The sequence below is a fragment of the Tamandua tetradactyla genome, chromosome 3, assembly GCF_023851605.1.
Source record: "Tamandua tetradactyla isolate mTamTet1 chromosome 3, mTamTet1.pri, whole genome shotgun sequence".
NCBI lineage: Eukaryota > Metazoa > Chordata > Mammalia > Pilosa > Myrmecophagidae > Tamandua > Tamandua tetradactyla.
The window spans coordinates 59,548,108-59,692,286 of record NC_135329.1 but is presented as its reverse complement, the minus strand read 5'-3'; the positions used below and the strand labels follow the sequence as shown (position 1 = coordinate 59,692,286).

General features: G+C 38.1%; 3 protein-coding genes across 6 annotated transcripts; 1 reads left to right on the top strand and 2 right to left on the bottom strand.

Annotated features, from left to right (window-relative positions):
- Positions 1–32,588: 32,588 nt before the first annotated feature.
- Positions 32,589–124,672, top strand: LOC143677349 (uncharacterized). Its single transcript, XM_077153215.1, has 6 exons — positions 32,589–32,808; positions 81,243–81,337; positions 118,661–118,787; positions 120,308–120,403; positions 120,918–121,000; positions 121,472–124,672. The coding sequence occupies exons 2-6, from the start codon at positions 81,314–81,316 to the stop codon at positions 122,426–122,428; spliced, it is 1,287 nt and encodes a 428-aa protein (XP_077009330.1). The 5' UTR covers positions 32,589–32,808; positions 81,243–81,313; the 3' UTR covers positions 122,429–124,672.
- Positions 46,482–52,105, bottom strand: LOC143677350 (uncharacterized). 4 transcript variants are annotated; one of them, XR_013172521.1, is made up of 2 exons: positions 48,887–49,569; positions 46,482–48,179 (listed from the first exon to the last, which is right to left on the bottom strand). XR_013172521.1 is itself a non-coding variant. In XM_077153217.1 (2 exons), the coding sequence occupies exons 1-2, from the start codon at positions 51,811–51,813 to the stop codon at positions 47,584–47,586; spliced, it is 363 nt and encodes a 120-aa protein (XP_077009332.1). In that variant the 5' UTR covers positions 51,814–52,105; the 3' UTR covers positions 46,525–47,583. The 4 variants fall into 4 exon arrangements, 2 of the variants coding, with proteins under 2 accessions (XP_077009332.1, XP_077009331.1); XM_077153217.1 differs by lacking the exon at positions 48,887–49,569 and adding an exon at positions 51,592–52,105 and having other exon boundaries at positions 46,525–47,724; XM_077153216.1 differs by having other exon boundaries at positions 46,540–47,724.
- Positions 124,673–129,199: 4,527 nt separating the features above from the next.
- On the bottom strand, positions 129,200–129,717 carry MRPS6 (mitochondrial ribosomal protein S6). Its single transcript, XM_077151723.1, has one exon. The coding sequence runs from the start codon at positions 129,695–129,697 to the stop codon at positions 129,200–129,202; it is 498 nt and encodes a 165-aa protein (XP_077007838.1). The 5' UTR covers positions 129,698–129,717.
- Between the last annotated feature and the right edge of the window lie 14,462 nt (positions 129,718–144,179).

The window sequence follows — 144,179 nt, the reverse complement described above, 5'->3', positions numbered from 1 at the left end:
TCATTCAAAATATCTCAGTGCAGACAGATATAGCCCAGCCTTATAATCAAATTAAAACATCAGGGAAGACACAGACATTGGAAAAACTAATCAAAATGTTTATATAACTCCACTAAATAAAATAAATGTGATGACTAATGACATAAAGGAGATCAAGAAGACAACAGAAGAACATAAAGAGGAATTTGAAAGAAGAGGTTTTTGGATTTGGGCTTTGGATTCTGTATTTTAATCTAGCACAGTTAATAGTGACCCTGGTCAAAAAGTCTTACCAAACAAGATAGATGAAGGATTTAAAGCTCAATTTTAAAATGAAAATAATTATACTAATTATCATGTTCCAAATTCGGGATGCAACAAGCCCTATCAAATTGAAGGTGAATGTAACCAAAAGTTTAGAATTCCAAAATATACAGTTTGATGCTTGCAAGATAATAGACTATGGAGACTTACTGAGTCAACAGCAATTGAGCAGGGAAAATGAGTACCTGTGTCCAGAACCAGTAGGAGGGTGTTACATTTGAGCTTCTCCTTGCCCCTCCTGGGATATGTATGATGAACTACCCTGTTTTGAGGGTGAACCACGAATATGGGATTAATTTCACAAAGCTAGATGCATTAAAGTATAAAATAATATTTTCGTAAAGAAAACTCTCCACCAAATCACAAAAATCTTCAGTGTAACCCAATGGAAATAATCATTAAGAAAACAGACAAACATCCAAACATTTGGATGCCCATCCAGCAGGGGGCAGCAGCAAAGATGCAATAGTAATTGATAAAATATATGGATGGGGCAAACCTCCCTGGAAAAGACTGTCTCAGAAGATTCAGGATACAAATCCTCTCTCAGACACCAACAATGCCATCTCCAGTTAATTCTTCAATAGCACCAAAAAAGACACAGCTGGAGGTCAATTTTCCAATACAAAATAATCCCGAAGTTGTCAGGGTGGTCAAGGCAAAAAAAAATTAAGGTGTATTAAAGGAACTAGAGGGAAGTGTCTGAAACTGCAGAACTGTGTTCAGTAGCCATGTTTCTTGAAGATGAAAGTATAATGATATAGCTTTCACAATGTGCCTATGTGATTGTGAAAACATTGTCTGATGCTCCTTTTATCTAAAAAATTTGGATTAAAAATAAATAAACAAAAAGAAAACATTAAAATAAATTGAGTAGATTGAAAAAAGTAAATAATAAAACTTACAGACAAAATATAGAATATCTTATGACATCTGGGTAGGAAAAGATTTCTTAATGAAGACAGAAGATCTACAAACTATAAAGGGAAAAATGTTAAATTTTACCACTAATATTTACAATATCTTTGAGAAAAGACAGTCAAAACAAAGTGAATACAACAATCCTCTAACTGGCAAAAGATACACATATATGTATTATATATAGGTGGCAGAAAGTATAATTTATATATTATACAAATATATATTAAAGGATTAGTGTTGGCCAAAATAATAAACTAATTTAAAAAAAGAATAAAAGCTGAGGGCACATGGTGATGAATACACATCTATGTGATGATATTGTGAGCCACTGATCATATACTGTGGATGGACTGTATGTGTGTGAAGATTTCTCAATAAAAGTATTTTTTAAAAAAGCTGTGGGCAAGTCACAGAAGTGAAACTCAAGTGGCCAAAACCCATATGAAATGCTCAACTCAGTAGCCTTTGGGAAAAAAGCAAATATAAACAGCAAGATACAATTTCATACTCATCTAACTCACAAAATTTCTTAACTGATAAGGATCAAATGCTAAAGGGTGACACAAGACACAGGAATCTTTAAACACTGTTGGTGGGATCTTAAATTCCTTCAACTCATTTGCAGACCAGTTTGGCAACTCAGTCATCCTGAAGTTGCACATACATTGGAATCCAGTAATTCTACTTCTCAGGATCTACATTAGAAAAGTTCTCACACACAGGAGACATTCCAACTAGAATGTAAATGACGTGAGGGTAGGACATTTCTATTTTGTTCTCTGCTCTATTCCCAGTGCCTATCATTAGTTGGTTCTCAATATTTGTTAAGTTGATTAATTCATTAAAGACATGGTCATACCAAAAAAGATGCCTCTGGCTCCAGTGAGAGGTAGAGACTAGTGGCAGGAAGAGAAGGGGTGCAGAGATGAAGTAATTCGGGTGAAAAAAAAATTGAAACAAACCATAGAAATAGAGACAGGTATGGAGATACAAATAGATAAAACATACAGTCCAAAGTCTAAACCAAAGCAACTGTTATGCTTGCACAACAGGCTAGTCCACTGCCCTTATTGTGCCTTTTCTGATAGGGATGGAGAAACATGAAATGGAGTTCAAATGCATGGTACTCCTTTTCCAAAATATTAGTCCTGGTGAAAATTGTAGTACATTGTCCTCTCTTTTCCCTCCAGTCAGGGGTGGAAAAGTCAAGGCCATCCCAGCTTCCCATCTTGGTTCAGGAAACCTCTCTGCCTGTCTCTCTAGATGGGGAAAGGGTTCCAGGAACTTGAAGCCATGGCTTCATGTACCCAAATGTGTGATGTGACTAAGGATAATTTTGGCAATTTCTCCGGTTTAATCATACACCAAGCAGACCTTTGGTGGTATTGTGGAAAAACATCCTCCGACCAATGTTACCTAAGAAATGGAAGGGGACCTGTGCTGTAGTCTAATTGGCCATTCCATTTACCCTGGCATTTAAAAAGGAGGAGGAAGTTCTAACCCAAGGAAGAAAAAAAAAGCTTACTTGGTTCCTTCAACAATCAAATATATTTAGACAATATAAAGGTACCACAGGGAATCCCAGATGAGTTTAAAGCTAAGAATCAAGTAGCTCATATAAATTATAATTAGAAAAGCTTTATCAATCTTTGATAAACTACATCGATCAAGGATGCAGTTAAGAGAATAACAAAACAGTTGGATGTTACTAGCCAAATGACATTAAAAAAAAACAAGATAGCTCTAAATATGAAGCTAGCTGAAAAAGGAGGCATTTGTATTATTTGGAGATAGTTGTACATTCATTTCCAATAATACAGCCCCAAACAGAACTATCACCAAAGCTTTGTAAGACTTAATGGCCTTACCTAAAGAATTGGCAAAAAATTCAGGCATTAATAACCCCCTCACAAAACGGTTAGTAAGTTGGTTGGAAAAATGGAAAGGGATGGCACTGTCCATTTTGACTTATTTAATCATTTTAGCTGGAATGACAACAGTGATCAGATATTGCATCATCAAATGTGCCTGGTAGCTGACTTAAAAATGTATTAAAACTATGCTAACCAAGGAAATACCTGTTCGATACAGACAAAACAATTTGTACCTCCTTAAAAAAAAAACTTATATGAAACCAGATTTTAAAAAGAACTAAAATGTGAAGGCTAAAAAAGCTCAAAAGAAAGAGAGAGCAATTTTTAAAAGTAAAATTAATCTTAGCTTTCACACAAAATGATGCAGAGTGGGGAAAATGAAGCTAACTAAACAAAGGACTACAAAATCAGCTCCGGCCAGTCACGCAGACAGAGAAAGGAGAGGGCCTCTGATGTAAGCCCAAACTTGGTGTCAAATCCTTATATAAATAAAAACAAATCTATGTAAATAACAACCAAGGTCACTGGGATATAAGACATAATCAAAAGTGGGAACTGTCATTTAGACTGTTTGAATAGACTGAAACATCTAGAGTATCCAACCAGCAGGGAAACAGGGGAGGGACCTGCATGTTAGGCTTAGGGAATAAATGTTAATGCTTTCTGTTGCTTGGCATGCCAGCCACCACATTTTGGTTGCACACTATTCTTTTACAAGGTCATCCATAAATTCTTTTCTTCTCCACAATTGGGTGAGCATTTATTCTCCTTCAAGTGTGGCTTTCTTTCCAACAATTAGTTAAAAAAAAAAAAAAAAAAAAAAAAGGAGCTATCAGGGTTTGGGGAATCCAAGAGGAAGAAACATTTCAACAAGCAAAAATAAAAGTTTTTTTTTTCAGTTTGCTAAAGCCATCAGAGTGCAATATATCAGAAAAGGTTTGGCTTTTACAGTGGGGATTCATTCGTATGAAAATTTACAATTCTAAGACCATTAAAATGACCAAATTAAGGCATCAAGAGAAAGAAACTTTCTCTGAAGAAAGACTGCTGGTACCTGTGATTTCTCTATCACATGGGACGTCGCATCGCTGGCACTGGCTTGTTCTCACTCCCAGAGCTCATTGCTTTCAGCTCTTGGTTTCAGTGACTTTCTCCCTAACCTCTTCCAGGGGCTTTTTCTCTCTGTTTTCATCTCTCTGCTTGTCTGTGTGTTTCTCTTTCTTGGAGCTCTCTGGGTTTTTCTGTCTTTTACCCTCATAAAAACTCCAGTAAATTATGAAGACCCACATTGAATTGGGTGGATCACATCTCAATTGAAACAACCTTATCAAAAGACCCACCCACAAAAGATCTGCACCCAAAAGACTGGATTAAAAGAGCATGGCCTTTTCTGTTGTACGTAACAGCTTCAAACAGCAAAGCAGTAAAACAAATGCAACCATTAGGATTCTTAGCACAGGGCAACAATGTGAATTGGACATAGCATACTATGCAAAAGGATATGAATGAGGCCTCTGGCAAAGGCAAGGAAATAAAATAATCCTATTAAGCTTTTGGTCCCACTTATGAAAAGAGGCTGATATTAAGTACAGCACACTAGAACAACAATTTTGCGCCACATAAAACAGCCTTCTGCAGACTGAAACAATTATGAAAACCCTTCTTACTACATTTAAAGTCTTTATTCCCATAGTGGGGTAGATCAAAAGCACCTTTAATAAACCCACTTCAGGAAGGGCACAAAATCAAACCTTAAAAAGATGGCAAGCATACTCACAATAAGGGACTATGACAAATGGTCCTTTAAATGCTGAGCTGCATGCTATCCTAGGGCCTGAAGAATACACTACCCTTGACCCACAGTTGACAGACAACTCAGTTACTAAGCTTTTAAATCTACCTGAAAATATAAAGGAAGGAATAAGACCCATCCCAGAAGAGGACAGGTATACCGATGGATCAGTCAAAGGCAGCCCATGTACATGGTCCATTGTTGCAATGCAATGCAGCACGGTTACCACCTAGATAGAAAACAGCAGGGGGAAAAGCAGCCAATGGTTGAATCCAAGGCAGCATGGCTAGTACTAATGCATGAAAATAAACCAATAACCCTTGGTACAACCAGCTGGGCCATCTATAAAGGGCTAATTATTGGCTTCCACAAAAGGAGCAGCAAAACTGGACAGTCCACAAGAAATGTGGAAATAGCTTGCAGCCTGTTTAAAAGGTATGGGTATAGCAGTTTTTCGTGTAGCAGCACACATCTGGGTGACTCCAACAGAAAATCAACAAGCAGACTAGTTGGCCTATTTATGGGTTTTAGAAGTATCTGGAGATAAAATTGCAAAGTGGTTACATTGTAAACAGGACCCAAAGGACAGAATGCTCAGTGTGAAGTGAACTACACAACAAGCCACTATCCAAGGTTTGCAGAAATTAAGCACTATATACTGACTTCCAGTCACAATTGATAATGACCAAGGAATTCATTTTACCAGTTACAAATTAAAAGAATAGGCAGAAGAACATGATATCCAAGTGGAATTTCCAGTTGTCACATAATCCAGTGACAGCTGGACTGGTAGAAGGAATAAATGGAGTTCTAAAACAGCAATTAAAACTTTCAACACCAAATAACACACTAAAAGTTGGACAAAGAACCTACAATGAGGGATTCAGAATATTACTGTCCACCCAAGGGCAGCACATCCATTTGCCTACCAATTATTTACTGATGGGACAATTATAACCTCAGCCATAATGGCCCAACTAACTATTATCATTTGTGTCTCTGCATACTAAAGGACAAACACATAATATACTCCTTCCTTTTCCAGAAGACCTGCTCGCAAGGTCATCTTTTATCCATCAGTTCTGGTGGTGGAAAATTCCACCTTGGTATTTGAGGATTTGGAGCACCTGGGGGAAAGGGTTAGAGCAGGTCCCTGCCCAGCCCCTGGGTATTCCACAGTCCACCAGCATGAAGATACATGACCAGTTAGGGCTCCCAATAAGTAAAGGGACCATCATTCTATCTATGTGGGGAGTCATATCTATTAATCCAACCTTAAGTGCTCTATTTATGCACTAGGTGGACAGCTAGTTTGGTATTATAAGCCTAGTGGTAGGACACAAGATGCATGTATTATTGCATGTCAAGATCTACATATTATAAATCCACTAAAATATCTTGCTTGTCATTCTTATCTCCTTAGCGTCACCCTATGCCAACATTTTCCAGGATGAATTTACACTTTTGCTGATATATATAATAGTTCAAGTTACTGGATTTAGTGAACTACAAACCTCAGATGCAGGTGATATGCCATGAACTCTGTACCCTGCTATTCTCATGGACAGGGCTACATTAGCCTCATGGAAATCAGGAAGCACTATCAATGACTGTTATATAAATGGGGAATATCAGTGATCCCTTCTCACTTCACTTTTCCATCCTGGAATCAAACGTGTACAGACATTCTGACTAAAATAAGAGAAAAAATCATGTCCCGCACCACTCCAACCTGCTTAGCTTGCCAAGGAAAATTAAGTGTACCAGCATCCCTAAATGTAGAATGATTCAATACTAATGTAAACAGCCCAATCACACCTAATATGGAATTGTTACCTTAAAAAGCCTGTAACACTGCCTGCATGTTAACAGCCCAAGATTTGAGGGATATCACAAAAAACTTACTTTGAAGGGGGCATATCAATTGTCCACCAGAGATGGTTATGGTTGTGTTAACACCTACGGCCTTACTTACATTATAATTGGAATAGCCATTGTACAACTGGGCAGAAGGGTCTTACCTGCTGGGACCATCTGCACAAAACTACAAGATGTTCCTCATAATCTGCTTATGCTCAAACATCAATCATGAATATCTAGATTTATGCTCTGGTGGTTTTATTCCCTCAACATTTTAGTCTCCTATGAGGAATAGTGTAGAAAATCAAGTACAAGCCTGGCAAATCACACAGCAAGAGCTTTGAATGATAGTAGGCATGCCATTCAATTTCTTTCAGAAAAATTCCAACGAATCAATAAAGTTGTGATACAAAATTATATGGCATTAGATATATTAACTGCTGCAAAAGAGGGGACATATGCCCTAATTAAAGGTGAATGTTGCATATGTATTCCAGATAAAGCTAAAAACATTATTGTGTTAGCTTTTAAATCTGCCAGGATGCAGTATGCCAGAAATGGAATGGCTTCTAAAAAGTTAATAAGTTACCAGTTTACAGTTATAAGCCTATAAAAATGTCCAAACTAAGGCATCCTTGACCAGACAATTGGGCATAATCATTTGGCCAACGTGACACCCGAACCTAACCATCATAGTCCACCCCTTGTTAACTTGGTAGCTATACACATCACTTTTAAACATGCCTAATTTCCAAATAGAATGCAATAACAGACAGAAGTTTCCCTAACAATACTCAACTGTTCTGTGTACAACCAGAAATATACTACATCTCTCCAGAATATGGTACAAGAAATTATGAGCTGGGGAAAAAGATATAAACCTTTTACTGTTGGAGTTTTTAAATAATCCTCAGAACTACCAAACTTGCACTGGTAGAAGGTGACCCTTGAAGGCTCTACATCTTGCAAGAAAAGAAAATACCCTATCACATAGTTCAAATGAATCCTGGAGGATAGTGCATAAATAAGGACCTCCAAAAGGGTGGAGCCAGCAGCCCTGAGAACATTGAACAAAAATTCCTTTCAGGGAGAATAAACGTCTAATCAGGGAACTAATCTCTTTTTAAAGTAAGCTTTTACAATACATGTACACCAGAGGTCTTAAATATCATGTGTCACAAACTGCTAAGCATTTCTTCTTCCTTTTACTTTTTTTTTTTTTTTTTTTTTACATGAGCAGGCATCAGGAATCAAACCCAGGTCTCCAGTATGGCAGGTGAGAACTCTGCCAGTGAGCCACCATGGCCCACTCTGCCTTTTACTTTTAAGAAATTTTTATTGGGTTGATAAATCCATGTCGCTCCATTGATATTGGGCTGGCATAGGAGGTCAAACAGACACCTTGTCTTTTCAGTTCATAGGTCACCCAATAACAAAAGGCCTTAGAAGAATGCACATAATCTGTAGGGCAAGACTTGGAGCAGGTGGCTTTGATTGAGTAGAATTATGGGTTGGCTCCATTGGGCAGGGGATGAATGCTTGAAAGTTGAGGAATGAAACATATTTGGAGACCAGAAAGTCAGATTGAGCTGAGACTAATGAGATGCTAGGCATACCCATTTTCTCTTTTGCCTGGGATACAACAAGACTACATTGTCTAGTGTTGCTTGCAGTGTTGCTATATGACTATGTTTTATCCAATAAAAAATGTGAGGGAGTTGTGTTTGGAAGTTTTCCATGAAAAATTCCCATGAGCATTTCTCTATGCTGTGGTCATTTTGCTCACTGACAAGCCCAGAAATCTTGGAAGCCACACAGTGAAAATGGTGAAGCCATGAAATACGGTCCTGAATCTCTGAATCACTAATCAGAGAAGAGTAAGTCACCAACCAGATAACCTTCCCCCCTGTGCTGTTTGAAAGGATGTATGACCCCTAGAAAAGCCATATTTTAATCAAAATCCCATTTCATAAAGGTAGAAAAATCCCTACTCAATACTTTAAGTTTGAAACTATAATCAAATCTTCTCCCTGAAGACGTGATTTAATCAAGAGTGGTCGTTAAGCTGGATTAGGTGATGACATGTCTCCACCCATTTGGGTGGGTCTTGATTAGTTTCTGAAGTCTTGTAAGAGAGGAAACATTTTGGAGAATAAGAGATTCAGAGAGAGCAGAGAATGCTGCAGCACCATGAAGCAGAGAGCCCATGAGCCAGAGACCTTCAGAGATGAAGAAGGAAAATGCCTCCTGGGGAGCTTCATGAAACCAGAAGCCAGGAGAGAAGCTAGCAGATGACACCGTGTTTGCCATGTGTCCTTCCAGATGAGAGAGAAACTCTGACTGTGTTCACCATGTGCCTTTCCAGATGCAGAGAAATTGACTGTGCTCACCATGTGCCCTTCCAGTTGAGAGAGAAGCCCTGACTGTGTTCACCATGTGCCTTCTCACTTGACAGAGAAACCCTTAACTTCACCAGCCTTCTTGAACCAAGGTATCTTTCCCTAGATGCCTTAGATTGGAATTTTCTATAGACTTGTTTAATTGGGACATTTTCTAAGCCTTAGAACTGTAAACTAGCAACTTATTAAATTCTCCTTTTAAAAGCCATTCCATTTCTGGTATACCGCTTTCTGGCAGCTGGCAAACTAGAACATCCCTTGGAGCTCTATACTAAAAAGAAATAAATTTGTATAATATTTAGGCTAGTTTCCACTTGAAGGTTCTTAATACAGCAACTAGCATTAACCTTACCTAAAAAATATTCTAAAAGATGGAGCTAAGTTATAAACCAGGGACCTTGGCTTCAGAATCTGCAGTATACCACTTCTCTATGAAAAAATATAGGGCATTATTATTAACTCCTGTTTTCGTTTGATATCTCTTAAATGTGGTGATGATGAAGTGGTAAAAGACTCATTTGTTCTTTTCCCTCTTGACAACCGCTGCTGGCTCCGGTGAAAGTCAGTTCTGGCCTTGTGCACTCCCAGAAACTTGTAAAACCTTACTTAAAGAGTATAAATTATATGACATTTATTAGTGACAAAACGAATTAATAGTATCAGTGTCCATTTATCCACTATAATCTTAGTGATGTAGATGGAATTATAACCCCAATTTAGATATGTTCTTGATCTTAATCTACATTCCTGGGGTGTGAGCTCATTATAAAGAGGACCCCTGGTAGAGATGATCTTTAATTAAGGTGTAGCCCAACAGAATAAGACTGGCTCTTAATATGGGCTGTTGGAGGCCTTATAAAGAGGAATAAATGGGAAACCAGAGTCAGAGAAAGCCAAAAGAGGAGGCAGAAGCTGGAAGCCAGCAAGAACCCAGAAAAGAAAGAAGACATTGCAATGTGATAGGAAAGCCAAAGTATCCAAAGGCTACCAAAGCAGCACCAGAATGTTTCTGAAACAAGAAGAAAGCAAATTTTCTAGCCTCTGAAGCAAGACAATAAATTATCATTGATTAAGCCAACGCATTGTGTGATATTTGACAGAGCAATGACACAGCACACAGGTAAAACTGTAGTATTCTTGAGCTGGCTACTCAAGTTCACCTTTTCCAAGACTTTCATTTTACTACAAGTGAGCAGGGCTCAAAGAAGTCATTTGCCCAAAATTTATGTGCTTATTGAAAGCACCATGATCAGGATCAGTCCCCATATCCTAACTCATCATTCTCCCCATACGCTATTTAAAAAGGTCAACAGCAGTGTAGAGTAGCAAGCATTAGGTATTCACAGTCACAACAGCCAGGCTGTTAAATGTCTGCATTCTTTTTGTTATGTTAACTACTTACCTTCAGCTCCCCATTATGAAACTGTATTTTCCCCACAATATTATGATGAGTATATTAACTCACATCAGTTAATAAATAATTTTAGTAGAACCAAAACTGTGAGCTAGATCACAGAGACACACAAGTGAACAAGAACTCTATGATTTGAACCTTCATGGAGCTCATGTTTAGTAGGAGCAGAGGTACAGATGGAATTCCCATTGTGGTGTGCATTAAGAGAAGTGCTAGGTGCAGCTGAGATGCATTGAAACTAAATACCTGGAATATAAGGAAAGCATTAGTTCATTTTTACTTCTGAAACATTCATTGAGAGCATCTTATTGTGTTCCAGAAACATCTTGATAGCAGAAGAACTCTTATTACTATTACTACTACACATGGAATTGGAAGCGCCAGAATGACATGGTCTAGGAGGTCATGCCAACCTCATTTCCCTTTCCTTTTCAAGAATAGTATACTAATATTCCAGGGAATGTTGCACTAGCTAATCTCTTGATTTCCAATTATCACAGTAAGAGAAATACCATTATTCCAGAAATTTATGTAAAATGCATAATTTGATAAAAGTCTTATTACTTTTTTCCCATAATGTTAAGACAATATCATATAGGTGGCTAATATTATATAATACTATAATATAAAATGATAACATAATTCAGCATATAAAATACTATATCTTTATATTATCAGATGATGCTACTAAAATAATCATTTTCCATCTGAAGTTTAAGGGTGAAATAACAATTTCTTAGCATTTCTTAGCATTTATAATTCTGTTCCCACAGATTACCAGTAGAAATGATAATGTTTTATGCCATTATTTATAAGGGACACACTCATAATACATATCTCTTTTGACAGTTGATACAGTCTTTTATTGATAGTTGGAAAATTGCACACATACAATAGAAAAATAGTTTTTCTAATGACTAAACAAAAACTATCCATGTCCTTATACAAATTTGAGTATGTCCTAGGTTTTATGCATATCTTAGAAGACAGGACATTAGATTTTTTGGGTCATCAGGGCATCTTGATGGATAACAAGAAAAAATAATTTGTAAAATATTCACTGAATACCTATTCCAAACACTAATCTCCCTGAAATTAAAGTAGAAAATATAGTTATACCTAGTTTGGGCTATAATTCACAGCACACATCAATCTTGCTCAAAATTTTGATTTTGATGTTGCTTTCTAAAAGGTGTTCAATAAAGGTTCAAATCTGTTTAAGGATCCTGGATTTGAATGTGCATTAACGTTGCAATTTCTCACCATAAAAATTTAATTATGAAAAAACAGTAAAGCAAGAGATGCTGTTTCAAAAGCAGTATTTGTTTCACTTCCTTGTTTCTTTCCAGTATGGATGATTATAAGACTTTTTAAAAAGGGCAGGAATAAAGGAGGTACTATGAATTTGGTCATAAAAATCCCTCTTGGATGAGCAAGACTTTACTCTTTGAAAGAAACTGAAATGTTATTTCCTTCTGTTTCTTTTTTTTTTTTTCAGGAAAACATGGCTAAACAAAATATTTAAGTCTTATTTCCTGCTGGCTGATTAAAATATTCAGTTTGTATTAGTAATTAAAAATCTCGCCGAAAGGGAAGAAAAGCAAAAATCCTAGTGAAGGACTGTGCTTCCCCCGTTCTTTCCTCATTCTCTCAACATAAATCACAGCAAAAAATAAAACCCTATGAAAATTTCAACAATGATTCTTTTGAACTCCTAAAGCTTAGTAGGTCTTCAAGTTTGCTAGCTGCTGGAACTAGAACCAGAAATGGAACTGCTTTTAAAAAGGGGAATTTATTAAGTAGCTACTTTACAGTTCTAAGACTGTGAAAACGCCCAAATTAATGCAAGGCTATAAAAATGTCCAAATTAAGGCACCAGCAAGAAATTACCTTCACTCAAGAAAGGCCAATGAAGTTCAGGGTTTCTCTCCCAACTGGAAAGGCACATCGCACACATGGCAATGTCTGCTAGCTTTCTCTCCAGGCTTCTTGTTTCATGAAGCTACTCCAGGGATGTATTCCTTCTTCATCTCCAAGAGGTCTCTGTGGCTCTGGCTCTTTCGTTTCTCTCTCTCTCCGAAATGCCTCCTCTTTTAAAAGATTCCAGTAAACTAATCAAGACCCACCTGGAATGGGTGGAGTCACATCTCCATCTGATCAAAAGTTAATACCCACAATTGGGTGTGCCACATCTCCATGGAGGTAATTTAATCAAAAGATTCCAACATGTATTATTGAATAGTGATGAAAAGAAATGGTTGCTCCTGCAAGCCTGGATCAGGATTAAAACATGGCTTTTCTGGGATACATAATCCTTTCAAACCAGCACCATGGGTTTCAAAATTTGTTTATAAATCACTAGTCTCTACATATCTTTGTTAGTTCAATACAAATCATGATCTTACAGACTACTTATATTCAAATACCCATCTTCAGAAACATTGTAGCTTTCTAGATCATCTGTTTAGACAGATGTTCTAGTTTGCTAGCTGCTGAAATGCAATATACCATAAACAAAATGACTTTTAAAAAGGGGAATTTAATAAGTTGATAGTTTACAGTACTAAGGTTGAGAAAATGTCCCAATTAACACAAGTCTATAGAAATGTCCAATTTAAGGCATCTAGGGGAAAGATACCTTGGTTCAAGAAAGCCAATGACGTCCAACATTTCTCTCTCAGCTGGAAGGGCACATGGTGAATATGGTGGTATCTGCTGTCTTTCTCGTGGCTCCCAGTTTCATGAAGCTCCCCGGGAGGCGTTTTCCTTCTTCATCTCCAAAGGTAGCTGGCTCTGGACTCTCTGCTTCGTGGTGCTGCAGCATTCTCTGCTCTCTCTGAGTCTCTCATTCTCCAAAATGTTTCCTCTTTTATAGGACTTCAGAAACTAATCAAGACCCACTCAAATGGGAGGAGACATGTCATCCCCTAATCCAGTTTAACAACCATCCTTAACTAAATCACATCAACCAGGGAGATGATCTCATTGGTTTCAAACATACAGTATTGAATAGAGATTATTCTACCTTTATGAAATGGGATTTATATTAAAACATGGCTTTTCTTAGGGGGCATACTGCCTTTCAAACCAGCACACACTGGAAGCCTTTTAAGGTGGATTCAAAAGAGACAGGCTCTCTTACTGCTTCGGCCAGTTCGCCCCTCCTGTGGAGTTCATCCAGACCTTCCATCAGAGTCATCAGCTTCACAACCTGCCCTACCGACTTTGGACCCTAGGTTCCCATGGTTATGTGAGACACTTTGATAAATTTTATATTTATGGACATTTCCTGTTGATTCTGTTTCTCTAGAGAACCCTAACTAATACACAATCTATGTCTTACAGTGTCCTCTATTAGTTTTACATTCATTAGAACTCTCTATTTTAGAAAGTAATCATTGATCCAAAGAGATAAAAAACTGATTTACACAAACTCATCCAGTAAGAAATCTAAACGTCCCCTTATCACTTGTGCCTCATACCCATTTATTTACCCCTGCTATTGCTGCAGTGCTGGAATTTCCTTCTTGAATGATTCATTACGTGTTTATAGAAACATAACTGATTTCTGATTCTGCTGCCATCTCCCAGACACACTCACAGTGCCAAGAATTCAAGAAAACTGGTAGCACAGCCAACAATAGCCCATTAGGGCCTCTTGATTGTCCCATAGAAACTTACTGGGAGGGGCTTTGTGCTGGTTTGAATCTGTTGTGTACCCCAGAAAAGCCATGTCCTTTAATCCTCATTCAATATTGAGGGTGGGAGCTTTTTAATTATCCATGGAGATGTGGCCCACCCAATTATAGGTGGTAATTTTTATTAGAAGATTTCCATGGAGATGTGTCTCCACTCATTCAAGGTGGGGTTTGCTTACTGGAACCCTTTAAGAAGGTACTTTTTTGGAAAAAGCTTTAGAGCCCATGCAACCAGAGACCTTTGGAGATGTAGAAGGAAAATGCCCCTGGGGAGCTTCATAAAACAAGAACCTGGATGAGAAAGCTAGTAGACTTTGCCATGTGCCTTTCTAGTTGAGAGAGAAACCCTGAATGTCATTAGCTTCTTGAACTAAGGTATCTTTCCCTGGATGCCTTAGACTGGATATTTCCATAGCCTTGCTTTAATCTGGACATTTTCACAACCTTAGAACATGTAAACTTGCAACTTATCTAAATCCCCTTTTAAAAAGTCATTCCATTTCTGGTATATTACATTCCAGCAGTTTGCAAACTAGAATGGCTGTGATCCAGCAAATCCTGCAGCATGGTCCCACAGCCTCCCCTCCATAAATAACAACAGCAGGAGGGATGGACCCCAAGGAGAACTCTTATTCCCACGGATGAGTTAAAAGAGAGCTCAGTTCATGATGGACAGTTCCCACAGGTAGGTGACCAGGATAATTTTCCTTTTCTCTAGCAATCGACAGGGTCAGGAGCAGGCCTATGGGAGCTACTTGAAGGTTATATGCAGATATGTGCATGTCAAATTTTTCCGATAGAACCTCATTGTACCTCAAAGGAAATACCTAGGGAAGGCATTCCTCACAAAACCATGCTACACTCCCTAGGCTTTCCATGGAGAATGAAGATCATGAGCTCTTGGAAGTCTCACTCTCCAGAGGCCTGTTTTGGAATGGGGACTGTTCTAGTTTGCTAGCTGCCAGAATGCAATGCACCAGAAAATGAATGACTTTTTAAAAGGTGAATTTGATAAGTTGCTAGTTTACCATTCTAACAGCTGTGAAATTGTCTGAATTAAAACAAGTCTATAGAAATGTCTAATCTAAGGCATCCAGGTAAAGATACCTTGGTTCAAGAGGGCTAATGATGATCAGCATTTCTCTCTCAGCTGGAAGGGCACATGGTGAAAATGGCAGTATTTGCTAGCTTTCTCTCCACACCTCTTGCTTCATGAAGCTCCTGGGAAGCATTTTTCTTCTTCATCTCCAAAGGCCACTGGCTGGTGGACTCCAGTTCTCTCATCATTTTGTTGTGGTTCTGTGCCTCTCTCCTTGTCCTCAAAAAGGAACGCTCTACAAAATGTCTTCCCTTTATAGGATTCTAGTAAACTAATCAAGACCCATATAGAATGGATGGAGACATGCCTCCATCTAATCAAATTTAATACCCACAATTGATTGAGTCACATCTCCGCAGAGTTAACCTAATCAAGTTTCTAACCTATGGTCCCAAATAGGGATTAGAAGAAATCATTGCTCCCATAAGATTGATTACGATTAAAACATGGATTTTCTAGGGTACATAAATCCTTTCAAACCAGCACAGGGTCCTTCTCAGTAACTTTCCCAGAGGCACAGCCCTGAGGCCTGATTAAGCTGCACCAAGGTGATTGCGGTTCCTGGTGCAAGTTGAGTAGGACTAGGGAGTTTGTGGCTGAAACCAAAATCTTGGAGTTCCTGACTGTGGTGTACTTTGGCTTTCTCTACCCTTCTCAATGAAGGCCTACTCATGGCTGATCCTTTCCAAAAGAGGGTTATTGACCAGTGCTCGTGGAGATGTGCATGGTGTGATCAGGGATAGGTCTTCTCCTGTCCTGGCCTGCCAATGTTCTTGCAGAGCTATTGGTTATACTCCAGGTCTTCTTTCATAAGTTCTGGCCCTTCCCAGAGCACTTGAACTCCCTGTATTTCTGAATGCTTTAGATAAGTAATGAGTGCAGAATTTTGGGTTCATTAAATCTCCAGTGCAAAGTCTTGCCACACACACTGTGCTATTTCACATGGTGTGGGAATGGAGTACCACTATGTTTCTGATAAGGTGAAGGCCAGGGCTTCAGTTATGCTCCTGTCTGTTGTAGTCCAGCAGCAACTAGATCGACATGACTTTATTATGCTTGTCTTCACTCAAACTGATTCCTTGGTCTATTGTCTGTTGTGCCCCATGGATAGCATCAATGCTGTCCACTGGGAGCACTTGTACTTTGGGAGGGGTTTCACATAGGACTTTAGTTCTTAATGTTTATAGCCCATATTTACCCAAGGATTGCTCATATGCTGTGTCTATGATCTCCTACCAGGGCCTATGATAAGATTTTTTTTTAAACGTATTTATACTGCCCATGGACCAGTATAATGGAACATTAACTTTCCTACTCAGTACTGGCTCTAGTAGGTCCTGGAAGCTGTGCAAATCAAATGGAAGATCCGCACTCATGATAATGTCAAGAATGAGTCCCAGTCTCTAGATGTCAGTCCAGGTCCATCATAGATTTGTCCCTGGAAGATTTCTGGGGTGGTATAATGGAGACAGCCACACAGGGTTTCCAGCCTATTGCCGCTGGCATATTTGTTGCTTAAGCCAAAATCTGAAAGCTTTATATTCCCATCAGCATCCAACAGTAGATTGTCTATCTTTAAGACCTGACAGCTCCAAAACCTAAATTTTCTGTGGCACATAATTTAACTCAATCTGTCTGGATAGCTCAATAACACAACCCTAACACATGGAGCCCAGAATGGGAATGAGGGCTTGTAATTCTGTTTGTCTTAATGTAATACCCAAATACATCTCAGAATATGTTGAACAGATAATTAGAAAGCATTGGCAAAGTCCCTTGAGGGACAGGAGAAGAAATATGAACTATTAAGTTTTACCACCAGAGAAAACCTAATACTATCTCAGACATTAAGGACTCCAGAGTCAATAAGCCACACCCATGTTCTTTTTTTAATATATAGTTTTATTGCCAATACAACATACAATATTATTATGTTATAGAATAAAAAGTTATAAAAGCAACAACAACATACAAACACAAACATTCTTAACATTAAAACATTTCAAACATGCTATATAATCAATGGCTCACAATATTATCACCTACTTGTGTATTCATGATAATTTTTTGGAACATTTGCATCACTTCAGAAAAAAAAGAAAAAGGAAAAGCTCGTACATTTCATACCCCTTACCCCTCCCTATCATTGACCACTAGTATTTCCATCCACCCAAATTATTTTAACCTTTGTTCCCTTATTATTTATTTATCTTTTATTCATATTATTAAAATATTTTTATTGTGAACAATGAACAGACATACCAACATTCTTGACATACAAACATTGTTGACATGGTTATAATCAATGGCTCACAACATCATCACATAGCTGTGTATTCATCACCATGATCATTTTTTAAACATTTGCATCTCTCCAGTAAAAGAAAGGAAAAGAAAAAACTCATACATGTCATACCCCTTACCACTCCCTTTCACTGACCACTAGTATTTAAATCTACTCAATTTATTTTAACCTTTGTTCCCCCTATTGTTTATTTTTATCCTTAATTTTTACTCATCTGTCCTCACCATAGATAAAAGGAGCATCAGACACAAGATTTTCACAATGACACAGTTACACTGTGAAAGCTATATCATTATACAATCATCTTCAAGAAACATGGCTCCTGGAACACAGCTCTACATTTTTAGGCACTTTCCTCTAGCCACCCTAATATTCCATAAACTAAAAAAGGGGTATCTATATAGTGTGTAAGAATAACCTCCAGGATACCCTCTCGACTCTGTTTGAAATCTCTCGGCCACTGACATTTCATTTTGTCTCATTTCTCTCTTCCCCTTTTCAGTCAAGAAGGTTTTCTAAATCCCTTGATGCTGAGTCCCAGCTCATTCTAAGATTTCTGTCCCACATTGCCAAGGAGGGTTACACCCCAGGGAGTCATGTCCCACATGGACAGGGGGAGGGCAGTGAGTTCACTTGCCATGTCGGCTGAGAGGGAGAGAGAGATGCCATATCTGAGCCACAGAAGAGGTTCTCTGGGGGTGACTCTTATGCCTAATCTTAAATAGGCTTAGCTGATCCTTTGTGGCGATAAGTTTCATGGGAATAAACACCAAGATTGAGGGTTTGGTCTATTGATTTGGTTGTCCCCACTGCTTACAAGAATATCAGAAATTCTCCAAATGGGGAAGTTGAATTTTCATCCTTTCTCCCCATTCCTCTAAGGGGACTTTGCAAATACTTTTTATTCACTGTTCAGATCACTCTGGGATTTATTGGGGCATCACACTAACCTGGACAAGCCTACAAAATCTCATGACCTATTCAAGGTTCCATGCACTTATGGTGTTCAATTAAACTGTCCATATACATTAAATTAGGAAACGCACTAGTCAAAACATAAATTTTGTACCAAATAAACATTTCTTGCTTTAGTCTCACACAGAAGTTGAAGTTTTAAAATATGAATGACCATTTGTTTTAAACAAGCTGCAATATTGACATTCCTTTGTTCTTCTTCATGCAAAAACATTCTTTAATTTGTATATTTAATCACTAACATTTTCCACTCTACACATTTCTAACATCTCATTCTTTATCTTCTATCTTTTGCTCTCATATCATAGTGACCCCAGCCCTTCTCCCTCAACTATACTCACATTTTGGAATTTTAATTGGTATGGCATTGAATCTATAAATCAATTTAGGCAGAATTGATATCTTAACTATATTTAGTCTTCCAATCCACAAACATGGTATGCCCTTCTGTGCCAGTTTGAAAGGATGTATGTACCCTAGAAAAGCCATGTTTTAATCCAAATCCCATTTTGTAAAGGCAGCCATTTCTTCTAATCCCTATTCAGTACTGTAATTAGATCATCTCCCTGGAGATGTGATTCAATCAAGAGTGGTTGTTAAACTGGATTAGGTGGAGACATGTCTCCACCTATTCAGGTGGGTCTTGATTACTGTACTAGAATCCTATAAAAGTGAGATTCAGAGAGAGCAGAGAAGAACGACATAGCCACAAGAAGCAGAGAGTCCACCAGCCAGCGACCTTTGGAGATGAAGAAGGAAAACGCCTCCTGGGGAGCTTCATGAAATATGAAGCCAGGAGAGAAAGCTAGCAGATGATGCTGTGCTCGCCATGTACCCTTCCAGCTGAGAGAGAAACCGTGACTGTGTTCATCATGTGCCTTCTCACTTGAGAGAGAAACCCTGAACTCCATCGGCCTTCTTGAACCAAGGTATTTTTCCCTATATGCTTTTGATTGGACATTCCTATAGGCTTGTTTTAATTGGGATATTATCTCAGCCTGAGAACCATAAATTAGCAACTTATTAAATTCCCCTTCAAAAAGTCATCCCATTCCTGGTATATTGCATTCTGGCAGCTAGCAAACTAGAACACTTTCCATTTACTTAGGTCTTCTGTGATCTCTTTTAACAATTTCTTGTAGCTATCTTTGTTTCGGTTTTTTTTTTTTTTTTTTTTAACATGGGCAGGCACTGGGAATCGAACCCAGGTCCTCTGGCATGGCAGGCAAGCATTCTTGCCTGCTGAGCCACCGTGGCCCGCCCTGTTTTGGTTTTTTCAAACCTGAGTTAAATTTATTCCTAAGTATTTTATTCTTTTGGTTGCAATTGTAAATGGAATTTTTTTCTTTTTTTTTTATGAGTTTTTTTTTATTAATTAAAAAAGAATTAACAAAACAATAGAAATCATTCCAATCTACATGTACAATCAGTAATTCTTAATAACATCACATAGTTGCATATTCATCATTTCTTAGTACATTTGCATCGATTTAGAAAAAGAAATAAAAAGACAACAGAATAAGAATTAAAACAATAATAGAAAGAAAAAAAAAAAACAAAGCAAAACAAAACAAAAAAACCAAAAACAAAAAACCTATACCTCACATGCAGCTTCATTCAGTGTTTTAACATAATTGCATTACAATCGGGTAGTATTGTGCTGTCCATTTCTGAGTTTTTATATCCAGTCCCGTTGTACAGTCTGTATCCCTTCAGCTCCAATTATCCCTTCTCTTTTTTTTTTTTTTAATTAACGGAAAAAAGAAATTAACCCAACATTTAAAGATCATACCATTCTACATATGCAATCATTAATTCTTAACATCATCACATAGATGCATGATCATCATTTCTTAGTACATATGCATTGGTTTAGAAGAACTAGCAACATAACCGAAAAAGATATAGAATGTTAATATAGAGAAAAAAATAAAAGTAATAATAGTAAAATCAAAACAAAACAAAACAAAACAAAACAAAAACCTATAGCTCAGATGCAGCTTCATTCAGTGTTTTAACATGATAAGTTTACAATTAGGTATTATTGTGCTGTCCATTTTTGAGTTTTTGTATCTAGTCCTGTTACACCGTCTGTATCCCTTCAACTCCAATTGGCCATTATCTTACCCTGTTTCTACCTCCTGCTGGACTCTGTTATCTAGGACATATTCCAAATTTATTCTCAAATGTCTGTTCACATCAGTGGGACCATACAGCATTTGTCCTTTAGTTTTTGGCTAGACTCACTCAGCATAATGTTCTCTAGGTCCATCCATGTTATTACATGCTTCATAAGTTTATCCTGTCTTAAAGCTGCATAGTATTCCATTGTATGTATATACCACAGTTTGTTTAGCCACTCTTCTGTTGATGGAGATTTCGGCTGTTTCCATCTCTTTGCAATTGTAAATAACGCTGCTATAAACATTGGTGTGCAAATGTCCGTTTGTGTCTTTGCCCTTAAGTCCTTTGAGTATATTCCCAGCAATGGTATTGCTGGGTCGTATGGCAATTCTATATTCAGCTTTTTGAGGAACCACCAAACTGCCTTCCACAGTGGTTGCACCATTTGACATTCCCACCAACAGTGGATAAGTGTGCCTCTTTCTCTGCATCCTCACCAGCACTTGTCATTTTCTGTTTTGTTGATAATGGCCATTCTGGTGGGTGTGAGATGATATCTCATTGTGGTTTTGATTTGCATTTCTCTAATGGCCAGGGACATTGAGCATCTCTTCATGTGCCTTTTGGCCATTTGTATTTCCTCTTCTGATAGGTGTCTGTTCAAGTCTTTTTCCCATTTTGTAATTGGGTTGGCTGTCTTTTTGTTGTTGAGATGAACAATCTCTTTATAAATTCTGGATACTAGACCTTTATCTGATATGTTGTTTCCAAATATTGTCTCCCATTGTGTAGGCTGTCTTTCTACTTTCTTGATGAAGTTCTTTGATGCACAAAAGTGTTTAATTTTGAGGAGTTCCCATTTATTTATTTCCTTCTTCAGTGCTCTTGCTTTAGGTTTAAGGTCCATAAAACCGCCTCCAGTTGTAAGATCCATAAGATATCTCCCAACATTTTCCTCTAACTGTTTTATGGTCTTAGACCTAATGTTTAGATCTTTGATCCATTTTGAGTTAACTTTTGTATAGGGTGTGAGAGATGGGTCTTCTTTCATTCTTTTGCATATGGACATCCAGTTCTCTAGGCACCATTTATTGAAGAGACTGCTCTGTCCCAGGTGAGTTGGCTTGACTGCCTTATCAAAGATCAAATGTCCATAGATGAGAGGGTCTATATCTGAGCACTCTATTCGATTCCATTGGTCGATATATCTATCTTTATGCCAATACCATGCTGTTTTGACCACTGTGGCTTCATAATATGCCTTAAAGTCAGGCAGCGCGAGACCTCCAGCTTCGTTTTTTTTCCTCAAGATGTTTTTAGCAATTCGGGGCACCCTGCCCTTCCAGATAAATTTGCTTATTGGCTTTTCTATTTCTGAAAAATAAGTTGTTGGGATTTTGATTGGTATTGCATTGAATCTGTAAATCAATTTAGGTAGGATTGACATCTTAACTATATTTAGTCTTCCAATCCATGAACACGGTATGCCCTTCCATCTATTTAGGTCTTCTGTGATTTCTTTTAGCAGTTTTTTGTAGTTTTCTTTATATAGGTTTTTTGTCTCTTTAGTTAAATTTATTCCTAGGTATTTTATTCTTTTAGTTGCAATTGTAAATGGGATTCGTTTCTTGATTTCCCCCTCAGCTTGTTCATTACTAGTGTATAGAAATGCTACAGATTTTTGAATGTTGATCTTGTAACCTGCTACTTTGCTGTACTCATTTATTAGCTCTAGTAGTTTTGTTGTGGATTTTTCCGGGTTTTCGACGTATAGTATCATATCGTCTGCAAACAGTGATAGTTTTACTTCTTCCTTTCCAATTTTGATGCCTTGTATTTCTTTTTCTTGTCTAATTGCTCTGGCTAGAACCTCCAACACAATGTTGAATAATAGTGGTGATAGTGGACATCCTTGTCTTGTTCCTGATCTTAGGGGGAAAGTTTTCAATTTTTCCCCATTGAGGATGATATTAGCTGTGGGTTTTTCATATATTCCCTCTATCATTTTAAGGAAGTTCCCTTGTATTCCTATCTTTTGAAGTGTTTTCAACAGGAAAGGATGTTGAATCTTGTCGAATGCCTTCTCTGCATCAATTGAGATGATCATGTGATTTTTCTGCTTTGATTTGTTGATATGGTGTATTACATTAATTGATTTTCTTATGTTGAACCATCCTTGCACACCTGGGATGAATCCTACTTGGTCATGATGTATAATTCTTTTAATGTGTTGTTGGATACGATTTGCTAGAATTTTATTGAGGATTTTTGCATCTGTATTCATTAGAGAGATTGGTCTGTAGTTTTCTTTTTTTGTAATATCTTTGCCTGGTTTTGGTATGAGGGTGATGTTGGCTTCATAGAATGAAATAGGCAGTTTTCCCTCCACTTCGATTTTTTTGAAGAGTTTGAGGAGAATTGGTACTAATTCTTTCTGGAACGTTTGGTAGAATTCACATGTGAAGCCATCTGGTCCTGGACTTTTCTTTTTAGGAAGCTTTTGAATGACTAATTCAATTTCTTTACTTGTGATTGGTTTGTTGAGGTCATCTATGTCTTCTTGAGTCAAAGTTGGTTGTTCATGTCTTTCCAGGAACCCGTCCATTTCATCTAAATTGTTGTATTTATTAGCGTAAAGTTGTTCATAGTATCCTGTTATTACCTCCTTTATTTCTGTGAGGTCAGCAGTTATGTCTCCTCTTCCATTTCTGATCTTATTTATTTGCATTCTCTCTCTTCTTCTTTTTGTCAGTCTTGATAGGGGCCCATCAATCTTATTGATTTTCTCATAGAACCAGCTTCTGGTCTTATTGATTTTCTCTACTGTTTTCATATTTTCAATTTCATTTATTTCTGCTCTGATCTTTGTTATTTCTTTCCTTTTGCTTGCTTTGGGATTAGTTTGCTGTTCTTTCTCCAGTTCTTCCAATTGAACAGTTAATTCCTGCATTTTTGCCTGTTCTTCTTTTCTGATATAGGCATTTAGGGCAATAAATTTCCCTCTTAGCACTGCCTTTGCTGCATCCCATAAGTTTTGATATGTTGTGTTTTCATTTTCATTTGCCTCGAGGTATTTACTATTTCTCTTGCAATTTCTTCTTTGACCCACTCGTTGTTTAAGAGTGTGTTGTTGAGCCTCCAGGTATTTGTGAATTTTCTGGCATTCCGCCTATTATTGATTTCCAACTTCATTCCTTTATGATCCGAGAAAGTGTTGTGTATGATTTCAATCTTTTTAAATTTGTTAAGACTTGCTTTGTGACCCAGCATATGGTCTATCTTTGAGAATGATCCATGAGCACTTGAGAAAAAGGTGTATCCTGCTGTTGTGGGATGTAATGTCCTATAAATGTCTGTTAAGTCTAGCTCATTTATGGTAATATTCAGATTCTCTATTTCTTTATTGATCCTCTGTCTAGATGTTCTGTCCATTGATGAGAGTGGGGAATTGAAGTCTCCAACTATTATGGTATTTGTGTCTATTTCCCTTTTCAGTGCTTGCAGTGTATTCCTCACATATTTTGGGGCATTCTGGTTCGGTGCATAAATATTTATGATTGTTATTTCTTCTTGTTTAATTGTTCCTTTTATTAGTATATAGTGTCCTTCTTTGTCTCTTTTAACTGTTTTACATTTGAAGTCTAACTTGTTGGATATTAGTATAGCCACTCCTGCTCTTTTCTGGTTGTTATTTGCATGAAATATCTTTTCCCAACCTTTCACTTTCAACCTATGTTTATCTTTGGGTCTAAGATGTGTTTCCTGTAGACAGCATATAGAAGGATCCTGTTTTTTAATCCATTCTGCCAATCTATGTCTTTTGATTGGGGAATTCAGTCCATTAACATTTAGTGTTATTACTGTTTGGATAATATTTTCCTCTGCCATTTTGCCTTTTGTATTATATATATCATATCTGACTTTCCTTCTTTCTACACTCTTCTCCACACCTCTCTCTTCTGTCTTTTCATATCTGACTCTAGTGCTCCCTTTAGTATTTCTTGCAGAGCTGGTCTCTTGCTCACAAATTCTCTCAGTGACTTTTTGTCTGAGAATGTTTTAATTTCTCCCTCATTTTTGAAGGACAATTTTGCTGGATATAGGAGTCTTGGTTGGCAGTTTTTTCTTTTAGTAATTTAAATATATCATCCCACTGTCTTCTTGCCTCCATGGTTTCTGCTGAGAAATCTACACATAGTCTTATTGGGTTTCCCTTGTATGTGACAGATTGTTTTTCTCTTGCTGCTTTCAAGATCCTCTCTCTCTTTGACCTCTGACATTCTAACTAGTAAGTGTCTTGGAGAACGCCTATTTGGGTCTAATCTCTTTGGGGTGCGCTGCACTTCTTGGATCTGTAATTTTAGGTCTTTCATAAGAGTTGGGAAATTTTCAGTGAAAATTTCTTCCATTAGTTTTTCTCCTCCTTTTCCCTTCTCTTCTCCTTCTGGGACACCCACAACACGTATATTTGTGCGGTTCATATTGTCCTTGAGTTCCCTGATACCCTGTTCAAATTTTTCCATTCTTTTCCCGATAGTTTCTGTTTGTTTTTGGATTTCAGATGTTCCATCCTCCAAATCACTAATTCTATCTTCTGTCTCTTTGAATCTATCATTGTAGGTATCCATTGTTTTTTCTATCTTTTCTACTTTGTCCTTCACTTCCATAAGTTCTGTGATTTGTTTTTCAGTTTTTCTATTTCTTCTTTATGTTCAGCCCATGTCCTCTTCATGTCCTCCCTCAATTTATCGATTTCGTGTTTGAAGAGGTTTTCCATTTCTGTTCGTATGTTTAGCATTAGTTGTCTCAGCTCCTGTATCTCATTTGAACTATTGGTTTGTTCCTTTGTCTGGGCCATATTTTCAATTATTTGAGCGTGATCCGTTATCTTCTGTTGGCGTCTGCGCATTTAGACAGATTTCCCTGGGTGTTGGATCCAAAAGTTTGGAAGATTTTCCTGTGAAATCTCTGGGTTCTGTTTTTCTTATCCTGCCCAGTAGGTGGCGCTCGTGGCACACGTTTGTCTGCGGGTCCCACCAGTAAAAGGTGCTGTGGGACCTTTAACTTTGGAAAACTCTCGCTGTCCGGGGGGTTCGCTAGCTGAAGCGGCTTGAGCCGGCCCTGCGTCCGAACGCAGGGAGGGTTGCTGGTCGCCGCAGCCCGGGAAAGAGCCCATCCGAATTTCCTAGTCGGCCCTGGGCGACAAGCGTGGCGGGAGGGCGCCAGCGGCAGCGGCCTGCCCCAGAGAGTGCACGTTCCCTGGGAGTCACGGGTTTGGAAGGGGCCTCCCCCACCCGTCACCGTTCTCCGTGGCCTGGGGATTTCCGATCCAATTCTCTCAGTTGGTCTGGGGGGCTGCGCGTGGTGTGGGCGCCAGCCGCCTTGGTTTCAGGGGACCACCTCTCCAATTCTCCCAGCCGGCCCGGGAAGGGGGAAGGGAGTTACTCCGGCCAGGGAAGGGGGAAGGGAGCGCCACCCGCGCGCCTCGGCGATCTCACCCGAGCTGCTTCTCTCAGCCAGCCAGCCGTTCCAGGATGGGGTACGCTGTCTTTTTTATCTCTGTTGTGGTTTTGGGCGCTTTCTGTATCGTTTCTACTCCCCTAGTAGCTGTCCTGGAGAAGAAACTAAGATCTGCGCGTCTTACTAAGCCGCCATCTTCCAGGAAGTCCCTGGAATTTTTTTCTTGATTTCCCCTTCAGACAGCTCATTACTAGAGTATAGAAACACTACAGATTTTGAGTATTGATCTTGTAACCTGCCACTTTGCTGTACTCAGCTCTAGTAGTTTTGGTGTGGATTTTTCAGGGGTTTCAACACACAATATCATATCATCTGCAAACAGTGAGAGTTTTACTTCTTCCTTTCCAATTTTGATGCCTTGTATTTCTTTTCCTTGTCTAATTGCTCTGCAAGCCCTTGATCTTGAGGCTTTCTCTTGGGAAGCTTATATCTGTAGCAGAGAAGCTAGGCTTACCTAAAGTTATATCTAATATTTGCTTCCAGAAAACCAGTTTTGTTGCTTATATGTGGTCTCTCTCTCTCTCTCTCCCCCCTCCCTCCCTCCCTCCCTCTCCCCCTCCCTCCCTCCCTCTCTCTCTCCCTCTCTCTCTCCCTTTCTCCCTCCCCCTCTCTCTCAGCCTGCCTTGCAAGTAAAATCATTACCTTACATGGGACATACCATCCCCCCTACATGGGACATAATATTCAGGGGTGAAAGTTTCCCTGGCAACATGAGACATGACTCCCAGGGATAAGCCTGGCCTTCTCACTGGGGGACTGACAATACCTTCTGGACCAAAAAGAGTGAAAGAAATGAATCAAAATAAGTTATCAGTGACTAAGAGAGTTCAAATAGAATTGGGAGGCTATTCAGGAGGCTACTCTTATGCTAGCTTCAGCCAGATATTATTGTTTTACACGGTTTGCCAAACCCAAACCAAAACCATTCCTGCCAAGCCTGAAGAATACTTACATCTCTGCCTATGATTCTACAAAAACTTCATGCAGTAGCATTAATTTCTAGAAGCCTACATCCTCCAAATGTGTTCATAAGCCAGATAAGTCCAGAAACCCAGAGAGGCCAGCCTCTCCAAGAACTTCAACTTGTTCCATCCCCTACCCCATATCATCACCACCCCTTTCCAACATGAAAAAGTTAGAGTGGTCATAGCCCAAAACCCCATATCATCACCACCCCTTTCCAACATGAAAAAGTTAGAGTGGTCATAGCCCAAATACCCGTAAAGACTGGGAGAAGGATCAAAGGAGAAAGCAGAGTTACAATAGAGAAGGTAGCATTATCAAATGAGTATGATTGCTGAATTCTTTTTGATATTCTTTTAGTGCCTAAAATTGTGGAACTGTAAGCCATAACAAATTCTGAAGTTTTTTCTATAATTATTTGTTACAATGTACTTTGAAATTTATTGTTTTTTCTTTGTATATATATTTCACGATTAAAAATGTTTAAAAAGACCCTGTCAGCAACACATTTTTGGTGGAAATACTGCACAGCAGATATTGCCTGAGAGAATTTGGCTTGGGCTTCTTGCTCTCCTTTAGTGCACTGAACCACAAGCTATTCAGAATTCTCCTCTGGATTTGTCACTCTCAACGATTACAAACAATTTGATTATATTTGTTTCAAGGTTTTCAATATGTGCACCAATCAGAAGCTCATGTGGATGTAAGGAGGATGTTCTAGTTTGCTAGCTGCCAGAATGCGATATACCAGAAATGGAATGGCTTTTAAAAGGGGAATTTAATAAATTGCTAGTTTACAGTTCTAAGGCAGAGAAAATGTCCCAATTAAAACAAGTCTATAGAAATGTCCAATCAAAGGCATCCAGGGAAAGATACCTTGGTTCAAGAAGGCTGATGAAGTTCACAGTTTCTTTCTCAAGTGGGAGGGCATGTGGTAAACACAGTCAGAGTTTCTCTCTCATCTGGAAAGGCATATGGTAAACACGGTCAGGCTTCCTCTCTCATCTGGAAGGGCACATGGTGAACACAGCGTCATCTGCTAGCTTCTTCTCCTGGCTTCCTGTTTCATGAAGCTCCCCGGGAGGCATTTTCCTTCTTCATTTCCAAAGGTCACTGGCTGGTGGACTCTGCTTCTTGTGGCTATGTTGTTCTGCTCTGCTCTCTCTGAATATCCCATTCTCCAAAATGTTTCCTCTTTTATAGGACTCCAATAAACCAATCAAGACCCACCCAAATGGGTGGAGATATGTCATCACCTAATCCAATTTAACAACCACTCAACCATATCACATCATCCAGGAAGATGATCTGGTTACAGTTTCAAACATATAGTATTGAATAGGGATTATCCTACCTTTATGAAACAGGATTTTGATTAAAATATGGCTTTTCTAAGGGGCATACTTCCTTTCAAACCAGCACAGAGGATTATCTTCATTTTTGAGGATGATTTTTATGGCTTCCTCTTGGGTCAGTGAGGCTGTGCCAAAACAATTTCACTTTGGAAAAGGTACATTTTCCAATGATTCTAAGGAAACAATAACTGCCAACATGTGACTCCTCCTCAGCACAGATGGCTGAGAGAGCCTGCAGCATGTTGGATTTCTGCTGGCTAGAGACCTGATGTCCCTAGATAGATTTTCAAATGGGAAGAGGTGATATAACTTAGTCAAAATCACCAAAAACACAAATTCTTCTCTTCCGAAGTCTACCAGATGAACTATTCTAATGAGCAATGAAATCAAATGGAAGAGAAAACTAGAAATGAACAAAAAATAAAACAAAGAGAAAGTAAAACGGATTGAAAAAGAAAATGGAAAATCCATAGACAAAAGAAAAAGATTTTAAAACAACAAAAAATAAAGAAAAGAAAATATGAGGGAAAAAGAATAAAGCATGAAAAAAGGAAAAAAAAAATAACAAATCCACAAGAATAATATATAAACATGCTAAGTTATCAAAAACATCTTCTTGGGTTAGTTGACCATGCTGGGTTAGTTGACCACGAATCTAAGATTTAGAGACTCATAAAAGGGCAAAGCGTTCCACAAAAATGGATCTGGCACGATATCATCATAAAAATTGGGCGAATCTAGGGTGCGATCATCCACAGTAGTTTCTCCTCATTCTTTGGTCTCAAAAGCCCTCCATGCTTTTAATTAAAATATTGAAGATCCCAAAGAACTTCATGTTTATGTGAGTTATAGCTATCTGTATTTACCTTACTAGAAATTAAACCCTGGAATGCTTCAGTGGCTTCATTTCTAGTTTGAAAACATGTAACAAACACATGGCTTTGAAAAAGCTCAAAATGTCACAATGAAAATATCCAATTCTTTTTTTATAAACACTGATTCTCCTAAAGTAATGTCACAAATTAAATTACATCATGGTTCTATACTTAAATGCTCTGCTGTTGAAGCACAATGAGGTACATTACTATCAGATATGGAACAGCTTTTAAAATAGGGAATTTATCAAGTTGCAAATTTACAATTCTAAGCCCACAAAATTTCCAAACTAAGGCACCCAGGGAAAGACACCTTAATTCAAGGAAGGATGATGAGTCTGGAATACCTCTGTCAAATGGGAAGTTACATGGCTGGCATCTGCTGGTCCCTTGCTCCTGGGCTCCATTGCTTCAGCCTCTATTCCTGCAGGGGTTCCTTACTAAGCTTCTCTGGGGCTGGCTTTCAATCTCTTGGCTTCCTGTGGCTCTCTCTAGGTCTGGCTTGCTTAACATCTCATAGCAATGTCTGTTGGGCTCCAAGCATCTCAAAAAATCTATGTCTCTATTCTTTGAAGCAAGGTTTTCCGAGTGTCTACATCTGCTTACTCTGTTGGCTCTGAACTCTCTCCAAAATGCTTCCTCTTTTAAAGGACTCCACTAAATTTATCAAGCCCTACCTGAATGACTGGAGTCACATCTCCATCTAATCAAAAGGTCACACCCACAATTGCACATGGCACATAGCTATAGAGTTGATCTAAGCAAAAGTTTCTGTGCTTCAATATTAGATCAGGATTAAAACATGGCTTTTCTGGGGTATGTAATACTTTCAAACCAGCACACGTGTTAATTCTATACTTGACATTCTGAGGAATAGCCAAACTGTCTTCCACAGTGGCTGCATGTTTTACATTTTCACCAACAAAGAACAAGTATTCCCATTTCTTTACATCCTTTTCAACAGTTGTTACTTTCTGTTCTTTCAAGAGTAGCCATCTAGTGGGTGCGGAGCCTATTTGTTAGTCTACCCTCATATTTTCCTAAAAGCATAACTAGGTAAAAATTTTGCTAGGTTGAAAATCATTTTCCCCCAGAATTTGGAGGGTATTGTGCCATCTTCTAAGATGTGCTTAGCAGAACTCTGTGTTTCCAAATTCTTACATTTGTTTGTGATCTCTGTTCTTTCTCTGGAAACTTTTAGTATCTCTTTTTTGACCCAGTGCTTTGGAAATTCTCAATGTCATATCTTGGTGCAGACCTCTTTCATCGTTGGCTTTGGGCCCTTCATGGGCTCTTTCAGTTCAGAAACTGACATTACTCAATTTTAGAAGATTTTGTAAATTTTTCTCTGTGGATTTCTCTCCTTTCCTAATTTTATGCACGTCTCATGATCAGATGTTGAACTTATTTTTTATAAGGTGGAATAAGGTAGTGGTTAGGTATACAAAGAGTATAAGCTTATGAGCACTTTGGCCTGTATGCCTCCACTCTCTGCCATGCAATGCATGCCTCTTCTCCAGTTTCCTCACCTGTGAAAATGGGTAGTAACATTACCCACTTCACTGGGTTATTGTAAGGGTCGTGTGAGTTAGTGCACATCAAGTAATGAGAACAAAGCCCGGCATAAAAACACTCTGAGTGCCATATTTATACATATTTATACATCAATGACAAATTTCATAGGGGAAGCTGGGACCAGAGGGTGGTGCCCATGGCTGTCTTGGTGGTGATGCAGAGTCCTAGCCCACCGATCCCTTTCTCATTCTATGGAATTGTGGAGGCAATTGATATGCCAGGCTTATTTTAAGCACTGGACAGTGATTTCTATATTTTCTGTTGTTTGGCTTTCTGGTTTTGCTGTTAATGTTATAAATTTTTGAGGATCTCAGCTTTATCTCTCAACCCTTCTACTGAATTGTTAATTTTCCTCTCATGTATTTAATTTGTAAGAGCTCTTCCTTGTTTGCCAAATATTTCTCTATAGCCTCCTGTTTCTGGTTTTTGGAAATGAAATCTCTAATATCTTTGCAGATACTGTTTTCAGTTTTTTGTTTTTTTTTTTTCTCTCTTCTTCCTTTATTATTTCTGGTTCTTCTGAGTCCCTCTTCCTTTATTTCCCCTTCTATTCAGTGTCTAGGGATCCTGGGATTTTCAGTCCTACAACCAGTGAGCTGCTTCTAATGTATGGGGTTGCTGAGTTTTGAGCCTGGGATCTAGGTAGGCCATTCTCCTGGGGGATCCCTAACAACCAGTCCTTTCTTTTCACTTGGGAGCGGATGCAGAGGTCTCCTAAGGAGCCTTTGAATAGGGCTTTGCCCCTAGTTGGCTGTGTTTTGAGCTCCTCCCCTGGCACTCATTTCCCAGTCACTGCTGGGACAAGGGCCATGGTTGCCAGGAGCATGGATAGGGAGAGAGGTCTGGGATTTCCTCTTCTGGTTCATACACAGTATCTCAGGCACTGGCCTCTAGGCCCCAGTCTGCTAAGACACGACCATGTCCACCTAGCTCCACAAGATTCCCAACTTTCTGTCCTCATGGGGTTTTGCTTTTATAAATATCCTTTCCTATCATATTAGAGGTGTCTTGGGGGAAGAGAAGGCAAATATGCCATATTTAACAGGCGGTTTTCTTTATTAAATATAGCCTTGCTCCACCGGGGAAGCCACTTCGCTAAAGTTTACTGGACCACCGATTTCAGTTGCCAGAGCTGACAGAGTTGGTTTCTTCCAGGACAAAAAAAGTGAATTCCAGGCTTGGGACTGGGGTTCAACACCTGGCAACTGCCCTGAGCAGCTCTTCCAACGCCATGGGTGACCACGCTTAGCCTTTTAAAACTAGTTCAGGGTCTAAAGGGCCTCTACTTGCATACCCTTCAAGACAGATTGGTTTCACGTGCTCCATATCTGGAAGTTCATCGGGTCTACGATGCCTTCAGTTTTAAGATGCATTACTGTTTCCTGGGTCACTAGGAAAGACGAAAGGTTGCAAAGAAAAATGCGTCTTAAAATAGATGAAATATGGCGGTTCTTTTGCCACGTTTCTCATAGTGATACTTTGCAGAGATGGGCTCCTGCCACTGCGGTGGCTCCTTCCGCCCAGAAACGGAGGCGGCGCTTCTTTCCCCGGCCTCCTCCGTGTGAACGGACCACCGCGGAACCTGGTCCTTCTGTCCTTCCACTTCGCCTGAAGAAATGCTTATTTTCGCGAGAGTTCGGTGCTTTCGAGAGCCTCGGCCGTCTCCCAGACCTTGCGAGAATGAAAGGGAGGAGGAGCGTAGGGCTTCCGAGGCGGCCGCGACCGACGCAAGATGGCGACGGCCGCCGTAGCTCTGGTAAGTGAGTTCGCGGAGTGTGCTGCTGCTGCACGGCTGGCGGGAGCCGACGACCCGCCGGGCCCGCGCGCGGGAGCTGCTACCCGGCCCGCTTTTGCCCACGCGTCCCTTCCTCGGCGAGGGAGAGGGGGAACGGGGACGGGAGCGTGCCGGCGGCTGCTGGCCTGCGGATACCAGGTAAAAGGTTTTGATTGTGCTATTGGATTTCAGTAAATGAACATCTATCTGCTTATAGAGCTGCGGCTGTTGTAATAACGCATTAAGATTTCAAAGAGATTGCATGTATTAAAATGTAATAAAATGTGAGCTGTCGCCCTCACATTCTGGGTTATTGAAGGTGCTCGTATTTGTACTATGGCATTTACTAGTTCTGTTGTTCCTTATGGTTCTTAGCAGTTTACCTACATTTTTCTAATTTGGGAAAAAAATTTCGAAAGCATAGGAGGGTTATCGGGTCACAATAAATGTTACTTGATACCTAAATTTACATCAGACAAAATTCTATATTTTGTACGTAATAACTCATTATTTCTCACAGAATGTTACATAAGAAGTAGTCATGATTGTTCCCATCGCTAGATGAGAAATCTAAGGCCAAGAGGAGATAAACGACTTGACAAATTCTGACAATGAAAGTTGTCACTCAGAATCATCCTCCAGGAGTCTCACAGGATAAGAGGTTATAAGCTTAAGTAATAAATTGGACCTCTTAATGTTCCCACTTCACAGAGTGCAAAATGAACACATGGAAAGGCCGGGTCACCCCAAACTCTCACTTGTGCATTCAGCCCTCAACTTTCCAGCAGATTAGCCTCCTTTAACTTTTTTAGTGTGTGCGTGTAACTTATAAAAGCTTTTTATTTTTAAATAATTTCAAACTTACAGGAAAGTTTCAAAAATCCTGCGGAAATAATAGAGAACTTCAATATGTTCTCTACCCACATTCCCAAATTTGCCATCTATTAATATTTTGCCACATTTGTTATATCATTCTATCATCTGTCCCTATCCATCGACCGATATATCTCTCTAATCATCTAATATTTTAAATATTTAAGAATAGATTTTATACATCATATTCCTTTACCACACGCACACTCAAAAGTTGAAGCAGAATAATCTGTTGGGAAAATTGAGGGCTGAATATTAAGATATTGCCATGTGTATTTCCTAAGAACAAGAACATTCATTTATGTGACTACGTTATATACAATTATGAAGTTCAAGAAATTTAACATTGATATAAATCATGGAATGTATATTCCGATATTTTCAATGGTCCCAATAATGTCCTTTTGGAATTTCATCCTTCGTTATTAGATCGAGTACAGGATTAGGAATTGCATTTAAATATCGTTGTCTCTCAAGTCTCTCTCTTTTAAAAATTGTGGTAACATATACAGCATAAATTTTTCCATCTCGGCCACTCCCAAACATACGATTCCATGGCATTAATCAAATTCACAATGTGCACCTAATTTTAAATGAGAATATGATATTTTATTTTGTGGATAGTCTATAACTTATTTAACTTTCCTCTACTGGTAGATATTTCGTGTGTTTATTTACTATTATAAATGAAAGAGATCAACATGTGTGTTTGTTTTTATTTTTATTTCCTCAGAGTGGAGTTATTGCAACAAGGAAAATAAATATTTTAAAGACAGTTGAGACTTATTGCTGTATTTCATTTGAGAAATAATTGTACAAAGTTTCATCATGCTAGTGGTGCATGTGTGGGGATGTCATTGTACCATTCCTTCATGAATAATGTACATTGATTTTACAAGTATTTGCTAATTTGATAGGCCAAAAGTTGTTTCATTATTGCATTTTTTTCACCTCACTGGATTGCCAGTGAGATTCAACATTGCTTTGTTCAATTCATCATTTGTACTTTGTTGCAAATAGCCTTTTCTTGTTCTTTGCACACTTTTCTATTAGGTTTAGTGTTTTCTAATATGTAAAAATGCTATTTTATATAGAACATTACCTTTTTGATGTTTGCATTGCAGACATTTTCTTCAGGTTGATTTTGCTGTTTATTTTTGCATTCTGTGTTGTTTTCTATGGACATGATTTGAATTTTTATGCAGCCAGATAAATTTATGTATTTGTGAAATGCTTCAAACTCCTCCATCTGAGTCCCTTGAGGCATGAAAAAGCTTTCTTGACCAAGAGACAGACTCTTTTTCAGCACATGAACCCTTGTTGGGAGAAAGCAGCAGTGATTCCAAGAGGCATCTGGAAGGGCCTCATACTATATAAATGTATATAATAGTAAATAGAAACACACGAAATATCTACCAGTAGAGGAAAGTTAAACAAGTTATGGACTGTCCACAAGATAAAATATTATATTCTCATTTAAAATTATGTGCACATTGTGAATTTGATTAATACCACTGAATCGTATGTTTGGGAGTGGCTGAGATGGAAAAGTTTATGCTGCAATTTCTCCAACTGCTTTCATGCTTAATTCCATCTCCACACTGAGAAAGAAGCAGTAATTTATATTTTATTGTCAATATTTTATGTTTTCTTTCTTTTTTTTATATTTAACTCTTTCATTTATCTGAAGTTAATTTTGTTTTATGGTGCATGGTGAGGATATAAGTTGATTTCCCACCCAAATAGTTATTTAGTTTTATTAAAGAATGTTTTCTTTCACCACTGGTTTAGGATGCCACCTTTAGCACATGCTGCATTTCTTTTTTGATGTGTGGTTGACTATTCTGTAGTCTGATGAGTTGATCATACTGTTTTAGTTATTGTACCTTTATAATTTCATATATTTTACAATGTGACATTTATAGAGAGAAATGTAGCATTTTAATATCTGGTAGAATAAATCTCCCACAATTACTTTATTTTCAAGGGAAAAAAAATTGGCTAGTCCTGCTCATGTATTTTCCAGATTAATTTCCATCAGGCGTTCTAGCTCCAGGAGGAAACAGTCCCATTTGAGGTTTTGTAAGGGGTTGGATCAAACATGTACCTTAATTTCTGAAGCATTTGCATCTTTATACTTGTCCATTTTACTGTTCAGGAAATTAGTATGTTATGGTTTCTTTTCTGTTCCTTTGTTTTTTCTGGTTTAACTCTTTGATCTAAATAGAATGTTAGTGTAGACTGTCAGGTGAGGATCAAAATTGATTCCTTTTCAAACAGCCAGTTTTCTCAAACCCCAGTTTTTGCATAACTCATACCTTTTCCATTGATTTATGATGCTTTTCTCATTTATTAAGTTGCATGTATGTGTGTATATTAGAATATGTCTCTCAGCTATTATTTATCTCATTGATCTGTCTAGTATTATGCTAATACCACACTGTTTTGATTATTGGCTGGTCTTTCCTAATATGTTGGCAGTGCCAGCCCTTCCAGATGTCTCTTGGAGTCACTGTCTGCTTTCTCCCAACAAGGGTTCATGTCCTGGAAAAGAGTCTGCTCCTTGGTCAAGAACCTCTGGTCATAAGGTTTTTCATGCCTCAAGGGACTCAGATGGAGCAATTTGATGCCAGTTTCAATTTATTTTTTCTTTCAGTTTAATTGAGATATATTCACATACCACACAAACCAAAATATACAATCACAGTATCATCACATAGTAGTGCATACATCCTCATGATCAGCTTTAGAACGTTTTTATTACTCCAGAACAGAAAAAAGAATAAAAAAATAAAAGCCAGATTCTCCCATGCCCCTTATTCCCTTCCCTATTGATGACCCATAGTATTGATGTAGTACATTTGTTACTGTTGATGAAATAATGTTAAAATATTACTGTTAAGTATAGTACATGGTTAGCATAGTTTCCCCTACATATCCCTCTATTATTTTTTTTATGTTTGTAGTATTAAAATCAAATTCACATACATCACTATTACTTATAACACTAATAACAAGCTACCATTGCCTCTATCCTTTCCCAAACATTTAAATTCAACCTCATTAACCATTCTTTACATATTAGGTAACCGCTCCCCCTTCTCTAGCTACTCACTATCTCTAGGTACCCTGTATTCTACATCTTAAGACTCTTGAGTTTACATGTTCTAGTTGGTTCAAATTAGTGAAATCATGCAATTTCTGTCCTGTGTCTGGCTTATTTTACTCAGCATTATGTCCTTGAGGTTCATCCATGTTGTTATGTGCTTCAGGACCTCATTCCTTCTTACTGCTGCATAATATTCCATCATATGTATAGACCAAATTTTGTTTATTCACTCATCTGTTGAATTTTTGGGTTGTTTCCATCTTTTGATAATTGTAAATAATGCTGTGAACATCGGGGTGCAAATGTATGTGTCCCTGCTTTCAGATCATCTAGGTATATACTGAGTTATCCTGCTTCAACTTTTGCAGTGAAAAGATTTGGAGAAAGTTAGTACAGAGACACACTGTTCTCTTTTAACATTTAGGACTTGCATTTCATTTACATCAGCCATTTCCCATTTTGAAAGATCTTGACATCCTGGTTCTGTGATGATAAGGTCCTTATTTCTTTGCTTAAGATTAGGTATAATGTGCCTGGGATTGAGAATTTCCTTCTTATTGATGACAAAAATAGCTGTTTAATTAAGGGTAGAAATATTTGGATCATTCTTCCAGATACAGGTCATCTAATAAGCTTTTCTAATTTATATGGGCCACAGATTTCCCTCACACTTAAAATGAAACTATAATTCAAACTATCATTTGGCTTATCCTCACTATCTTGATGTACCAGTCAGGATGATTTCCATTCTTCAGGCTGTTGGCCTAAGTAAGGTATGTGGAGGGCATCCCACTCCCTCGTTAAGAAAAACACTTCTGGATTTTCCATAGCCTTATATGGATCAAGTTCTAGCACTGTAGAATCTGAGATTGGGGATAAGGACAGAAACTCATCATAAAAATTGAGCAGTTTTGGACCAAGGGCCCTCTGATTTGGAGGCCTATACAGGAGTTTAGAAGCCCTCTCCAATAGAATTTATTGATGTCCAGGACACTTGAATAGCTGAGGATCCAGCAGTCTTGAAGCCATGCAAGATGGACATGTAATGGGAGGGAAGAAACAGCACAAACACATAATGTCAAACTCCATCACTTAAATGTGTGTATATGCTCATTGGGTTTTAAACTCTTTTCTGTTCCAGGGACCCTGGATAGAGGGTGCCTTGATCCCCTTTACTTTTTTTTTTTAACTATGACTCTGACATACTAAAGGTTTATTTTATAAACTACCTGTTCAGCTGAGGCTAGAGCCGGAGATACTTGGATTTTGAGAAACATTAGTGCAAAACTTGCCTTTTTTATGTGAAAGAAGCCATTTTGTACTGCTTTAAAGTTAGACTAATCTCAACAGTGATGTTGGGGACCTCATTACTTAATTTTGTATCACTTGCCCTAGACAAGTAGGGCAGATAACAGGAAAATAATGTTTGTGATCCAAAACCCATCTTTCTTGATTGCTTTACTACTAGCAATGTGAGCATTGGCAAATCATGGATTAGTGGTGTTCATTGACTTGGCCCCCTTGGCACTGTTCTGAAATAGTGCTCTGGCCTTGCCATTGAGGGGGACGTAAGATTGGTTTGAGATCTGAGTACGGTTAAAAGCCAGACTTGGCAGGAACCACTTTTCCTATGCTGAAACTATACTCTCTCTGCTTTTGTGATCATCCTAATGAATCATTATGTCTGTATCCAATGCTTCATACAATACTTCTTGGGCCTTTGCTGTTGGAAGGATACTTGTCTTTTATGTGTTGTACAGAACAACCATTTGCCTTGCATATCTTTTCTTGCCCTTCAAAGTGATATTAATTGAATACTTCATCAAATTCAATTTCATTGAGTGCTTCATATGGAAAAAATAGTCAATGTACTTGGTATATATAAAAGAATGTTAAACTTTCTCGAAGTAAAGACAGTCATTATGGCAGTTATAGTTTTAAAATTTGTGTGAAACTAGTGTTATTACCTTTGTATTTCCTTGTACACCCAGGACCAGAAACCATTTTTTCTGGGGCATGGAGAAAATTAAGATTTTGCTATATGAAAACATTTTTCCCCAAAATGAGCCGCATTCCTTTATAAACATAAATAACTTATTCATGAAAGAAAGAGAGAAACTGCATTTTTATTTTGATTTTATGTGAACATGTTCAGCCACTGTCTTTAAATCTGTCTCAAATTCCTGCTGTTTTATGTTGTGGAAGATATTTTGTCTACATAAGTAGTTGACCTTTCCATAGAGAGATCTGGGAGTCCAGAATGATCAGAACAAGTAATTAATTTGTGCCTTTTGTGTCAACATTCCAAAAACTATCCATAAGAAGTTAATTGTTTGCTTCTCAGAGCTTTATTAAGGGATTTATGAGTTAGCTAGCATCCAATCCATAAAATGGAGGGGAGATCTGAAGAGCAAGAGCAAGGCTTGTGCAGGCACAACAAGGAAGTCTTTATTTTTATTTTCATTGATAAAACTTAACATACAAGCACACAAACATTCTTAGCAATCAAATATTCCATACATGGGTGTACAATTAATGGCTCACAATATCATCACATAGTTGTGTATTCATCACCATGATCATTTTTGTGAACATTTACGTCACTCTGGAGAAAGAAAGGAAAAAGAAAAACTCATGCATACCATACCCTATACCCCACCCTTTCATTGACTACTAGTATTTCCATCTACCCAATTTATTTTAACCTTTGTCTTCCCTGTTATTTATTTTTTATCTATATTTTTACTCATCTGTCCATACCCTAGATAAAAGGAGCATCAGACACAGGTTTTCACAATCACATAGTCAAATTGTAAAAGCTGTATCATTTTCCAATCATCTTCAAGAAACAAGGCTACTAAAACACAGCTCTACAGTTTCAGGTACTTCTCTCTAGCCACTCTAATACACCATAAACTAAAAAGGGATATCTATATAATGCATAAGAATAACTTCCAGGATAACCTCTTGACGCTGTTTGAAATCACTCAGCCACTGACACTTTATTTTTTTCAATTCTTTCTTCTCCCTTTTGGTCAAAAAGGTTTTCTCAGTCCTTTGATGTTGGGTCCTGGTTCATCCCAGGAATTCTGTCCCAGGATTTATACCCCTGGGAGTCCTGTCCCATGTGAGGTGGAGGGGGCAGACAGTGAGTTCACCTGCTGAGTTAGCTTAGAGAGGCCATGTCTGGGCTACAAAAGAGAACAAGGACGTCTTAAAGAATATAGTCTCGTTAATTGTTACAGAAATGTTGTTCTGGTTTGCTACCTGCCAGAATGCAAAATACCAGAAATGGAATGGCTTTTAAAAAAAGGAATTTAATAAGTTGCTAGTTTACAGTCCTAAGGCCAAGAAAATGTCCTAGTTAAAACAGGTCTATAAAAGTGTCCAATCTAAGGCATCCAGTGAAAGCTACTTTGGTTTAAGAAGGCCAGGGTTTCTCTCTCAGCTGGAAGGGCAAGTGATGAGGTCTGCCAGCTTTTTCCTCTGGCTTTGTGCTGAGCTCCGCTGGAGGCATGTTCCTTCTTCATCTCCAAAAGTTGTTGGCTGGTGGACCCTCTGCTTCGTGGTTCTTTGGCATTCTCTGGTGTGGCTTTCTCGAGGCTCTGTTGTTCTTCTCTTCTCTCCCTGAATCTCCTGGCTTTCTCTCTTGTTCTCTCACTTTTTCCAAAATGCTTCTTCTTTTAAAGGATTCCAGTAAAACCAATCAAGACCCCACGTCTCCACCTAATCAGGTTTAATACCCATACAGATTGAGTCACATCTCTGTGGAGATAAGCTAATTAAAGTTTCCAATACACAGTACTGAATAGGGTTTAGAAGAAATGGCTGCCTTTATAAAATGGGATTAGGATTAAAACATGGCTTTTCTAGGGTACATAAGCCTTTTCAAACTAGCACAGATGTCTTCCTTGGCTTAGCCCTGAGTTAGATAAAGTAAGCTACAGGATAAAGAGGGAGCAAGTGATTATGACAAGTTGTTCTTAGTTTTCAGGTTCTGGGAGAACAAGCAATTACAAGAGAAAAGAATTTAGTTAAGCTCCAGTTTGCTGACATAGGCCTTGGCATAAGGGACTCCATCTCATGCCTACTTTATTTATTTAATAATTTCTACCATTTTTATCTGTCTCTTAGCCATTGAGAGCTATTATCAAATTTTTTGAATTTGAGCACCACTCTCAGTTACAGCCTAAGGTCTTGAAGTAGTAATTGCAGCTTGTTTTGATGCTGGGCTCATAGGTTGTCATGATATCCATTTTTCCTTGTTCATCCCTTTTTTTTTTCACATGGGCAGGCACCGGGAATCGAACCCGTGTCCTCTGGCATGGCAGGCAAGCATCCTTGCCTGCTGAGCCACCGTGGCCTGCCCTGTTCATCCCTTTTTTGTCATTCCAGGTATAAAGAAAGCATTTTCTGGTTTATAAGCAGTTGAGTACTCCCATTTAATACTCTTGAGAGAAAATAGTGCGTGAGGGAGACTATAATGAGTATTATGAGTAATAAAATACCCAAATGCCCATCTTTTTGTATGCTTCTAAGCTCAGTTTCCATGATTTAAACCAGGTGAAATAAAGTGATTTAAAAATGGCCCTGAGGATGCAGAGGGGCCATCCTCTCCAGAACATCAACTCGTTCCATCCATCTGTCCCATATTATTGACAGCCCCTTCCAACATGAAAAGGTTAGAATGGGCATAGCCAAAATACCCCTAAAGTGGGAGAAAAAGAAGCAAAGGTGATGGTGGAGTAATACAGAGAAGGTAGGGTTTAACAAATGAGTGTGATTGCTGAATCATTATATTAATATTTATTTTAGTGTCCAGTGCCTTAGAGCAGTTAGAAGTAAAAACCTGAAATTGTGGAATTGTAACCCATACCAAACTCTGAAATGTTTTCTACAACTAATTGTTGCAATATACTTTGAAGTGTATTGCTTTTTTGTATATGTCATTTATCACAAAAGAAAAAAGAAGAGGAGGAGAGTATAACAGAGAAGATAGGATTTAACAAATGAGTATGACTCCTGAATCATTATGTTGATATTTCTTTTGTCCTCCAGTGTCTTGAAGCAGCTAGAAGAAAAAAACTAAAAATCATGGAACTCTAACCTGTAGCAAACTTTAAAATCCGTTCTATGTCTACTTGTTAAAATATACTTGGAAATTTATTGCTTTTTTGTGTATATATTCTATTTCACAATTTAAAAATACTTAAAATAAATCCATAGCAGGGGGGCCATGGTGGCTCAGCAGGCAAAGTTCTCACCTGCCATACCACAGACCTGGGTTCAATTCCTGGTGCCTGCCCATATTAAAAAAAAAAAAAAAATTCATTGCAGACATGATGTCCTTTACCTGAGGACTATGTTACCCTTTTGAGCCATATGACTTATCCAGTTATTTCATATAATTGTGTCTCATCTTCCTCAGATTTGTTTACTCAAGTATAACAGGTGGTGTTAGAAATGGCAAAAATGTCTCCTTGTTCAGGTAGTAGGTAATTAGGACAACATCAAGTTAGCAATGGAATCTAATGATTATTGCTGTGTATCTGTCTATAGCTCTAGCAGTATGTTCAGCAAGTTCTATTGTGATTGATAGCTTTCTAATCATAGTTTCATGATCGTGTCATAGTAGCAAGAATTTGCTAAAAGAGGCAAACCCAGAATCCTGAATTCTCTGGATAAATCCCCATTTGTCAGAGAATGTAGGTTGAGGTGACTAGAATGTAGATTGATTGTAAACTCCTAAGGGAACACTGAGGAGACCAAGTTCACATTGCCCCAATATTTACCAGGTGTTAAGGCAATTTAGTGTCCAGAGAAATGCTTTATCAAAAACAACTGAAATAAAAAGATAGCTTGGTAGAATAATGTAGCTCCAGCCAAGGTAATGTTGTTTAGAGACCTGTTACCATGTATATTATCATCTGTTTTTAGTAACCAGGTCTGTGAAAATTTATGTTGTGAATCTTTGGCATAATAAGGGTCTTAAAACTGAAAATGGATATTCATTTTTAATGTAACTTGCAGTTTGTGGAGGTATCACAATCACATTAAGGTCTCCAAGCTCTTCAATGATATCTGTATAATTCGTTAGACTAATTGTATCTATAACCTGTGAGGTTACAGGCCCAAGAAAGGTTAAAGCGGTGTAAAGAGGACTTTGGGTCTAATATTTGAGATTGTTGTGAAACAAATGGTGCAGTTTGATCCAGAGAGACTGAAGCATTTGGGACCAGGAAGAATTTTCTTATGTGTAGAATAATGGGGTTCTCTGCAGTGTGCAAAGATCAGTGTTTATAGTGACAGATCTAATATTCTGTGAGGTTACCTCCCTTTGAAATGGCCTGGGAGAAATGGGCAGTGATCATAGGGAAATAGAAAGGTTTTTATGCCTTATAAGTATTAGTAACGTAGAGACTATGTGAGGACTTGATCCATCATCCTGGGAATAAGTAGTCTTCCTCATGCCATGGTGTACTTCACTTCCTAGCTAGTTTGATTATTTTCTCCTGAACTAAAACAAATCTGGACTCTGGTGAAGCTTTTTTTTAGTTGAGATATGTGGACCTATGGTTCAGTACTCTGTAATTTAGTTGCAATGTTAGAAGTTTGAAGCAATTGGTAGTTTCCCCCTTTAATGAGGTTCTTGGGCTGTCTTTTGTTGGTATCATTTCCAGTAGACCCACTCTCCTGGTTCCAGAGTAAATAATTAATGGAGTTTGTCTGTCATATGGTTCAGAAAAGGTATCCTTTACATGTTGGAGATAATCTTTGGTTTTGTACATTAAGAATTTGCAAATTGGGTGGCCACGGTGGCTCACCCAATTTGCCTGCCGTGCCGGAGGACCCGGGTTCAATTTCCGGTGCCTGCCCATGTAAAAAATAAAACAAGTAAAAAAAAAAAAAGAATTTGCAAATTGGGTCTTGTCATGGTGTGACAATATATGATCAGTGTCAGTTTCTTTCACAGAGACATAGGTCTGCCAGTTACAATTTTATACAAGGAGAGTTTTGTGTTTCACAAAGGAAATGCTAAGAATAATCATGGTGAACAGTAAAATTCTGCTTCGTGGAAGACCAGTTTTCTCAGATAATTTAAACAGTTTTACTTTAAATCCATAATCACAGCTGTTTAAGTAGAGGTTGTTTCTGCATGAAAGTCTGCAAGAGCATTTTAAAAAATGTTTAATATCAGTTCTTTTTATGCATGAGCTTCTATTTTGAATGGCAACCATAGATAGGAGTAAAGTGGCAGAAAGGACATTATTTGCTTTATAAATAACAACACCAGGATATGCATTCTTCTCTAATATTTACGGAAAGTTCTCCTGGTGAGATTTTATGCTGGGGCACAAAATGGGTCTTAATAAATTTTAAAAAATGGAAATTATTCAAAATGCCTTCTCAAAATACAAGTCATTATAAATTTAAAAACATCAAAATTATTCAAAGCACCTTCTCTGATCACAGTGGAATGAAGTTGGAAATCAATAATCATCAAAGAACCAGAAATTTCAAAAATATTTGGAGGTTAAATAACACACTCTTAAACAATTAGTGAGTCAAAGAAGAAATTGCAAAAAAAATTGCTAAATATCTTGAGACAAATGAAAATGAGAATATAACATCAAAACTTATGTGATGCAGTACAAGCAGTGCTGAAAGGGAAATTTATTGCTCTAAATGCCTATATTTAAAAAGAAGTAAGAAAAAATAAGGGACTTCACTGCTCACTAGTAGGAACTATAGAAAAAACATCAAACTAACCACAAAGCCAGTAGAAGAACAGTGTAACAAAGATTAAAGCAGAAATAAATGAATTGCTTTGGGCATAATGCCTTTGTTGCATTCAGTGCAAGCATATTCAGTGTTACTGTTGGCTAAAGATCCTAGCTTGCATTGATTGTATTTTTTTCCTGTTTACCATCCCATTTTCAACACCTCGCAATGTTGACATTCATTTTTTCTCCCTCATGCAAAAACATTTTTTTTTTGTACATTTGATCACCATCCTTGTCTACGCTAGGCATTCCTAACATCTCATCTTTATCCTCTGTCTTTTGTTCTGGTGTCATAGTGCCTCCAGCCCTTCTCCCTCAACCATACTCACATTCATCTTCATTCAGTGTACATATATTATTGTGCTACCATCAGAGAGTATTATGTTCTCCATTTCTGAATTTTTACAATCAGTCCTGCTCAACATTGTATTCCTTCAGCACCAAATGCCCAATCTCTCCCCCTCTTTCTATCTCCTGATAACCTGGTAACTGTATCTCCTGATAACTGTATGTTTTTAACTTTAACTCTCAAAGTTCACTCAATAATGTTAGGGCAAATACATACAATATTTGTCCTTTTGTTTCTAATTTCACTCAGCATAATGTCTTCAAGGTTCATCCACATTGTTACATGCTTCATGACCTCATGCATAATATTCCATTCTGTGTATATACCACAGCTTATTTAGCCACTTATCCATTGATGGACATTTGAGCTGTTTCCATCTCTTGGCAGTAGTAAATAATGCTGTGATAAACATCAGTGTGAAAATGTCTGCTCTGTCCATGCCTTCAGTTCCTCTGAATATATACCTAGTAATGGGATTGGTGGATCATATGGCAGCTCTGTACTTAGCTTCCTGAAGAACCACCAAACTGCCTTCTGTAGTGGTTGTACCATTTTACATTCCCACCAACAGTGATTAAGTCTGCCTTTTTCTCACTTGCATTTTGTTTTTTTGATAATGGCCATTCTATTGGGTGTGAGATGATATCTCATTGTGGTTTTGTTTGCATTTCCCTAATAGCCAGTGAAGTTGAGCATCATGTGCCTTTTCGCCATTTGTATTTCCTCTTTTGAAAAGTATCTGTTCATATCTTTTGCCCATTTTTTATTTGGCTCATTTGTGTTTTTGTTGTTGAGTTGTAGAATCTCTTTATATATTCTGGATATTAACTGATATGTGGTTTCCAAATATTATCTCCCATTGTATAGGCTGCGTTTTTACTTTCCTGACAAAGTTCTTTGATGTACAAAAGTCTTTAAGTCTTAGATCAAATTTATCTATTTCTTTTCTTATTGCTCATACTTTGAATGTAAGGTGTAGGAAGCCACCTTCTATCACAAGATTTGTAAGATATTTCCCTACATTTTCTTCTAAAAGCTTTATGGACTTAACTGTAATGTTTAGGTCTTTGATCCATTTTGAGTTAATTTTTGTATAGGCTGTCAGATGAATCTCCTTTCATTCTTTTGCATATGGATATCCAGTTCTCCAAACATTATTTATTGAAGAGGCTGTTCTGTCCCAATTGGGCAGGCTTGACTACTTTATCAAAGATCGATTGTCTATAGATGATAGTGTAAGAATTTGAGAATTTTGCCACGCAAAGGAGGACTCCAAGAGACGTTCTCTCATGCAACACGCAAGGGGTTTATTTTCCACACATGTGTGGGGCTCGCTGAACACGCAGGAACAGAGAGCCCCGAACTTAAGTCTGCAAAAGCTTTTTAAAGGGTAAGATGAGGGGGGTGGGGGTTGAGCATGGGTCACAGGTGCTGTTTTGCAAAAAAGCAGATAAGAACAGTTTTACAATAAGCATTTCTTAACAGTTTTACAACAAGTAACCTTGGCGCCAGGATTGTTTATCTTCAGCCTGATGGGGCCCATAATTTTTTTCTTTATAATTCTTAACTCACACCAAATGCATAGCCGTGAATATAAAATGACACAAATGCTTTTGCTGGATATTTCAGAAGCTAAAATATATGTAAATAGCTAAATTAAGGAGGAAAAATTAGCTACTGTTAAGCTTTGTAAAATTCCCTTTTACATTCCCCACTCCTTTTCGTATATATCTCTAATCTTAGAGATTTTCTGGATTATTTAACACTGAGAACTGTTGTTTGATGAGCATTAATTTGACATTTTCAATCTGCCCCTGTAAAAACTGTATAATTTTATTTAGAATACATGGTCCTATAGTTATTATTAAAAGTAACACAATTAAAGGCCCAACGAGAGCAAATAATAGCGTCGTTAACCAGGGGGCTTAGTAAACCAAGATTTAAACCATCCCTGTTGCGCCTCTTTTTTTTTTTTTTTTTTTTTTTTTTTTTTTTTGTCTTTCACGAAGGCGCTCTCTGAGTTTTGTCATGGACTTTTTAACAATACCAGAGTGATCCGCATAGAAACAACACTGTTCTTTTAAAGCTGCACATAGTTTCCCCTCTTTAAGGAAAAGTAAGCCAAGTTCCCGCTTATTCTGCAGAATTACTTCTGAAAGGGAGGTTAGAGAGTTCTGAAGGGCTGAGACAGATTTTTCTATTTTTTTTTAAGTTTTGATTTATCGCGGCTTGTAATTGACTGGTTTGTTGATTGCTACGTACAATGGCAGCAGTCCCTTTGCCTATACCGGCAGCGACAGTTACCCCCAGAGTGGTAAGATTACAAGGGGGTACCAGGAACGAAGGCTCCCCTGCACCCTCCCAAGTTTTTATAGTCTTCCCATTTTCCCATCTGGATATTGTCCATTTCCAAGGCTTATGCGGGTTGGAATTGGGTTCCCGTGGGGGAAGAAGGAGAAGGAGTAGTAACCCTACGAACCCGCAGCTTGAGAGGATTGTTAGTCCTTTCCAGTTTTTATTGGGACTCAGAGGGCGAAGGCGCAAGTTTGAGATGAGACGCATGGATCCAGGATGCGATGCCATCGACCTTGACTGCGGTGGGGGTGGTCAAGAGTACCTGATACGGTCCTTTCCAGCGAGGTTTAAGAGTCTGTACCTGGTGGCGGCGGACGTAGATGAAGTCTCCCACCTGATATTGATGCAGAGTTCTGTTGTCTCCTGGCTGGTAGGAGGTGGAGAGCTGCCGCCACAGGAACCGCTGGGCTTTTTCCAAGGCTCGCAGCCTGTCAAGCAAGGGGGTATGAAGGGAACTATTAATTTTTAGAATGGAGGACATGTCCTTGACTGGAGTTGGCGCTCCATATAAGATTTTATAAGGGGTTAGATGACACAAGAGAGCAGAGTGGGTATTTCTGGCTCTGAACAGGGCATAAGGCAGGAGCATGGTCCAATCTTTCAAGCCAGTCTCTATAGCTAATTTGGTTAGGGTCTCTTTAATTGTCCTGTTCATTTTTTTTTTTTTTTACCTGTCCTGAGCTTTGGGGTCTGTATACGCAATGCAATTTCCAATTAATCCCCAATATCCTGGCTACACCCTGACTTACCTGGGCTACAAATGCGGGTCCATTATCTGACCCTATTACCTTTGGTAGACCGAACCGGGGAAAAATTTTTTCCATAATTTTCTTGATTATGACCTGGGCTGTTTTTTTCTTAGTTGGGTAGGCTTCAACCCATCCTGAAAAGGTGTCTATAAAAACTAGTAAGTATTTAAGTCCATATTTTGCAGGTTTAATTTCAGTAAAGTCGACTTCCCAGAACTGCTTAGGTCGAGTTCCCCTTAGTCTTTTTCCGTTAGGAGCTTTGGTGGGGTAGGCGTTCACAATTTGACAGGCCTGACATTTTCTAGCTACGCGATCTGCCAGCTTTTTCCTTTTTGAGGCTGTCAGAGGGTACAATTCCCTCTGGTCTTGCAGGAGCTGCTGTAGTTTCCCTGTCCCCAGGTGAGTGAGCTGGTGGACCTGCTGTATGTAAGCTAGGGCTTCCGATTCTCCTAGGGGTGCAACTTCAGATAGTGTTTCAGGGGGTTGCTGGTTTTCTTTGGTTACTAGGACCAAGTTTATAAGGTCCCTTAATGCTGCCGCTTTTACTTCTTCATCTGCTCGCTTATTACCCAGGGTTATTGGGTCAGAGCCTCTTTGTGTTTGATTTTTTTTACCAGCTGAGGTTAATAGCCTTCTTTGTTGGTAAATTGCCCCATGTAGGTGGGCAGTAGCAAAGGCAGAACGGCTATCTGTATAGATAGTTGCTCGCTTTTCTTTTGCTAATTTTAGAGCTTTTGTGAGGGCAATTAGTTCAGCTTTTTGGGCAGATGTTCCCTCCGGGAGGCTAGAAGATCAAGTAAATTTGGCCCACTGACTACCGCCGCTCACGTTCGCCTCTTACCGTGTTGGAGAAAGCTGCTTCCGTCCGAAAACCAGGTTACCTCCGAGTTAGGCAATGATTGGTCTTTTAAGTCTCTGCGGATTCCGGTTTCTTCAGCTAATATCTCTTGGCAAGTGTGCTGCACAGGTCCCGCGGTCTCGTCCGGGAGCAGGGTAGCGGGGTTTAAAGCTGACGGGGCCCCGAAAGTCACCCTGTCTTTGTCTAGGAGGATGCTCTGATAGTGGGTAATTCTGGCATTTGACATCTATCTATCTGGAGGATGGCGGATTATGCTCTCCAGGGCGTGAGGGGCTATTATGGTCAGCTTCTGTCCTAGAGTGAGTTTGTCTGCGTCTTTTGCCAGGAGGGCAGCTGCCACGATGGCCTTGAGACAGCGTGGCCATCCGCTGGCAACTGAATTTAATCGCTTGGACAGATAGGCCACCGGTTTTTTCCAGGGGCCTAAAGCCTGTGTTAGGACCCCTCTAGCCACGCCTCTCCTTTTTTTTATGTAGAGCGTGAAAGGTTTATTCACGTCTGGGAGGGTTAAAGCTGGAGCTGACAGGAGCGCTTTCTTAATGCTGTCGAAGGCTTCCTGCTGTTCTATTCCCCACTGGAAATCAGCGTTCCCTTTGAGCAAGGGGTATAATGGGGCAGCAAGGGCTGCAAACCCTGGGATCCACAACCGGCAGAATTCCGCTGTCCCTAAGAATTCTCATAGCTGCTTTTGGGTCGTGGGCGGGGGTATTTGTGTTACAGTTTTTTTTTTTTTCTAGCCTCAGTGAGCCATTGCTTTTCATTCTTAAGAGTATATCCCAGGAAGATTACTTCCCTTTTACAGATTTGGGCCTTTTTGGCTGAGGCTCGGTTCCCCAGTGCGGCTAGCTCACTTAACAGTTTTCGGGTCTCATACTCACAGTCCTCCTTAGTGTCTGCTGCCAACAGTAAGTCGTCCACGTATTGTAGCAAGGTGACTCTGGGATGCTGACTTCTGAAGTAGCTTAAGTCTCTATGAAGAGCTTCATCAAAAATGGTGGGGGAGGGCGGGCCGCGGTGGCTCAGCGGGCAAAGTGCTTGCCTGCTATGCCGGAGGACCTCGGTTCGATTCCCGGCCCCAGCCCATGTAACAAAAACGGAGAAACAGAATACAATAAAAACAAGAAAATGTTTAAAGATGTTTCCCTTTCTTCTATCCTTCCTTCCTTCTCTCTGTCTTTCCTTTAAAAAAAAAAAAAAAAATGGTGGGGGAGTTTTTGAACCGCTGGGGCAAACGTGCCCAAGTCAGTTGGTTCGAGGATCCCGTCTCTGGATAGATCCACTTAAAAGCGAACAAGGGTTGACTGTCCTTATGCAAGGGTAGGCAGAAGAAAGCATTTTTTTTTTTAGATCAAGCACAGTATACCAAGTCTTTTCAGGATGGAGAGTGCTGAGCAGGTTATAGGGATTTGGTACAGTAGGATGTATGTCCTGCATTCTGCTATTTACTTCCCGTAAGTCTTGCACCGGTCTATAGTCTCTAGTCTCTGGCTTTTTGACCGGCAATAAGGGAGTGTTCCAGGCTGATTGACAGGGCTTAAGTACTCCCAAGCCAAGGAATTTCTTTATATGGGGCTTGATTCTTTCCCGGGCTTCCTTGCTTAAGTAGTATTGTTTTACCCGAATTGGAGAGGTGGTGGGCTTTAGGGTCATTATTACTGGGGGCTGATTGATTGCCAACCCTAACCCGGCAACTTCTGCCCAGGAATTAGGGAATTTTTCAAGCCAGGCCTGAGGAATAGAACTGCGGAGCTGTTCTGGTTTTATATACAGCTGATATTCTTCTTCGACTGGTAAGGTGAGGGCAGTTATTACAGGTTGGCTTACTAGCGGGTTTAAAAATTCCACCTTTGGCCCCTTAGGATTGAAGGTGATTCTCGCCCTTAGTTTAGTTAACAAGTCTCTTCCCATAAGCGGGGCAGGGCACTCCGGGATAACTAGGAAGGAGTGTTGAAGCTTCCCCTTCCCCAGGTCCATGCTTCTTTTGGTAGTCCAGGTGCAGTAGCGACTGCCATTTGCTCCCCGCACCAAGGACCTTTTTGTAGAGAGCGGGCCTATAGGTTCTTGGAGGGCCGATATTACTGCTCCCATGTCGACTCCAAAATTAATTGGTACCCCCTCCACATTAAATTTTACCCTGAGCTCGGGGAGGGGTGCCAAGCCCTGACTCCCCTAGTCTTCACTTTCTAGAGCTAACGTGGCCGGCTGTTGCCAATTTGGGGGCCTAGTACCCCTCCGTTTTTTTTTTTTGGACAGTTTTTGGCCCAGTGCCCAGTTTCTTTGAATAGGCGCATTGGTCTGGATTAAGAGGGGTATGATAACGCCGGCCCGAGGGATTTTTTTTAGCTTGTCCTCTACCTTCAGTGTTTTTTTTTTTCAACTACTGTGGCCAGGATCTTTGTTAATTCTTTCGTTCTCCTTTTCTCTCTTATGAACTCTTTTTCCTCTCTCTCTTATAAAACATTTTTTCAGCTTCTTTGATTAAATCTCGCAAGGCTAGGTCCTGCAACCCGTCTAAGCGCTGCAGCTTGCGTCTAATGTCTGGAGCTGATTGGCCGATAAAGGCCATGGCCACTGAGGCTCTTTGATCCTCTGATTGAGGGTCAAATGGCGTATACCTACGGTATGCTTTCATTAGTTTTTAAAAAGACTGAGGGCGATTCGTCCGCTCCCTGAATAACCTCTCTTACCTTGGCCAAATTGGTGGGCCGGCGTGCGGCTGCTTGGAGACCCGCTACTAGAGTCTGGCGATAGATGGACAGATGCTCCCTACCTTCAGAGGTGTTCGGGTCCCAATTAGGGTGGCGCAGCGGGAACTGATCGTCGATGACATGCTGCAGTTGGGTGGGTCTCCCGTCTTGTCCAGGAACTTGCTTCCTGGTTTCCAGTAGGATTCGATCTCGCTTCTCCATGGTGAAGAGAGTCCCCAGGAGTTGTTGACAATCATCTTAAGTGGGCTGGTGAGAGAACATAAGGGACTCCACCAATCCAGTCAGCCTAGTGGGAGCCTCGGAAAAAGGAGGGTTATTATTTTTTCAGTTATATAAGTCAGAGGAGGAAAAGGGCCAGTATTGTAGAGCGGGCATTTCTCCCCCGTGTCCATCATCCACTGGAGGCTCATACGGTCTGAGGGGGAGAGTGACCGCCACATCAGATGGGCTTAGTGCTCGTCTGCTTCGTGTACTGTGTGCCGGTCCTGGTTCATCTGGGATCGTCTCTTTTTTTTTTTTTTTTTTTTTTTTATTAATTAAAAAAAGAATTAACAAAACAATTAGAAATCATTCCAATCTACATGTACAATCAGTAATTCTTAATAACATCACATAGTTGCATATTCATCATTTCTTAGTACATTTGCATCGATTTAGAAAAAGAAATAAAAAGACAACAGAATGAGAATTAAAACAATAATAGAAAGAAAAAAACAAAAAAAACAAAAACAAAAAACCTATACCTCACATGCAGCTTCATTCAGTGTTTTAACATAATTGCATTACAATTGGGTAGTATTGTGCTGTCCATTTCTGAGTTTTTATATCCAGTCCCGTTGTACAGTCTGTATCCCTTCATCTCCAATTATCCCTTCTCTTTTTTTTTTTTTTAATTAACGGAAAAAAAGAAATTAACCCAACATTTAGAGATCATACCATTCTACACATGCAATCATTAATTCTTAACATCATCACATAGATGCATGATCATCCTTTCTTAGTACATTTGCATTGGTTTAGAAGAACTAGCAACATAACCGAAAAAGATATAGAATGTTAATATAGAGGAAAAAAATAAAAGTAATAATAGTAAAATCAAAACAAAACAACACAAAACAAAACAAAAACCTATAGCTCAGATGCAGCTTCATTCAGTGTTTTAACATGATTACTTTACAATTAGGTATTATTGTGCTGTCCATTTTTGAGTTTTTGTATCTAGTCCTGTTGCACAGTCTGTATCCCTTCAGCTTCAATTACCCATTGTCTTACCCTGTTTCTAACTCCTGCTGAACTCTGTTACCAATGACATATTTCAAGTTTATTCTCGAATGTCCGTTCACATCAGTGGGACCATACAGTATTTGTCCTTTAGTTTTTGGCTGGATTCACTCAGCATAATATTCTCTAGGTCCATCCATGTTATTACATGGTTCATAAGTTTATCTTGTCTTAAAGCTGCATAATATTCCATCGTATGTATATACCACAGTTTGTTTAGCCACTCTTCTGTTGATGGAGATTTTGGCTGTTTCCATCTCTTTGCAATTGTAAATAATGCTGCTAAAAACATTGGTGTGCAAATGTCCGTTTGTGTCTTTGCCCTTAAGTCCTTTGAGTAGATACCTAGCAATGGTATTGCTGGGTCGTATGGCAGTTCTATATTCAGCTTTTTGAGGAACCGCCAAACTGCCTTCCACAGTGGTTGCACCCTTTGACATTCCCACCAACAGTGGATAAGTGTGCCTCTTTCTCCGCATCCTCTCCAGCACTTGTCATTTTCTGTTTTGTTGATAATGGCCATTCTGGTGGGTGTGAGATGATATCTCATTGTGGTTTTGATTTGCATTTCTCTAATGGCCAGGGACATTGAGCATCTCTTCATGTGCCTCTTGGCCATCCGTATTTCCTCTTCTGAGAGGTGTCTGTTCAAGTCTTTTTCCCATTTTGTAATTGGGTTGGCTGTCTTTTTGTTGTTGAGATGAACAATCTCTTTATAAATTCTGGATACTAGACCTTTATCTGATATATCATTTCCAAATATTGTCTCCCATTGTGAAGGCTGTCTTTCTACTTTCTTGATGAAGTTCTTTGATGCACAAAAGTGTTTAATTTTGAGGAGTTCCCATTTATTTATTTCCTTCTTCAGTGCTCTTGCTTTAGGTTTAAGGGCCATAAAACCGCCTCCAGTTGTAAGATCCATAAGATATCTGGGATCGTCTCTTGGTGAACCTGCGGGGAGAGAGAACTAGAGGAGGGAGAAGGTGAGCTGAGAGAAGGGGGGTCCTGTACCGGAGCTGAAGGGTAGGGAGGAGGGGAAGAAGGACCTGCGTTGAAGAGGAGTAGATCCGATTGGGATTCCGGTAGGACTGCAGGAGGTAAGGAAGGATAGAGTTTCGGAGCTTGAGAAGGACCCGGCTCCTTGATTGGAAGTACAGAGGGAGAGTCATGTTGACCAAGAGGAGTAAGAAACGGCTTTACCCATGGAGGTGGGTTTTCACACAGGTCCTGCCAAACCATGATGTAGGGCTGCTGGTCCGGGTGGCCATACGGGTCAGGGCGGAAGATGACTGACTTGACGGCCCGAATCAAGGGTAGATGAAAAGCTCCTTCACAAGGCCATTCCACGTTAAAAGAGGGCCACCCGGCCGAGCAGAACGTCTGCTATTTGCCTTTTTTTTTTTTTTTTTATATAATAAGAGATAGATTCTGACCTCTTTCCCTGACCTCAGACCAGTGTCTTAAGGTCAGAGAAAGTGGAGTCGACATTCCCTGACCCATCTTCGGTAAAACAAAAACAATTCCCAACACACAAACACAGACAGACACACACAGAGCCGGCACACCACGTTTACACAGTTTCAGAGACACAGCTCAGACTGGCCTGATGACTGTGATCAAGTTTCCCCCGTCAGAAGGGAAACAGAATCAGAGTCGGCCCTGTAGGAAGCCTCCAGGCGTCCCCGGAGGTCCCCCAATCCCGAGGCGTCCCTCGGGAGAGTGACCTGCAACCCCGGACACGTCTGTCAGTTGCGGTCGGGGAGTGCTCACGCGACTCTCCGACAGTCACTGCCAGTCTGACAGACTAAGCGATCGCACTTCAGACAAAAAGGCCTCACTTACCCCGAGAGAAAGAGCTGTTGGAGCCTCCCCTTACGAAGAGCCGATCTCGGTGGAACCTCCAAATGTAAGAATTTGAGAATTTTGCCACGCAAAGGAGGACTCCAAGAGACGTTCTCTCATGCAACACGCAAGGGGTTTATTTTCCACACATGTGTGGGGCTCGCTGAACACGCAGGAACAGAGAGCCCCGAACTTAAGTCTGCAAAAGCTTTTTAAAGGGTAAGATGAGGGGGGGTGGGGGTTGAGCATGGGTCACAGGTGCTGTTTTGCAAAAAAGCAGATAAGAACAGTTTTACAATAAGCATTTCTTAACAGTTTTACAACAAGTAACCTTGGCGCCAGGATTGTTTATCTTCAGCCTGATGGGGCCCATAATTTTTTTCTTTATAATTCTTAACTCACACCAAATGCATAGCCGTGAATATAAAATGACACAAATGCTTTTGCTGGATATTTCAGAAGCTAAAATATATGTAAATAGCTAAATTAAGGAGGAAAAATTAGCTACTGTTAAGCTTTGTAAAATTCCCTTTTACAATAGGTCTTATTTCTGAACACTCAATTTAATTCCATTGGTCAGTATAGCTTTATGCCAATACTGTGTTTTGTTTTGTTTTGTTTTGTTTTTTTGTGTTTTTTTGCATGGGCAGGTACTGGGAATTGAACCTGGGTCTCCAGCACAGCAGGTTAGAACTCTGCCACTGGGCCACGGTGGCTCAGCAGGCAAGAATGCTTGCCTACCATGCCAGAGGACCCGGGTTCGATTCCCGGTGCCTGCCCATGTGAAAAAAAGAACTCTGCCACTGAGCCACTGTTGCCCGCTCTGTGTTGTTTTGTTGTTGTTGTGTTTTTTTGTTTTGTTTTTTACTACTGAAGTTTTATAATATACTTTAAAGTCAGGTAATATGAGACCCCCCCTCTCCTGATTTTTCTTTCTCAGTATATTTTTAGCTATTCAGGGCACCCTGCACTTCCAGATAAGTTTTGTTGTTGGTTTTTCTATTTCTGCAAAGTAAGTTTTGGGGTTTTGATTGGTATTGTGTTGAATCTATGAATCAATTTGGGTAGAATTGACAGTTTAACTATATTTAGCCTTCCAATCAATGAACACAGTATACCCTTCCATTTATTTAGGTTTTCCATGATTTCTTTTAGCAATTTCTTGTAAGTTTCTGTATATAGGTCTTCTGTATCCTTAGTTAAATTTATCCCTAAGTATTTTGTTCTTTTGGTTGCTGTAATAAAGGGAATAATTTTCTTGATTTCCTCTTCAGTTTGCTCCTTCCTAGTGTATTGAAACACTGCTGATTTTTGGTTGTTGATCTTGTACCCTGCCTCTTTGCTATACTCATTTATTAACTGTAGTAGTTTTGCTGTAGATTTTTCGGGGTTTTCAACTTAGAGTATCATGTCATCTGAAAACAGTGAGAGTTTTACTTCTTCCTTTCCAATTTAGATGCCTTTTATTCATTTTTCTTGTCTAATTGCCGTGGCTAAAACTTGCAGCACAGTATGGAATAACAGTGATGACAGTGGGCATCCTTGTCTTGTTCCTGAGCCTAGAGGGAGAGCTTTTACTCTTTCCCCATTATGGATGATATTAGCTATGGGTTTTCATATATTCTTATTATGTTTGAGGAAATTCCCTTCTGTTCCTAGCCTTTGAAGTGTTTTCGTCAAGAAAGGATATCGAATTTTGTCAAATGTGAGATGATTGTGCGGTTTTTCTGCTTTAACTTACTGATGTGGTATTATTACGATAATGGGTTTTCTTGTGTTGAATGAGCCTTGCCTATCTGAAATAAAACTTGTTTCCTCATGGTGTATAATTCTCTTAATGTGCTGCTATGTTTGATGCTATATTTGATTTGCAAGTATTTTTGCACATATATTCATTAAAGATATTGTTCTCTAATTTCCTTTTCTTGTAGTATTTTTATCTGGCTTTAGTATTACAGCTGTCACAATGTGACTGTGTGATTGTGAAAACCTTGTGTCTGATGGTCCTTTTATCTACCTTGTCAACAAAGGAGTAGAACATATGGAATAAAAATAAATAATAGGGGGAACAAATGCAAAAATAAATTTAGTTTGAAACATTAGTGATAAATGAAAGCAAGGGGTAAGGGGTATGGTATGTATAATCTTTTTTTTCCTGTTTTCATTTTATTTCTTTTTCTGTTGTCTTTTTATTTCTTTTTCTAAATTGATATAAATTTTCTAAGAAATGATGAATATGCAACTATGTGATGATATTTAGAATTACTGATTATATATGTAGGTGATGTTGGCTTCATAGAATGAGTTAGTTAGATTTTCCTTCTCTTCAAATTTTTTGAAGCATTTGAGCAGGATTGGTACTAATCCTTTCTTGGATGGTTGGTGAATTTACTTGTGAAGCCATCTGGTCCTGGACTTTTCTTTTATGGTAGCTTCTTGATGACAGATTCAGTCCATTTACTTGTGACTGGTTTGTTGAAGTCTTCTGTTTCTTCTCGAGTCCACATTGGTTATTCATGCCTTTGTAGGGATGCTGTCCATTCCAATTACGTTGTCTAGTTTCTTAGCATATACTTGGTTATAGTATCCTCTCATTCCCTTCTTTATTTCTTAGGTTCAGTGGCTGTGTCCCCACTCCTTTTTTTCCCCACTTCTTTTTTTAATTTTATTTATTTGCATCCTCCTTTTTTGGTTAAGTTGAGTTCATTTATTGTATTATTCAAAGTCTCTGTTCCCATATTGACCCTCTGTGTAGCTATTCTATCCATTGATGAGAGCAGGGAATTGAAGTGTCCAGCTATTATGGTAGAGGTGTCTGCTTCTTTCTTCAGTATTGTCAGTGCTTGCCTCATGTATTTTGGAGCACTCTGGCTTGGTGCGTAAGTATTTATGATTGTTAGAATTTCTTATTGAGTTCTTCCTTTTATTAATACATAGTGTCTTTGTGTCTTTTTGTTTTTTGTTTTTTAAATTTTTATTTATTAATTAAAAAAATTAACAACAAACAAAAACATTGATATCATTCCATTCTACATATATAATCAGTAATTCTTAATATCATCACATAGTTGCATATTCATAATTTCTTAGAAGATTTGCATCAATTTAGAAAAAGAAAAAGACAACAGAAAAAGAAATAAAATGGACACAGGAAAAAAAAGATTATACATACCATACCCCTTACCCCTTGCTTTCATTTATCACTAGTGTTTCAAACTAAATTTATTTTCGCATTTGTTCCCCCTATTATTTATTTTTATTCCATATGTTCTACTCCTTTGTTGACAAGGTAGATAAAAGGACCATCAGACACAAGGTTTTCACAATCACACAGTCACATTGTGATAGCTGTATCATTATTCAATCATCCTCAAGAAACATGGCTACTGGAACACAGCTCTACATTTTCAGGCAGTTCCCTCCAGCCTCTCCACTACATCTTGAACAACAAGGTGATATCTACTTAATGCATAAGAATAACCTCCAGGATAACCTCTCAACTCTGTTTGGAATCTCTCAGCCATTGACACTTTGTCTCATTTTACTCTTCCCCCTTTTGGTCGAGAAGTTTCTCTCAATCCCTTGATGTTAATTCTCAGCTCATTCTAGAGTTGTTCTCAATCCCTTGATGCTGATTCTCAGCTCATTCCAGGATCTCTGTCCCACATTGCCAGGAAGGTCCACACCCCTGTGAGTCATATCCCACGCAGAGAGGGGGAGGGTGGTGAGACTGCTCGTTGTGTTGGCTGGAGAGAGAGGCCACATCTGAGCAACAAAAGAGGCTCTCTTGGGGTGACTCTTAGGCCTGAATTTTAAGTAGACTTGACCTATCCTTTGTGGGGTTAAGTTTCATATGAACAAACCCCAAGACTGGGGGCTCAGCCTATAGCTTTGGTCGTCCGTACTGCTTGTGATAATATCAAGAATTCAACTTGGGGAAGTTGAATTTCTCCCCATTCTCACCATTCCCCAAAGGGGGCTTTGCAAATACTTTTCCACTCACTGATCGAATCATTCTGGGATTCATCGGGGCATCACTCTGGACAAACCAACAAAATCTCATGTCCTACCTGAGATTCCGAGTACTTATGGTGTTCAATCAAACTATTTACATAAGTTATATTAGGAAATGCACTAGTCAAAATATAAATTTTGTAACAAATAAACATTTTTTGCTTTAGTCTCACATATAAGGTGACATTTTAAAATATTAATTAGTATCTATTTTCAGCACCCTGCAATAATGACATTCCTTTGTTCTTCCTCATGCAAAAACATTTTTAAAATTTGTACATTGTACATTTCACTATTATTATACACTCTAGGCATTCCTAGATTATACCATCTCAATCTTTAACATCTGTCTTTCTTTCTGATTTCTTTTATGCCCCCAGCCCTCCTCCCTCTATCATTCTCATATGCAGCTTCATTCAGTGTTTTAACATAATTATATTACAGTTAGGTAGTATTGTGCTGTCCATTTCTGAGTTTTTGTATCCAGTTCACTTGCACAGTCTGTATCCCTTCAGCTCCAATTACCCAATACCTTACCCTATTTCTATCTCCCGATGATCTCTGTTACCAATTACATATTCCAAGTTTATTCACTAATGTCAGTTCCTATCAGTGAGACCATACAATATTTGTCCTTTAGTTTTTGGCTAGTCTCACTCAGCATAATGTTCTCAAGGTCCGTCCATGTTGTTGTCTTTGTCTCTTTTAATTATATTAAATCAAGTGCAATTTGTCAGATATTAATGTTGCTAGCCCTACTCTTTTCTGGCTATTGTTAGAATGAAAAATCTTTTCCCAACCTTTCATTTTCAATCTATTTTTTTCCTTGTGTCTAAAATGCACTCCTATAGTCAATCTATAGATGGGTCCTATTTTTTAATCCATTCTACCAGTCTGTGTCTTTTGATTGAGAAGTTTAATCCAATAAAATTTAATGTTATTACTGGAAAGGCAGTACTTGCAGCATTTTGTCTCTTGGATTTTATGTGTCATATCTATTTTTTTTTCTCTTTTTATGTTTAGTGATAGTCTTCATTTCTACACTCTTCTTCAGACCTTTCTCACTTGTCTTTTCCTGTCTGTCTGTAATGCTCTCTTTAGTATTTCTTGTAGAGTTGGTCACTTAATCACAAATTCTCTCAGTTACTGTTTGAAGATATTTTAATCTCCCGCTCATTTTTTAAAAATTTTATTTATTAATTAAAAAATTAAGAAACAAAATGAAACATAAACATACAAAATTACATAATCAGTAATTCTCAATATCATCACTTAGTTGCATATTCATCATTTCTTAGAGCATTTGCATTAATTCAGAAAAAGAAATAAAAAGACAATAGAAAAAGAAATAAAATGAACACAGGAAAGGAAAAACAAAAAGGCTATGCCTACCATACCCCTTACCCCTTGCTTTCATTGATCAGTAGCATTTCAAACTAAATTTATTTTAGCATTTGTTCCCCCTATTATTTATTTTTATTCCATATGTTCTACTCCTTTGTTGACAAGGTAAATAAAAGGAGCATCAGACACAAGGTTTTCACAATCACACAGTCACATTGTGGCAGCTATATCATTATTCAATCATCCTCAAGAAACATGGCTACTGGAACACAGCTCTACATTTTCAGGCAGTTCCCTCCTGCCTCTCCATTACATGTTGAATAACAAGATGATATCTACTTGATGCATAAGAATAACCTCCAGGATAACCTCTCTGTTTGGAATCTCTCAGCCATTGACACTTAGTCTCATTTACCTCTTCCCCCTTTTGGTCGAGAAGGTTTTCTCAATCCCTTGATGCTAAGTCTCAGCTCATTCTAGGGTTTTTCTCAGTCCCTTGATGCTGAGTCTCAGCTCATTCCAAGATTTCTGTCCCATATTGCCAGGAAGGTCCACACCCCTGGGAGTCATGTCCCACGTAGAGAAGGGTAGAGTGGTGAGACTGCTCGTTGTGTTGGCTTCTCCCACTAATTTTTGAAGGACAGTTTTGCTGAGTATAGAATTCTTGGTTGACGGTTTTTTTCTTTCAGTATCTTAACTGTATAATACCACTGCCTTCTTCTCACCTCCATGGTTTCTGCTGAGAAATCCAGTCTTAATTGAACTTCCCTTGTATGTGATGGATCGTTTTTCTCTTGCTGCTTTCAAACTTTCTCTTTGTATTTGACATTTGGCAGTATGATTGGTAAGTGTCTCAGAGTGGGTCTATTTGGATCTGTTCTTTTCGGGGTATGCTACACTTCTTGGATCTGTAATTTTATGTCTTTCATAAGACATTGGAAGTTTTCAGTGATTATTTCCTCCATTAATGTTTCTGCTCCTTTTCTTTCTAGTATATCCATAAAATGTATGTTTGTGTGCTTCACCTTGTCGTTCAGTTCTCTGAGACCCTGCTCATATTTTTCCATTCTTTTCCCTGTATTTTCTTTTGTGTGTCAGATTTCAAATCTGCAGTCCTCTATTCCACTAATCCTTTCTTCTCTCAAATCTGTTATTGTAGATCACCATTGTTTTTTTCACCTGTTCTATTGTGCCTTTCATTCCCATAAGTTCTGCAATTTGTGTTCAGAATTTCAAGTTCTTCTTTATGTTTGTTCAGTGTCTTCATCTCCTCCTTCAACTCATTGATTTGAGTTTTGATAAGATTTTGCACGTCTGTTCAAACATCCTGAATTGGTTGTTTCAATTTTTATATCTCATTTGAGCAGTTGGTTTGTTCCTTTGGGCCATATCTTTGATTTTCCTACTATGACTCACTTTTTGCTTGCATCTAGGCATTTGATTTCTGTTTATTCTAGATGTTGTTTTCACTCTTTTACCTAAATTTTTTTATTGGATTGCTTTGTTCACTGTCTATTCTTTGGCATTCAGATCAGCTTATTCTCGACTTCTAGCACAGCTTCTGTTTAACCAGTTTTTCCATTTTTGTTTTTCTGTTTCTTGCTCTGCCTATGTGGAGCCATTCTTTAGAGGAGGGTCTCCTTAGATATTATTGACCCCAGTCAGGTTTTCCCAGACCAGACAGGCTCATGTCTCAGAAGGAGAGAGTAGTCAGTATCAGGTTTCCCTGATGGTGAAACCCAGCAGGTTATCAGACTTTTCCTATGATGCCTCTAGTCTCTGTTTTTCCTATCCTGCCCAGCATGTGGTGCTTGTCTGCTCACAGCCTCCCACCAGCATAAAGTGATGTGGTGACTTTCATTTCAGCAGCCTCTTCTTGCCAGTAGTGTGGTTGAGACAGAGGCTGAGGTAATAGGCAGGCTTTGGTTGATTCTATTTTACAGCCCCTGGGGCCTGAATTCCCTGAAGGGTTCCTCCACTTGAGCTTGGCCCCACCCCCCTTTTCTTGGGGGATATACACCCTTTAGGGATTTGTCCCCATCCACCTATTTACTTTGTCTCCCAGACATTCTTTAATTCTGCCCTTGCCTGGGGTAGTGCTGGAGCCTGCAAGCGCTGGCAGTTCTATCTAATGAGCTGTTAAAAAGTTAAAAAAAAGAAAAAAAACCTTTTGGGATCCAGACCCGTACTCCCCAGATTTGCCAATCAAGAGCTGGTTTTGCTTCCTGGCTCTGAGTGTTGCCTTACTCTGTTTGCCCCCTTTTCTTGGGGTCCAGCCCTTTTCCAGTATTTTGTGCTGTCCAAGTCAAAAAGCTTCTTTTTGTTTTCTTCCATCAGCCCCACCCTCTCTCTGGTGGGGTGAAAACTACTGGTTCCTCTACTGCTTACTCCAGATTTATTTGTGTTTGAGGCCTGTTTTCAGTAGTCAGAATTTGTTAATTCTGCAATTGGAGCTTAGTTGAGCTAACTCCTTGCTACAAATAAAGTCTATTTCCTTTCCCCTTGGGGAACCCACCTGCCATGCCTGTGGAGGAAGGGTGCCAGCCCCTGCAGCCTAGGAGACTTCAGTTCTGTATGGGATCTTACCTGTTCTATCTGTTCTGGACTGGTGTATGATATGTGTCTGGTCACAAATGTCACCTCAGCAGTTGTTCCATACAGTTCTGGGCTATTTACTAGCTGCTCTAGGTGATGAACTAAATTCCACCCCTCATTATGCTATCATCTTGCCCCATCTCTCTCTATGCACCAGAAGCATATTTCTTAAAGCTCAAAAAAAAAGTTAATGGATTGTAGTAATGGAGTAAGATCCAGTTCTAATAAATGTCCTCTTAAAAGTGGTAGATTAGTTCAACAAAATATTGTTTTTCGCTGTTGCATATTTCAGTGCTGGTCGACAGCTCTCCAGCACAGATGTCCTTCCTAGGCAGACTCCATTGTGTGGGTCGCTTTGACCTTTAAGCTCTGTGATCTCAACACAAGACCTCCCTGGTCAATGGATGAGGCATTGCTCACCAGTTATCCACTTGTTTCCTTGAATTTTCAGCATCCTTGTAGTTAGGCACATTGTAAGACCAATTCTGGACAATGGACTTTGAGCAGAAGTGATGTGCCTTACTTCTTGGCCAAAACTTCAACAAGCAGGTATGAATTTCCCATGTAATGTCTTTACTAGTATTAGCCAATCTTTAGAACTGTTGAGAGGCATATCCAAAGACATATCACCTTAATACCTAAATTACCTCATGAAAGGCAGTTGCACTAGAAACATCTGGCATATCAGCTCTGGTGTAAGTATGAATAACATTTATTGTATTAAAACTCCTGAGATGGTAAGGGTAATTTGCTGCTGCAATGTAGAAATACCTATGTTACATAGTATAAAAATTGATCCCTTTAGTGCAATGCTGCTAACACTAGAATGTGAAATATTGGTATAGCAGTTGGGTAGTAGGTAATGGGAAACTAATGTGGGAGAGGGGAAGAAGGCAACACATTTGCTAAAGTTGCTGTTTGTGGCTTGTGATTATATGAATGGCAGATCATTTGCTTTTTTCAACTTGTAGCTGAAAAGGAAGATGGAAAACCAAACCTTAATATTGTTTATGAATGGAATGGTTTTGTGATGGAGAGGAAATACAGTAAAGAAATAGCCTGTTTGCAAACAAAGATGAAAAGAATAGAGATAACCCAGAAATTTGGAACCTTAAAAATTTGTAGAAAAGCTACTTTAGATCCAGCTTTTCCAGCTACCTTTAAACAGGCTTTGGGAAAAAAATGCCAAGAATGCCTGGGGCAAACATAGAGTTATCTGCCAGTTGATTAAAATGCTTCAAGGCAAAGCTCCCATCAAGGGTGTGACCTTTAAAACATTTTAGAACTTTAGAGAATGAGTATTATTTAAATCAAGATCCATTCGGGGGTCAGGAGGGATTGGGGCAAGAAAGCAAAGGAATGAATTACATATAAGAAGTTTCTCAGTGATAACTCTAGGGGTGTGTATCGATACATGGAGATGTCTGGAAGCAGATAGATGGTAGACCACTTGATTTTTTTCAGAGTTCTGCCGCACTGGCAGAGAAAACATGAGTCTGGTCTAAAAAGCCTGTGTCCAATCCCCATTTAAGCCCAGAAGTGTTCTGGGAAAGTGGAGTTGCCCAATTGAAGACATTATTCCCAACATCCACTTCAAATGTGATGAAGAAAGATAAAAGAAAATAAAGAAAGTGGATCCAAAGAGCTCTGAGAATTGTCTCATACCCCACATGAATGGGACCTGCAGGTTATGTTTGTATCGATGACCTTGTTCTTGGACCATAGTTGTTTGAACAGGTTTGGACTGTTGTCTTAAATGTGCTTAATCAGATTATCTCTCATAAACTTGAGACTGGGACAGATATTATTTACAATATGAGATGTTTCCTTTTTCTGTGGTATTATAGTGGTAGTCATCTTTCACCATCTAGTGTGCAGGAATTCTGGTAGAAGAAGTTGATCTTTTCTGTAGAGAAAAGAAAAATTGCTTTTCATGGAGAAAAGCAGAGATTAGAAAACACATCTGTTTAATATTCTGAGGGAGAAAGAAATATTCTGCCAAAATCCCTGAGAGCTTTCTAATCCCCATGATTCAAGTCCTTTTGAGGATGAGTTACAGTTTTATGGGCCCCAGGAGTCACCCTTTTATCATTATAGTTCATCTCTGTTTCTTATTTAAGTTTTGAACTGGCTTCTATTTCTTAAAGTTACAAGAAACTTAACTGAGAAAGTTCCCATACCTTGTTACTGAAAAATAAAAAGTGGTAACATCTCCTGATGCCTAGGAAGGCCAGCCCCCATGGTTTATAAGCCTGGCATAGAGCTTGTCTGTGCTCACAGTGAAGGTCTCTTGTCCCAAATCTGGAGGGAGCAGAATAACCTTTGGGCACAGAAGAAGCATATGTGTGTGGCCTGATCTGCCAGATGAGGCCTGAGGGGCTGAATCCAGTCATTTATAAGAAGCTCACCATCCAAGAACTTGCCCCATGTGTAGAAGGCACCTTCCAGAGCACTCCTCCAGTATGCTCTGGGAGATCAGTGTGGCTTTCTATATAGCTGCTTAGGAAAGGAACTCCTGACTGTGGGGCGTAGAATACAGTACCCAGGAGCATGAGGAAACTGTTTCCTAGAGAAAATGGGACTTTCATAATCCTGTTAAGGAGACAGTTCCTGCAGCAACACATATTTGCCTAATAAAAGATGCTTGCACAGAAGGAACTAGCAAGGTTCCTAGACTTTGTGTTCAAGCTGTTCTTTAAAGGGATTATCTGGATAAGCACTAAAAGACAACACTCACAGAACTCGATCTGCAAAGACTGGGAAAGGTGTCTCTTTTTTCCTTCCTCTTTTTGGTTAGAGTCTGGCATTCAAGGAAATCTCCTGTCATTAACACTACTGCCTCAAGCTTAAGGAACAGACCACAGACAATCTAAATACAGTGACAGCACAGTAAAACAGTAAAATGACCAGCTTTCAAGAAAAGATAAAATATACAAAGAAAAATGAAGGGATGGTGCATACAAAGGGGAATTTTATAGCAGTAGAAACTATCAATGAGGAGGTCTTACCTAGGAACATACCAAAGACTTTAAAGATAATGTTTCTAAATATGCCCATAAAACTAAAGTGAAACAAAGAGGAAGTACTAAACAAAATCAGAAAAATGGGAAATCATCAGAATGTGAATTTCACTAGAGAGAGAGGAATTTTGAAAATGAACTAAAAAGATATGAACATCACAGTAAGAGAATAAAGTTTTCTAGAGGGATTGAACAGTATATTGGAGCTTTGAAAGGAAAGAACCAGAAAACTTAAAGATAAAATAATTTGTCATACCCTCTAAGGAGTTGAAATAAGAAGTAGTGAAGAGGTGGCCACAGCAGAGATGAAGTTGTGAGGCATGGAATGACCCTTAAGAGCTATATGTTAACTGAAATGTCAGTTACAAAAGGACAAGTATCATGCCTCAATCATATGGACTAACTATAATATAAAAATTCAGTAAACTTAAGTCAAGAGCATGGGTTGTCAGGTTGGGGCTTATTGTAAAGGGTCCTAGATTGTAAGCTCTTACAGCAGTCACATATATTCAGGAAGTGTAACTGTTAATTCTAAATTCTGAGATACTAAGCTGTTTGTATGTAACATGGTCTTTCCCAGAAACTTTGGGTATTTATGTGACACCTGCGACTCAGAGTTAGAGCTCTGAAGCTATGAAAGTCAGTGGCACCACATACAAGAACTGTTTAAAAAGTTGAAAAACTGATCAGTAATCGAGTAGAGATATGAATGAAGCTGATCTGGATAGGACTAAAGTATATCAGAAGACTGGGTAAAGGATGTTATTGTCCATATTTTAAAACTTCAAGTTCTATACGAGACTAAAAGGAGAGAAGTTTAGTTGGTGCAAAATTTTAATTTTGGGTAGTGCATTTCCTAATTTAATGTGGTCTAAAGGTTTAGTTGAACACCATAAATACATGGAATCTTGAATAGGGCATGAGATTTTGTTGGTTTGTCCAAATTAGTATGGTGCCCTGATAAATCCCAGAGTGATTTGGGCAGTGAATAAAGAAATATTTGCAAAATCCCCTTGGGGGAATGGGGAGAAAGGGGGAAATATTCAGTTTCCCCATTTGGAGAATTTCTGATAATCTAACAAAAAGTGGGGACAACCACATCAATAGGCTAAGCCTACTTAAAATTAGACCTAAGAGGCACCCCAGAGAACCTCTTTTGTTGCTCAGATGTAGCCTCTCTTTCTAAATTGACACAGCCAGTGAACTCACTGCCCTCCACCTCTATGTGGGACATGATTCCCAGGGATATAAATCTCCCTGGCAATGTGGGTCAGTAATCCTGGGGTGAGCCAGGACCTGGCATCAAGGGATTGAGAAAATCTTCTTGACTAAAAGGGGGAAGAGAGAAATGAGAAAAATAAAGTGTCAGTGGCTGAGAGATTTCAGAGTCAAGAGATTATCCTGGAGGTTATTCTTATGCATTATGTAGATACCCCTTTTTAGTTTATGGTATATTGGAGTGGCTGAGGGAAGTACCTGAAACTATAGAGCTGTGTTTCAGTAGCCTTGTTTCTTGAGGATGATTGTATAATAATATAGCTTTTACAGTGTGACTATGTGATTGTGAAAACCTTGTGTCTGATGCTCCTTAAAAAGTGTGGATTAAAAATAAGCAAATTATGAGGACAAAGGTTAAAAAATAAATTTGGTAGATGAAAATGCTAGTGGTCAGTGAGAGGGGAGGAGTAAGGAATATGGTATATATGAGTTTTTTCTTTTTTCTTTTTCTGGAGTGATGCAAATGTTCATAGAATTGATCTTTTTTTTTTGAATACCAGCTATGTGATATTGTGGGCCATTGACTGTCTACCAGGTATGAAATGTTTGTATGTTAAGAATGTGTGTATGTTGGTATGTTTAGTTTTATCAATTAAAAAAAAAAAGAATGAAGAAAAGTGAACAGTGCCTGAGGAACTCATGGGATGCTGTGCTGGTTTCAAAGTGTTATGTACCCCAGAAAAGCCATGTTTTATACCTGATTCAATCTTGTGGGAGCAGCCATTTTTAAAAACTTGTACTTCTTTATTGTAGGGCAGAAACTTTTTGTTAGATTATCTCCATGGTGAAATGACATGCTCAGTATTCGATGTGACCTTTTTAGATGAAGATGTGTGTGACTCCACCCATTCCAGGTGGGTCTTGATTAGTTTACTGAAAACCTTTAAGGAAGAAGCATTTTGGAGAGAGTCAGAGATGACAGAAACTTCAGAGCAGAGCTGACACAAATACCAACACATGGAACTCAGAGACAGGGATATTTGGAGATGCTTGGAGCTCAGCACACATCACCATAAGATGTTAAGCAAGACAGAAATTGGAGAGAGCCAAGGGAAGCCTAGAGATGAAACCCAGCCCCAGAGAAGCAAAGTGAGAAAGACCTATAGGAACAGAGGCTGAAAACAGATCCCTGGAACAAAGAACCAGCAGATGCCAGTCACATGACTTCCCAGCTGACAGGGGTGTTCCAGACCCATTGGCCTTCTTGAGTGAAGGAGCCTCTTTTTGATGCCTTAATTTGGACACTTTCACTTCCTTAGAACTGTAAATTTGTAACATTAAATTTCCTTTTTAAAAGCTGTTCCAATTCGAGTATATATATCTCATTCTAGAAGTTTACAGACTAGTACAGATGCCATTATTTGTACTTGTTTACAGACTTTTGGAGGCCCAAAAGGAGAGTAAAAAGAAAAGTTCAGAAAGAATGAAGAAATAATGGATGAAAACTTCTTTACTTTAACAAATGCACTCATATGCATATCAAAGATGCTCTGTGAGCTCTAAAACAAACTCACGTTGTGATATATTGGAGTCAAACTGTCAGATGTAAATGATAGAGAATTCTGAAAGTGTCAAGAGAGAAGCAACTTGTTGCATACAAGGGAGCATCAGTAGGATTAAGTTCTTATTGCTCCTCAGAAACCTTGTAGGCAGGAAGGCACTATGTTGACATATTTAAGGTGGTGAAAGCAAAAAGTTGCCAAGTGAGAATTTTATATCTTGAAAAAATGTCTTTGAAAACTGAGGGAGAGATTAAGACAATACTAGATGAACAAAAGCTGAAGGAGTTCAGTAGACCAATCCCTAAAGAGATGCTAAAGGGAATTCTGTATGTTGAGCAATAGAAAATATAGTGAAGCAGCCTGAAAAAATAAAAACTCCAGTAAGGGTAATGATACGGGTAAATATAAGTGTCAATACTATTGCATTTTTGGTTTTTAAGTTCACTTTTTATTTCCTACATGACCTAAAAGACAAATATATAACATGTAATAATAAGTCAGTGTTGTATAAGACATGGTGTTTGTATACTTTCAGAATTGTTTATTTTTATTTATTTATTATTAATTAAAAAAACTAACACAATATTTAGAAATCATTCCATTCTACATATGCAATCAGTAATTCTTAATATCATCACATAGATGCATATTCATCATTTCTTAGTGCATTTGCATCGATTCAGAAAAAGAAATAGAAAGACAACAGAAAAAGAAATAAAATGATAATAGAGAAAAAATAAAAATAAAAAAATAAAAAATAATAAAATAAAATAAAAAACTATACCTCAGATGCAGCTTCATTCAGTGTTTTAACATAATTACATTACAATTAGGTATTATTGTGCTGTCCATTTCTGAGTTTTTGTATCCAGTCCTGTTGCACAGTCTGTATCCCTTCAGCTCCAATTACCCATTATCTTACCCTATTTCTAACTCCTGATGGTCTCTGTTACCAATGACATATTCCAAGATTATTCTCTAATGTTGGTTCACATCAGTGGGACCATACAGTATTTGTCCTTTAGTTTTTGGCTAGTCTCACTCAGCATAATGTTCTCTAGGTCCATCCATGTTATTACATGCTTCATAAATTTATTCTGTCTTAAAGCTGCATAATATTCCACTGTAGGTGTATACCACAGTTTGTTTAGCCACTCATCTGTTGATGGACATTTTGGCTGTTTCCATCTCTTTGCAATTGTAAATAATGCTGCTATAAAAAAAAAAAAAAATAATGCTGCTATAAATGTTGGTGTGCAAATGTCTGTTTGTGTCTTTTCCCTTAAGTCCTCTGAGTAGATACCTAGCAATGGTATTGCTGGGTCGTATGGCAATTCTATATTCAGCTTTTTGAGGAACTGCCAAACTGCCTTCCACAGTGGTTGCAACATTTGACATTCCCACCAACAGTGGATAAGTGTGCCTCTTTCTCCACATCCTCTCCAGCACTTGTCATTTTCTGTTTTGTTGATAATGGCCATTCTGGTGGGTGTGAGATGATATCTCATTGTGGTTTTGATTTGCATTTCTCTAATGGCCAGGGACATTGAGCATCTCTTCATGTGCCTTTTTGGCCATTTGTATTTCTTCTTCTGAGAACTGTCTGTTCAAGTCTTTTTCCCATTTTGTAATTGGATTGGCTGTCTTTTGTTGTTGAGTTGAACAATCTCTTTATAAATTCTGGATACTAGACCTTTATCTGATATGTCGTTTCCAAATATTGTCTCCCGTTGTGTAGGCTGTCTTTCTACTTTCTTGATGAAGTTCTTTGATGCACAAAAGCGTTTAATTTTGAGGGGCTCCCATTTCTTTCTTTCTTTCTTCAGTGCTCTTGCTTTAGGTTTAAGGTTCATAAAACCACCTCCAGTTGTAAGATTCATAAGATATCTCCCTACATTTTCCTCACTGTTTCATGGTTTTAGACCTAGTGTTTAGATCTTTGATCCATTTTGAGTTAACTTTTGTATAGGGTGTGCGATATGGGTCCTCTGTCATTCTTTTGCATGTGGGTATCCAGTACTCTAGGCATCATTTATTGAAGAGACTATTCTGTCCCAGGTGAGTTGGCTTGACTGCCTTATCAAAGATCAAATGTCCATAGATGAGAGGGTCTATATCTGAGCACTCTATTTGATTCCATTGGTTGATATATCTATCTTTATGCCAGTACCATGCTGTTTTGACCACTGTGGCTTCATAATATGCCTTCAAGTCAGGTAGCGTGAGACCTCCAGCTTCGTTTATTTTCCTTAAGATACTTTTAGCAATTCGGGGCACCCTGCCCTTTCAGATAAATTTGCTTATTGGTTTTTCTATTTCTGAAAAAATAAGTTGTTGGGATTTTGATTGGTATTGTGTTGAATCTGTAAATCAATTTAGGTAGAATTGACATCTTAACTATATTTAGTCTTCCAGTCCATGAACACGGTATGCCCTCCCATCTATTTAGGTCTTCTGTGATTTCTTTTAACAGTTTTTTGTAGTTTTCTTTGTGTAGGTCTTTTGTCTCTTTAGTTAAATTTATTCCTAAGTACTTTATTCTTTTAGTTGCAATTGTAAATGGAATTCGTTTCTTGATTTCCCCCTCAACTTGTTCATTGCTAGTGTATAGAAATACTACAGATTTTTGAATGTTGATCTTGTAACCTGCTACTTTGCTGTACTCATTTATTAGCTCTAGTAGTTTTGCTCTGGATTTTTCAGGGTTTTCGATGTATAGTATCATATCATCTGCAAACAGTGATAGTTTTACTTCTTCCTTTCCAACTTTGATGCCTTGTATTTCTTTTTCTTGTCTAATTGCTCTGGCTAGAACCTCCTACACAATGTCGAACAATAGTGGTGATAATGGACATCCTTGTCTTGTTCCTGATCTTAGGGGGAAAGTTTTCAATTTTTCCCCATTGAGGATGATATTAGCTGTGGGTTTTTCATATATTCCCTCTATCATTTTAAGGAAGTTCCCTTGTATTCCTATCTTTTGAAGTGTTTTCAACAGGAAAGGATGTTGAATCTTGTCAAATGCCTTCTCTGCATCAATTGAGATGATCATGTGATTTTTCTGCTTTGATTTGTTGATATGGTGTATTACATTAATTCATTTTCTTATGTTGAACCATCTTTGCATACCTGGGATGAATCCTACTTGGTCATGATGTATAATTCTTTTAATGTGTTGCTGGATTCGATTTGCTAGAATTTTGTTGAGGATTTTTGCATCTGTATTCATTAGAGAGATTGGTGTGTAGTTTTCTTTTTTTGTAATATCTTTGCCTGGTTTTGGTATGAGGGTGATGTTGGCTTCATAGAATGAATTAGGTAGTTTTCCCTCCACTTCAATTTTTTTGAAGAGTTTTAGCAGGGTTGGTACTAATTCTTTCTGGAATGTTTGGTAGAATTCACATGTGAAGCCGTCTGGTCCTGGACTTTCTTTTTGGGAAGCTTTTGAATGACTGATTCAATTTCTTTACTTGTGATTGGTTTGTTGAGGTTGTCTATTTCTTCTTGAGTCAAAGTTGGTTGTTCATGCCTTTCTAGGAACTTGTCCATTTCATCTAAATTGTTGTATTTATTAGCTAAAGTTGTTCGTAATATCCTGTTATTACCTCCTTTATTTCTGTGAGGTCGGTGATTATGTCTCCTCTTCCATTTCTGATCTTATTTATTTGTGTCCTCTCTCTTCTTCTTTTTGTCAATCTTGCTAAGGGCCAATCAATCTTGTTGATTTTCTCATAGAACCAACTTCTGGTCTTATTGATTTTCTCTATTGTTTTCATGTTCTCAATTTCATTTATTTCTGCTCTAATCTTTGTTATTTCTTTCCTTTTGCTTGCTTTGGGATTAGTTTGCTGTTCTTTCTCCAGTTCTTCCAAGTGGACAGTTAATTCCCGAATTTCTGCCCTTTCTTCTTTTTTGATATAGGCATTTAGGGCAATAAATTTCCCTCTTAGCACTGCCTTTGCTGCATCCCATAGGTTTTGATATGTTGTGTTTTCATTTTCATTCGCCTCGAGATATTTACTAATTTCTCTTGTAATTCCTTCCTTGACACACTCGTTGTTTAAGAGTGTGTTGTTGAGCCTCCACATATTTGTGAATTTTCTGGCACTCTGCCTATTATTGATTTCCAACTTCATTCCTTTATGATCCGAGAAAGTGTTGTGTATGATTTCAGTCTTTTTAAATTTGTTGAGACTTGCTTTGTGACCCAGCATATGGTCTGTCTTTGAGAATGATCCATGAGCACTTGAGAAAAAGGTGTATCCTGCTGTTGTGGGGTGTAATGTCCTATAAATGTCTGTTAAGTCTAGCTCATTTATTGTAATATTCAAATTCTCTGTTTCTTTATTGATCCTGTGTCTAGATGTTCTGTCCATTGATGAGAGTGGGGAATTGAAGTCTCCAACTATTATGGTAGATGTGTCTATTTCCCTTTTCAGTATTTGCAGTGTATCCTCACGTATTTTCTGGCATTCTGATTCGGTGCGTAAATATTTATGATTGTTATGTCTTCTTGTTTAATTGTTCTTTTTATTAGTATATAGTGTCCTTCTTTGTCTCTTTTAACTGTTTTACATTTGAAGTCTAATTTGTTGGATATTAGTATAGCTACTCCTGCTCTTTTCTGATTGTTATTTGCATGAAATATCTTTTCTCAACCTTTCACTTTCAACCTATGTTTATCTTTGGGTCTAAGATGTGTTTCCTGTAGACAGCATATAGAAGGATCCTGTTTTTTAATCCATTCTCCCAGTCAATGTCTTTTGATTGAGGAATTCAGTCCATTAACATTTAGTGTTATTACTGTTTGGGTAATACTTTCCTCTACCATTTTGCCTTTTGTATTATATATATCATATCTAATTTTCCTTCTTTCTACACTCTTCTCCACACCTCTCTCTTCTGTCTTTTCATATCTGAATCTAGTGCTCCCTTTAGTATTTCTTGCAGAGCTGGTCTCTTGGTCACAAATTCTCTCAGTGACTTTTTGTCTGAGAATGTTTTAATTTCTCCCTCATTTTTGAAGGACAATTTTTCTGGATATAGAATTCTTAGTTGGCAGTTTTCTCTTTTAGTAATTTAAATATATCATCCCACTGTCTTCTTGCCTCCATGGTTTCTGCTGAGAAATCTACACATAGTCTTAGTGGGTTTCCCTTGTCTTTGATGGATTGTTTTTCTCTTGCTGCTTTCAAGATCTTCTCTTTCTCTTTGACCTCTGACATTCTAACTAGTAAGTGTCTTGGAGAACGCCTATTTGGATCTATTCTCTTTGGGGTGCGCTGCACTTCTTGGATCTGTAATTTTAGGTTTTTCATAAGAGTTGGGAAATTTTCAGTGATAATTTCTTACATTAGTTTTTCTCCTCCTTTTCCCTTCTCTTCTCCTTCTGGGACACCCACAACACGTATATTTGTACGCTTCATATTATCATTCAATTCCCTGAGCCCCTGCTCACATTTTTCCATTCTTTTCCCTATAGTTTCTGTTTCTTTTTGGATTTCAGATGTTCCATCCTCCAGCTCACTAATTCTAACCTCTGTCTCTTGAAATCTACCATTGTAGGTTTCCATTGTTTTTTTCATCTCTTCTGCTGTATCTTTCATTCCCGTAAGTTCTGTGATTTGTTTTTTCAGACTTTCCATTTCTTCCTTTTGTTCATCCCTTGCCTTCTTCATGTCCTCCCTCAATTTATTGATTTGGTTTTTGAAGAGGTTTTCCATTTCTGTTCATATATTCAGAATTAGTTGTCTCAGCTCCTGTATCTCATTGAACTATTGGTTTGTTCCTTTGACTGGGCCATATCTTCAGTTTTCCTGGTGTGATTTGTTATTTTTTGCTGGCGTCTGGACATTTAACAGATTTCCCTGAGTGTGGGACCCAGCATTTTGAAAGACTTTCCTGTGAAGTCTCTGGGCTCTGTTTTTCTTATCCTGTCCAGTATGTGGCGCTTGTCTGTCTGCGGGTCCCACCAGCAAAAGATGTTGTGGCTCCTTTAACTTTGGAAGGCTCTCCCTGCTGTGTGCGTGGTGGAGACAGAGGAAAGGTTGTAGGCTGGTTTTAATGGCTTCAAATTGTGAAGTCCTGGGATCTGAATTCCTTGAGAGAGGGATTCCACCTGAGATGCGTTTCACCCCTCCTGTGGGAAAGGTTCAGGCAGTAGAGAGCCCTGAAAGCAGCCTGTTTCTGTGTTTACTGCAGTTGCAACCTGTGTAATCCCGGTGCTGAGCCCAGAGTCCCCAAGCCTCCGTAGAAACAGCCGCAGAAGGCTCTGTTTCTCCCCCTTTCCTGTTTTTCATTTAGCCCAATAGGCGACTTCCGCCTTAATCAGTTTCGCCTGAGCTGGGGGCCTATTTTTAGTAGTCAGAATTTGTTTATTAATGCCACTATTGGTGTTTGGTTGGACTCAGTCCCTGCTACTGTTGGAGACTCTTTCCTCTCCCTCCGGGAAGCCGCCTGTGGGGAAGGGGCGCCGGTCGCCGGCCGCTGCGGCTTTTGGATTTCGCTGATCCGAGACTCGTAGCCGGTCCAGGAAGCCGCCCGTGAGGGAGGGGTGCCGGCCGCCGTGGCTTGGGAAACTTGCCTCTCTGAGACTCTCAGCTGGCCCGGGAAGGAGGGAGGGAGGGGCGCCGGCCGCCAGCCTCCGTGGCCCGGGGACGCGCACACCGCTTGGGGATCTCACTGCAGTGGAGTCTCTCAGTTGGTCCAGCCAGTCCAGACTAGGGTACGCTGTGTGTCTGGTCTCTGTCATGGCTCCGGGAGCTGTTCTGTACTGTTTCTGGTTATTTAGTAGTTGTTTTGGAGGAGGAACTAAGACGCGCGCACCTTACTAAGCTGCCATCTTGGCCCCTTTCAACCAGCTTTTCCAGAATTGTTTTTGTATCAAAGAAAGAGAGATTGTAATAGATTAAAATTTTAAATTTAAGCCCCGTGAAAACATCAGATAAAATATCTGAGAATATGCAAACTCTGAGACAAAAATGAGAGTACAGTTTTCCAGGAACAGGAGAAAGCGGAAAGGAAATTTTAGGCATAATGGGTTTGTTGTTTTTGTTTGGGAAGTTAGGGAAGCTTTAGGAATGAATTATGACAGTGCTGAAACATTGTGAATGTGATTAATCCCTTGTGAGTAGTTGTCGAAGGAAAGTTTATGTTTTATATATGATTCCACAGTTAAAAAAAATGAAAAGAATAAAGAGAAAATAAAAAGACAATGACAAAATATGTGATCCTGGAAAGGACATATGAAAGAAGTAGAAAGGCTCAAAAAGGACATTATGAAAAAATTGAAAATACACTATAAGCTTTATATCAGTATTAATTTTATGAACTTGACAAGTGTGCCTAAGGTGGTTACGTAACTAAATTTCCTTCTTGTTAGAAAATGTATTCGGCAGTGTTAAGTATTCAAGGAGCATATATATATATATATATATACAACTTACATCCAGATTTCCAGAAAATTGATAGATATATCAGGCAAATGGATGAATAGATCCATAATTTGATAGATTGAAAGATAAAATGATAAACAGTATCATTTGGTAAATGATATTTGCAATATGGTGAAATGTCAAAATGAGTGCCTCTGGGTAGGTGGTGAGATGGAAGTATATTGTAGTTCTCTGTAACAAGTTTTTAATATTTTTGCAATTGTCCTCTATGTTTGAAATTACTTCAAACTAAAAATCTTTGCAAAAGTTAAAGAAGACATGCTAGGTTAAAGAATGGTAACAGCACTCTCATAATGAATGTTAGTGGGTATATGAGTCAGTACAGACTATTAAACTTAAAATATGATCACCTAAAAAGACAGGAATTCCATTATTAAATTTCTTTCCAGCAGTAATGCACATGTGTTCACAAAAAATCTTAAGAATGTTTAAAGCAGCATTAGTCTTTTTTTGAAACACCGTCATTCACAGAAATTTAATAATTATGCTACTAAGAATGAATTTTTGTTATCAGTGTAATTATTCATTTGGTTAAATAAAACATTCATATATTTTGTTACCTTTATTTTTCATATTTATTCCAGTATCTTTCTGACTTCGTTATTTTGTTTCTATGTCCCTTCCTCCCATCCCCCATGTACTCTTTGCAGCATTATGCTCAACATCAAAACGGTGGGAATTACTCAAATTCCAAGTCACAGGAAAATGGATAAACTAATGTGTTATAGTTTAACATTGGGTTACTATATAGCCTTTAGAATAGCTAGGTAAACAATATAGGTGATTCTTATGCAACTATTGAGCAAAGATTTCAGACGCAAGATATTCAATGCCATATGAATATATATGTAAAGTTCAAAATAAAGCACTACTAATATATACTGTTCAAGGAGAGAATATTGGTTGTCAGGTGAAGAATGTGACCAGAAAGGGGTTAGAGATATTTGAGGGAGGTGGTGATGGTGTGAGTCTTGATCTGAATGATAAATAGGGTAGTTCAGTTTGTGAGCAGTCATCAAGCTGTACCCTGATGACATGCACTTTTCTATATCTATGTTATACTTCAGAAAAATTTTTCAGAAATTATGTTGTGATTACTCAGTTCCTTCCTGTGATATATTGGTGCCAGTGTCAAACTCCTAGTCCTCCCCACTCCTGTTGAATAAGGAGGAGATGCACAGTGGATTCTTGACTTAAAGAAGGAAAAAGTAGAAAGTTTGCTTTCTCAACCCACAGTTTCACTCCCTACATTTAAAGGTAATAAGAAGCATATGTCATTGAGATCTGTGGCTTGTGGAATAAAGAAACCTCTAAATAAGAAATGAAAATATAATGAATGCTATCTTTCCCTGAGCTTTAGGGAAAATTATTGAGAGGATCCCCATTCCATTACAGATGCCTGGAGGATGAGGCTTCTGATCTTCATCTTCCATGGAAAGTCTAGTGAGTGTACCTTGACTTTTTTGAGGAATACCTTCCCTAGGTATTTCCTTTGAGGTACATTGAGGTTCCTTCTGCAAAACGTAGCATGCATGTATCTGCATTTAGCCTTGAAGAAGCTCCCATAGACCCCCTGTTGACCCTGACTGTTGCTAGAGCAAGAGGGAAAATCATCCTGGTCACCAGTCTGTGGGAGCTGCCCATAATGGGCACAGCTCTCTTTTAACTGATCCCAGGGGAAAATGATCCTCTTTGTTGTTTCATCACTCCTGCTGATGTTATTTATGGTGGGTAAGCCATTGAGCCATGTTGCAGGATTTTCTGGATCACAGTCCCTCCCTGTACATTTTTGTGGAACCATCAGCAGGCCCTAAAGGGTGGTTGTGAGCTATCCCAGCTGTCTTGGATTCCTGGTATGGGTGAGTGGGTCTTGGAGATGGCAGCAAAATCAGAAATCAGTTACATTTCTGTAAAGCTGCAGTTAATCATTCAAAATTTCAACAAGCAATGGGGACAACCAATTCAGTAGGCTGAACCCTTGATTTTGAAGTTCACCCCTGTTCTAGTTTGAAAGCTGCCGGAATGTGATATACCAGAAACAGAATGGGTTTTAAAGAGGGAAATTTGTTAAGTTGCAAGTTTATAGTTCTAAGGCCATGAAAATGTCCAAATTAAGGCAAGGCTATAAAAATGTCCAAACTAAGGCACCACCAAGATGTTACCTTCACTCAAGAAAGGCCACTGAAATTTGGGCTTTCTACCATGTATCCTCCATGGCAATGTCTGCTAACTTCTTCTCCTGGCTTCTTATTTCATAAAGCTCCCCCAGGGGTGTTTTCCTTCTGCTCTAAAGGTCTCTGGCTGTGTGGGCTCTGTTGTTTCCGATGACTCAATCTTTTTCTAATATGGTTCCCTCTTAAAAGGCTCCAGCAAGCAACCCCACCTTGAATAGATAGAGATACATCTCCATCAAAAGTTACCACCCATAATTGGGTGGGTCATATCTCTATGGCAACAATCAAGAAGTTCCTGCCCAGCAATATTGAATGAGGATTAAAGAACTTGGTTTTTCTGGGGCACACAACGTATTAGAACCAATACAGCTCCTATGAAACTCATCCCTAGAAAGGAGAGGTTAGGCCTACATTTAATTATGCCTAAATGTCACCCCCAGAGAGTCTCTTTTGTTGCTCAGATGTGTCCTTTCTCTCTAAGCCAACTCATCACATAAACTCAGTGCTCTCCCATGTATGTGGGACATGATTCCCAGTGGTGTAAATCTCCTTGGTGACATGGGACCAGATTCCCAGCATGAGCTGGGACCCAGCATCGTGGGATGATAAAAACCTTCTTGACTAAAAAGGGAAAGAGAGAAATGAGACAAAATAAAGTTTCAGTGGTGAGAGATTTCAGAAAGATTTTGGAGTGATGCACATGTTCTAAACATGATCATGGTGATGACTACACAAGTGTGTGATGGTATTTTGAGCCATTAATTGTATACTATTGATGGACTCTGTGTGTGAAGATTTCTTAATAAAAATTTTTTAAATAAATGAATTGGGAAACAAACCAAACAATAGAGAGAATCAACAAAATCAACTAACCTAACAGAGAAAAAAAAGAAGAGGATGCACCAACATTGTAAAAGAATTCCTAGCTAGAACAATTAGGCAAGAAATAAAATAGGCATCCTAATCAGAAAGAAAGAAGTAAAATTATCTGTAGATATCATGATTCTATATTTGGAAAGTCCCGAGAAAGCTGTGACAAAACTGCTTGAGCCTATAAATTCAGCCAAGTGGCAAAATAAAAGATGAATGTGCAGAATTCAGTGTTTCTGTTCATCTTCATTAGCTATTAGAGAAATGCAAGGCACAACTACAATGAGATATCATCTCATACCTAAAAGAATCACCACTATTAAGCAATCAGGAAACCACAAATGTTGGAAAGTTTGTGGAGAAAATGGAGCACTTATTTAGTACTGGTGGGAATGTAAAATGGTAAAGCTGCTGTGGAAGATAGTTTGCAGTTCCTCAGAAAACTAAAGATTGAGTTGCTGTATGACCTGGCAATTCTGCTACTCGGTATATATCCAGAAAGTATGAAAACAGTGTCCGTAACAGACATTTGCGCACCAGTGTTCACGGCAGCATTTTTTCACAGTAGCCGAAAGAGGGAAACAATGAGTGGATGAACAAAATGTGATATGTGCATAGAATGGAATTTTATACAGCAGTAAGTAGGAATGAGCTCCTAAAGCATATGGCATAGATGAACCTTGAGGACATAATGCTGAGGGAAATAAGCCAGATACAAAATGATAGATATTTTACAGTTTCATTTATATGAACCACCTAGAAAATGTAAACTCAGAATCTTAAAATGTGGAATATAGTGGACCTAGAGATAGAAGCCAGGGAAGGGGGAGTGGTTAGCTAGTACGTACAGATTTATTAATGAGGTTGAATCGAAATGTTTGAAAATGGATAGAGGTGATGGTAATTTGTTATTGGTATTATAGTAATAGTGCCTATTGAAGGTGAATATGATTAGAAGGGGTGGTCTGTTAGCACTATAAATATAAATAAGGCCTAGCATGTGCTATTTCAAATGTATGACACTTGTGCAAATAATGATAGAGTGGTATATGGGAAAAATTACTGATTGCATGCTATGAACTGTAATAAATAACAATATCTTACTAGTAACGTACCAATACTATGGGTAAATATTTGGGTGGGGGATAAGGAATATAGGGTGTTTTGGGTTTTCTTTTATGTGTGACTATATATATATATCTTATTTTTTCTCTTTGGAGCAATGAAAATTCCCTAAAATTGAGAGTGAGGATCATTGTTCAGTGAAGTGAGGGTACTGTGAGACATTGATAATATATTTTGCATAGAATGTATATTATGTTGATATGTGTCAAGAAATGAAAACACAGAGTAATGAAACTTGAGGACATTATGTTGAACAAAATAAGCCATAAACAAAAGGAGAAGTATTGTATGGTCTCAATTGCTTGTAAATACACTATGCCTTGATTGTAAATTCTACAATACTCACATTTGTTCCTGAGTTTTAGTGTTATTTCTAAACTCTGAGATGCTGTGCCCTTTCTGTATGACCTAGTAGTTCCCTGGATCTATAGATACCCATGTGACACCTGTGACTCAGCATTAGCGTTTACAGCTCTGAAAGTCAACATTACACCATACGATAACTGTTAAGATAAAAAAGAGATCAGACTTCAATTAGAGATATGAATGAAACTGATATGATTGGGATTTACATAAATCAGAATATAGGGTAAAGCATGATGTTGTCTGTATTTTAATGCTTCAACTTCTGCATGAGACCAACGAAAGAGATGTTTATTCTGTCCAAAAGTTCAGTTTTCTGTAGCACACTATTTAGTTTAACCAGCCTGACAAGTTAATTTAACCTAAACATAGGGAACCTAGAATAAAGAGTGAGATCTAATAATCCTGTGTTGCTTAATATAACGCTATGATGCAGTCCACAGTATCTTGAAGATATAATAAAAACGTATTTTCAGAGTCCTTAGAGAGAATGGAGAAATAATAGGGAACCAGCAAACTAGCATATGGGAAACAGTTGATATTTTTTCAAGCCCTGGGAACTCCCAACTTAATGAACCAAGCCCTTGATCTTGAGGCTGGCCTTTGTGAAACTTATTTCTGTAATGGGAAGATAAGCTTACATATAAACACCTGAGATTAACCCCCCCCCCCCCCCCCCCCCCCGAGAACCTCTTTTGTTGCTCAGATGTGACCTCTCCCTCTTAAGACAAATCCTGTAAATGAACTTATTACCCTCTCCTCTTTTAGGGATGTTAAGTCTCCCTGGCAACATGGGATTTGACTTCCAGAGATGAACCTGTGGGATCAAGAATGCCTGCATGACCAAAAGGGGAAAAAGAAAGGTAACAAAATAAGATTTCAGTGGCTGCAAGATTTCAAATAGAGTTGAGAGGTCATTCTGGAGGTTGTTCTTATATAAGCATCAGCCAGATATTTCAAATTGCCATGGAATGCCAAGCCCCAACCAACAGTATTCCTGAAAACCCTAAAGAAAACCCAGGGCTCTAAGACTTGTGACACTAAAAGTTTACTTATTAAGTTTATTTTCAGAAACTTAAAATCTCCAGATTATTCCTGTTCTGGTTTGAAAGTGTTATGTATTCCAGAAAAGCCATGCCCTTTAATCCTGATTCAGTACTGTAGGGTGGAAACTTTGGATTGTTTCCATGGGCATGTGACACACCCAGTTGTGGGTGGAACCTTTTGATTGGATTGTGTCCATGGAGATGTGACACCCAATTGTGGGTGTAACTTTTTGATTAGATGGAGCTGTGACTCTGCCCATTTAGGGTGAGTCTTAATTGGTTTATTGGAGTCTTTTGAAAGAGGAAACATTTTGGACAAAGCTTCAGAGCCAACACAGAAACATTTGTAGATGGGGAAAGAAAATCCTCCCAGCAAAGTTTTTTAAAACCAAAGCTAATGTACTAGCAGATACCAGCTCATGTCCTTCCAGCATGTAGCTGCTGTTCCATCCGCCTTTCTTGAGTTCAGGTATCTACCTTGAGTCCAAGTGTCTTTCCCTGAATGCCTTATTTTGGGCATTTTTATATCCTTAGAATTGTAATCTTGTAACCTAATAAATTCCCTTTTTAAAAGCCATCCCATTTCAGGTATGTTGGATTTCTGGCAGCTTTAACAGACGAAAGCAGTTCCTATGCCAGATAAGCAACTTAAAGGTACCAGTCTCTCTCAGAACATCAACCAGTTGCATTCCCCTACCCCATAATGTTGACACCCCTTTTCAACATGAAGAAATTAAAATAGTCACTGCCCACATCATCCTGAAGAGAATGATCAAATAGGAGGGAGAAATTGTAACACAAAAGTTAGAATTTAACAAATGATTATGACTACTAAATGATTATGACTACTGAATGATTATGATATAGATATTTCTTTCTACTTTTCTTCTGGTGTTAGAATAACTGGAAAGAAATATCTGAAATTGTGGAACTATAACTCATATTATAGTTTGAAATTTGCTCTATAACTAATTGTTAAAACTGTATTCTGAAATTTATTTTTGTTTGAATATGCCATATTTCACAATAAAAAATGTTAAAAGTAAAGGGAGTAGGTCACATAGATGTAAAATACACATAATTATTTCAAAAGTGAGAAGTGATGAGGTCTGTGTAAAGGACAGGAGATTATTCTCAGGTCCAGAATGTTCACCCTATAAGCATGTTACTCTAATGGTTAAGAAAAGTCTTTTATAAAATCTTAAGAGGGCAGACAATGGTGGTGCAGTGGCAGAATTCTCGCCTGCCATGCTGGAGACCCGGGTTTGTTTCCCGGTACCTGCACAAGCAAAACAAAAACAAAAAAATCTGAAGAGCAGATGAATAATTAAAGAAAACTCTTTTTAACAAAGTTAAAACGAAATTCTGCTGTTACATGAAGTTACTGTCTGATCAGAAAACTTAACCATGTCAGATAAAATGCCTTTTCTGCAAACTTTCTACAGTGTTGTCTACCTTTATGAATGGTCCTGCATATTTCTGTTTCTCATTCTGCAATGAGTTATTTCACTTTAAAACAAAACTATTCTTTTCTCTTCACAAAATGTATCTTATTAAATTAAATACCTTATGTATTTATCAGAAATATGGAAACTGTATTCAAGCTAACATCCTTCAAAACACAATTACTCTTTAAATACAGATTTACATTTTTCTTCATCTTAGAGGTATAGTATATATCATGCTAGTTTATTTTATCAGTAATCTTGTATAAATTTAGGAAGAACACACCCAAGTAAAATAAAATTATCTGCTTCTATTTTTCTTACATTGATAATTCCAAAGATATATATATATATATTTAACATAATATTAAATTAGTCCTATTTCCCAAAGGCTTTCTGAATTATGGGAACTTTAATTATGTTCAAAACACTTGGATTTCTTTCTATAATTACTCTTCATTGGAAATATTTAAAGTTTGGATTATTATTTTTCTATGTGTTTATTTGTTAGTTTGAGTAGAGCTTTTTAAAGGAATTTTATAAGTTAATTTGGATAGGAAAATATAAAACACATCCACAGACATGCAAAAATAGAGTTTATAACTTCGTTTTGTAAATTTTTAAAATCTTTTTTTCCATTAGCTACAAGACAACTCTCGTGGGCTTTTTTTTTCATATGCATTTTGCAAAGATTCCTTTAGTGAAACTATTTTAGAATAATGGAATTCTTTTTTTCATAGAATTTTATTGTGATATATTCACACACCATATAATCATACAAAGTATATTATCAGTGGTTCATACTGTCATAGTTCTGCACCCATCAACACAATAAATTTCTAAACGTTTTCATTACTCCAAAAAGAAGAAGAAGAAAAAGAGCACCCAAAACATCCCATACCCCTTGTGATGGCTAGGTTTTTGTGTCAACTTGGCCAAGTGATGATGCCCAGTTTTCTGGTCAGGCTAGTACTGGCCTGCCCATTGCTGCAAGGATATTTCATGGCTGGTTGATAACCTGGAAGATTGGTACATTAAATCATCTGTCAGTTGATTATATCCGTGGCTTATTACATCTGTGATCAACTAAGATGTGCTTCCCACCAATGTGATAATCCAGTCAGATGAAGACATTTAAGGAAAGAGCAAGACTTTCAGTTCTTCAGCCAGCGAGCTTCTTCTGTTGAGTTCGTCCAGACCCTTCATTGGAATTGGCAGCTTCACAGCCTGTTCTATGAATTTTGGACTCTTCCATTCCTACAGTTGTGACATACCATTATAAATATCATATTTACCGATATCTCCTGTTCTCTTTCTCTAGAGATCCCAGACAAATACAGCTTGCTACTGAGAGTGCAGTGGTTCTTGAGAAACTGAATTTTTTTTTTTTTTTTTTAACATGGGCAGGCAGCAGGAACCAAACCCGGGTCTCTTGGCATGACAAGCAAGAACTCTGCCACTGAGCCACTGTGGCATGCCCAGAAACAGAATTTTGAAAATGGGTTTCTACTATGATTAGACTCAGAGACACTAATGACTCTGTTTCCAATAATCAAGATGGTACTGACAAATCCTGGGGTGAGTTAGCAAGAGAGATATGCAAAATATCTCCATTAGATTCTGCTAATTGTATACTTACATGAGGCAAGGCTCTGGGTGAGAATATTTTTGACACCTTTACAGAGTTTGGTGGAATTAGGAGTTACAATGATGTAGACTGGCTGTTATTAGATATGCTGGATGCAGTAATAAGGGAAAAGGATTAGCTGAGAGCTTCAAATTTGCAACTTAGGTACCATGTGAACATTTCCATTCTTGAAAGAAAATCTTATTTCCTATGGTCACACACTTGAGATATCTGAAAACCAGACACAGAGCCTCATTGTGCAAGTAGCATGTTTACAATGTAAACTAAAATCTCAACCTTGCAGGGTGTCTACTGTAAAAGTGAGGGCTTTGATTGGAAAAGAATGGGATCCTGAAATGTGGGATGGGGACATATGGCTTCATAATGATGGCGATGGGAAGATGGAGTTCCTGGATTCTGTCGAGCCTTTGCTAGATAGACCAGTAGTGGACTGCCCTGAAGAAACAGCTTCCCAACCTTCAGCCTCGTTGAGAAAACAACTTCCCAGCCTCTGGTCTGCCCAGAGGTGTCTGCAATCTAATATCCACCTAAGGGCCTTATAAACCTGTAACTGCCTACCTTAGGGAAACAGCCCTCACTCCTCTGTCTGGAGTGACTAATTCTGTTTCACTATATCAAACTACAGTAAAATGCCCTTAGATAATTGGTTTGAAAGACACTTCTATTTCTTTTCATGATGCACCCCTACCACCCTCTTTCCTCCAAGATCTGTAACTAAAGCCCCAGCAGGCCCCAAAAGTTGAGGTACAAAGTGTGACCCTTGAAGAGTTATGTTATACTCCAAAAAAATTGCGTGAATTTTCCAGTCTGTATAAAGACAAACATTGGGAATACGTGTGGGAATGGATATTAGGGATGTGGGATGATGGTAGAAGGAATATAAAGTTGAATCAAACTGAATTTATTAATATGGGCCCACTAGGCAGAGATTCTGCATTCAGTGTTGTAGATTGAGGGATTAGAAAGGGCATTAATAGCTTCTTTGGATAGTTGGCTGAAACATGGATCAGAAGGTGGCTGACATTACTTGAGGTCGAAATGCCAAAAATGCCCTGGTATAATGTGGGTGAGGGACTCCAGAGGCTTAGAGAGATTGGAATATTAGAGTGAATTTATTCTCACACACCCCAGGAATGTCCAGAAGACACAGCTTTCATCAGAACCTTGAGAAATATATTCATGAGACCAGCTCCATCATCCCTCAAGAGCTCTATGGTCATCCTTCTCTATAGGGCAGATATTATGGTGGAAATGCTGTCATTGAGGTGGAATCTTTAAATAGAATGAGGATGATTGGGTCCTAAGTTGGCAGAAACCATGTGGAGACAATCACCATAGGTCAGGTGGATGTGGCCACCATAATGGATAGCATACTCAAAGCACCAGTCAAAATAATCTGACTCACAGAGACTTGTGGCATTAACTACTAGATCATGAGGTACCTAGAAGTAAAATTGATGGGCAGTCTACTAAATTCTTTGAGTTGTATAAGCAGAAGTATTCTAGGTCCAGCGAACAGAAGTCTAACTTCAGTTATAAAAACAGAGAGTCATGGCCCCTTAATCAATTCTCAGACTTGAGACAATTTATTTACCCGGAACCCCATGAATGAGGAAAGGGCTGGGCACCCTTGGGGTAGGATCCTCTTATACAACCCAAAATTTATACTGTTAACCTTCCTCCCAGGCTTGCCTAAGAAGAACTATGGCCTTTTACCAGGGTGACTGTGCACTGGGAAGAAGGAAATGATCATTGTTTGGGGGATTATTAGACGTTGGCTCAGAAGTGCCATTAATCCCAGGAGACCCAAAATGTTACTCTGGCCCACCAGAGTAGGCACTTGTTGGAGGTCAAATTATGGAAGGAGTTTTAACTCAGGTCTGTCACAGTGGAGGCAGTGGATCCCTAGACCCATTTTGTGGTCATTTTCCCCACTTCCAGAATGCATAATTAGAACTGGCATAACTCAGCAACTGGTAAAATCCCCACTTTGGTTCTCTGACTCGTAGAGTGAGAGCTGTTATTGTAGGAAAAACCAAGTGGAAACCACTAAACTGCCCCTACCTAGCAAAATAGTAAATAAAAAGCAATACTGGATTCCTGGAGGAATTGCAGAGATTATAGCCACTCTTAAGGACTTGAAGGAAACAGGTTCCTACCACATCCCCATTCACCTCTCCCATTTGGTCTGTGCACAAAACATAGGTCTTGGAGGATGACAGTGAGTTATTATAAACTTAATCAGGTGGTGACTGTAATTGCAGCTGCTGTTCCAGATGTCGTATCATTGCCTGAGCAAATCAACACATCATCTGCTACCTGCTGTGCAGCTATTGATCTGGGGTATTAGTTTGCAATCTGCTGAAATGTGATATACCAGAACCAGAACAGTGTTTAAAAAGGGAAATTTAATAAGTTACTAGTTTACAGTTCTAAGGAAGTGAATGTGTCCAAATTAAGGCACCAACAAAAGGTTACTTTCACTCAAGAAATGTTGATGAAGTTCAGGGTTTCCCTCTCAGCTGGAAGGGCCCATGGCTACATCTGCTAGCTTTCTCTCCCAGTTCTGGTTTCATGAAGCTCCCTCCAGGGATATTTCAACTCTCCAGCCCTCTGTCACAGTCTTGTCCACAGAGACCTTGATCATTTCTCGCACCCACAAGACATCACACCTGTCCATTGTATTGATGTTATCATGTTGATTGGACCTAGTAAGCAAGACATAGCAACTACTCTAGACTTATTGGTAAGACATTTGCTTATCAGGGGATGGGAAATAAATCCAAGAAAAATACAGGGGACTTCCATTCCACTTCAATGAAATTTCTAGGTGTCCAGTGGTATGGGACATGTTAAGATATCCCTTTTAAGTTAAAGGGTAAGCTGGCCCCTTCTCCAACCAACAAAAGAGGTACAGCGCCTAGTTGGCCTCTTTGGATTTTGGAGATAACATATCCCTCATTTGGGTGTGTTACTCAGGCCCATTTACTGAGTAACAAGAAAATCTGATAGTTTTGGTGGGGGACAGGAACAAGAGGAGGCTCTGCAACATGTCCAGGTTGCCTGTGCAAGCTGCTCTGCCAGTTGGACCCTATGATCCGGCAAATCCAGTGGTGCTGCAAGTTTCAGTGGCAAATAGAGATGCTGTCTGGAGTCTTTGGCAGGCTCTTGTAAGAGAATCTCAATGCACACCTTTAGTATTTTGAAGCAAAGCCTTACCACCTGCTTGCTGATAACTAATCTCCTTTTCAGAAACAGCTTTTAGCCTGCTACTGGGCCTTAGTAGAGACTGAATGCTTAACCTTGGCACACCAAGTTGCCATGAGACCTGAGTTGCCTATCATGAGCTGGATGTTGTCTCACCCACCAAGCCGTAATGGGTGTGCACAGCAGCACTCCATCCTAAAATAGATATGGTATATTAGAGATACGGCTTGAGCAGGTACTGAAGGCACAAATGCCCATGGCCCCCACTCCTGCCACATTACCTTCTCTTTCCCAGACCAGAGCTGTGCCTTCTTGGGGAGTTCCTTACAGTCAGTTGACAGAGGAAGAAAAAACTTGGGTCTGGTTTATAGATGGTTCTGTGTGATATTCAGGGACCACCAGAAGTGGACAGCTTCAGCACTACAACCCTTTTCTGGGATGTCTTTAAAGACCAGTGATAAGGGGAAATTCTCCCAGTGAGTGAAATTTCAAGCAGTGTACCTGCTTCATTTTGCTTAGAAGGAGAACCGGGCAGTGATACATTTGTATACTGACTTGGTAGGTCTTAAGTTCCAAAAGGAGAAGTGCTCCTGCCAGGAGGCATAACAGTTAATCCATTGAACTGCAAATTAAGACTGCCACCTGCAACTTTGGCTTCTCATGCCACTGAATCAACAGGCGCTAAAGGGGATTAATCTTTGGTGTGGGGTGATTGATCCTGACTGTCAAAGGAAAGCAGGACTGCAACTACACAATGGAGGTTAAGAAGAGTTTTTCTGAAATATAAGAGATCCCCTAGGGTGTCTCTTAGTACCATGCCCCATGATTAATCTCAGTGGAAAACTGCAATAACCCATTCCAGTCAGAACTGTCAGTGGCCCAGAAACTTCAGGAATGGAGGTTTGAGTCTCCCCACCTGGCAAAGAACCACGGCCAGCTGAAATACTTGTTGAGGATAAAAGGGACATGGAATATGTAGTAGAAGGTTGTGATTAATTTAACTATGACCCTGTGACCAGTGACAGAAATGAGGACTATGATTCTATGAGTAGTTCCTCCCTGTTTTGTTATGAGTCTGTTTGCATTTGTACATAAGCAACTATCTTGTTTTCCTTTTATCATATGACATAAGTTGTATTGTTCATGTTATAGTATTTAAGTCATAGGATATGAAGTTTGAGACTGAATGTTGTCTAGCGACTTGCACACTATTCTGGAGAGAAGTAGTACATTCTGGTTCTGTGCAGGACAGTTGAGTATTGTTAGGGAAAATATATGTCTGTTATTGTGTTCTATTTGAAAGTTAAGCCAAGGTGATGTGTCTAGCTGTTAAGTTGACAAGGGGTGGACTGTGATGGCTAGGTTCTGGCGTCAGCTTGGCCGAGTGAGAATGCCCAGTTGTCTGGTCAGGCAAGTACTGACCTTATACTTGCTGCAAGGATATTTTTTCACTAGTTGAATATTAGGAGGCTGGTGTATTAAATCATCAGTCAGTTGATTGTGTTTGTGGCTTACCACATCTGCAGTGAACTTAGGCTTTTCTCCCACCAGTGAGATAATTAAGTCAGTTTTGTTCTAGTTTGCTGGCTGCTGAAATGCAATATACCAGAAATGGAATTGCTTTTAAAAAGGGGAATTTATTAATTTGGTAGTTTACAGCTGTAAGGCCATGGAAATGTTCCAGTTAAAGCAAGTCTATAAAAATATCCAAATTAAGGCACCAACAACAAGTTTCCTTCACTCAAGAAAGGGCCAGTGGAGTTTAGGCTTTCTCTCCAGGCTTTTTGTTTCATGAAGCTCCTCCAGGAGTGTATTCCTTCTTCATCTCCAAGAGGTCTCTGGCTCTTTTGTGTTTCTCTCTTTTAAAGGATTCCGGTAAACTAATCAAGACCCACCTGGAATGGGTAGAGTCACATCTTCCTCTAATTAATACCCACAATTCCATGAGCCACATTTCCCTGAAGATAACCTAATCAACCCCACAACATACAGTGCTGGGTAGGATTTAAAAGAAATGATGGCCTCCACAAGACTGGATTAGAAGTAAAGCATGGCTTTCCTGTGTACATTAATCCTTTCAAACTGGAACAGTTTTTAAGGAAAGAGAGAGACTTTTTCACTGCTTCACCCAGCACCCAGCAAGGCTCTCCTGTGGAGTTTGTCCCGATGCTTCATCAGAACTGCCAACTTCACTGCCTGCCCTATGGCTTTTGGACTCTTCCATTCCCACTGTTGCATGACACACCTTTATAAATGTCAGATTTACAGATATCTTGTGTTGGTTCTGTTTCACTAGAGAACCCTTACTAATTACGCACCCTAGCCCCCAACTCCATTATTGCTTTGTCTTTTTCTTTCTCATCTGTCCATACACTGGATCAAGGGAGTGTCAGCCATGGGATTTTCACAATCACACAGTTGCACCTTAAAACTCTGTAGTTATACAGTCATCTTCAAGAATCATGGCTAATGCATTATAGTTCAACATTTTCAGGTATATAATTTTCCACATTTTATACCTGAAAATATGCTAAAACTAAAAAAGGATATCTGTTATGAGAATAACCTTCAGCATAACTTCTTAACTCTTTGAAATCTCTCAGCTACTGAAACTTTTTTTATGTAATTTCTCTCTTTTTGGTCAAGAAAGCTTTCTCAGTCCCATGATGATGGGTCATGCCTCACTCCGGGAGTTCTGTCCCATGTTACCAGGGAAATTTATACCCCTGGGAATCATGCCCTACACAGTGGAGAGGGCAGTGAGTTCACTTGCAGAGTTGGTTTGTGTGCTGGTTTAAAACGATATATGTACCCTAGAGAAGCCATATTTTATTCCTAATCCCATTTTGTAAAGGCAGCTGTTTCTTCTAATCCCTATTCAGCATTATATATTTGAAACTGTAATTAGATCATCTCCCTGGAGATGTGATCTAATCAAGAGTGGTTGTTAAGCTGAATTAGGTAGAGGCATGTCCGCACCCATTTGGGTGGGTCTTGAGAAGTTTCTAGAGTCCTATAAAAGAGGAAACATTTTGGAGAATGAGAGATTCTGAGAGAGCAGAATGACATAGCCATGAGAAGCAGAGAGCCCACCATGACCTTTGGAGGTGAAGAAGGAAAACACCTCCTGGTGAGCTTCATGAAAGGAAGCCAGGACAAGAAGCTAGCAGATGATGCCATGTTCACCATGTGCCTTTTCAGATGAGAGAGAAACTTTGTGTTTGCCATGTGCCCTTCCACTTGAAAGGGAAATCCTGAACTTCATCGGCCTCAAGGTATCTTTCTCTGGATGGCTTAGATTGGGCAGTTCTATAGACTTGCTTTAATTGGGACATTTTCTCGGCCTTAGAACTTTACACTAGCAATTTATTAAATTCCCCTTTTTAAAAGCCATTCATTTCTGGTATATTGCATTCTGGCAGCTAGCAAACTAGAACAGTTTAGAAAGGCCACATCTGAGCAACAAAAGAGGTTCTATTGGGGTGACTCTTAGGCATAATTATTATTAGGCTTAGGTTCTCCTTTACAGGAATAAGTTTCATGATTGAGGGCTCAGCCTCTTGATTTGGTTGTCCCCACTGCTTGCGAAAATATCAGGAATACCCCAGGTGGGGAAGTTGAATATTTCTCCTTTCTCCACAGTCCCCCAAGGTGACTTTGCAAGTATTTTTTTATTTACTGCCAAATTACTCTGAGATATATTGGGGCATCACAGTAACCTGTGTTGTAATTTTTTTTCTGGCACTTTAATACCTGTTTTTCTTGTTTTTGATAATGGAAAATTATATTAAAAATACAGTACATAACACAGTGCAGGGCATAATTTTGTGGCCATCTAATTCCCAATTGAATTGGACGTTTGGAAGGAATTCAAGTTTTTTTTTTATCTTGCTCTTTTTATATATTTTTTCTCTGAATGTGGTGTCATTTTTGCCCACGAACAAAATAAGAAATAAATATTCATTAAATTTTAGAACAATTTAAACAATTTAGAACATATATAAACAATTTAAACAATTTAGAACATATATAAAAGAATATATGGTTTATGTTCCAGAGAATCTTGGATTTCTTTGAATAAAGTATACCATTTACTGTGATTGGACTTTTCTGTGTATCTTTTTCTTGAAGTGAAATTCATGTACCTAAATGTAACCATTTGAAACAGTATAGTCAGTGGTATTTAGTACATACACAATGTTTTCCATCAGCTTTATCTACTTCCAACAGCATTTTCATCAACTCCAAAGAAAGGCTCATACCTACAAAAGGAACCAATCCTGATACCTTACTCCATTCAACTATCATCAGCCGTTAATCTTCTTTTTCTGTTGTTTTACCTATGCTGGATATTTCATGTGAATGGAATCTTTAAAAATATGTGACCATTTTTAATCTGGCTTCTTTCTCTTATATTTTTGAGATTTGCCCATGTTATAGCTTGTACCATTTTTTCACTCCTTTTTATGGTTGAACAATATTCCAGTGTATGGACATAACACTTTGGCTGTTCATTCATTTATTTCATTTGTATATACTTGTTACATAGTATGAATAATGCTGCTATGAACATTTGTATATAATTATTTGAATTTCTGTTTTTCATTTTGGGTTATATATCAAGGAGTAAAATTGGTGGGTTGTCTGCTAATTCTGTATACAAATTATTGAGGAACTGCCCATGTATTTTCCACAGTGTTGGCACTGTTGTGCATTCCCATCAGCCATGTACATTCCCAGTAACAGTGCACCAAGTTTACCACATCCTCACCAACAGTTATTTTAGATTTTCAAAAAACTGTATCTATCATGGGTGTGAAGTAGTATCTCATTGTGGTTTTTTATTTACATATCCCTAATGATTAAAAGTAGTGAGCATCTTTTCATATGCTTGTTGGCCATTTGCATATATCCTTAAAGAATGATGTTTTCAAATCCTTTTTGCATTTTTCACCATATTATTTTTCTTGTTAAATGTGAAGGAATTTTTTATATATAGTCTGGATATTAGGCCCTTTTCAGATGTATGTTTGCAAGTGTTTTCTTCCATTCAGTAGGTTGCCTTCTCACTTTCTTGAGAGGATCCTTTGATAAAGAAAAGTTTTTCATCTTTACAAAGTTCAGTTTATTTATTTTTTTAGTCTAGTGCTTTTAATGCCATATCTAAACATTAATTGCCAAATCCAGAGTCATGAAGATTTACCCCTGTATTTTCTTGTAAGAGTTCTAGTTTTTCTTAAATATAGGTCTGAAATGACTTAACTTTTTGTAAATGCTGTAAGATAGGGATCAGACTTCATGCTTTTCATGTGAATATCCAGTTGTTTGACCACCATTTGGTGAAAACACTGTTCTTTCCAGTGTGCAAGATATTGGTGCCATCTTTAAAATTAATTGAAATAGATGGATAAGTTTATTTCTAGAATATCAGTTCTATTCCATTAGTCTATATGTTTACCTTTATACCAGTATCACATTATTTTAATTATACAGGTTTGTGATATGCTTTGAACTAGAAAATTTTGGGTATCCTCCAACTTTTCTTTTACAATATTTTAACTGTTCAGTGTCTCATAATGCCATATGATTTTATGTGTCAGCTGTTATATTTCTTTTTTAAAAAATGGCCTTTGGGATTTTTATATGTATTGCAATGTATCTCTAAGTTATTTTAGTGTATATTTCTCCCTGAACTGTATTAATAAATTCCCAGCCCATAAAATGGGCTGTCTTTCAATTTATTTAGGTCCTCTTTAATTTCCTTTAGCAATATTTTATAGATATCAGTATACAACTCTTGCATGCCTTGGTTAAATGCCCAGATTTATTCCTAGGAGTTTTAATGCTTTTGATGCCATTGTAAATTATTTTTTCTTAATTTTCTTTTTGAATTCCTCATAATTTGTATGCATAAATACATCTAATCTATGCACGTTACTCTTGAACCCTGCAACTTCATTGCTTTCATTATTAGCTCTCATAGGGTATGTGTGTGTGTGTGTGTGTGTGTGTGTGTGTATGATTCTGTGAATGTGTGTGTATTCTATAGGATTCTCTGTAAGATCATGCATGTCATTTCACAAAGAGATAATTTTACTTCTTTCCAATTTGTGTCTCTTTTTATTTCTTTTTATATCCAGATTGCTCTGACAGTAATATTCAGTACAGTGTTTAATTGAAGGAAATGAAAACAAGCAATCCTTGTCTTGTTTCTTATCTTGAGGAAAGCTCTCAGGCTTTCTCCATTGTTTTTTTTCAGTCTGTTTAATATGTAGTATTACATTGGTTGATTTTTCTATGTTGGCAGATCCCTTGCATTTTTAAATGAAGTTCCACTTGCTCATAATGTGTGGTTCCACTGTCATGCCTGCTGGATTTGGTTTGATAGTATTTTGCTAAGGATTTTGGCATCTGTATTGTAGTTTTGATGCTGTTGACATTCGCAAAATCACAAAATGGTCTCATAGAATTCATTAGGAAGTATTCCCTTATCTTCTTTTTTTCTTTCTTTCTTTTTTTTATTCTTTTTTTATTTATTAATTAAAAAAATTAACAACAAACAAAAACATTAACATATCATTCCATTCTACATTATAACCAGTAATTCTTAATATCATCACATAGTTGCGTATTCATCTTTCTTAGAACATTTGCATTGATTTAGAAAAAGAAATAAAAAGATAACAGAAAAAGAAATAAAACGATAACAGAAAAAAAAGATTATACATACCATACCCCTCGCCCCTCACCCCCATTTATCACTAGCATTTCAAACTAAATTTATTTTAACATTTGTTCCCCCTATTATTTATTTTTATTCCATATGTTCTACTCATCTGTTGATATGGTACATAAAAGGAGCATTAGACACAGGTTTTCACAATCACAGACACACATTGTGAAAGCTATATCATTGTTCAATCATCATCAAGAAACATGGCTACTAGAACACAGCTTTACATTTTTAAGCAGTTCCCTCTAGCCTCTCCACTACATCTTGAATAACAAGGGTGATATCTACTTAATGCGTAAGAATTAACCTCCAGGATAACCTATCTCCTGATGGTCTCTGTTACCAACAAAATATTCCAAGTTTATTCTCTAATGTCATTTCATATCAGTGAGACCATACAGTATTTGTCCTTTAGTTTTTGGCTAGTCTCACTCAGCATAATGCTCTCAAGGTCCATCCATGTTGTTACATACTTCATAAGTTTATTCTGTCTTAACACTGCATAATATTCTATTGTATGTATATACCACAGTTGTTTAGCCACTCGTCTGTTGATGGACATTTTTGCTGTTTCCATCTCTTTGCAATTAATGCTGCTATAAACATTGGTGTGCAAATGTCCATTTGTGTCTTTGCCCTTATGTTCTCTGAGTAGATACCTAGCAATGGTATTGCCGGGTCATATGGCAATTCTATATTCAGCTTTTTGAGGAACCGTCAAACCGCCTTCCACAGTGGTTGCAACATTTGACATTCCCACCAACAGTGAATAAGTGTGCCTCTTTCTCCACATCTTCTCCAGCACTTGTCGTTTTCTGTTTTGTTGATAATGGCCATTTGGTGGGTGTGAGATGATATCTCATTGTGGTTTTGATTTGTATTTCTATAATGGCCAGGGACGTTGAGCATCTCTTCTTGTGAGTTTTGGCCATTTGTATTTCCTCTTCTGAGAAGTGTCTGTTCAAGTCTTTTTCCCATTTTGTAATTGGATTGGCTGTCTTTTTGTTGTTGAATTGAACAATCTCTTTATAAATTTTGGATACTAGATCTTTATCTGATATGTCGTTTCCAAATATTGTCTCCCATTGTGTAGGCTGTCTTTTTACTTTCTTGATGAAGTTCTTTGATGCACAAAAGTGTTTAATTTTGAGGCATTCCCATTTCTTTCTTTCTTTCTTCAGTGCTCTTGCTTTAGGTGTAAGGTCTATAAAACTGCCTCCAATTATAAGATTTATAAGATATTGCCCTACATTTTCCTCTTTTATGGTCTTAGACCTAATGTTTAGATCTTTGATCCATTTTGAGTTAATTTTTGTATAGGGTGTGAGATACGGGTCCTCTTTCATTCTTTTGCATATGGATATCCAGTTCTCTAGGCACCATTTATTGAAGAGACTGTTCTGTCCCAGGTGAGTTAGCTTGACTGCCTTATCAAAGATCAAATGTCCGTAGATGAGAGGGTCTATATCTGAACACTCTATTTGATTCCATTGGTCAATATATCTATCTTCATGCCAGCACCATGCTGTTTTGACCACTGTAGCTTTGTAATATGCCTTAAAGTCAGGCAGCATGAGACCTCCAGCTTCGTTTTTTTTCCTCAAGATACTTTTAGCAATTTGAGGCACCCTGCCCTTCCAGATAAATTTGCTTATTGGTTTTTCTATTTCTGAAAAGTAAGTTGTTGGGATTTTGATTGGTATTGCATTGAATCTGTAAATCAATTTAGGTGAAATTGACATCTTAACTATATTTAGTCTTCCAATCCATGAACACGGTATGCCCTTCCATCTATTTAGGTCTTCTGTGATTTCTTTTAACAGTTTCTTGTAGTTTTCTTTGTATAGGTCTTTTGTCTCTTTAGTTAAATTGATTCCTAAGTATTTTATTCTTTTAGTTGCAATTGTAAATGGGTTTCATTTCTTGATTTCCCCCTCAGATTGTTCATTACTACTGTATAGAAACACTACAGATTTTTGAATGTTGATCTTGTAACCTGCCACTTTGCTGTACTCATTTATTAGCTCTCGTAGTTTTGCTGTGGATTTTTCGGGGTTTTCGACATAAAGTGTGTCGAAAACAGTGAGAGTTTCACTTCTTCCTTTCTAATTTTGATGCCTTGTATTTCTTTTTCTTGTCTAATTGCTCTGGCTAGAACTTCCAACACAATGTTGAGTAACAGTGGTGATAGTGGACATCCTTGTCTTGTTCCTGATCTTGGGGGGAAAGTTTTCAGTTTTTCCCCATTGAGGATGATATTAGCTGTGGGTTTTTCATATATTCCCTTTATCATTTTAAGGAAGTTCCCTTCTCTTCCTATCCTTTGAAGTGTTTTCAACAGGAAAGAATGTTGAATTTTGTCAAATGCCTTCTCTGCATCAATTGAGATGATCATGTGATTTTTCTGCTTTGATTTGTTTATATGGTGTATTACATTAATTGATTTTCTTACGTTGAACCTCTTTTTTTTTTTAGTAACTGGAGAAGGATTGTTGCTAATTCTTTTTGAAATATTTCATAAATTTTAACATTAAAGTCATCTTTTTCTGGACTTTTCTTTGTTTGAAGGTTTTCAATATATGATTCATCCTTTTTTCTAGTTATAGCAAACTGTATCTTAACAGAGTACCTGTTTCTTTCTAGAGTCAGTTTTTGTATTTTTGTGTTGTCTAGAAATATTTCCATTTCATCTAAGTTACGAATTTGTGTTCAGCTGCTCATGGTATCATCTTACAATCTTTTAATTTCTCCAGTTTCATTTTTTACTTTGTTTTTTCTCCCTTTCTTCTAGTCTAGCTGAAGGTTTGGAAATTGTATTGATCTTTTCAAAGTACCAACTTTTGGTTTTGCTGATTTTTCTCTGGTTTTCTCTCATCCCTAATCCATCTATATCCACTGTAATCTTTATTATTTCTTGCTACTCATAATTTTGGGTTTAGTTTCCTTCTCTTTTTATAGTTCCTTAATATATAGAACTAGGTTTTAAGATTTAATGATTTAAGGGTTTTTTTTTTTAACTTAGAAAATGTAGGTGTTTACACCTATAAATTTCTCCCTAGCACTCCTTTTATTTCATCCCATAAATTTTGGTATATTGTATTAATAGCTGTTTTTCATTTCAAAGTAGTTTCTAATTTCCCTTGTAATTTATTTTTTGACCCAATTGTAACTTAATAATGTATTGATTATTTTCCACAGATTTATAAATTGTCCAATCATCCTTCTGTTATTGATTTTTAGTTTCTTTACTTTGTGGCTAGAGAAAATATTTTAAGTGATTTTAATATTTTAAACATTTTTTTGTACTTGTTTAATATTCAAACATATAGTCTACTCTGGAGAATATTGCATTTGCACCGGAGATGAATACATATGCTGCTGCTGTTGTGTGGAGTGTCCTGTTTCTGTCTGCTAGCTCCAAGTTTTTTAATAATGTTTTTCAATTCCATTGTCTTAGGATGTGTGATGCAAATGGGAGATTCTTACTTTTAAAATTACGTTTGTGGCTTTCTCATACAGTCTCCTATTCTTGGAGCACCTTGCAGCAAAATCCAGCATACCTTCTTTCAGATACTGGCCTGTGTATTTTGGAAGCCTTCGTTGAGAATATTCAAGTCCAGTATTGGTGCTAATCCTAAGCTTACCTATGTCTTTGTATTTTTACTACTAATAATACACTTTTCTTGACTGCCTCCTCCCCGAGACAGTGAACTGCAAATGGTCAGGTATCAGGTCTCTCTGCCTTACACTTGCACACCAGAGTTTGAGCATGAAGAAGTTGAGAGACTTTATTGACAGAATGACAAACACTGGTTTTGGCATTTGTTATTTATTAAAGTCTACATTTGGAGATTAATGTTAAGGACACCACTCCTGATAGAAGAATTTGAATAGCTGTGAAGTATTCAATGGTCAATCAAGGAGTGCTGGAGATTAATTTAAGTGTATACAGGGGCTACCTGATTCAATTTCAAGGATGATCACATAAAAGCCATTGATATTCACTAACCCAATCCTTCCCAGAGAAGCCTGAACTGAGATGCTTTGCAATGGGATAAGAAAAGAGAGAACAACTGTTTAAATTTATTAATACTTAGGCACCTTGATTTAAGTTAAGAAACATTTAAAACATAATTTAATCCAGAGCAATAACAGTGAATTTTCATCAGGAAGTCATTTTTTTATAGACAAGTATACAAAGTAAATTTTTGTCCCATGCCCTTTAGGGACCCATTAGGTGATTTAAAAGGTTTTCCTTTTCAATTTTACCAAAATTGTTTTCATGCTTTATATCTAATGTACTAAGAATATCTTTCAGTTACTTAGTTTAAATTAAGGCATCTATTGTTGTGAGTATCCCTTTTAACTATTTTAATAGCAAATTTGGATTTTCTAATATTGAAGATGTCGTTTTATCCATAAAATTGGCCCTTAATATCCTTTCAGGTATTCAGTCATCTTAGATTATTCCTTCCAGGAATAAATAATTGACTTAGAGATGTTTGATAATATTTGAAAAATTGTGATAGTGTCCCCTCCCTTTTTAAGAATCAGCCTGTCTATGATTGTTATATTCTACTCACTAATCACATATTTCTATAAACTTCTCTTTGACTTGTATGTCAAGTTTTCTAAATTGGTAAACTATCTCAGGGCTCAAATTTCATAGTTCACCTAGGACAGACATCAGTGGGCACACTATGGGCTCAGAAAGAGATTCTGGGACTGAAATCTCAATAATAAAAATGACAGCAACCAACAATGTTGTCATCCCAGAACTTGTCCTGCATGTAATGACATCTTACAGAGCTCATTTGCCAGAAAACTCTTGTAAATAGGCAACTCCAGCTAACAAGCAAAAGTCCAAGAAAAGACACAGTCCCAGAGAAGGCAGGGTAGTTAGTGAACACTGCAGAGCCCTTGGTGGTTTATGTTAGGAGTTCTGAAGCTCAAGAAAATCTCTGTCTTATCAGTAAGTGTTTACAAAATCAAGAAAAGGAGATCTCAGGATAAGTCCCAGAGATAAAATTTAATAAATTTCAAATGTACAGCTTGCAGGAAGAGTACAAGATGAAGAACAAGAAAATGATGATCCATCTACAGAAAGAGAATACAAATCTATAAAACTCTAATTAATTAAGATCACAATGTGGACATTCCTAATAAAGAATTGGAAAAAACAGTCATAACAATATTCAAAGACATGAAATACAGAGATACCAAAGGATATCAGAAAAACAATGAATGAGCAATACAGTATAAGAATTTTACTTAAAACAGAAATTTTAAAAAGGAACCAAACAGCTATTGGAGTTGAAGACCAAAATAACTGAAATGAAGAATTCAGAGTTTGGGAGTTCAATAGCAGATTGGAGTTTGCAGGAGAAAGAATCCATGAACTTGAAGACACATGAAATGAATAAAGCTGAGGAGAAGAAAAGAAAGAACTATAAGTAGTGAAAATAGCTTAGGAAACCTCTGGAACACCATCAAGCATATTGGTGTATGCATTATAGGAATCCCAGAATGAGAAGAAAGAGAAAGGGGAAAAAGAGATAGTCAAAGAAATAATGACAGAGAATGTCTTAAACCTACCAAAGGACATGAAAATGCACATTCAAAAAGCCAAGAGAATACCAAGCAGGATAAACATGAAGAAAAAGACATCCAGTCCTATATTGATGACACTATCAAATGCAATGGACAAGGAGTAAATTCTGAAAGCTGCAGGAGAAATGCAGTATATTATGTACCACAGCATCCCAGTTAGATTGAGTGCTGGTCTGCCATCAGAAACCATGGAGGCAAAAAAGCAGTGGATTGAAATACTTAAAGTTTTGAAGGAAAAAAAAAAACAGCCAACAAAAATTTTACATATGGTGAGGCTTTCAAAAATGAGGAAAGAATTAGTAAGTACATTCTAAGATAAACAAAAGCAGAGGAGGTTAATTATCACTTGATTTGCCCTACAAAAGTGCTATACACAGATATAATTGGTAACATACAAAAAAAAAAGTGGAGGGAAAGAGTAAAGGAAAAATAAATGAGTTCATTATTGAAGTCAAGTTGGTATCAAAGCAAATATTATTGTTATGGATTTACAGGTATCCATAAAGAAAGTATATTAAAAATAGACCCAGATATTCATGTACAAAGAGTGTTTAATTCCAGGGTACAGGGGAAAACTGCTATTGCATGCTATGGGCTATGTTTAACTGGAAAACATCAGCACTACCATAGCAAGAGCAGAGGTAAATAATGGCAGGAGGGACAAGAGTTAAGAGGAGGTTTCGATTTCCTGTTTGGTGAGGGTGTGTTTATTGGTTTTCTTTCTCTTGGGAACGATGAAATTATATAAAATTGAAAATGTTGGTGGACTGTGGAATTTGGGCACTGTACATGATGCTTGGTGAATGCAGGTGGCTGAAGAATACACTGGCTGAGAATTAGTTTGGTGAATGATAGTGTATACTTTTGAACAAAGGTTGTGCTGCTACAAAAAGGAACAAAGTCGTGAGGCATGCAATGATGTGAATGAAGATGTGGGACATTTGGTGAGACAAAAGAAGCCAGAAACAAAAGAACAACAATAAGTATGGTCTCCTTTAGAAAATGCTTAAAAGAATACAGGGGCATATATGTATATATATATATATATATGCCCAGATATTTAGAGATAAGAACGAAGCTGATCAGAATGGGGTTAAAGTAATTCAGAACACAGAGCTAAGGAAGACAGTGTCTATATTTTAGAACCACACAAACTCTTTGAAGAAAAGAGTTTATTTGGAAGGAAGGAAGGTTTATTTGGGTTGTAACTGAAATTTTTGTAGCACATAATCTAACTCAACCTATCTGTATAGCTCATTTAACAATTGAGATACAGGGAGCCCACAATAAGAAAGAGGTCCTTTAATCCTGTATAGATTATTGTAATGCCTGAATACATCCTAAAGTATATTAAGCAGATAATCAAAAACTATTAGCAAAGTCCCCTGAGGGAGAGGAGAAAGAATATGTAACTATTAAACCTTACCATCAGGGAATCCCCTGATACTGTGTCAGACTTTAGGGACACCCAAATCAATAGGCCATGCCCTCGATCCTGAAGTTTACTCTTATGAAGCTCATCTAGGTAGCAGAGAAGCTTAGCCTACCTATATGTATGCCTAAGAATTACTTCTGGAGAACGTCTTTTATTGCTCAGATGTGGCCTCACTCTCTCTAAGGTCAACTGTGCAAGTGAAATCATTGCCCTTCTCCCTACATGGGACATGACATCCAGTGGTGAAAGTCTCCCTGGCAATGTGAGAGATGACTCCCAGGGATGAATCCAGCCCTAGCACCATGAAATCAACAATTCCATCCTGACCAAAAGGGAGAAAAGAAATGTAACTAATAAAGTAACAGTGGCAGAGAAAATACAAATAAGGCAAGAGGTTACTCTTGAGGTCACTGTTATGCAAGCTTCAGTTAGACCTTGCTATCTATCATAACCTGCCAAACCCCAACCAGGACCATACCAGCCAATTCTAAAGAACACCTAGGGGAATATATAGGATTCCACACACTAGAGTAACTTTCTACAAACCTACAACTTCCAGATGGGTCCCTGGTCCCGATGAGTCCTGACACCTAGAGGGTCCAGCCTCTCCAGAACATCAGATAGTTCCATCTCCCTACCTCATATTAGTGACAGACCCTTCCAGTATGAAAAATTTAGAATGGCTGTAGCCCAAACACCCCTGAAGAGAGGGATGGAAAGATCAAAGGTGATGGTGGAGTTATACAGTGAAGATAGGATTTAACAAATGAATATGAATACTGAAGCATTAAATTGATATCTCTTTTAGTCTCTGGTATCTTAGAGCAGCTAGAAGTAAAAACTTAAAATTGTGGGATTGTAACCTATGTCAAACTCTGAAATATGTTGTACAACTAATTGTAGTGCTGTGCTTTGAAATTTATAGCTTTTATATGTATATGTTATTTTTCACAAAAAAGGGATAAGTTGATTGTGATGATAATATATTTAAGTCTTCTAACCTCCTATTCTGGAGCAACTAGAAGAAAAAATGTGAGAGGATTTGTATGGTAGCCCATGACAAACTCTGGGATCTGCCCTGTAACTACTTATTGAAGAGTGCTTTGAAAACTATTGGTTTTTTATTTCTTTGCTTTCATATATGTTATACTATACAGTGAAAAAGTTAAAAAAAAAAAAATAGGCCCAGATAGAAACAAGAAACCTGATATGGTATGATCCAAAGAATCAACTAAATATAAATGTAAGTATTAACAGAAGAATTAAGGGTCATAAAATAATAAGACTTATAGAGGTTGAATAGCAAGATGGAAAAAGAAAGTCCTGTATTATCAGTAGTGACTTTGTGAATGGATTGAACTCTCAAGTCAAAAGACTATTGGCACACTGTCTCAAAAAGCATGACCAAACTATATGCTGTGTACAAGAGACGCACCTTAGATTCAAAGATAAAGTCTGTTGAAAATAAAAGGATGAATAAAAAAACATACCATGCAAGGAGTAACCAAAAGAGAGCTAGGGTAACTGCACAATTGCAGGTATAATACATTAAGTCTAAAACAGTCATGAGGAACAAAGATGGTCATTATACCTGTAAAGAGGTCAATTCAACAAGACATGAGTATAAATATATATTGTAACTAACAATCAGATCTCCCAAATATATTAAACCAGTACTGACAGATTTGAAAGGAGAAACGGGTGGTTCTACATTAATAGTAGAAGAACTTACTACACCATTTTCAACAATACGTAGAACATCTAGACAGAAGATCAGTAAGAAAATAAAATAGTATAATGACACTATTAACCATCTACACTTAATATATGTAGAACACCATATCCAACAACAAAATACACTGTCTTCCCTTGTGCACATGGATTATTCTCCAGGATAGAGCATATATTAAGTGGAAAAGGAACTCTCAGTACATTTTTAAAAATTGAAATCATACCATGTTTTTTCTCTGACCACAATGAAAGGAAGCTAGAAAACAATAAAGGAAGAATCACAAATATGTGGAAATTAAACAACGTACTCTCTTTTTGTTTTCATTTCTCCTTAATTTTTAAAATGTTTTATATTGTGAAATATAACATATATACAAAACAATAAATTTTGAAGTATATTTTAACGTAGTTATAGAACAGATTTTAAGATTTGGTGTGAATCAGAAATGGACAGCACAATACTACCTAACTGTAATACAATTCTGTTAAAACACTGAATGAAGCCGCATGTGAGAATGATAGAGGGAGGAGGGCTGGGGACATAAATGAAATCAGAAAGAAAGATAGAGGTTAAAGATTGAGATGGTATAATCTAGGAATGCCTTGAGTGTATAATAATAGTGACTAAATGTACAAATTTTGAAAATGTTTTTGCATGAGGAAGAGCAAAGAAATGTCATTATTGCAGGGTCCTGAAAATAGATGGTAATTAATATTTTAAAATGTCACCTTATGTGTGAGACTAAAGCAAAAAATGTTTGTTACAAAATGTGTATTTTGACTAGTGCATTTCCTAATATAACTTATGTAGTTTGAATGAACACCTGGAATCTCAGGTAGGACATGAGATTTTGTTGGTTTGTCCAGAGTGATGCCCCGATAAATTCCAGAGTGATGTGAACAGTGAATAAAAAAGTATTTGCAAAGTCCCCTTCAGGGAATGGTGAGAAAAGGGGAAACTTCAACTTCCCCAAGTTGAATTCTTGATATTCTCACAAGAAGTGGGGACAACCAAAGCAATAGGCTGAGCATCTAATCTTGGGGTTTGTTCATATGAAACTTAACCCCACAAAGGATAGATCAAGTCTACTTAAAATCCAGGCCTAGGAGTCACCCCCAAGAGAGCCTCTTTTGTTGCTCAGATGTGGCCTCTCTCTCCAGCCAACACAACAAGCAATCTCACCACCCTCCTCCCCCTGTCTATGTGGGACATGACTCCCAGGGGTGTGGACCTTCCTGGCAACATGGGACAGAAATCCTGGAATGAGCTGAGACTCAGCATCAAGGGATTGAGAAAAACTCTAGAATGAGCTGAGACTTAGCATCAAGGGATTGAGAAAACCTTCTCGACCAAAAGGGGGAAGAGTGAAATGAGACCAAGTGTCAATGGCTGAGAGATTCCAAACAGAGTCAAGGGGTTGTCCTGGAGGTTATTTTTATGCATTAAGTAGATATCATCTTGTTATTCAAGATGTAATGGAGAGGCTGGAGGGAACTGCCTGAAAATGTAGAGCTGTGTACCAGTAGCCATGTTTCTTGAGGATGGTTGAATAATGATACAGCTGTCACATTGTGACTGTGTGATGATGAAAACCTTGTGTCTGATGCTCCTTTTATCTACCTTGTCAAGAAACGAGTAGAACATATGGAATAAAAATAAATAATAGGGGGAACAAATGTTAAAATAAATTTAGTTTGAAATGCTAGTGATAAATGAAAGTGAGGGGTGAGGGGTATGGTATGTATAATCTTTTTTTTCTATTATTGTTTTATTTCTTTTTCTGAATTGATGCAGATGTTCTAAGAAATGATGAATATGCAACTATGTGATGATATTGAGAATTACTAAATGTATATGTAGAACGGAATTATATGTTAATGTTTTTGTTTGTTCTTAATTTTTTAAATTAATAAATAAAAAAAAGATTTGGTGTGAATTACAGTTCTGCAATTTCAGGTTTCTCTTTTTAGCTGCTCCAAGACACTGGAAACCAAAAGAAATATCAATATAGTGATTCAGCAGTCACACTCATTTGTTAAATCCTATCTTCTCTGCTATGACTCCTCCTTCTCCTTTGATCCTTTACCCAACAGTTAGGGCTCTTTGGGCTATGCCCATTCTAACTTTTCAAACTGAAAAAGCGGTGTCAGCAATATAGAGTAGGTGAGTAGAATTAGTTGATGTTCTTGGAGAGGCTGGCCTCTCTGGGTTTCAGGACTTTCCTGGCTTATAACCCTCTGTAGGTTATAGGTTTCAGAAAATAAACAATGCATGAAACTTTTTGTGGAGTCCACCTGTAGCCTTAGGTGTTCTTTAGGTTTAACAGGAATGATGTTGGTTGTGGTTTGGCAAACCATGGTAATTAGCAATATCTAACTGAAGATTACATAGAGTAGCCTCCTAAAAAGCATCTTGACTCTATTTGAACTCTCTTAGTCACTGATACCTTAATTTGTTATGTTTCTTTTCACCCTTTTGGCCAGGAAGGCAAACCACATACTCTTAAATAACCAATCTGTTAAAGAGGGAATCAAAAGAGAAATTAGAATACGTCTTGAAGCAGAAGAAAATGAAAACACAACATACTAAAGTGAGGCATTCAGTAAAGGAAGTGCTGAGATAAGTTCATAGCTCTAAATGTTTACAATAAAATGGAAGAAAGTCTTCAGATTGTATATGCAGCTTAAAACTGGAAGAATTAGAACAACAAACTAAAAGTGATTATAAAAAAGGAAATAAATATTTCAGTGGAGATAAATGAAACTTGAAAAAAAAGCAATAGGAATTTAAAAATGGAATTTGATTCTTTGAAAAGATCAATAAAACTGACAAACTTTTAGCCAGACTAACAGAAAAAAAAAAAGGCTGTGAATAATGAAAATCATAAATGAAAAGTCAGATTTTACTACCAACACAACTAATTAAAAGCAATATACAAGGAATACTATGGTGAGCTGTTTGCCAATGGCTTACATAAACTACATGGAATGCACAAATTTTTGGAAACACACAAACTACCTGTGCTGAGCCAAGTAGAAACAGAAAAATCTCAACAAACCAATTACTAGTAAAAGATATTGGATTAGTAATAAAAGATGTCCCTACAAAGAAAATCCCAGGACCAAATGCCTTCAGCTGAGAATTATATCAAACATTTCAAGGATACTTAACTCCAATTCTGCTAAAAAATTTTCAAACATAATTTGAGAAAAGGGATCTCAAAGCCAGATAGAGATACCACATGACAGGAAAACTACAGTACATTGTCTTTTATAAATATGGATGTAAAAACAACAAAATACTAGCGTACCAAATCCAGTAGCATATAACATAATTATACACCATGATCAAGTGTGATTTATCTGTGATATACAAGTTTAGTTCAGTATAAGAAAATAAATTAATATACTATACCACATTAACCTAAAGGAGGAAAAAGAAACCCATGATAATCTAATTCATGCAGAAAGGCATTTGAGAAAATCTAGTACTCCTTCATAATAATGATAGGTTAAAAGTAAACTAGAAAAAGTATGGGACTTCCTCAACATGAGTAAAGGCATATATGAAAAACCCAGAGGTAGCATCTGGAACATTGAGAGACTGCCGAGATTTTCCCCTCAGATAGAAAGAAGAAAATGATGCCCCTTTTCACCTCCTGCTTTCAATATTTTATTGGCAGTTCTCACTGGAACAACTAGGGAATAAAGTGGAATTAAAAAAAAAAACATATTGGAAAAGAAGTAGAACTCTCCCTATACACTGATTATATAATCTTAAGAATAGAAAATATGAAAGAATCTAGAAGGAAGTTGCTTAGACTACTCATTGGGTACAAGTTCATTGGGCAGAAATCAGGTTGTTTTTATTTTCATCAATGAGTATACCAATAAAGAAATGAAGAAAACAAGGTCATTTACAATAGCAACTGAGAAAGTAAAATTTGGGGAATAAATTTAACCAAGAATGTAAAGGATTTGTGCATGAAAAGTACAAAACATTGCTGAAAGAAATTAAAAAGAACTTAATAGATGAAGGACATCACATCTTCATGAATTGTAAAATGTATTGTTAAGACTCCAATATCTAAAGCAACTTAATATATAGTCACAATGAAATTCCAACAGACTTCACTGCATAAATGGTAAAGCTAATTATCAAATTCACATGGAAAGGCAAGTGGTACTGAATAGCCAGAACTATTCTGTAAAAGTTGGAGGACTCACATTTCCTAATTTTAAAATGTATTTCAAAGCTACAACAATCAAAGCAGCATAGTACTGGCCCAAGTATAGAAATATAGGCTAATGGAATGGTATTGGAAGTTCAGAAATAAACCCTCACATTGATATTATGTGCTATTTTTAAAAAAATCTGATTTTAAAATACTTTGAAACTTAAAGGACAATTGCAAAAGTAGTAGAAACCTAATAGAGAGAACTCATAAACACCCATTTCACCCAAGATCCCCAGATCCACTAATTTTAACAGTTCACCATCTTTGCCATATCATTCTTTATCCCTGTATCAGTCTGTCTACCGATATTTCTCCTGAGCATCTTGAGAAAACTTGGTGGTTGCACTCTTCTTAAACAACAGTATGGACTGTCTCCTCTCTCCAAATGTTGGGGCAGACACAATATTTCAGCATACATGGGTGGGACTGCTTTCTCAGTCCCTTTTGTTCCAAACTGGTAGTGGTTCTATTTCTACAGATCTTGAAGAAAAAAAAAAAATTGTATGCCTCATATGTAGTATGTAGTACACAGGGGTCCCAACCATCAGACGGTAGAACCTTCTACAAATCCTTTTTGGATAAGTGCATTTCCATTCATACAGATCTCACTACATACGTGCCAATCAGATAGTAGGATTTTCCGCGGATACTTCCTGGATAACTGAACCTTCAATTCTGATTGTTTTATATTCTACCTTCAGTATCAGAACTCAGTTTTGCTGAGTTCTCTGCAATTTAATAATAAGGATCACTTTTCCTCCAGTTTCCAATAATACATTCATTTTCTTCTAAGGCTTCTTCAGGAGAACCTTTAACATCCTTATTTCTATCACCAGTCTCTTCAAAGCAATCTAAGCCTTTTGTATCAGACAAGTCACAATTCTTCCAACTTTTACCCATTTCCCACCTTCAAAGCTATTTCCACATTTTTGATATTCACAATAGCAATACCCCACTCCTGTGGTACCAAAATCTGTTTAGTTTCCAAACCTGCTCAAAGAAGATACCATGAAATGATTCACCTTAAACAATAGAAAGTGTTAGCTTAGAAGCTTACTGTTTTGAGGCCATGAAAATGTCCAAATCAAGGCATTATCAAGGCAATGCTTTCCTCCTGAAGACTGGCTGCTAATATTTCTTGGTTCCTCTACACTTAGCAAGGCATACAGCAGCATCTGCTGCTTTCTCTCTTCTGTACCAGGTTTCACTACTTTCTGCTTCTTGTTTTTGGTTCCTTCCTTCCCTGCTCTCTCTAATATTCTGATTTTAAAGACTCCACTAAGAGGATTAAGACCTATCCTGAATGAGAAAATTCTCATCTGTGTGAGAACATTCCCATTCCTTCTGAAATGAAAGAAGAAGAAAAATCCTATACCTCTCACTTATATTCCCCTATTGTTGACATTTAGCCATAGTATGGTTCTGTTTTTACTATTATTGAAAGAACGTTACAATGTTAGTTACTATAGACCTTGGTTTGCATTGATTGTATTTTTTCCCATATATCTCCTCACAATTTACTCTTTATAATTATGATATAATGTGTTCTAGTTCTTGTAAAGTCTTTCTAATGTTTGTACAATTAATCTCCATTATCATCCTCTCTAGGTTTTGCTGTGTTACACATTCAGTTTTTATCCCCTAGCTTCTTTTCTGATGATACACACAACCTCAATCTTCCTCTTTTAACTGTATTCACTAGGTATGGTATACCTTCATGTACATACTTTAGTGTGTATAGTAGGATTGTACATTTCAGCAAAATCTAGAGTGGATGAAGACCATGGCTAATTTTACAAATATAATACATTTTTTACATGAACTGCAACAAATGTGTGTCACTACCACAGGGATGTTAAGTATAGGATGATATGCTCATTTCAAACTGTTGTGTACCCCAGAAAAGGCATGTTCTGTAATCCTAATTTAATTTTTTGTTGGATAGGATCTTTTTTTCTGATTAATTTATTTTTTTTCAAAAATATAACAACAAACAAAAACATTCTTAAACATATGATCATTCCGTTTACATATATAATCAGTAATTCACAGTATCATCACATAGTTGTATATTCGTCATGATCATTTCTTAGAACATTTGCATCAATTCAGAAAAAGAAATAAAATGACAACAAAAAAATTCATACAAACTATACCCCTTACCCCTCCCTTTCATTGATTACTAACATTTCAGTCTACTAAATTTATTTGAACATTTGTTCCCCCTATTTATTTTTTTTCTTTTTTTTATTAATTAAAAAAATTAACAAAACATTTAGAAATCATTCCATTCTACATGTACAATCAGTAATTCTTAATATCATCACATAGTTGCATATTCATCATTTCTTAGTACATTTGCATCGATTTAGAAAAAGAAATAAAAAGACAACAGAATAAGAATTAAAATGATAATAGAGAGAAAAAAAAAACCTATACCTCACATGCAGCTTCATTCAATGTTTTAACATAATTGCATAACAATTAGGTAGTATTGTGCTGTCCATTTCTGAGTTTTTATATCCAGTCCTGTTGCACAGTTTGTATCCCTTCAGCTCCAATTACCCCTTCTCTTTTTTTTTTTTTTTTAATTAACGGAAAAAAAGAAATTAACCCAACATTTAGAAATCATACCATTCTACATATGCAATCAGTAATTCTTAACATCATCATATAGATGCATGATCATCGTTTCTTAGTACATTTGCATCGGTTTAGAAGAACTAGCAACACAACCGAAAAAGATATAGAATGTTAATATAGAGAAAAGAAATAAAAAGTAATAATAGTAAAAACAAAACAAAACAAAACAAAAACCTATAGCTCAGATGCAGCTTCATTCAGTGTTTTAACATGATTACTTTACAATTAGGTATTATTGTGCTGTCCATTTTTGAGTTTTTGTATCTAGTCCCGTTGCACAGACTGTATCCCTTCAGCTCCAACTGCCCATTGTCTTACCCTGTTTCTACCTCCTGCTGGACTCTGTTACCAATGACATATTCCAAATTTATTCTCGAATGTCCGTCACATCAGTGGGACCATACAGTATTTGTCCTTTAGTTTTTGGCTAGACTCACTCAGCATAATGTTCTCTAGGTCCATCCATGTTATTACATGCTTCATAAGTTTATCCTGTCTTAAAGCTGCATAATATTCCATCGTATGTATATACCACAGTTTGTTTAGCCACTCTTCTGTTGATGGAGATTTTGGCTGTTTCCATCTCTTTGCAATTGTAAATAACGCTGCTATAAACATTGGTGTGCAAATGTCCGTTTGTGTCTTTGCCCATAAGTCCTTTGAGTAGATTCCCAGCAATGGTATTGCTGGGTCGTATGGCAATTCTATATTCAGCTTTTTGAGGAACCACCAAACTGCCTTCCACAGTGGTTGCACCATTTGACATTCCCACCAACAGTGGATAAGTGTGCCTCTTTCTCCGCATCCTCTCCAGCACTTGTCATTTTCTGTTTTGTTGATAATGGCCATTTTGGTGGGTGTGAGATGATATCTCATTGTGGTTTTGATTTGCATTTCTCTAATGGCTAGGGACATTGAGCATCTCTTCATGTGCCTTTTGGCCATTTGTATTTCCTCTTCTGATAGGTGTCTGTTCAAGTCTTTTTCCCATTTTGTAATTGGGTTGACTGTCTTTTTGTTGTTGAGTTGAACAATCTCTTTATAAATTCTGGATACTAGACCTTTATCTGATATGTCATTTCCAAATATTGTCTCCCATTGTGTAGGCTGTCTTTCTACTTTCTTGATGAAGTTCTTTGATGCACAAAAGTGTTTAATTTTGAGGAGCTCCCATTTATTTATTTCCTTCTTCAGTGTTCTTGCTTTAGGTTTAAGGTCCATAAAACCGCCTCCAGTTGTAAGATTCATAAGATATCTCCCAACATTTTCCTCTAACTGTTTTATGGTCTTAGACCTAATGTTTAGATCTTTGATCCATTTTGAGTTAACTTTTGTATAGGGTGTGAGACATGGGTCTTCTTTCATTCTTTTGCATATGGATATCCAGTTCTCTAGGCACCATTTATTGAAGAGACTGTTCTGTCCCAGGTGAGTTGGCTTGACTGCCTTATCAAAGATCAAATGTCCATAGATGAGAGGGTCTATATCTGAGCACTCTATTCGATTCCATTGGTTGACCCCTATTTATTATTTTTTTTTATTTTTTTTAAATTTTTTTATTAATCAAAAAAAAAGAAAAGAAATTAACACAACATTTAGAAATCATTCCATTCTACCCATGCACTCAGTAATTCTTAGTATCATCACAGATGTATGATCATCATTTCTTAGTACATTTGCATCGATTTAGGAAAAGAACTAGCAAAACAGCAGAAAAAGATATAGAATGTTAATATAGAGAAGAGAATTAAAATAATAATACTAATAAAAAATATATATATATAAAAATGAAAAAGAAAAAAAACAAAAACAAAAGATACAAACACACAAACAAACAAACAAAAAACCATATTTCAGGTGCAGCTTCATTCAGTGTTCCAACCTAGTTACATTACACTTAGGTATTATTGTGCTGTCCATTTTTGAGTTTTGTATCTAGTCCTGTTGCACAGTCTGTATCCCTTCAGCTCCAATTACCCATTATCTTACCCTGTTTCTAACTCCTGCTGGTCTCTGTTACCAATGATATATTCCAAGCTGATTCTCGAATGTCGGTTCACATCAGTGGGACCATACAGTATTTGTCCTTTCGTTTTGGGCTAGACTCACTCAGCATAATGTTCTCTAGGTCCATCCATGTTATTACATGCTTCATAAGTTTAGTCTGTCTTAAAGCTGCATAATATTTCATCGTAGGTATACGCCACAGTTTGTTTAGCCACTCTTCTGTTGATGGACATTTTGGCTGTTTCCATCTCTTTGCAATTGTAGATAATGCTGCTATAAACACTGGTGTGCAAACGTCCGTCTGTGTCTTTGCCCTTAAGTCCTTCGAGTAGATACCTAGCAGTGGTATTGCTGGGTCGTAATCCATTCTGCCATTCTATATCTTTTGATTGGGAAATTCAGTCCATTAACTTTTAGTGTTATTACTGTTTGGATAATATTTTCCTCTACCATTTTGCCTTTTGTATTATATATATCATATCTGATTTTCCTTCTTTCTACACTTTACTCCATACCTCTCTCTTCTGTCTTTTCGTATCTGACTCTAGTGCTCCCTTTAGTATTTCTTGCAGAGCTGGTCTCTTGGTCACAAATTCTCTCAGTGACTTTTTGTCTATAAATGTTTTAATTTCTCCTTCATTTTTGAAAGACAATTTTGCTGGATATAGGAGTCTTGGTTGGCAGTTTTTCTCTTTTAGTAATTTAAATATATCATCCCACTGTCTTCTAGCTTCCATGGTTTCTGCTGAGAAATCTACACATAGTCTTATTGGGTTTCCCTTGTATGTGACAGATTGTTTTTCTCTTGCTGCTTTCAAGATCCTCTCTTTCTCTTTGACCTCTGACATTCTAACTAGTAAATGTCTTGGAGAACGCCTATTTGGGTCTATTTTCTTTGGGGTGCACTGCACTTCTTGGATCTGTAATTTTAGGTCTTTCATAAGAGTTGGGAAATTTTCAGTGATAATTTCTTCCATTAGTTTTTCTCCTCCTTTTCCCTTCTCTTCTCCTGCTGGGACACCCACAACATGTATATTTGTGCGCTTCATATTGTCATTCAGTTCCCTGATTCTCTGCTCAAATTTTTCCATTCTTTTCCCTATAGTTTCTGTTTCTTTTTGGAATTCAGATGTTCCATCCATCCAGCTCACTAATTGTAGCTTCTGTCTCTTTAGATCTACCATTGTAGGTATCCATTGTTTTTTCCATTTTTTCTTCTTTGTCCTTCACTCCCATAAGTTCTGTGATTTGTTTTTTCAGATTTTCTATTTCTTCTTTTTGTTCAGCCCATGTCTTCTTCATGTCCTCCCTCAATTTATTGGTTTGGTTTTTGAAGAGTTTTTCCATTTCTGTTCGTATATTCAGCATTAGTTGTCTCAGCTCCTGTATCTCATTTGAACTATTGGTTTGTTCCTTTGACTGGGCCATATCTTCAATTTTCCGAGCATCATCCATTATTTTCTGCTGGTGTCTGGGCATTTGATCAGATTTCCCTGGGTGTGGGACCCGGCTGGTTGAAAGGTTTTTCTGTGGAATCTCTGGGCTCTGTTTTTCTTTTCCTGCCCAGTAGGTGGCGCTTGTGGCGGTCGTCTGTCGGCCCGGGAAACCGGGCGTGGAAGCGGGGGTCGCTGGCTGCCGCGGTTTGGGGGAGTGCCAGTCCAAATTGCCCAGCTGGCCTTAGACACCAAGCGTGACGGGAGGGCCCCGCTATCCAATGTTCCCAGTCAGACCGGGGAGCCACGTGCGTGGAGGGGACCCCAGTCGCCAGCCGCCCCGGCCGGGAAAACGTGCGCCCCTCGGGTATCTCACCGCAGCGGATTCTCCCTGCCCTTTCAGCCGTTCCAGAATGGGGTACGCTGTCTTTTTGGTCTCTGTCGTGACTCCGGGAGCTGTTTCGTATTGTTTCTGTTTCTTTAGTTGCTTTTCTGGAGGAGGAACTAAGACCCGCGTGTCTTACTAAGCCGCCATCTTCTCCGGAAGTCCCCTATTTATTTTTATTCTGTATATTTTACTTGTCTGTTGATAAGGTAAATAAAAGAGCATCAGACACAAGGTTTTCACAATCACCCAGTCACGTTGTGAAAGCTATATCATCATACAGTCATCTTCAAGAAACATGGCTATTGGAATACGACTATACATTTTCAGGCACTTCCCTCCAGCCTCTCCATTACATCTTGACTAACAAGGTGATATCTGTTTAATGCTAAGAATAACCTCCAGGATAACCTCTAGACTTTGTTTGTATAGGATCTTTTTGATTAAGTTGTTTCCATGGAGATGTAACCCATTCAGTTTTGGGTGGGACCTTTTGATTAGGTGGTTTCCATGGAGTTGTTTAAAAGAAGCTTGGAAAAAGCTTCAGTTGACACAAAAGTTTGGAGATGCATAAAGAAAGCACTCCCAGGGAAGCCATTTGAAGAAGTCAGGAGAGAAAGCCAGCAGACATTGCCATATGCCTTCCCAGCTGACAAAGAAACCCTGAATGTCATCAGCCCTTTCTTGAGTCAAGTCGTCTTTCTCTGTATGCCATAGTTTGAACATCTTTATGGTCTTAAACTGTAGACTTTTAACTTAATAAATTCCCTTTATAAAAATCATTGCATTTCTGTTATATTGCATTCTGGCAGCTTTGACAATCTAAAACAGATGGTATATGGGAAAAACACAATTAATGCAAACTAAGGTCTGTAATTAACAGTCAACAATGTAATATTCTTTCATTAATTGTAACAAAGACACTGGTTGAATGTAAACGTCAGTCAGAGGTGTCTTAAGTTAGGGGTGTGGAACTTTTTCTTTTCAGTAGAAATGGGAACGTTCTCATAATTGTGGTGATAAATGCATAACTATGTGATTCTACCAGAAGCCATTGATTGTACACCTAGAATGGATTGTATGGTGTGTGGATAAAACTAAAAAAAATAAATAAATAAAGGATGGCTATGGGTGCTGGAAAGGATGTAGAGAAAAGGGTATTTACATCTCTACTAACCTATTAACTGTTGTTAAGGAAATGAAATTGTGCATCTGCTCTGGGCACAATGTGGTGGTTCCTCATGAACCTAACTATAAAACTGCCATGTTTCTAATTATGTGTTTGGAGGAACTGAAGGTAGGTACAGGAATAGACATTTACATACTAATGCTTATGGCTACATTTTTCACAATTGTAGTAGATGGAGGTGAACCAAGTGTTCATTGACTGATGGAGGGGTGAACTGTGACATACATATCATGGAATATTGTGAGCTGCAGAAAGGAATGTGGTCGTGATGTGTACAGCAACATGGATGAACCCTGAGGAAATTGTGTTGAGCAAATTGAGCCAGAGACAAAGGGATAGATGTTGTGTAGTCTCACTAATATGAACTAACAGTAATTAACAATCTCTGAGAGTTAAATGGAAGAGCATGGGTTATCAGGAGATGGAAGGAGGGCTGAAATTGGACAATTGATGCTTAGGTACAGAATGTTTAGTAAGGTTGCTTGTAAAGGTTCAGTAGTGGATAGCACAATACTTTGTGATGGTAATTATATTTTGAGTGTAATTAAAGTTGACAGTGAATATGATACATAAATGTTAATTACCTCCCACGGGAAAACATATTTATGATTTAGACTTAGCACTTCATCTAAGAAGAGTTAATAGACATCTTAAGCATGTCCTGGTAAGATCAGTATGTCCTCTTCCACACCAGTTCCCTCCCCCATCTTCCATCTCTGTAATCTTTTATTTTTATCACATTTATGTCTATCAGAAATGTTCATATATCTTCATCTTCCCTTTATTATTTTTAAACTGCAATGTTTATTGAGTTATATTCACATACCATATAAATATTCTGAAGTGTACACTCATTTTCTCATACTATCATCTAGATGTGCAGTCATTGCAATAGATTTTTGGAACAGTTTCACAGCTCCAGAAGGAAAAATAACAGACATAAGGAAAAAATGACAAAAACACCTCACACCGCTTATCCCTTCCTATTATTGACTCTCCACCATAGTGTTCGCTGTGCTATAGAGTCCCATATTTTAACCTAAAGCTTTCATTCTGGTGACATACATGACTCTAGACCCTTTCAACCATATTCCCCTACAATTCAGGACTATTATAATCCCAATAATGTGCTACCATCACCTGTATTCATTTCCAAACATAAGTTCAATCTTGTTTAAGTTTCTGTACATGTTAAGCAACCCCTGCCCATCTTCTGACCTCATTCTATCTTCTAGTAATCTGTAGTCTAGGTTTCATGACTATGGGTTTACATATTCTAATTCATATCAATGAAATCATACAATATTTGTTCTTTTTGTGTCTGATTTATTTCACTTTGTATTATGTCCTTAAGGTTCATCCATGTTCTTCATGTGCTTCAGAATTTTGTTGCTTCTTACTGTTGAATAATATTCCATCATTTGTTGTGCTGATTTGAAGCTGTTGTGTACCCCAGAAAAGCCATATTTTCTTAATCCTAATCCAATTTTTTTGCTATGGATGGATCCTTATGATTGGATTGTTTCCATGGAGATGTGACCCACCCTAGTGTGTGTTACCTTTTGATTAAGATTATTTCCATGGACATGTGACTCCACCCATTCAAGGTGGGTCTTGATTATATTACTGGAGTCCTTCAAAATGGGGACATTTTTGAAAAAGCACAGAGATGCTTAATTGCTTGGAAAGCCAGCATAGGCACAGATGCTTGGAGAGCCAACACAGAGTAGAAAAATGTAACCAAGACACAGATGTTTGGAGATGCTAAGCTAAGAGATGAAACACAGAGTCTGCTCCAGAGAAACTAATTGAGGACCCACTGATGCTTAGAGAGAAAGCCACTGGAAACGAGCTGAGCGAGCCATGTGACCGGAAGTCAAAGGAGCAAGGGACTGGCAGATGCCAGCCACCTGCCTTCCCAGTTGACAGGTGTTCCAATACTTGCAGGAGTCCGGGTATCTTGTTGATGCCTTAATTCAGACATTTCCGTGGCTTTAGAAATGTAAATTTGTAAGCTAATAAATCTTCTTTGCAAAAGCCAATCCATTTTGTGCTGTATTGCATTCCAGCAGCATTAGCCAGCCAGAACATATGTATATACCATGTTTTGTTTATACATGTTTCCATCTTTTGGCAATTGTGAACGATGCTGCTATGAAGATCTGTATATAAATGTCTGGGGTGTCCCTACTTTCAGATCTTGAGTGTATACTGGGTGGCAGAATTGTAGAGTCAGAACAACTCAATATTTAGTTTTCTGAACCACTCAATATTTGGTTTTCTGAGGAATGACCAAATCAATTTTCACAGTGGCTGTATTATTTTACATTCCTACAAGCAGAGAATAAGTCTTCTTAGTTCTCCAATTCCTCTTCAAAACTTGTAGATTCCTGTTTTTTCATCATGGCCATTCTAATGGGTGTGATATCTCATTGTGGTTTTCTTCTTCTTCTTTTTTTTTTTTTGCATGTGCAGGCACTGGGAATTGAACCCTGGTCTGTGGCATGGTAGGCGAGAACTGTGCCTGCTGAACTACCATGGCCCACCCCATTGTAGTTTTCATTTTCATTTTCCTAATAGCTATTGAAGATGAGCATTTTTTTCATCTGAGTTTTAGCCATTTACATTTCCATTTTGGAAAAAAGTCTGTTTGAATCTTTTGCCCATTAAAAAAAATTTTTTCTTCATTCTTGAGATGTAGGATTTCCTTATGTATTCTGCATATCAAATCCTTATCAGATAATGTGCTTACCAAATATTTACCCATTAAATCAGCTACCTTTTCTCCCTTCTGAGAAAATCCTATAAGTACGAAAGTATTTAACTTGAGATCCATTTATTTATTTTTTTCTTTTGCTGCTGGGGTATAGGGTGTACAGTCTAAAAAGGTACCTAGTGTTACTAGTTCTTGAAGATATTTCCCTATATTTTTTTCTAGGAATTTTATGGTACTGATCCTTAAACTTTGGTTTTGATCCACTTTGAGTTAAATAAATTTTGTATAGGGATTGAGATAGGGATCCTGATTCATTTCTTTGGCTGTGTATATCCAGTTTGCCCAGTACCATTTATTGAAGAGACTGTTCTTTCTCAGTTTAGTTGGATTGGTGACCTTATCAAAAATCAATTAATCATAGCCCTGAGTGTCTATTTCTGAACTCGCTGTTCAAGTCCATTGATCAGTATGTCTGTCTTTTTGCCATTACCATCCTGTTTTCACCATAACAGTGGTGTGCATATTTAGAGTGTCTTGTGTCTGTGAGTGTATCCGAAAGGCAGATGGCAGTTCACATCGAAAGTAATTTTACTAGAATTCCCAACACATTTTGAGCATTTTATATATTGTGTCTGGTTCCTTAGTGCTGTCATTTTGAGCAATACACTTAGAGCACTGGTAAGGAAGGCCCTCTGTGAACCAGTTTCTGTGATGTTTTAGGAGTTAATGACCTTCAGAGATGTAGCTGTAGAATTCACCAGAGAAGAGTGGGCCCTACTAGAACCATACCAGAGAGAGCTGTTCAGAGAAGTGATGCTGGAGAATATCAATCACCTGGTCTCAGTGGGTGAGTCTCTCAGAATTTATCTATCATTGATACCTAATCTGTCAATCTGCTTTATGCCAGTGTCTTATCATATATATTCTGTTTATTCTAATGTATAGGTCATTGTGCTGGTTTGAAACTGTTATGTGCCCGAGAAAAGCCATGTTCTTTTAATCCTAATCCAATCCTACGTGGACAGACTTATTATTGTAGGGTGGGACCTCTTGATTAGATTGTTTCCATGTAGATGTGACACCCAATTGTGGGTGTTATTTAAGATTATTTTCATGGAGATGTGACCACACCCATTCAAGGTGGGTCTTTATTAGTTTACTGGAGATGACATTTTGGAGAACACAAATGCTTGGGCAGACAGATATTTGGCAATGCGAAGCAAAGAGATGAAACCCACAGTTTGCCCCAGAATGCTAAGTGAGGACTCATAGATGCTTAGAAAAAAGCTGCTGGAAACAGGAGCTTAGAGAGCCATTTGAAACTAGAAGCTGTAGGAGCAAAGGAGCAGCAGATGCCAGCCATGTGCCTTCATACTGACAAAGGTGTTCTGGGCACCCTTTGGCCTTTCTTCAGTGAAGGTATTCTCTTGTTGATGCCTTAGTTTGGACACTTTGATGGCCTTAGTTCTGGAGACACTAGTGAGCCTCCACAGATGTGTAGATAGAAAGCCACTGGCCACGTGCCTTCTGGCTGACATCCTCAGGATGTCATTCAGCCTTGCTTCAGTGAAGGAATCCTTGCTGATGCCTTAGTTTGAACACTTTTATGGTCTTAGAACTATAAACTTGTAACTTAGTAAGTCCCCTTTATAAAAGCTGATCCATTGTGTGTATATTGCATTCTGTCAGCATTAGCAAAGGAGAATAGTCATCTTCTTGTGTAATATTTTTATATTCTTTACATTTTTACATTATATATTGTTAATACTTTAAATTATAATGTAGAAATGCCAAAATGAAATATGTTTCCTTACTTTTTACTTACATCTACTTCTTCCCCGTAGAAGGTACTCTTCCTGTCCATAAGTTAATGTCTTTCTTGAATTTAATCTCTAACACTTAGAGCTATGCTGGGAAGTTAGTTAACAATTTTTTAATGGATTCATTTCACTAATATTTTGAAGTAATCATTCTTCTTTGAGGGCTGTTTTGAACCCAATAGTATAAACAGAATGTATATCCTTTTCCATATAGAATTTAGATTTTGGAGGTATAGTTTATTGTATTATTTTTGAAAATAATAACCACTGTGGAAACAGAATTTCTCCCCATTTAGAATATGGAGGATTCTGCTGTCTTTCTTTGAAATTGTGTATGAACAGCAACACCATAGGTCCCCACTGTAATGTGAACAAGGACAGGAGTTACCCCGTTGCTGGTGAAATATTGTCAGTGTTCTTGTTCAGAGTATTTTTGCCTTTCAGATCTTCAGTGCTTATCTTTTTTTTAGTAGCCTGCCATGGACATGATAATGCACAGTTGTTTACACTTAACTCAATATCTAGGTATCTTTTTTCCTACAAACAGGATGCCAGGTCTTCAAATCAGATGTGCTTTTCCAGTTGCCACAAGGAGAGGAAGTCTGGATAGAAGGAATGGGATGTCCACAAAACCAGAGTCAAGGTGAGCTCTAGGAACCAGTGCATCTTTTTCTGAAGGCCTCATCAGTTAGTGAGTAGGTCCTTAGAAATATGAACTTCAGGTCTCCTTAAGTTAGTTATGATTTCTGACATGTAGGTAAAAATATTGGGGGATTTTTCTTCACATGTGGTCATTATTCCATATACTTCTCAAGCTCTATTCAAGTGTCTTTGACTTTGGGGAAGAGATATGTATAATTTGAATTCACCTTTCATAAAATAAGACTTGTTCTGGTTCTACTCTTGGAATAGTTTCCCTTTTTACCTCTCTGACATCCAAACATCTTTTTGTTTTACTCATATTTCAATCCTGAAAATCAGCTGTGATTGTTAATGTCCTCTGTTAGCTTCTGTCTGAATTATTCTTCAAATTGATATTTTTTCCAGCCAAGTGTCCGTGTTTGAAACATACTGACAATGTGCTTCAGACTTTTGAATGTTTTCCTTTCCATAATGGTTCTCTAACAATATATTGTATTTTTTCTAAATAATTACAGACAGGAAAAGTGCCTTTAAAAAAGAAGAAATGATATTCATACAATCTACCTGCATGAAAGACACTTCTAACATCATATCATTGGTAAGCTTCATTGGGGTGAATCTTAGTTTTCCAAATAGATAACTGTGGATGGAATAAATTAGGAATTCAGGTCCAGTCACCAAGCTGTAATTAATGTTGAGATTAAATGATAATCCAGCAAAAATCTTTGATCATTTGAATTTATTGAAAAATTAAACTGACCACAAAGCTCTACCCAGAGTACTTATTAAAAGGCAATTGTATAAACATGATTTACATTCATAAACTTTGAAATATCATGACATTCCAAATTGTTCAGATAGATACATAGATAGATAGATAGCTCTGTCATTGGCATGATATAATAGAGAAACTCTCTGTGCATGAAGGAGAATAGCGTGTATATTAAACTAACATATGGGAGATTTTAATTGGAGACTGTCACTGAATAATTAGTCTTGTATGTGGAGAAATTAGGAAGTTAATGAACACGGACAAGTAGTTTACTATCTCTCATCTAACTCCCCTCAGCAGATATCTCACACTGGAAGTAAAACACAGGAATGTCATCAAAGTGCTAAAGCCTTTATTAAAAGTTTTGAAAACAGACAAGACAATGAAACTCACATTGGCGATAAACCATATGAATGTTTTCTGTGTGGGAAAGCCTTCAGTCATTGCACCTCCCTTCGAGAACATGAGAAAACTCATACTGGAGAGAAACACTATAAATGTTACCTATGTGAGAAAACATTTAGGGACTCTTCTAAACTTCGAAGACATAAGAGAACTCACACAGGTGAGAAACCCTACAAATGCCATCTATGTGAGAAAGTCTTCAGTCAGTGCTCTTACCTGAAGGTACATAAGAGAGCTCACACTGGAGAGAAACCTTATACATGTCATCTGTGTGGGAAAGTGTTCAGTCTGTCTGCTAATCTTCGACAACATGAAAGAACTCACACTGGAGAGAAACCCTATGAATGTCATCTATGTGGGAAAGCCTTCATTCAGTACTCTAATCTTAGACGACATGAGAGAACTCACACTGGAGAGAAACCCTATGAATGCCACGTGTGTGGGAAGGCCTTCAGTCAGGGCTCTTCCCTTAAAGATCATGAGAGAACTCACACTGGAGAGAAACCCTATGAATGTCATCTATGTGGAAAAGCTTTCAGTCATTGCTCCTCCCTTAGAGAACATAAAAGAACTCACACTGGAGAAAAACCCTATGAGTGCCATGTATGTGGGAAAGCCTTCCGTCATGGCTCCTCCCATAGAGAACATGAGAAAACTCACACTGGAGAGAAACCCTATCAGTGTCGTGTATGTGGAAAAGCCCTAAGTCAGTCTGCCAGTCTTCGCCAGCATGAGAGAATTCACACTGGGGAAAAACCCTATGAATGCCATCTGTGTGGGAAAGCCTTCAGTCATTACTCTTCCCTTAAAAAACATGAGAAAATTCACTCAGGAGAGAAGCTCCATTAATATCATCTATGCAGGAAAACTTTTAGTGAATCTTTTAAACTTTGAAGACATGAGATAACAAACTGGAGAGAAACCCTATGAATGCCATCTGTGTAGGAGAGCCTTCAGTCATTGCACTTCTCTTAAAAACATGAGACTACTCACACAGGAGAAAGAAATCCCATATATAAGACATGTTCAACTAGTTCCTTAGTGGAGCCTGCAATGAGGTTGCCATCAATATATTAAATAACAAGTACTTCTTAGAGTAACTTTGCTTGTTGAAAATCTGCCCTACCCACAGGTAACTTATTGAGATTAATTGAAATATCTCTCAGGAAGAACATCACATGTCTTCTATAGTCCATTACATGTGAATGCAAATTTCTCTTGATCTTTGTCCCACAAAGGAATTGAGAAAAAGATTTTAGCAACATGGAAAACAGCAGAGCAGTCCCCTGAGTAGGCTACCACCACCTGTATCAGCAATGATGTCAAGTAAAGCTGGGGCTAAGGGCTGTATATTAGCATTTTATTGTTCTTGATTTGTTAACCTGTAGGCTTTTGATGCCTAGGCTATTAAATGGTGACAAGATGATTCTTAACATTCCTCTGTGCAGTACTTCCTGAAATAATAGGTTAATTTCTTTTTTTTTTTTCACTTTTGCACCAATGCTGATTTTGTTGAATAGCCCAGCAAGGCTTGGGTAATTCAGCTGGCAAAAGCAAGAGGACTTATCTCTTGGATATGCCTTGAATTCTTTCTTGTAAAGACATAGTACCACCCCAAGCAGTAATGCTGTTCTGTGCTGCAAGCAGCCAAAATGTCAGGACCTGTAATGTACTCAGCAGTGGGAACCACAAGTACTAGCATTATAAACAACCCAAACAGCGTCATCCCATATATATTCACCTTCCATGGTAATCCAAAACCACCGGAGCCTCTAGTTTTACCTTTGCCACTGTGGGGCCTCAGGATTCCTGTGTCTTAGCTACCTGTATTAATGAGTAATTAAAGTTTGGATCTCCTACTTTTAGACCTTGCACCTTAAAAGTTGCATAGGGATGACTCTCAGAGTTGGAACTCTGGGACCATGCCTGCACAACCACTTTTTTTTGTTTGTTTAAACGAAGGAGTATTGGGATACAGGCAAGGGAAGTCATACTCCCTATGTGACTCACTATGCTCACAGTTGGAATTGTCTTTCTCACTGTCCTGGTTCAGACACAGAATCCCTCATAGTACACAGTCCAAGGACTCAAAGGGAAGCTGGCCAGTGTTCTAAATCTTTTCAGCCCTGCCAGCCATTTTCCTTCTGCTCATTTTTACTCCTATAAGAGCCTTAACTTCTGACTCCCTCTCAATACCATTGGCATTGGCAGTGTTCTACCGTATGGATTATATCAGTTTCTGTGTTGTCTATCCTGTTATAAAAACCAAAGCCACAGTGCTCTAAAGGTGGGCCTCACCCTTTCCTTTCTCGTTTCCCTGCCTTTCTTTAAAATGCATCTTCCTATTGCCTGGTTTCCACCCATCCAAGTCTCTCCCATGCTCCTGCTTCCATGTGGTGTTGGGTATTTTCCACTGCTTTGACCACCATCATCCCCAGGGACAACAGAACAGTCAGGGGTGTCTTCCACCAGAGAGGCCCATGTCTCATGAATGCTTTCAATGCTGTTTGAGGCTGAATTCTTATTTATGTCCTGACCAGGGGTAGAGTCATTTAGCCATGACAGTCACCTTCACTTGAAGGGCAGTTGTGGCCCCATGAACGTTTCTTTCATGAAGATTTTACTTGTTGAGAAGTTATTCCCCTGCATTTGAAACACTGTCATGATCCAAGCAACCCAGGCAAAAAAAAAAAAAAAAAAAAAAAAAAAGGCATGTGTTTGTCTCTCTCCTGTTTGCTGTACTGTTTGGTGTGGGTAAAAATGTATTTTAGCAAGGGATCAGTAGTTAATTTCCCCGGGCTGTTCCATTTAGCTCAAGGCTTTTGAAATTGCAATGCTCCTTACTGAACAGACGAACTAAGTCACATGGTACTCCCCTGCTTACTGTCCATATCTTCTTCATTTCTGCATTTCAGTTATTGAAAAATATCTCATTTTAATAGTTTTGATTTCAGTAACACCATCAGTGGTTTTGCATTGAGTGAAATCTGATGTAATATGGGGCCCATCTACAACCTGGACTGGATGAAGTTCCCTGCATGAGAGCCTCAGATTCCCCTTGGGAGACATTTGAGACACTTTGAGAAGCCATGGTGAGTAGTGTGGGAGTGTGCAGTCCCAGCCTGGGTTAAGTTTCCCTACTGTTCTTAAGAACCACTTCTCACATCTCTATTCTCAGCCGTCAGTTTTATCCTTGTTAACAGGAAGGTTTCTCTTATTCCACTTGTTCCCATGCACCTAGTGGGAGGCAAGTACTTCAGACAGCCTTCATCCCCCAGGGTGCCAAAGCCATTCCAGGATTACAGAACTGAAGAATCCTTATGTCTTCCCCATGCCATGGGGTATTTCAATGGTGATAGTGCTCTTTGCACCAAACTTTTTGTAAAAGAAGCACCTATTACCACTTCCAGGTTAGGCATCCTACCTAAGAATTGTCAACCCATTTGGGTCTGCCAAAAAAAGACCAAACTTAAAGAGGCAGTGGATGGAACTTCTCTTAATCACATAGAGAAGAGACAAAGCATGACAGCTCCATGAATGGACATCAGTCCCCCATGGCCAGCAGGTCCCCTCTGAAGCCACAGGGAGATAGTTTACATGTATACTCTTTCTTATGTACTGTAGGTAAAGGATCTTTCTACCTGCAGGAACCTATATAGGAATGTAGGGGGGTCACGTGACATAAAATGCATCTATATAGCAAAGGAGTCTCCAGTCAGTGTTTATATATGCTCTAAGCAAAAGGGTCACGAATGAGCCAGCAGGCCACTGTCTGCAAGGCCATGTGTATTTATCTCCAGCCACTCCCAAGAAGGGAGCAAACCCACATTTATCCTCCTATTCCAGGTCCTAGGTTGACATATTTTTCCTAAGCACCGTAATTATATATGGGTCTCAGGAAAAGGTGGCTAGTTATCCTTGGACTAATCCTTCCACAGGAAAAAAAACAACATGGCAAGAAGACAAGCAAGAAGAATCTACTTGAGTCTGGTGATAATTCTTTCAGAAAAGAAACTGAAGCTCCTAAGCTTCCTCAGGATTACATTTCCCTTGGAAATCTCTAACCTCCTGAGTTGCTAGAAGAATTGTATTTATATGTCTCAATATATTTATGATCCATTTATGAAATGGATAAACCATATATGCATTGTTTTACAACTTTCTCATAAGTGGAAAATTCCAAGCATCTCTGGGAATCCACAGAGGAACACAAACATAGCATTGAGTGGATTTCTGTCTTAAGTCTGAGATGGCAGTTGTCAGGAGATAGAATTGACTTGGACTATTCAAGACTATGCTATACAATCAACATATTTTTCTTCTTGTAAAATTTTATCTTTATGCATATGCTTTGCGTTTTTTACTTCATTATTCTACAGTTGACAAATACTACTCTTCAATAAATGTAGTAGAATGTGTGTTTGGTGTTGGAGATTATGCATGAGTTATTTTTCTGCATCATATGGGATGGCTACCGGCCATTGAAATCTTTCTGTTTCAATATCCTTCACCCATTTTCACAAACACTCTTTCTAATTAACAGGTATCTTCTCTGTTTAGAGGCTCCCCAAGAAAATGCTGATTGTCCCCAAATCCTGAAAATACAGTTATCAGCATATAAGGTATACTATAGCTTTAATATCAATGTTTCTCTATATTATCTATAGCGTGAGCAGCAGTCTCCCAAGAAAGGATAAAAGTAGCCATAAGCAAGGAGACTCGGGAGTAGGAAGCAGCAGAACTGATGAACTACAGATTGGAAACAATATCCCTTCAACCCGTACAATGTGGTTTTAGAGCCCATATTAGGTCTGGGATGAAATAATCAAAATGTTGTCACATTACCCCCTGAAAATATTAGTCTGAGTATGACAGTGCCAGGGAAGACTTAACTGAGAGACAGAGGAACCATTAGCAAGACATTGGAAGTCTAAATACCCAGGGTTTGTAGGACAACTGAACACCATCAAGAAACTCAGCTATTTAAATGAGGAATACAACATAAAGGTTATATTTTCAGCTATGGTCACAAATACCACAAAATGTCTCAGTCGAAGCAAATATATTTGTTCATGGTTTGTGGGCTAGAATTGCAATACTTAGGTATCAGGTGATTCTCCCTGAAGACCATGGCATTCTGGTGCTAGGTGCTGGTGATCATTGGGTAGTTGGATTTCCAGTCACATGGTAATGTTCATGTCAGTGTATTCTGTTCTGGGTTCCATTGACTTCCATCTAGTTTCTACACCACATAGCTCTGATTAAAGCCTCCATTAATAAAATTAAGCTACAACATCATTCAGCTGGGTCACCCTTTAACTAAAAATAGCATCTTCAGTAAATCCAATTTACAATTGGCTCACCCCTTGTGCTACTTTGAAACTGCTGTGTACCTCAAGATAGCCATGTTCTTCTAATCCAACCTTTTGGGACCAGACTTATTGTTTATAATGGAAACTTTGATTAGATTTTTCCAGTTGGGGGTGTGACTCTGCCTATTGAAGGTGAGTCTTGATTAGTGTTCTGGAGTCCTTTGAAGGAATAGACATTTTGGAGAAAGTGCAATTGCCTCAGGTGACATAGAAGCAGACATTTGGAAATACTTGGAGAAGCAACTTAAGCATGGACATTTGGATATGCTTGGAGTGCCAACAGAGCAAGCACCTATACGTGGACATTGGGAGATGCAGAGACCAGCAGATGTCACCATGTACCCTCTCATGAGATGCTAAACAAACCAGAAGCCAGAAGGAGCCTGTGCCAGTTTGAATCTGTTGTGTACCCCAGAAAAGCCAAGTTCTTTAATCCCAATTCAGTATTGTTGGGTGGGAGCTTTTTGATTGTTTCCACAGAGATGTGACTCTATCATTCAAGGTGGAGTTGCTTACTGGAACCCTTTAAGAGGTAACCATTTTGGGAAAAGCTTTAGAGCCACAAGAACTGACAAAACCAACAGAATTGGCAAAGCCCTGGGCAAGCCATTGACGAAGAATGGAGAGAAAGCTAGCAGACATCACCATGTGCCTTTCCAGCTGAGAGAGAAACCCTGAACATTGGCCTTCTTGAACCCAGGTATCTTTACCTGGATGCCTTTGATTGGACATTTTTATAGACTTGCTTTAATTTGGACATTTTCGTGGCCTTAGAATTGTAACTTACAACTTAATAAAATCCCCTTTTAAAAAGCCAATCTGTTTCTGGTATATTGCATTCTGGCAGCTTTAGCAAACTAAACCAAATTTGGAAGGGACCATTGGTAGAAATATGAATGCTAAATATACTTCCAATGAAGCCTTAGAAATGATATATGTGTTGTTGCAAAATGAGAGGAAGGCAATCCTTGTTTCAAAATGGCAGATAATTTGGCAAAATTAATGCTGATATTGTATGAAAGATAGAATTTGAGAGTGATGAACTTAGATATTTAGCATAAGAAATTTCCAAACTAAATGTGGAAATAGACCCTGGTTTCTCCTTGTAGCTTATAGTAAAATATGATAGGAAAGAGGTAAGCTGAAAACTGAACTCTTGGGTACAAAGATACCAGACATTAATGGTCTTGAAAATTCTGGACTTTTGAAAAGTGAGACCCCACAGATATAGGGCCCCATGTGACGATTTAATGAAACATGGAACCAGTCAGCAATGTCAGGATGAGCTCTTATCCAGAAAAGGATTTGTGGAGAGTCCTATTGTCTTATGGCTTTGATCCTGTGTGCTGCATGGAAAACTGACAAGTTTTTAGTTAAATCAATATAAACGGAACTACTGCCAGTCTGGACTAAATGGGACAGAAGAGGTACAGACTGTAGGAAAATGTCCTTAAAGGTAAAACTGTGGAAGCTAAGGTCTGGAGCCAGGAAATCCAGGCCAGAAGAGCAGACCCACCCATCCACATGTAAAGGGTGCATTTGCCTTGAAGGCAGAGAGTGAGCCTTCCACCTCAATGTTCATGAAGATTTTCAGTGCCCCTATCTTTGTAGAGTGTGGGGCACATAAAGCCCTATCTCCAGTTTATGTCTGGCTGCCACGTCATTGTTCTAGATGGGTTGAATGTGTGTTCAGGAGATGGAAGAGACTCTGGGTGCCATCAAGATGCTTAGGGTGGAGCCAAGAGAAAGGTGGTCTCCCTGATGTGGCTGATGTTGCAACCCTCATCGCAGTGTTTGGAGAGAACAGGGCCTCTGCATAAGCCCTGAGAAATGGTGTAATTGCTGCTGATTAATGACACATTACTGTCACACTTTGAAATCTAATGGAGTTTTTCCTGTAGGCTTTCAGAACTGTTTGGGTCCATTGACCCCTGTCTTCTTTGGCCCCGGTTCACATCTCCTGCTCTTTGGCCATTTCACATCCATAAACCTGGCTCAAGTTTTTTTTTTTTTTTTTTGGCTTTAAATTTTTATTTTTGCACAGTTATACAGTCTGAATGACTAGCTTGCAATCCAAGTCAGTTTTAATAAGTTTAGCACTACAAAATTACTGTTGTAAGGCAAAAAGTCCTCACTGACAAATTAAATTAATGAAAACAAAATCAAGAATGATGGCTGGTGCCAGAGACTGCAGAGCGTCTTAAAGCTAACTGTTTCCCCATCTCTTACAGCAAAGGGGATCAAGGAGCTAAAAACATCTTAGAAGAATCAAATGGCACCTGCAATACACTCCCATATACAGGATGAGGTTATAAACAATTAATGCATGGTGCTCAAAAGTGAGAGAAGTAAAAATAAGGTTAAAATCAGGTGAATCAATCTTCTTTCTGTGATATAATTTTTCTTCTAGAGGGACTGGGACAATCCCTTCACACTCTTTTACTTCCTGGGTTAGTGGGTGTTTGATGATATTTGGTCTAATCACATCAATGTCTCGAGACAAGTACTCCATTACGCTTTCCACAGTTGTTGTTGGTGCATAAAAATCCACCAAGAAATACCCTCCTCTGCTGTGCTGCTGGTTGTGGGAGGAGATCCTGTAAGGAAGTGCTTGCTCACCCAGATTTTCCAGGTTCCTCACTATTGCTCCTCTGTCCATCAGGGCTTCTATCGTGCGTTTCAAAGCAGCAGCAGTCTCTGGCCGCTGCATGGCTTTTAGGATCAAAGCCAGCTCGTAGCGGGGCATATGCCCGAATGCGCTGTTGGACAGCGCGTTGGACAGCGACACACTGACGGCGGGAACGCGGAAGCCCTGACTAGCTACTACACAGGAAGGTTCCCGGGCAGCGAAAGCCCTGGCTCAAGTTTTTGTGCACTGTTTTACCTTATTCGATCATGGCCTCCCATGGCCCCCACTTACTAGCCCTATCCACTCTCCTTATAGTCTCCCCACAACAGTTGCCTCAGTTCACCCCCAGTAGCTTTGTTTGCCCTCTCGCTCGCAAGTTTCTTTCATTTCCACTTCTTTCCCAAGCAGGCTCGCCCCTATCTCTCTGCCTTTCGTGAAAATCCTCTTTCCTGCTTCTTGCCTCAGCTCCATCCCACAAGGTGAACAGGTTCATCCTGCATCCCTTAGTTTGTGCCATTCATTCAGCATACCCCTCTCTTCTCTAGCTCCTGCCCCAGGACCCTGATCCTCCCCTGCCTCAGTTCACTTCCTATAGGTTGTTCCCTCCTCTGGCCTTAATAGTAGCTCTAGGTCCTCTGTTCACTTCAGATCAATCATCTTCCCCTGACCCCATTAATTGCCTTATGTTCCCAGACCCTCTCACTTTTCTGCTCCTTCCTACACCCTTAGCTCATATGGCCCCTCTCCCTAATTTCACTATGGGTCTCTTATCCCCTCCCAACACAATGCTCTTAGAACTAGCAGTATACTGCTGAGTTACTTCCAAAAGAAATCCTTCCATATGGTCTCAAAACACATGGGAAAGAACGTTCATAGCAGCACTATTTATAATAGCTAAAGACTCTAGTATTCAAATGTGCTTGTTAACAGTAGATTGGATAAATAGGGAATAAATAATGTTATCCAGCAACATGAAGATATGACCAACAAATAAATAACTGGTAGGGATTTCACAGGCAAAAATAGCCAAGAGCATATATTCTGCTGATTCATTACTTAGACAACATGAATCTGCTCATATGTGCTGTGGGAAGGATTATTTATAAAGTCTGAATGAGAGCACAGCAGTGGCTTGGGAGGTGCTAGCAATGTGTTTCCTAATCGGTACCAGTTGTAGTGGCTTTACTTTTGTAAATCTTTATCAAGAATTTGTTTATTCTATTTCAATACAAGTGTTTGAAAAAGAGGAAACATTTTTCAAAGTGAGTTAATTCATTGGCAACAAATGTTTATATGAATCATTGTAGCATCTCTGACTATTAGCTGAAACCATTCAGCTTTCACTGTAATGGCACCAAGATTGACACAGGACTAAAAATCCCTGCAGAACTGACCATGGTACCTGGCATTCACATCTAGTTGAACAAGTCGCTAAGATCATAAAAAGCAAGCATTAATACTCACCCTTGATTCGTTTCCCTAGCATGGATCTTCAGAGTTGTGCCAGTGTCTTTGTTGGCTGTTTCACCTATTTTGTGGATAGTAATTCTACCTTGCTTATAGGGAGTTTTAAGAGAACTGATATACTGTGTGCCAAAATTCATTTTAAAGTCATTTTCATAAAGGTATTGACTTTTAAATGTGTGCTTTGATTTTTTTGCGTGAGGTTTTATAATGCATCTTCCTAATTTATGCCCATCTGAGTCATGAATTTGAAACTTTAATCACCTTTTTCAATAAGTTCTCTATTATATTACATTCTATAACTAAGTGAAGATTCTGACACTCATTGGGGTGGCAGGCACAATTATTTTTCCCCATTCTCAGATTTCTAGTTACCACAATTTCCTTAGGTCTCTGCTTCTCTCTCCATTTTCTCTTAACCAGACATCATTTCTTTAATGAAGAAATCCTTTTCCTAAATGAGACTGTAAGGTCTGTGCAATTTTTCTACATTAGAATTCACTCAATGATTCAATAATTTATCATAATATCTTCTTAACCAATAAGGGAATATGGGGAATCAGCTGGTCGTGTGCATGGAGTAAATGAAATTGGTGAAACCCAAATACACCTGATGAAATAATGAAGATAACTTTTAAACTAATTTGTTTGCATGTCTAAAGGATTTTTGCTAACTTTCCTAAGTATGCGTCTTTTAACATAGGCCAAGTTTTGGTAATTTAGATAAAATAGAAAGAGTGAATATTACCAGCCTGATTTTATTTGCAGTCACCATGCTGGTATGAATGTATGGTCTGGAAAATGACAAAACATGACCACAGGGAGAAAATCCATTGAGCATCAGAAAACAGTCTCCAGAGTGCAGCCAATATAGAGGCTGCTGTGGGGTCCAGGGCTTAGACCTGCTAACAAGCACAAATTCTCTGCTGTTAACAGTTTTACATATTGATTTTCAGTTATTTAAAGAGCTCCGTCCTTAATCTCTTTTTTAAGTAGGAAGTTTAAAGACAGTGACTTCATACTTCTTCTTTCTTGTTATGTGACAAAATGAGTGCACAGACACTTTCAGTAAATTATTTCCACATCCCAATGCTACAAAGGTAGAACAGGGATAGAGCCTGGTCTGCTTCCACTGATCTGCTCATCTCAGAAATTTCTATATGTATTACAATGTGCATATATAATGACATATGGGGAAAAATACTAAACTATGAATAAGTGGGGTTGAATACAATCATAAGCAAGGTTTCTCAGATTAAAACGTGTTAGGAAGCTACTTTGGACATCAGCTTAGTGAAAACAAATTAAATTTATACATTGCTAGATATATAACAATGTATTCCTGATTTCTGCATACTGATATGATGCTAAGAATAAAGAAAATGTTCCTCATAACTTGATTTTATAGAAATTATACTGTCCGCACTATCATCTACTCTAGAATGCCATTTCCATCATTGCTGAACACAATACATTGCCCACAAACGCTTTTCTGAAAATATTGTCAAAATTTAATTTCCCCCAGTATAGTAATCTTCCACATTCACCAGCATCACTGACTTTCCAGCGATTTTTCTTAGTATTAAAAGAAACTTAAGGCATTTAATATATGTATGGGATGTTTTTTAACACCATTAAGGATAGATGGAAATTTTAGTTAATCGGTTTCCATTTTGTCTAATGGAACAAATAAGATTATTTGTTGACTGTCAAAGTGGTTTAGTGTTCCCATGAACAATATTTATCTAAAAATGTATACTTTAGCTTTAGTATCCCAATTGACTTATACACTGGTGTAAGAAATTATGTAAAGAACCGACATAAACAAAATCAAGCAAACATTGACCTGACAGTTGAAAGAAAAGGATCCTCTACCATACTCAATATCTAGCCAAAAATGAGAATTTCCCCATTCTGGAGAAATTGCTATGAAAATATCCAGTAGTTAATGAAATGATGAAACCCAGAGTAACCAGAAACATCAGGAGAGTCTTATAAGAAAAAAACAAGACAACATAGGATTCCAGTAAACACAAGATATACCATGATGACATAGAGTCTTTAGTCTTAAAGGGATGTCACATAAAAATGATACTACTTGTAGGGACCTGTATTTCACTGAATTCAAATATTCACTAATGCATATTTCATTTTTACTAGAAATATTTAAATATTCCATTCTCTCCATTCATAAGAGCCAATTTAGAGCTTACACATGCTGTTTCTGATGTTAATCCTCCCTCTTCTAAGCTCCCATGACCTGATGTTCTGTTTCCTACCTGTTGTCTCAGAGAAAAGCACGTTCACCCGTTTGGGGAAAAGAAAATCCATCCTTTCAGGGAAGAAAACATGATGAAGTCATGTGTATACTAGTTTAGAAATAAGTACATGAATTAGTCCATGTACAAATAACTTATAAAGCATGTAAGGTTCCCTCTACAATAAAAATCTCTAAAAAATTGCAGGTGAAAATTTAAACATACATTAGTAAATATTTTAACTTGGTGAAAAATGTGTTCTTCCATTTAACTTACATATTAAAAGAGAAATGACAAAACAAGGAAAGCAAAATGAAACTGGTGACCCAACTGTTAAACTAATGAATGAAGGAAGCTACTCAGAATGGACTTGAACATAGAAGGGAACAGATTCCCCATCCTAAGATGTATGTATGAAGGTGACCTGAAGTTTAAAGAAGTGTGAAATATGGAGTGAGCAGGAGACATGGAGATATGATGAATTGAAGAAAAAAAAAAAGATAGTAACTTTTCTACTAGACACACTCCAGATAAATCCCTCAATACCCCTGGTATTTATAAAGACTGCCTTTTAGGGTTCACAGGTAGTTTAGTGGTTAGAATGCCCACCTTTCATGTGGGAGACCTGAGTTCGATTACTGGACCATGCACTCAAAAAATATATATAATAGTAATAAAGTAATAAATACTGCTTTTAAAATTAATTCACCCTATGCCATCATTCTAACTTGATGTACTCATATCCTTCTGCTCTACCTGAAAATCCCATTCCTCCTTCAGGTCTCATAAAAACTGAGTTCTTACTTGTGATAATATTAAGTAACCAATAGAGGAAAAAAAGTTCTATATAAATAGTTTCATGAAAAGGGATATTTAAAATAAGAGAAATTTAACTTAGATATAACCATCTTAGATTTGCTAGCATGAGTGGAGAAAAAATGAAGTAATGAAATAATTGATAATAAAATTATTATTAGCAGTAATAAGTAGTTTAAAGAATCACCAACAATTCTGATCAACCCAGGGATCTTAGAGACAGCTTAGAGATATCCAAACCAATGTCAGCAGCATAGCTTTGTTGTTAAATGGATGCTGTTCTAGTTTGCTAGCTGCTGGAATGCAATATACCAGGGATGGAATGGCTTCTTAAAAGGGGAATTTAATGAGTTGCTAGTTTACAGTTCTAAGGCTGAGAAAATGTCACAATTAAAACAAGTCTATAGAAATGTCCAATCAAAAGGCATCCAGGGAAAGATACCTTGGTTCAAGAAGGCTGATGAAGTTCCGGGTTTCTCTCTCAAGTGAGAAGGCACATGGCGAACACAGTCACAGTTGCTCTCTCAGCTGGAAGAGCACAAGGCAAGCACAGCATCTTCTGCTAGCTTTCTCTCCTGGCTTCCTGTTTCATGAAGCTCCCTGGGAGGCGTTTTTCTTCTTCATCTCCGAAATGCTGCATGGTGGACTCTGCTTGGTGGTGCTGCAGCATTCTCTGCTCTCTCTGAATGTCCTCATTCTCCAAAATGTTTCCTCTTTTATAGGACTCCAGAAACTTATCAAGACCCACCCAAGTGGGTGGAGACATGTCATCACCCAATTCAGCCTAACAACCACTCTTGATTAAATCACATCCCCACAGAGATGATCTGATTACATTTTCAAACATACAGTATTGAATAGGGATTATTCTGCCTTCATGAATTGGGATTTAGATTAAAATATGGGTTTTCTAGGGGATATACATCATTTCAAACCAGCACAAATGCACTAGAAAAATTAACTTCAACCCTGGGATAGTAAATATGCTACTTTATCTACTACATGACCCTCCCACCCTGGCCTGCACTGGTCATTCACACTTCTTCCCCATGAAGAATGACCTTTCTTTCTAAGACCAGAAACAATTGTGCTTTCATTGAATGAGATGTTGAAAATAACCCATGGGTACAAAAGTACCTATGTAAATGAATTCTTTCATTAAATATACATAACTATCTTAAATTTCCATTTAGTTATTATAGTGTTCTCTTCATTTGCTTCTATGAATTGATCTTGAAATAACCAAAAATTGATTTAAAAAACATAAATATATGATAATTATGTTAGTTAAGTTAAATTTTCATTCTTAAATATTAACATTCTGGGGAAGAAAATATGGCCCAATAATAAAAAATATGAGACCAAAAAGATCAAGATGGAATATATAAAAATTGAATGAGGGAACTGCTTATTCTCACCGATTAATTGAAATCTGCATTTTGGGAAGCTCTCTATGAATACACCTGTCATGGTCAGGTTCATGTGTCAACTTGGCCAAGTGGTGGTACCTGTTTGTCTGGGTGGGCAAGTGCTGGCCTGTCTGTTGCAATGAGGACATTTCATGGAATTAAATCATAATCATGTCAGCTGCATCCACAGCTGATTCCATTTGTAAGCAGCCAAGGGGCATGTCTTCTGCAATAAGTGATGCTTAATCCAATCACTGGAAGCCTTTTAAGGAGGATTCAGAAGAGACAGGCTTCCTTCCTGCTTCGGCTGGTGAGCCTCTCCTGTTGAGTTTGTCCAGACCCTCCATCAGAATTGTCTGATTCACAGCCTGCCCTGCAGATTTTGGACTCTGTTCCCATGGTCATGTGAGACACTTTTATAAACTTTATATTTGTGAGTGTTCCCTGTTGATTCTGTTTCTCTAGAGAACCCTAACTAATACAACACCCCTAGTCACAAATATCAAAAACAGCTAAGAAACCAGCAATACTGAGAGAGGATTTAAACACAAAACAGGATAATGTAGAATCTTAACAGAAGGACTCTCCCAAAGGTGTGGTACTAATAATATATCATTATTGGGCACAATTTTGGGGAGAGAGTAGTGCTGTACAGATCAACTAATCCAATTTTCTCTCCCCAGAACCATGTTGAACATTGCCACTGCCACTATTCTTATTGCATATTATGTAAATGTCACCTCTGACCTCATCAGGCATTTGGGTCAGAGTTTGGCTGCAGAAGTAGGTTCAAAAAAGGAGGGACAGTGAGGGGCTGCTCATTGCCTGAGGAAGATCTTTGCATGGTCTCACATCCCTCCTACTCCAAATTCATGAGCCCCTTCTTGGCTTGCTTTGACTAACTGGCTTCCTTTTAAAAGGGAAGACCAACCCTGGGTCTTTCAGGCCTGAAAAGCTTTCTTTCTCTTACCTCTAATCCTAAATTTTCAGACTGCTTGATATCAATGTGTATAAGATGTGACTGAATTTCCTTGAGTAACCTCAGAGATACTGTATTGTGCCCTGGAAACCCATAAATACATATCATCTGCTACCATTCAAAAGGAAAATGGCAGTACTTACGACTACAGCTTAAAGTAATTGCTGGTAGAAGAGCCAACAGGGCACAGTAAAAAGTTTGGGAGGCAGAAGGAGATGGGTGTTGGGTCAGATTCATGGATGGACAGTTCCTTGTGGAGGTGAGTTTTTCTGTTGATGAATGCCTGGAAGCTCAGTCTTCTGGATAAGACATTGTGTGAGTAGATAAATCGTGAAGATTTCTTAGAGAAAAAAAGAGGATGTTGGTGTTAATTGTCATGGTGTCAAGCTGGGAATGGAATCATTTTACCAGGGGGACAGGGATTCTGAGGTCGTGCCTTATGCAGGAGCCCTCAAAAGTCCATTTGCCTATCCAATGGACCATGGTGGGCCATATAAGGGCATGGCAAAATAGCCTTTTCAGGACCTCATTTCCTCACAGATTTTCTCTAACTCCTGCTTTTAGTGGTATTGAGGACAAGGGATCTGTACCAAAAAATGAAGAGAATGTACTTGTACTGTCAAAATTAAAATCCCAATGACATATGACCTACCATTCCAACTTCTATGTGATAATCATAGGAGAATATTTTTCCTGGAAACCTATTGATATGTTCTACATAAATTACATATATAAACTTTCTATACATATATATATACACACACACATATAATGTGTGATCTTTTAGGAACTTGGTCCTCAATCCTTTCATATCTGTTAATGAGATTTATATCTACTATTGAAGTTTTGACAGAAGAAATTGAAAAAACAATCAGGCATTCAATACATACATTTCTATAGAGTTGAATTATATGTATCATTTGCTGTGTACAGTAATCCATCTTACCAAGAATAATCATAGGAATATGAAGTCTTACCTGGATGATTCTCTTGCTCCACTTGGTCTCAGTGAGGGTGACTTAGTTGAATTCAGGTGGTGTCTGGTCAAGCATTATAAGCATTGATGACCTCACTCTTGTGTCTGCTGCCTTGGAAGCAATGACTGGCAGGCTAGGCTGGTCTGGTCTTCTCATCCAGACACCTTCCAGTAGCCATAGTAGCTTGGTGGGTCTCAGGGTGGTCAGATTCCTTACTTGTGGCTCAGGAGTCCCAAGTGGAAGATACCAGTTTCTTACGTTCTAGGCTATAAACCAGCATTTTGAGGCTTGCTTCCTCTTCTGTTAGAGAAGTCAGAGAGCCCACCCAGTTTCAAGCAGAGTTGATACAATGCCATCTCTCTACTGAATGTTCAGACTATTGACATCAGCAAAAGGCTCCAATTTTCCCTAGTCAGGGCATCAACTTGCCATAAGTTGGGCCTTAATCGAAGATAGACCTAGCTGGATTTAGATTAATTACTGTGGTCAGTAAACAGTCTCCTCAGACACAGGTGCAAGATGGTATCACCCAAACCCCTACTGTGGTTCCCAAGGCCACTAAAAATGCCAGTACCTGTGGGCTGAGCTATGATCCCCATACACATCACTGTGGGTGTGCATGTTTAAAAAGAACCTCACTGTCCACATCCCACTCTAGCCTGGATTGTTTAGTCACCACCAGGGTGTGGTGATAAGTAAGTTATGGAGAGTAAACACCAGAGAGGACATTAGGCATTTCTCTAGAATCCTCAGTGATCTGAGGTTAATTTCTGGTTCCAGGTGGCTGAGATCAGAATTTCCTATTCTCCTTCCTCACCACACCCAATACTTTACCAGTGGCATTTTTGTGCCATGATTATTCAAAGATGCTTCTCATCTCTTCATACTCCAGATAGAATTCCTCCTTCCATAAGTCTTCCACATTGAACTCCTGACAAGGCGTGCAAGGGTTTCAACAAGTTCACACATTAATGTCATAATTAAGACTCAGGAGTATCATTTAAGTGGGAAAAAAATAAAGCTATCATAACTATTTGAAGATTTCATGGATACCTGTAAATTTAGTTGTACTTCCCATCCCCACCTGTGGTAGTTAGATTCAGTTGTCAACTTGGCCAGGTGAAGGCACCTAGTTCTGTTGCTGTGGACATGAGCCAATGGTACATGAACCTCATCTGTTGCTGATTACATCTGCAGTCAGCTAGGAGGCGTGCCTGCTGTAATGAAAGACGTTTGACTTAATTGGCTGGTGCTTAAATGAGAGAGCGCAACATAGTATAGCCCAAGCAGCTCAGAGTACCTCATCTCAGCACTTAGAGCTCAGCCCAGGCCTTTGGAGATGCAGAAAGGAATCACCCTGGGGAAAGTTGTTGGAACCCAGAGGTCTGGAGAGAAGGCCAGCAGAGACCTTCCCACGTGAGAAAGAACCTCAGTTGAAAGTCAGCCGCCTTCCTCTGAAGAACTAACAAAATAAATCCCCTTTTATTAAAAGCCAATCTGTCTCTGGTGTGCTGCATTCCAGCAGGTAGCAAACTAGAACACCACCCAAACCATGGATTATACTCTAAACTATGAGTTTTTATTATTATTTTTTATAATTTATTGTAATTGTTAAAACATGGCTAAGGATTAGCTATTCAAATAAGATATCAATGCCAGCTGCCATATTTAAAAAAAAACCCTCAAAATAAAATACCTACTAAGCAGCAAGACTTGAAAAAAATTGTAGTTATTACTGTTGATATTTTCATTTATAAGATAACAGCAAAAATTTATTTCATTAAGAAGGATCTGAAATATCCTTTAATATGTATCCTTGTGCACCAATTATGTGAAATAGAAATCATATGGAGAAACAAATTCATTATAAAGTTTTGGAATAGTTATGTCAAAAGTAAATTATCTTAATATGAGTTTATCTGTTTAAAAATATTTCAGAACCACTTTGAAGAATTCTTACTGAAATACTTCTAAGTAAGATTGTTGACCATAATAAAATGTGAACAGAGTAGTGGATTTTATTATTCTTTTAGTATCCTTGTTATTATTTTGAAAGTTTTACAGAAAGTTGTTAAACAAAAACAATTCATAGACTCTTACTGAGCACTCCGTTATAGAAATTTCTATATGAATTATTAATCCAAAATATTAATAAAATAATGTCATTTGTTTATTTCATTAAAACATGTACCAAACGTCCATGAATGGCTTAGCCCTTCACAGAAATCCTTCTAAACAAAATATCTGCTAAGAACTAAAAGCATCTTACAGTGACTTGCCATTACTAACTACTATCACCCTTAACACTGACACCGAGACTCCTGATGTGGCCCTGAGGCCACTAGTATTACCTACTGACACCTTAGTACTTGGGGACCAAGGAGTAGGTGATCAGAGCTGTGAAATGGAATACTGATGTCCAAGGATCTAGAAGGAGCCAGAATTCCAAGAGGGCACAGAGACAGCTGGCCACTAACAGGAGACCCAGTAAAGGAGATGTGAATTCAGGGGAGGGGAGGGGAACTGGAAAAGAGGCACAGGATGAGTCCAATTCTGTGGATTGAAAATGGCCTTTTCCATGGGGAAATAGGTAAAATGGGGAATAAAACTAAGAACAAGGAGGAATGGGGAAAGAAGTTGTCATAAGTCACAAAGCTATGAAAATATAAGTATATGCTAATATAAGCAGTGAAAAGAATAAAATGATAGATAATCTGTATTCTGTATCTTTAAGTACAATATGTATATAAAATATAAAAACACATAGTACTTATATACGAACTTGAGAGATATAGGTATAAGTTTATGTTAGTGCAGATGTTTAATAAGTAAATGTAGCCTACAGTGAATTTGCTCCTCACCGCCCCAACGCCCTACAGCCAGCCTTGCTGAATCAACTACCTGAGATGGAGTTGTGGCTCAGAGACCGGGGCATTCTGTGCCATGTGACCTTTAGGTCTTCTCCCTAATTTAAAAAAGTCAGTTTGCTGCTTATTATTTTTCATCCATTACAATTGGAATTTTCACAGAATAATCTCTAAAAAAAAAATACATGCATGCATATATACATACATATACATACATACCTAGCAAGAAATAAAAGGTCTTTCAAGTGATTGTGTCTAACTTTTACAGGTATTTTCACTGTAAATGCTGACAGGTGTGGATGAATCCCTAGGAGGAGTCGTCACAATGGAAAGAATCCCTCAGGCATCACAGAACCTCCATCAAACAGCAAGACAGGGTCAAATGCATTTATAGAGATATTTAGCATTATGTTTTTCTGTTTATCTTGATGTATCAATTAAAACGTAATTGCTTAAAACTCTGGAAACTGGCTTGCCTAGCTGTCCCCTTCACAGAAATGCCTCTTGAGAAAATACTTATGAAGATATCAAATAATTTTAAGGTCTTTGGCCATTACAATTGTAATTATTAAATTAATTATTAATGCCTTAATCATTCCACTTTTGCTTCTTTTCTATGTGCTAAAATCCTTATGAATAACATGTCTGCCCCAAAAGAAGAATGTGAAAAAACGTGACCTTATCATTAGAAATATTAAGTTAAGATGAAATGGAAAGTTGTTATTTCAAAAGAAACTTTAAAGGCACCTTAACAATCTATTTCTACTAAGAAGTATATACAACTTGAAAGATTATAATTATTATGATAGTTATTAACACAGTTACAGGAGTTTATTTTATTACAAGAAATTATAAAAATTCCTTTAGCTCTTTGTTCTTTTGACAGAAATCCTTCCAAATAAAATACCTACCAGGAATTTTTTTTAAACCAGCTTTAATTATTATACTATTTGTCGGGTGCAGGCTCATTAAGGAATCCACGCACGACAGCAAGTCAAAGCAACATGGATTTATTGAGCACAGTGATGGAGTGAGAGCCAATGCAGAGGAAGGAGATGACTCTGGGTTTCTTTCTGAGGACTGGGTTTTTAAAGGCAAAAAGGAGTGGGGGCGACGTGAGCTGCAGGCATCGCTGGGCAATATTGAACTGGAGCAGACCATGAATTCATGCTCATGGTTATCTGGTCTTGCTTCTGGTCTGGGGCTTTGGCACGTCCATACCCATCCGTCTTGCCACCACATCAGGTCCTGTCAGGGAAGCTGCTGTGAGAGAGAAGCTGAGAAGGCCACAGACTCCATTTTATATGTCAAGTTGTTTTTCTGAGACCTGACACTATTAATCCTCAGAAAGAAACAGGTTCCTGATGACATGCCTGAATCCAGGCAGTGAAAGTAAAAGATGAGCCTTGTGATCATTGCCCATAAACTAAGAAAATGTTCAAAGATGGTGAAGTAACAAAAGGACTCAGGAACAGCTTCAAGGCAGCTCCCAATGACCATGTCAGGAGTAATATGAGCATAAAAATAACTAATTATAGCAATGAAATAGGAATCTTTGCATTCACATTGATATAAATATATATAAATAATAAATGATGGAGAAAGAAAACTCTTACACTAGAATGGCAATTAACTAATGTATAGGCATGCTTAGATTAGAAAATGATATTTTGTAAGCACTATGGTATGAATTGTCTCAATCAAGAATTATCAATTCATGTGAACAATAGTGGGCAAAATTTGAGAAGTAGAGGTATATTCACATAGTCTCATGTATGTCCCCAGAAAATACTTATTCATTATCAAAAGGAAACGATGTCTATAAAGAAACCTGGCATCTTAAATCTACACCTTAGCCAAAGAATCAAGTTACCATCACCAGTAATACGACAAATGGACACCGTGTGCCCCTGCCCCCAATATGATAAACAGGTAAGAACATAGTCTCCCTTTAGTGGTATTCTTGCCAAGGATAAATGCCTATATCAAATCATGTGGAAACACCACAAAACCCACACAAAGGCACATCCTTCTCAAGTGTTAAGTTCCTGAAAAACAAGCAAAGACTGAGAAACCATTCCTGATTGAATAGACATGACAACTAAATGCAATACCCCATGGTGAACTGAGTTCTTCTTTGTAAATGATATAACTGGGACAATTGGCGAAACCTGAATGGAGGTGAAACTTGAATGAATCATAGTGATTTATTGGTGTTAAGTTTTAATTTGATGGGTGGTTTATTTTTAAGGTAGAAAAGTGTTCTTGACTTGGGGGACAAACATTAACCTATTTCAGGATGATGAGGCATCAGTTTGGAAACTTGCTCAGAAAGTTCAGAAGGAAAAGTTCAGGAAAAAATGTTAAAGAAAGAAGTTGGAAGATGAGAGCAAAAACTGTAAAATGTTAGCATTTTTACCCTTATATGATTGAAAAGCAAACGGGTTTTTGTTTGTGCAGTTCTTTTCACTGAGGTCCTCACTAACTTCTCACTATTCAAAATTATTTCAAAATGCAAAGTTAAAAAATGGAAGTGATTATTCCCTGCGTGAACTACAGCTGAATTAAGACTTCAGTGTTACAAGGAATATTATTAAGTAGGCTTAGTCCCAGCCAATGGGAACCGCGAATGGCCTGATACTAGGCCATGAAGCCTGGATCTCAGCAAGGGAAGGGACAGCGTGCGCCAATGAAAATTCCCTGCTGCTCAGTTTCCCAGCAGGTAAATAAAGTTGTAAGTATCATCTGAGAGGTAAACTCTGGCATCCCCCAAATTTGGGCAAGAAACTAGAAAATCACTGGGGCTCCCAGCTACACTGCGCGGTCATCTCCCACCGATTCCCTTCCCTGAGGTTTAAAACGCCCTCCCAAACCCAGCCCTAACCCGCTACCGTGAGAACTCATTTCAAAATTATACTCGGGCACACCCCCCATGACTAGAACTCCCATCTCAGTTGTCCACTTTCACTACCTCACACTGAGGAGGGTGTCTCCCCGCAGCTTTGCAATGTCATCTGATTTATTTCTCCCCGGGACTCCCTCTACCCTCTGTGCCAGCCCCGACCCCTACCCAGTGCGGACCCTCTGCCAAGATTCGAGCCTAAGCCACTGTCAAAGAACTCGCCCTGAAGTTCTGTGGGAGTGGGGGTGGGGGGACGGGACGGGACGGGGGACTGTGCTGGAACAATCGAGCCAGTTTCCAGAGCAGGCACCAGGCTCCGTGGCCAATGGCAAGTGTGAATCCCCTGTTACTTGGGCAGGACCCTGTCTCCTGGCAAAGAAGGGGCGGGATATTGGCAACAGAGATAGGCAGCAAGCCGAACCAATAGCTGCTTAAGGCTGTAAGTAGGCTGACCAGTAGGAGGATTGGTCTGTAAATAAGAGAAAGCTGTTAAGTAAATAAGGCTAAGTAACGCATAGAAGAGAAGTAATTCAGAAAAGCACTACTTGAGTACTTTTCGAGGCATAATAAAATATTTTCTGTAAACCAAATTTAAATGCTTTGTTTGCTTTGAGCAAGAACTCTGCCTCAGGCCATCCTTATTCAGGCACTAAGTTACTGTCATGGTTAGGGACAGGTGTCAACTTGGCCAAGTTGTGGTACCTGTTCATCTGATTGGGCAAGCGCTGGCCTGTCTGTTGCAATGAGGACATTTCATAGGATTAGGTCATGATCACGTCAGCTACATCCACAGCTGATTCCATTTGTAATCGGTCAAAGGGGAGTGTCTTCTGCAATTAGTGATGCTAAATCCAATCATGGGAAGCCTTTTAAGGAGGACTCAGAGGAGACAGGTTGCATTCCTGCTTTGGCTGGTGAGCCTCTCCT

What these genes read in the sequence shown, in the direction of transcription:
- LOC143677350 (XM_077153216.1), bottom strand. Translation starts at nt 49,130, where the DNA reads ATGTCAAATGCCAGAATTACCCACTATCAGAGCATCCTCCTAGACAAA. An exon ending in AAGCAGCTTTCTCCAACACG is followed by an intron (nt 47,725 to 48,886) that starts GTAAGAGGCGAA and finishes CTTGCTTGACAG; the next exon opens with GCTGCGAGCCTTGGAAAAAG.
- LOC143677349 (XM_077153215.1), top strand. Translation starts at nt 81,314, where the DNA reads ATGACCAAAAGGGGAAAAAGAAAG. An exon ending in CAATCACCTGGTCTCAGTGG is followed by an intron (nt 118,788 to 120,307) that starts GTGAGTCTCTCA and finishes TCCTACAAACAG; the next exon opens with GATGCCAGGTCTTCAAATCA. An exon ending in CTTCTAACATCATATCATTG is followed by an intron (nt 121,001 to 121,471) that starts GTAAGCTTCATT and finishes AACTCCCCTCAG; the next exon opens with CAGATATCTCACACTGGAAG.
- MRPS6 (XM_077151723.1), bottom strand. Translation starts at nt 129,697, where the DNA reads ATGCCCCGCTACGAGCTGGCTTTGATCCTAAAAGCCATGCAGCGGCCA.